Genomic DNA, 144,179 nt, shown 5'->3' on the forward strand with positions numbered 1-144,179 from the left:
GTAAATTTTAGAAAATATAATACTTTGCTTCTGTAGGCACTTGTCAGAACCACTAAAACTTAAGAATATACATGTTTCAAGTAGACACTAATAAAATTAATGAGATTTGTTGAAAGTTCTATTTCTGTTACCTTTGTGATTGCAACAAGTGTAGCAATATTTAGATCAAGGTATTACATATTCAGACACACATTTACTTTAAAACGTAATTCAGAAAATTTAATTTCTGAGTTGTCTTTGGGTGAATGAGGAAAAAAATGGTATTTAAAGTTTCATTGGCATTCTGCGTTTATGCAGAGTACATTCTTTTGTGGACATCTGTGTGAAATTCATTCATTTATTCAGAAAGATTTATCAAATGTCTCCTATATTTTAGGCAGGCACCATAAGGGTAAATACAATCTGGATCCTGCCTCAGGAAGTGTACAAGTATGTGGACAAGGCAGGTGCAAAATCAACTCTTGAGCCCTTGTTTTGGTTTTATAATTAGTGTGTACTCACTTAAAACATTTGATTAATCAAGTGGATAACTCCATTAAAATCATCCAAAACATGTATATTTTTAAAATCAATTTTCTATTTTTAAAATATGTAATTTTTAGTTGTAATCAAACGTTATTTATCATTTATTATGCTTTTTTAAAAAACCTCCAAATTTCTTGCTTGTGGTTGATTTTTACCATTGATTTCTAGGTTCGTTGAAACCTATTTTCACATGTGTTTGTGTCATTGGTCTATTAATAAGGAATAAACAAAAGAGCTTTTAATTTACCTGGAAGTACCCCATTTCCTTTCGAAAACATTTTTTCTTGGCACTGAGCACAGTTGACATATATAAGGAATAAATAAAGAGGAAGTAAACAGAAGGAATAGTATTTAATGATAGGAGAAAAGTAGAGACTGAGAAAAAGGTCTACAGATTGAACTTTGATCTGATTGCCAGCTGGATATCAATAGCTTATTTGTTAAAAGCTGTTAACAGTCTTCTGTAATTATAAGTATTGTGAAGTAGGCCTGGGAGCTGGAAAAAGAAAAAGGATCTAAGAGGATGCTTTCTGTAATTTAAGAACTCATTTCCTGAAGTTGATCTTTGTTTATAGCTCAGAAATGTCTCAGAATCTCTGTCTCCCATATATTGCAGTTCTTAAATTGTAGAAACTTTGTTATTTGATAATTTTAGGTAAGAATATAATCCATGAATGCTTTCATTCAAATTAGAAGTGAAGGAACTTTTGTGGTTGAGACAATTTTGAATGATGAAGTTTTATATCATCTAGCTGCAGATATTTTTTTTCCCTGAAGATGATGCTCTGTTAGTGTATTTTAGCCAATTCTCCTAGGAAATATTAGTTAAGATCTGATGGAATTAATCAGTGGGAAATTTTCCATATATGCTTCCTACATGAAGCAAATTATGATTAATTTGATGTGTTTTATTACAGTTTATTCTGATGGTCAATAAATATTTTTGAATCTTGAAGATTATTTTTTTCCAAATGGTTGTAGTTACAATAGTTAAGAACAGTGGTTCCAGAAACAGATTCCATTGTTTCTAGACTGAGTTCCATTCCATTTAAGTTGAACTCAACATTTTATTTATAAGACTTTGGGCATTCTGTGTTTCAGTTTCCCTGTATTTAAATGGATGCTACTGTTAGGATATTATTATATCTACATCAAGAGGATGTGAGAATTAAACAAGTTCATATGGAAAAGCAATTGTGGCACATAAAAATTGTTCAATAAAGGTTAAAGCCTGATAGCTATTATTGATATTTCAGTTATTATTTGTTGATGATAACTCATAAAGCAGTTTCTTCCTTGTGTGAATTTTGGTAAAAATTACATGTACACGCACACACACACACACACACACGCAGATTTTCATAGTCAAATAAGTTTATAAAACCCTGAATAGGCAAAATAAATTTCTGTCTTTATATGCTCGTGTGCATTGAAAAATTTTCAAAGCTGTGTATAGTAGTGTGTATAGATTATCTCTGGTTTACTGACCACATAACCTTTCAGTATAAACACCAGGATAGCTCACAGTGGAGAAGACTTTTCAGGTAGGAAAAAAGTCCAGGTCATTTAGGGTCTATGACTCCTGCATTCTTGAATACGAAAAGCCAGTAACACTCCCCAGACATTAAGACAAAACCAAACTAGCTCCATGTATTCCAAGCATCATCCATAGGGAGAAATACCCCTCAGTAATGCTGGTTGGGATCCCGTAGTTTAGGGGAACCCAAACAGGTTTTGATTTCTTATGAACTGGCCATTTCTGGAGTCCTCTAGGAATGAGGCTGGTGAAATGCTTTTGGTGACTAAAACTCCCTAAAAGGTTTGAGAAGTGGTTAAACAGATTTTTATATATGTAAAAATTCACTGACATGTACATGTAAGTGTGTGTTTTAGTACATCTGTGTTATTTCTCAATTAAAAGAAAAAAGCCCTAGATGACCATCACTGGTATATAATGTGTGTTGTGAGAAATGATTCAGAACTTGACTTCTGTGTTGGGATGTAAGATCATTTTTTCCATCCCTGCAGTTAAGTGATCTTGAATTTTGGTAGTTTTTTTTCCTTTCTCTCCATTATGAAAGAATTTGAATTAGATGTCATTGCAGTATGCTACTTGTTAAGAATTTAAGATGGTCAGGTAAATAAAGGGCAAAATAAGCAAACAAAAATGTTGATTTTATTCAGGTATATTCCTGTCAGAGCTCAACCACAGTATTGTGCTATTTAGTTAAATAAATGGTATTATTAAAACTATTAATTGGGGCACCTGGGTGGCTCAGTTGGTTTAATGTGCAACTTCGGCTCAGCTTGTGATCTCACCGCTTGTGGGTTCAAGCCCCGCGTAGGTCTCTGTGCTGACAGAGCAGAGCCTGGAACCTGCTTTGGATTCTGTGTCTCCCTCTCTCTCTCTCTGCCCCTCCCTCTTTCTCTTTCTCTCTCTCTCTCTCTCTCTCACACACACACAAATAAACACTTAAAATTAAAAACTATTAATTTATCCAACATAATTATTAATTAAAGTTGACATTTTCCAATAAAATCAATTTACTTATGATAAAAATCTACATTTCTTTGATCTTCGGCAGGGAATATGAATTAAGCAATTCCTCTAAGCAATTCTTTTGTCATTTTGGTGACATGAAAAAGAGTTTGAATGGATATGGCCATAACGTATATTTCCTTTGTTTTCAGAGCAAAAAGCGATTAACAGTTATTTCTGTATTACTGTGTTTATGACACTTGTAAATTGATTGGTGGTATTAGCCAAGTGGGGTGATTGAACAGAAGCCTTTGAATTTCTTTGTGTTTATCCTCTCCCAGTTTGCAGGTGTTAGAGTGATTCTGATCACAATTTAGGCTTATGGAAATGTGCTGGTCTTCCTCCCGGTAAAACCTAATTCCTGAATCCAGGGAATAGTTTACCCTGGCCTGACAGTCGCTCTAGAATGAGTTTTGTAAAGGGACACTTGAGGTCAGAGGGAAGTGAAGGTGACATCTATCCCATCATGAAAATGTCAAATGGCCTTATATGAGACACTCTCTCGTAACAGCTCAGTGATTCCTAAGCCCTTTTAGTGTGAGGAGAAAATAAAAATTTAAACAATTCCAAGTTATAGCACTGTCCCAGCCTATTACACAAATCCATTGAGTTATTTTTAAAACTACAATTTGGATGTCAGTGTCATAATATATCCCTTCCTGCTGACTATAATAAAAGTTGCTGGTCTATTTCAAGCTTCCTGAGGAGAAAAATGTTGTTTAATGATTTGGCATGCATGAAGTTAATTCTGATCTCTGAAATTCATAGTGTCTGAAACAACTTAATGCTGTTTCTTAGTGAACAGGAATGTCGACACAGCACTTTTGGGGGGCTGTTTACATTCCATGCCTTCTTTAGAAATGGCAGACGGGCTGTCGCTGACATGGCTGCTTTGTGTAAGCTGCTGCTGTAGAAATGAGAGTTTTTAAACATAGTGACCCTAAGAGTTGCTTTTTTTTCTTTAGACTTGCTTTGTTGTCTTTGCCCCTGAGAAAATTCACCTGAACATGTTTTTGAATAATTAGTGACAGAAAGTGCCAAGATGTGAAAAATGTCACCAAGATAAAATTTACTATTCCCAACCAGCTGCCTTTTTAAGCTGCTTTTGGTCCATTCACTACACTATCAGGTTTTATTCATTTTACAGGAAAGTAGGAATCTCTTTATTTTGGAATTCGGGAATATAAATTTGTGGTATCTCATTTGCTTAAAGGAAAAAAATGATTTATGATACAATGGGACAATTAGAAAACCAGAGTGTCAAAGGTTTTGAGTAAACATGACACCATTACTGTCAAGTATAAAAAAACAAGTGGTTATTAGGAATTATTATTATTCGGAACATAGTAACAATAGCTGAAGACCTTTTGATGCTTACTTTAAAATCATTTGTGTTTCTGTTCAGTTTAGAGTGTTGGCATATATGCATAAATGTAAATAATAGTCCCAAGTGACTATGTACTCTTACCACATTTTATTTCTCTTTGCCTTTCTGTACTTTATTAATGGAATTTAACAGACTCCAATGGAAACATTATATAAAATCAGTGAATTAAGAATCAAAGCATAAAAAAATACCAAAAGACATCCAGAGGTTGTACTAATAGCTACCCAGATATAATTACTGTAAATTTGGCTATTTCCTTTAGTTGGACCATGACATTACAAACACATAAAGCAATAAGGATCAAATATTGTATTTATGATGAACTTGTGCTGGATATGAATGGATATGGCCATACACATATACACACATACACTTACATTCAAAGGGACCTCAAAATTCTTTTTATTTAATTTTTATTTTAATTAAAAAAAATTAATGTTTATTTATTTTTGAGACAGAGACAGACCATGAGTAGGGGAGGAGCAGAGGGAGAGGGAGACCCAGAATCCGAAGCAGACTCCAGGCTCTGAGCTGTCAGCACAGAACTCATTGTGGGGCTGAAACTTACAACCTGTGAGATCATGACCTGAGCCAAAGTCGGGTCAGATGCTTAACTGACTGAGCCACCCAGGTGCCCCTCAAAATACTTTTTAAATGCTTATTTATTTTAAGAGAGAGAGAGAGAGAGAGAGAGAGAGAGAGAGAGAAGGCGGGGGAGGGGCAGAGGGAGAGGGAGAGAATCCTGAGCAGGCTCTGTGGCCGACATGGGGATTGATCCCAGAAACCAAGAGATCATGACCCGAACCGAAATCAAGAGTACATTGCTTAACCGATTAGCCACCCAAGTGCCCCAGGACCTCAGATTTTTCTGAATGTAGTTGCAGCGGAAGAGGTCTGATAGCATGGTAGCCTTAAGGGACACCTTCTGGCTATTTTCTGTTTCCATGCTAAAAGTATGCCAGTAGATGTAGTCTACCTTTTGCTAAAGAAATCTCCTTACCGTACTGGAATATTTTAGGCTTACTTCTGATTTCAACAGACTGAATGGCCACAGTATAAATGTCTTTATTATAGAAATGTTAAAACATACCCAAAATAGAGTAGTATAAAGAATCCTTATATGCATATATTACACAGTTTCTGCAATTCTCCATATGGTAGGAATTCTTTTATTCTTTTTTCCCTACATCAGTTAGCTACTTGTGCATTCATGCCATGTGAAAGCAGATTAATTTAATACAAGAAACATTTGTATTAAGTGTTTGTTCTTTTTTTCTAAAGTTTATTTATTGTTGTTCTTTTTTTAAGTTTATTTACTGAGAGAGAGAGAGAGAGAGAGAGAGAGAGAGAGAGAGAGAGAATCCCAAGCAGGCTCCATGCTGCCAGTGCAGAGCCCAATGCGGGACACAAACTCAAGAACTGTTAGATCATGACCCGACCTGAAACTAAGAGTCTGATGCCTAACTGACTGAGACACCTGGACGCCCCCATTTACTGTTGTTCTTAAGTCTACAAGAGAAAAGCATACAAATTTATTAAAGTAAGCTTTATGTAACACACAAATTTTCAGAAGGAAATGAGGAGCTGAAGAAACATGTTAATGCTAGATTTTATGAAGAGCAGAAAGTTGTGGAAAATGTAATAGAAGAGAAGGAGTCTGGGCTGAGTGTCCAGTGCTGTGGAAACCTTTAGCAAGGTCTGCTCATTCAGATTCATCTCCTTGCCCCTCTGTCTTCAGAGGTAAGAATGCTCTGTTTCCCTCCAGGTATAGGGAGAGCACCTCTCACAGGTGGGTTTTAGACCTACGTCAGAGGAAGCTCAGAATCCTTCTTGCACTGCCCTTTCTAAAATTTCTTCAGCTTAAAGAAGGTGTTTGAAGGGTGCTGTATCTGGGGGTGGCATATCCTGAGACTTGTCGGGTGATACTGCTGATTTTAACCAGTCTGGACCGATAGTGGCTGGGCCAACTTTTGCAGTTACGTGCAGCCGACAGGTCATCTGGGGCTGGCTCATCTAAGAGGGCTGCCCTTTCACACTTAGTGGCTGCCTGCCTATTGGCCAGGAATTACAGAGGGTGGTGGAGTAATGTCTCTCATCGTCCAGCAGTTTAGCTGAGCAGCTAGAGAGAGAGGCAGAGAGAAAGAATGTACCATTCTTCTGGAGGCCTAAGCTCAGAGCTCGTTCTCTTGGTCAAGCCAGATTCAAGACGTTAGGAAAGAGCTTCTTGGTGGGAGAACCTGGCAAGTTGGATGAAAAGCACATGGAGACACGGAGGGGAGGAGTAATGAAGCTTTTTGTTATCAATCTACCACATTGCCACCCTTTAAAAAAATTTTAGAGTATTTTAAATCTATATCATTTCACCACTAAGTACTTTAGTGAATAGTCTTATTTTTTTCAGTAGTTAGATGTTATAGCTATTGTAGAAGTCATACAAATTAACCATACTCTTTGGATCAGAATATTATTCCTGGATGTTGTACCCTAATTATCAGTAACAGCAAAATTATCAACTGTCAGTACTAGTAGTAAATGTCATTTGTTATTCTGTGCTAAACATACGTTACCTCACTTAACCCTCCTAAGGGCTAAAACTCTTCATTTGTAGAGATGAGCAAGAGATGTTGTTGGATAAACTGCCGAAGGCCACATGGTAGTGATAATGTTTTGGGGTGACGGTTGGGGGAGTGTCCAGAACCGAGGACCAAGAAAGAATTCTTTTTTTTTTTAAGAGTACTTCTTTTATTCTTTTTTAAAAATGTTTTATTTATTTATTTATTTATTTATTTATTTATTTATTTATATGTAATTAATTGTCAAATTCATTTCCATATTTCCATACAACACCCAGTGCTCATCCCAACAGGTGCCCTCCTTAATGCCCATCACCCATTTTCCCCTCTCCCTCACCCCTCCATCAACCCTCAGTTTGTTCTCAGTATTTAAGAGTCTCTTATGGTTTGCCTCCTTCCCTCTCTGTAACTTTTTTTCCCCCCTTCCCCTCCCCCCTTGGTCTTCTGTTGAGTTTCTCAGGATCCACATATGAGTGAAAACATATGGTATCTGTCTTTTTCTGCCTGACTTATTTCACTTAGCATAACACTTTCCAGTTCCATCCACATTGCTACAAATGGCCAGATTTCATTCTTTCTCATTGCCAAGTAGTATTCCATTGTATATATAAACCACCTCTTCTTTATCCATTCATCAGTTGATGGACATTTAGGCTCTTTCCATAATTTGGCTATTGTTGAAAGTGCTGCTCTAAACACGGGTACAAATGCTCCTATGCATCAGCACTCCTGTATCCCTTGGGTAAATTCCTAGCAGTGCTGTTGCTGGGTCATAGGGTAGATCTATTTTTAATTTTTTGAGGAAGCTCCACACTGTTTTCTAGAGCGGCTGCACCAGTTTGCATTCCCACCAACAGTGCAAGAGGGTTCCCGTTTCTCCACATCCTCTCCAGCATCTATAGTCTACTGATTTGTTCATTTTAGCCACTCTGACTGGCATGAGGTGGTATCTCAGTGTGGTTTTGATTTGTATTTCCCTGATGAGGAGTGACGTTGAGCATCTTTTCATGTGCCTGTTGGGTATATGGATGTCTTCTTTAAAGAAGTGTCTATTCATGTTTTCTGCCCATTTCTTCACTGGATTATTTGTTTTTCAGGTGTGGAGTTTGGTGAGTTCTTTATAGATTTTAGATACTAGCCCTTTATCCGATAAGTCATTTGCAAGTATCTTTTCCCATTCCATCAGTTGCCTTTGAGTTTTGTTGATTGTTTCCTTTGCAGTGCAGAAGCTTTTTATCTCGATGAGGTCCCAATAGTTCATTTTTGCTTTTAATTCCCTTGCCTTTGGAGATGTGTCAAGTAAGAAATTGCTGTGGCTGAGGTCAGAGAGGTTTTTTCTTGCTTTCTCCTCTAGGGTTTTGATGGTTTCCTGTCTCACATTCAGGTCCTTCATCCATTTTGAGTTTATTTTTGTGAATGGTGTAAGAAAGTGGTCTAGTTTCATTCTTCTGCATGTTGCTGTCCAGTTCTACCAGCACCATTTGTTAAAGAGACTGTCTTTTTTCACTGGGTATTCTTTCCTGCTTTGTCAAAGATTAGTTGGCCATACATTTGTGGGTCCAATTCTGGATTCTCTTTTCTATTCCATTGATCTGTGTGTCTGTTTTTGTGTCAATACCATGCTGTCTTGATGATTACAGCTTTGTAGTAGAGGCTAACATCTGGGGTTGTGATGCCTCCCGCTTTGGTTTTCTTCTTCAATATTACTTTGACTATTCGGGGTCTTTTGTGGCTCCAAACAAATTTTAGGATTGCTTGTTCATCCTTGGTGCAAAAAAGGTGATTTTATTAAAGCATGGGGACAGGACCCATGGGCAGAAGGAACTGCTCTGGGGTTGTGAAGAATGGCTGGTTTTATACTATGGAGAAGAGAGGTCAACTCAAAAGGGAGGCCTCCAGAGGGACTTTGATATGCTAAAGAGGACTCCTAAGTTAACTGAGGCCTTGCTATGGTCATGCTAAGGTTGTTTTCCCTCTAGTAAGGCATTAACATCAGGATGGTAGAGAGTTCCTGGAGAAATGTTATACTCTGTATTTGTCTCAAGTATTTGTCAATGGGTTGCAGGTTATGAGGATATTTAATTTTACCTGCCGTTTCCTTCTTGCCTTTGTTCCCCATATCATTATGGACGGGTGATGTTGGGGCTCCAGAAAACTGAGTCTATAGGTTTCTGCAGATTAGGCTATTGATAAGATTTCCTTTTTCTTGTAATTTACTAAGATATTTGTAAACTGATGGTGACCCAGGTCCTGTATTACTGTGATTTCTATCAGTTGGCCATTTGTTTTTTTGCTTTCCTTTGTCCTTGGGCAGCCAGGGGTGCCTGAAGAATATCACACACATCCCACACACACACACGGATGTGCTAGCTTGCACTTTGTCCTCAGCCCACCACATGCTCCCTCATCAATAGTAAGTGATGGCTTATGAGCCTACAATATTCTGATTCCATTTTTCATGTTTTTATGCCCTCAATATACATCACTGTCTCCTATTAGCTGACCTGTGGGCCCCAGTATCTTTGCATGTACTTGGTAGGTGAGGTAGAATGGACATAGGAGAAGCCAACTTCGTTTTCCATTCCCTAAAGCAGAAGATGAATTGAAGTTAGGAGAGTAAGTTGTTCCTAGATTTACCACAGTGGAGCTATTTTAAAAACATAAGAGGGATCTTTGAGGTCATTTTGTAATATTAATGATGTATGTGTATTAGAGACTATTATGTGGGGGGAAGCAAAGAACTTGATTTCCTTACTGTTGAATTAGAACTAGGCCATACAGGGAACATGCCTGTCCATGTTTCTGTTCTGTCCCAGAACCAGTGTGTTCTTTTTATTTTTAATTGTTTTTTAATCTTTATTTTTGAGAGAGAGAGAGACAGAGTGTGAGTGGGGGAGGGGCACAGAGAGAGGGAGACTCAGAATCCTAAGCAGGCTCCAGACTCTGAGCTGTCAGCACAGAGGCCGATGCGGGGCTCAAACTCATGAACCATGAGATCATGACCTGAACTGAAGTCGGATGCCCAATGGACTGCACCACCCAGGCACCCCTGTGTGCTTAATCCATATCCTCCTGTCATGCTTTAAAAGCTAAGGCAGTCAAGAAGGGTCAATTTTACATGACACCGTATATGATTCTTTTGAGTTAGATGTCAGAGATGGTTTTCTTCTTCCCAAAGATGAGCTAGGATAGAAGTAAAATTAAACCCATGAAAATTCATTGATTCTTTTTTGGATCTGAGTTAACGTCATTAATATAAGCAATTAGCCATCAGCTTTATGTGATTGGGCCTCAAAATATTCTAGTGTTATTTTCTTCTAGTCTTACTGTCATTTCTACCCTAAGTTCCAATAATTGCCTTTATCTTTGAGGCCTGATGTGAGGCATTAGGTTAACATTCTTTGAAGAAAGATAAATGGGAATATAATGTTATTGCTACCTTACTGTTGCAAAGCATAATTACTAAATAGTATGCCCTTTTGCATTCTGACAATGAAATTATGACTGGCATTCCTGTTTTAATATGAAAGCTGTTTTGGGGCTATCATCATCACTTAATGGAGTCTTGCCTGCAAGGAGTCACATTTTAACTTCCAATGACTTTTATCTAACAACCGCTTAACATCGAAGTCTCTGGTGAATTGAAGCTAATCCCTGCAGGAGAATAGGTCAGATACAGAATTAACCATTCCATATTCTGGAAACTGTTGGTGTCATTATTGTTATGTCTCTTAATTTATAGCCTTATTTTAAGTCGAGGATTCAATGTGGCATCCTTTTATGGGAGAGAATTTCTCTCATCAAGACCATGTAGTTAAAACCATTGAAATTCCCTAAGTCAGATCATCACTATTGAACAATTAGTGCCTGCAAGTTATTTTACTATGGCAATTAGACACCATTGAGCTCACTAGCCTAAATCAGGAATTAATGGAAATTGAGCCTGTAGTCACTTATGTGGCCATCTAGTATTTCTATTTTCTGTTTCAGTATAGTGTGATATATGAATATGGAAATATGGTCGCCTAAAAGCATCATGGTTTTGAAAGCCTTTGTCCCTACTAACAGAGGACAAGATCATTAAACAAATACATGAAATGCCCTTAGTGAAATTAGCATTGAATATTAATGGGACAGAATATTAAGTAATAGATTATAGGTAAAGAGTGACATATAAGCATAAATAATGAATTGAGATGACTCTTATCAAAGTATTTCAAGAAGAGAGAAGGAAAAGGAAAATTCAAAGGACAAGGTATTAGTATTTTCTTGTTTTTTCATCGTAGTAATAGCTATGTGGTTCAATATCTCCCACCTTTGTACAAATATACAGAACTCAATTTTTATAGTTAGGCAATATTCTGATTTTCATAAATAAAGTAATTTTCCACATTTTGTTGATGAGAATAATTCATTTTATCAAGAAAGTAGGTGCCAATGCAATGATACATTTGAGAATATTTTCTATCACCAATGTAAGTTATTTTTCATTTGGGGAAATTTTCTGAACTACACAAAAATAACTTTTTCCCAGTTCCCATTTTTATAGATGGATCAATTGAGATCAGAAAACGCAGAGTAGGGGTGCCTGGGTGGCTCAGTCAGTTGAACATCTGACTTTGGCTCGGTCATGATCTTGCAGTTCTTGAGAGTTTGAGCCCCGCATGGGCTCTGTGCTAACAGCTCAGAGCCTGGAGCCTATGTGTGATTCTGTGTCTTCTTCTCTCTCTCTGCCCCTCCCCCCCTTCTCAAAAATAAATAAACATTAAAAAAAAATTTTTTTTAAAGAAAAAAAGAAAGAAAACGCAGAGTAAAGCCATTACTCTAATTCAACATTTTGTGGTGCAAGTGGGTGGGGTGGGATGGGAGCTTTTTCCTTTGTAATCAACATAACTTTCCTCAAATTAAAATACAAACGGGATTTTGTATTTTCTGATTTTCAAAATTATGAATAAAACAGCAGAACAGCAGCATCAGTTACTATTTTAAATGTATAGTGTTTTATACTATGCATATGTGAAAGATGCCAGTGCATGATCTCTTCAGGTAAAAGTTGAGGTAACATTAAAAAAAGTCTGCATACTTGGAATTAAATATAGATTTGATAGTTTGTCTGGCTCTGTGTTCATTAATTTCTTTGTACCAGTTCTAAGTGAATAAATACAGTAATAGTTTGTTTTTATGGAAAAAGAAATTGATACATCTGGGGAACAATCACATTTTGAGCAAATTTATTTTTAAAACTGCATTATAAACAGTGTTTAGATGTCTACTATCACAGCGTTTCAGAAAAAAAATTGAAATGGTATGAGAACGTAAAGGAAAATTGACCTTTTAGTGTTTATTTCTATACAGTATGGAGCGTATTAACATTCTGCTTAAATGTAAAGTAAATGAAGACATTATTTTCTGCTTTGCAAACCCCAAATTTGTGAAATTTAGTTAAAGTGGCTGGGGTTTTTGTCCATGTGTCCTTCATTTTTCCGTTCCCTATATCTTGCTGTTCACCTTTTATTAGTGTCATAACCTTGCATGTGAAAAGTTGTTTTGCCAGAAAAATCAAAGAGTAAATTTGTGATGTTTCATAAATGACTCAAATGGGGTTAGATGACTGCTATAAAGAATTGATTGAAAAAGAGCCACATTTTGAACAAAATGGCTTATAATGAATTTATCCTCAAAGTCCCTGACACCCACCCCCATTCGAGTTTCCTTGAGTGCTTTGAAGCAAAAAACTCCTCTGGCTGAAAAACCTAATTCATTGGAATGGCCTGTGGTTTGCAGTATAGCCTATACCAACTTTGTTAAAAAACAAACAAACAAACAAACAAAAAACACACAAAAAAACACGTAGCAAAACTACATTATGTGGAGTTACTAGAAAACAGTTTCATCAAGGGGAAAATTATTGCAACAGAAACATTTATTTATACTATATTGTTGTTTCAGAGTATATGAGCTTAAAGTATATGTCTTTCTGTTTCTTTTTGGGTTTCCAGGTGAATTACACTCTCCTCAGCTTTAAACCAAAAGTAAAAGGACACACTACAATTTTCATTCTTCCTGAGTTGCCTCCTTCCTGAAGAGCAATGGAGATAGGTGGAAGAGGATTAATCATATCTCTAATTTGTTTCCTGTTCAAATTCTCCACAGCCATTGAAATACCACTTTCAGGTAAAGTGACAGCATTCAGTACCTACTTTATGGAATTTCATTTGCATTTTCATTTTTAAGTAGAATACTTGTAGATTGAGGATGTGATTTTTCTATCATATTTCTATTTATTTTCCCGCAGTCTGTCATCAGAATTCATCACCGTCTTTTTAAAAATTTGGATGGTTTGTATTTGGATGCTTGCTATAATTATTTTGCAGCTCAGGCTTTTTGCCTCTTATGCAAACTTGTCACCTAACAAGAAACATGACCTATAGATCAGGTGTTTTGCTGTCAAAGATATTCTTCACTATTATCAACAGCTGTTAGTTTTCTAGGTTTAGTTTATTTTGGGGAGTGTTATGATTCAGAAATTAATGGTATTAAACCAATTATGATAAAAAGAAACTGAATACACTTGGTATCTTTTTTTTCAAAATGATCATATATTTACAAATGAAAACAATGGGAGCGTCTGCGTAGCTCATTTGGTTAAGCCTCCTTCTCTTGATTTTGGCTCAAGTCAAGATCTCATGCTTCATGGGATGGGCCCTGTGCTGACACTGCAGAGTCTGCCTGGGATTCTTTGCCTACCTCTCTCTCTGTCCCTCCCCCACTCATTCTCTCCCCCTTTCTCTCTCTCTCTTTCTCTTTCTCACTCTGTCTCTCTCTCTCTGAAAATAAGTAAATAAACATGAAGAAAAGAATGAAAGCAGTCAATTCAGAAAACATTAAAAAGCCATTTTCATACAACTAAAAACATAAGATGATATCAACTCTGAAAATGTAGAGCCTTCAATAGTGTGAATTCATATCCAGAGGTCAGTAGTTTTATGGAAATGTATATCATAACGTACATTGGTTAAAAAATATATCTGCAAGCGCAGTTTACGTGATACTGTATCAGCTACATAATGTAGAGATTTGGGGAATTTGTCTTGTGCTATAAGGACGTGGGATACAAAAGACCCTTGAGAGGTTATTTAGATATTTTTATCCATATGCTTCCTGTATTATCCCTGCTGTCTTTTCCATATGTGATTTGGAGATTTATAATACAAGAGGTGTAGCTTGTTTAATTGAATCTTAGCTTTGGAAATGATCTCCGCACATCATCTAAGTTCTAGACAATTAGACGAGTTCAGCAAGCTGAATAAACATTAAGAGAAGTGCTAACTCTGAACTAAAACTTTTCTTCTGAATTACCCAGTCTGAATGTGAATAGAAAAGGAAGTAAGTCTCTGAATGTATAATATAATGTGTTTTTAAACCATTTTTCTGAGGGCTGCCTTAAATTACTTCACACAACAGTTGCACATCACACACTTTGGGCAGCCCTACCCTATTAATTCAGCCCTAAGTGAGAATCCCTTCTCCAGTGTCTTTGACAGAGGGTCAAGTCTCTCTTTGAATATTCTTACTTCTTAAGAAATTCCACTTATCTGTTCTGTGGATGTACTCTGAGCCTACACACAATATATACCAGCCTCACTGTAAACATTCTGTTCAAGAGCTGGAAATAATTCATCTTCAGTAGATTCTTTTGATTTGAGTGCAGTCCCAAATCAAGAGCAACGTGCTTGGTGATCCTTGTGAGAAAGGGGTTAATAATCTTATATTCCCCACCACCGCCCCAGTAGCAACAAAGATGCCCTGAGATTTCAGACTCAGATTCCTGACCATACTCTCTTAGAATATACATTTTCAAATTTCCATCTTTTCTCATTTAGTTCATCAGTGGTAAAGAATTTGAAAGTTTATATTAATCCATAGCACACATTTTTATTCTGGTTGTCTCAATTGCTTATGCATTTTCATGCTCTAATGTCCTTAGACAACAATTGTTATAAAATATTAATGACATGTTTTCAGAACAACTGAATATTATCCATTTATTTCAGTACTCTAGAGCAGTTACTAGCAGATGCAATGAAGACAGGTATCCAATTTGAATGTCAACGAGGCTGGTATCTCTGTAATTGGCCTAATTATGGAGGAAAGGATTTATAATGTAGAATATATATTCTTATAAACACCCAAAGGTTATTAGTTCCATTCCCTGAGTAATTAGTTATTGCTGAGACTTTACAACCTTAGCAAATTTAAGAAAGAGTAATGTTCTAATAAACAAGTTGTTCACAACTTATTAGCTGATATCTTAGGGACTGTTGCTATTGTGCACCATCCCTCATCCTTTGTAACTGTAATATAATTTAAATAATGTGAATTTGCAATAAGCTTGAGACCTGCTCTATTTAGAAATAGCAGCAGTCAGAAATGAGGCAAATGTCACTGAAGGTATGAATGTTTTTTGCATGTTGTTGAAATGTTTATGTATATTCAATGGATAAAGACTAAACTTGGGCTAATGTCCCTAAACTAGTAAAACTGAGTTATCAGATTCATTAAGCCAAAATTATTTTTTAGAATTGGAAATAATAGCTTTGAATTATTTATTCTAGGCTGGCCATCAAAGCTTAAAACAGGACCAATGCCCTCTCAGGGTCAGTATCTTTTTCCCAAATGATTATCATATGATGTTACAAAATTATACATGGATTAAAAAGAACTCATGAATAGGGGTGCCTAGCTGGCTCAGTGGTGGAGTATGCAACTCTTGATCTCGAGATTGTGAAGTTGAACCCCATGTCCGGTGTAGAAATTGCTTAAAAAATAAAATCTTTTTAAAAAGGAACCCATGGGTAAAACATTTTCATATAACAGAGTATGAAAAGCTCATTGGTATGCTTTCAGGTTCCATATTGTAGTAAATATTTAAGAAACTACCACTTGTGAAGTTCTGGTATATATTTTGGAATGTCCACAATCATCAGAAAGGATGATAAAATATCTCACCCTTTTCCAAGTACATTATCTGTGTAAAGCTAGATTTTCTTCATATATTTAAGCCAAACAACTTTTGTGACAAATTGAATGTGGAAATATACATGAGAATCCAGCTGCCTTCTATGAAGATATTAAAGAGATTTGCTATAATGTAAGAACATTGCCACCATCCTCATTATATTTAGTGTTGTTGATAAAATAGGTATTTATTTTAACATATACAATTATTTAAAATGGATTCATAAAGAAACATTTTAAGTATTTCTCAGTTTTGATTTCTAATATGGAAAATATTGTTAGATATAACCCACACAAACAAAAGCACCGTGGGGTCTTGTATAATTTTTAAGAATGTAAAGGGATCCCAAGACCAGAAATTCTTACCAGCAATTTATCTAGCCTGAATCCCTAATTTTACAAATGAAAAAACAGAATGACTCAGGGCCTGACTAAATGTCACAGGGTTTAGGGTCCTATTTGTAACTCCACTGTGAAATATTACTTAAAAACTCAGGCTCGGTGCCTTTGTGCAAATTGCTTTTCTTAAAACATATTTGCCTAAGTCAGTTTCCTGCAGCTGAATCTTTCACACTTCCTTATGATTTTTGTGCTGTCCCCTTCCTTTCTAGAAAACGTAAGAACTGTACTAAAATGGTAATGTATCACTTTGAAAACTGTTGACTGCTCCCTGATAGTAGACATTTACATAAATCTGTGTCCCCCTTTAAAACATGATCCATATTTGTAACTTTAGCATTAATATATTTATTTTATAAACACAGTTCTCCGAAATGCCATCTGGCTACTCACTTGAGGAGAGACAAAGTCCTCTGCCCAGTTTTTAAGTTTTTCCTTTTCAATTTTTTTAAATGTTTATTTATTTTTGAGAGAGCAACAGAACAGAAGCAGGGGAGAGGCAGAAAGAGAGGGAGACACAAAATCCAAGCAGGCTCCAGGCTCCGAGCTGTCAGCACAGAGCCGGACTTGGGGCTCGAACCCATGAACTGTGAGATCATGACCTGAGCCGAAGTCAGACGCTTAACCGACAGACCCACCCTAGGCGCCCCTTAAGTTTGTCTTGAAGGTTATTTAACTTGTCACACACACCAAGTTTTTCACAAGACCAGGAGTACTTGAATATGTAGAATCTATTTAAAAATACCATTATGTATTTTTTGGATGATTATTAGTGTTAAATTCCATAAAGGGAGAAAAACCTAGTCTCAGACCCCCAGTAATAGTGAAAGGAAAATTTATAAATGGGAAATGACAAATAATAAACAAACTTAGGGAAAAACATTTATTAATAAAAGCAATGTGTAGAAATAAAAATAGAGAAAATGAGCAGGTTATAATTTCCTTTGTAAAATTAGCAAAATGTTTTATCATTTTTAAATATGGTGTTCATTTGTGGCAAGGATGATGGAAACTGTTGTACTCCCATTTTGTCTGTAATAAATGTCCTCTTGTGAAATGACGTCATAATATATCCAGAATAAATATTATTTGTGTCCATGTCTGGAAATTTATCATAAGTCACTAATTCAATAAAGGAAAAATTTATATGCTTGAAGATATCTATGGAAGTACATGTTACCTGGAAACAGAAAAATGAAATAATAAGAAAATTATCAAATAAGTGATGACAAAATAATGGAAATAAAGTAGTAAAAGTAGTATATTAATTATAATGTCTTAGAACACTACAAGTAAAAAACAACTGTCAAAATGATTGGACTAAGTTAAAAATATATACATACATCAAATAGACTAAATGCCAATAATTTAAAAATAGAGACTTTAAAGTTGTAATGATATGGCAGTCTTTCTTCTGCTTTACAAATTGTTCTTTTATTCTGGATTAAATGAAGTGAACATATATGGCAACATGAAATGAAATGGTAGCAGTAAATGTATGTATTCTTTAACAGTAAATATATTTTGCATAATCCAATTAAAAATGGGCAGAAGACAAAGACATTTCACCAAAGAAGAGGTACAGATGGCCAATCGACACATGAAAAGTTGCTCAATATCAGTAATCATCAGGGAAATGTAGATTAAACCTCAGTGAGATGTTACCTCACACCTGTCAGAATGGCTAAAATCTAAAGCATAAGAAACAACAGATGTGGAGAAAAAGGAACCCTCATGCACTGTTGGTGGGAATGCAAACTTGTGAAGCCACTGTGGAAAACAGTATGAAGATTCCTCAAAAAAGTTAAAATAGAATTCCCACATGATGCAGATATTCCACTACTGTATATTTACCCAAAGAATACAAAAACATGAATTTGAAGAGATATATATATCCCTGTGTTTATCGCAACATTATTTACAATAGGCAAATTATGGAAGCACCCCTATTATCCTTCGATATAGATGGAGGAAGTGGTATAGATGAAGAAGTGGTATTTGTATGCACACGTGTGTGTGCAGACACACACACACACACACATATGTATATATGTAACGGAATATTACTTAACCATAAAAATGAATGAAATCTTGCCATTTGCAATAACATGGATAGATCTAGAGGGTATAAGTCTAAGTGAAAGAAGTCAGTCACAGCATCTGGGTGGCTCAGTTAGTTGAGCATCCAACTTTAGCTCAGGTCATGATCTCATGGTTTGTGGGTTCCAGGCCCGTATGGGGCTTGCTGAGTCCTCTTCCAATCGTCTGTCCCTGACTCTCTCTGCCCCTCCCCCACCTCATGCACGCACATGCCCACTCTTTATCTCTTTCAAAAATAAATAAACGTTAAGAAATAAAGACTGTCAGAGAAGGACAAATACCAAATGATTTCAGTAATATGTAGAATTTAAGAAAGAAAACGAACAAAGGGAAAAAAGAGACAAACAAAAAAAACAGACTCTTAACTGTAGAGAACAAACTGATGGTTACCAGAAGGGAGGTGAGGGAAAAGGTGGGTGTAATAGGTGATGAGGGTACTCTCATCACGATGAACACTGAGTAATGCGTAGAATTGTTGAATCACTGTATTGTACACCTGAACTAATATAACACCGTGTGTTAACTCTACTGGAATTTTTTTTTTTAATGACCCAAGAGTACACACCTCAGAAAAATGAATTAAATACATGTTCAAAGATGAAGTGAAATTTGTTCTGTAATTTTCACTCTTTTATAGTTCTTTTACCTACCAATATAGAAAGCATGTTTATTTTTCAAGATTTTATTTTTAAGTAATCTCTGTACCCAATGTAAGGATTGAACTCACAACCCTGAACTCAAGAGTCATATACTCTACTGACTGAGCCAGCCAGCCTCCCCTACAAAGTATTTCAGTTGTTTCTGTTATAGCTAAATTAACCTCACCCAGTTTTTGCAGACCATGTTCTTTACATACTTATTTTGATATTTAGTTCAGCAGGTTCCAACCATCATAAAACAGTCAAAAGTGCAAGTTGCCTTTCCCTTTGATGAATATTTTCAGATTGAGTGTGAAGCTAAAGGAAATCCAGAACCAACGTGAGTATTCTTTCAAACAAATCATTGTTTAATGCATACAGTGTTTTTACTTCTGTGTACTCTGTTTTAAGCTTTTTGGAGTATAAATCTATATGTGACTAAGGTAAGCATGCCAAAAGAATGATAGCTATGTCTATGAAGATAAAGTTTGGCTATTTTACATATGTTCTTGTGCAAGTCGAATTTATTTTCACCATTGAATGATTTACCTTATGTTAAATACTTACCATGGGCTCTGGCACCGTGGAAATATTCTGTCATTCCTTATGTTACAAGTGAAAAAGGCAGTCAAAACCCAAAGGATCCTTTATTCTACTTAGTGAAAGGTAACATTTGTTAAGCCAAATGCTTAATACATTTATACATGACATTGTATACATAGTTATTATTGCAAGTCTTAAATGTGACACATACCTTATTCAGTGAATAGGTCGTTACTTGATATTTAAGTTCTCATAGAAATATTTAGTCATCCTGGATGGCAGAATGCTATATGCATTGTATATTTTTATCTAGTAGTTTATTAGTTAAATAACTGTTAATGTAGGTGATCATAATCAGTGATGAAAGATTTTTAAAATACCTCCTGTACTTTGGAAGGGAGAAAGAAATGTGGGTGTATTGGGAATGAGGTGGGAGAAGCTGTAGGGAAAATTTTAGATTTTAATGTAGGTGATTCTCAAGTTGTCAGCAAAGTTACCCATTTATTGATTTGCTTAATTCCTTTATATTAATTAAGAAGGTACATATTTAATGAAAATTATTTGAAATTGTATTGTGGCTCTCATGATTACTGCCTGGTAATATGTTATTTTAAAAATCATTCTTAATGAATCATTAACATGTTAAATTATCATTATTATCTATATTTCACCAAATGGAATATATTCAATCAATATATGTAAATGTGGACAGAATTGTGTGGAATGAAGACGAATTTAGTTGATCATCCGGCTTGATCAGTATGGATCAATCAATATTATGATATATATTAATGTTAATGAACTGAATTATTGTATCAAAAGATAATACACAATCGTCAGATATTATTAATGATCAAATTTATCTGTGTCTGTAATCAGAATGAGTTTAATTATGAAATACTACTAGCACTTATAATAAATTCAGAAATAAGAATAGAATCTGCTAGTAACATTATTTCTTATTTTCCTAGATCCAAGTCCAATATAATTATGTAAGAAAATAAAATAAAATCTATACATATGAGAAAATATGATTATTAATATTTATTATTGTTGTTATTATTATGTAACTTGTTATTTTATCTGAAAACCCAAGAATATTCATTCCCTGGACAAAAGACAAGCTTTTATAAATACAAAGGGGTTACAGTAAGTGGCCAATAATACTTTTTAAAAAACCTTAATTAGATGTCCATGCAAGGCAGTTAGAAAATAAATAGGAAACAAGAAGGAAAAAATATCTCATCACACTAGCAAAAGGAAAAAATCTAGCAATCTTAGCAATTAGTGGTAGCAACATCAACAAAAACAATATCAAATACTATGTAATAAGACCTATGCAGGATTTAAATTGGGGGTGGTGACTACAAAATTCTGCCTAGGATCGGGAAAGAAGATTTCAAAGAATGAAAAGATGTAGCATATTGCCAAGTGGAAGTGTTTAATTCTGTATATGTAAAGTAATCCCAGTCAACGTACTGGGATTTAAAAGAATAGATTCTCTGTGTTCTTTGTAAGTAAAGCCAATAAAACATAAAACAGAGAGAGAAAAACGAGTAAAAGGAGTGGAGTGGGGGGCAGGCGTACTCCCAACAAAAATATGTGTGCCATGAAGGTTTGTTAATCCTGTTGAGAGAATAATCAGCTAGGTTAGTGTAATAATATGGTGTCCTAAAACATTACCCAGTTTGCATGGGTAATTCATATATGAAATGCTAACTAAAATCAAGTTGGGAAGTCATTATTAGATTGATAAGGTTGTTTTAAAAAAGTCTTTTTAGAGCCTCGTCCATACAAATGACATGGTGGTCACATATTATGGTGAGAACTTAACTGTGTAGGGTTTTTTTCTGGTATACAATTCTGTAACATTTATCAACAACTGTAAAAATTTTCTTATGCTATTTGTCTATCAGTCTTTGAAGAGATTGTCCTAATGAAATATTAGATAAGAACCAAAAAATAAATATGTTAAGGTTGTGTGCACAATTTGCTTATAAAAGGGAGAAAATTCAAATCATTGAGTAACTTATACAGTAATCATATGACAGAAGATAATGTAGTCATAGAAACTGTCTTTAGTAGCATTGTAATAATTAGAAAACCTAATTTTTCCAAAATTATATATTCATTGTGGTCTCAAATATGTTACTAATATGTCTAAAAGTAATGTTAGGAAATACCACATTTAATAGTACTTGTTTGTTTAATTTTGAGTGAGCTTTTCACATACACACATGATGACACATTATATGTTTGTATGGAGTAGTCTTTGAAATACTAGTAAAATACCTTTCCAGTTGGAAAAGCTAAAATAGCTTCAAAAAGAACAGAACAAAACCTATTTTCAATTTCTGTTCTCTCAGCTGTCACAGCTCTTTTATGGCTTGGTCTTCGTTCACCTTGCTATAACAAATATGCTACAGACTGGGTAGCTTGAACAACAAGCACATATTTGTTACACACTTCTGGAGGCCGGGCAGACCAAGATCAAGGCCTTGGCTGATTTGGTGTCTGATGAGGACCTGCTTTCTGGTTCATATACAACTATTTTCTTGCTGTTACCTCACATGACTTAAGACAGCAGAAATGCTTTCTGGAGTCTCCTTTATAAGGCTTCTAATCTCATTCATGAGAACTCCACCCTCATGATCTAAGCACCTCCCATATACCCTACCTCCAAATACGCTTACAATAAGGGATTGGACTTGAATATATGAATTTGGGGGAGACATAAACATTCAGTCTACAGCAGCTTGTGAGATTTCTCAGACTCTTCTAAGGCTTTTTTTTTTTTTGTATTCTATTATATAGCCAATTAAAAATCTTTTTTTCTTAAACCATAAATTGCCTTGGTTTTGTCATTGTTGTGCTTTTGATTATCACTACTTTAAAATTAAGAAATACATTTTCATTTTTCAGGATTATTTACTTTTCTTTTATCTTACAGATTTATGTGGACTAAGGATGACAAGACTTTTGATCTCTCTGACTCTCGGATAATTGTGTCTAACAACTCAGGAACATTTAAGATCCCAAATGAGGGGCACATATCTCATTTTCAAGGGAAATACCGCTGCTTTGCTTCTAATAAACTGGGGGTTGCTATGTCAGAAGAAATAGAATTTATAGTACCAAGTAAGTGTTACAATGGATATTCCATATTACAAATATTTTAGTGAAATGTTGGAGAGAATAATAATACATTCATAAATTTATTACCAGCTTATATATGCCCTATGTTTCATTATAAGGGAAGTTATCTTCTAGATCTTGATACTTTAAATATGATCTTTGAAAGCAACATAATTTTGCTGTGTTTCAATATTCTTATATCTAACATGGGAAAAAATAAGAGTCTGCGTTGCCTTATAAGATGAGAATCAAGCTAAATGCATTGGTTAGATGTGGCTAAATTTCATTGCTGCAACAAGTATTCTCAGGCCCACGTGCTAATTCCCTGATTACGTGGTTGGCTGTGGGTCTGGCAGCTCTTTAGGCTAGGTGTTCTCCATGCAGCCTTGTGGAGGTCCCAGCTACTGGAAATAGCGTCATTCTGTGAGTGTACCATGTGAAATTTACACCACCTTGGTCAAAGAATCTGGGGCAGAGACCAGGCAAATATTGCTTCCAACAAGAAACTATACAGGCAACTTCTCATAGTTTGTCAGGTGGGCAAAGCCAATCTCATAGCCCTACTTTACTCCAGCAATATGAGTGCCCATTGGGAGAGGATAGCCAGTAATTGGTATATATTAACAATGTTTTCTGTAAATAATAATCATGGAAAACTGTAAACTACTTTACTGTTAAGGGTGTGTTTTATCAATAACTGCTACGAAGATTAAGTGACTCCTTTATTACCATATTTTGCCTCTACATCATGGGATCTCTGATGACCAACTTCCACATTTGGTCACTTATTTTCCCTGCTCTTAAGGTATCCCACATTACCTGATTCTAACTAAAATCTTTACAGAGTCCATTCTTATGTAAAAACTGTTGTCAGCTTCTATTTGGCAATTTCTTTTTGCAGACTTATAGACACTAAAGAGATTCAGTCATTGCCTTTCCAGGATATGGACACTTTATGCTGGAAGCCAGTGAGAATGTACACAAACCTCAGAAAAACAAATAATGAAAAGACGTATCCTAAAAAATTGGACAGGGGACTAGATTTAAATGATTCTAAAGTCCTTATATTATTCTAGATAAGAATTTAGAGTCTTACAAGCAAAGTATGCATCTTAAGATTTATAAAGTAATTACATTAAAAATATAGAGTAAAATATGAATGGTTAACAGACCCTGTTGTTTGAAGGAGAAAAAGATAAGAAATGTGAGAAAAGGAAAGAAAAAACTGTACAAATAAATCCAAATATATGACTCATTGAAGATGAAAGTAAATACACTAAATGCTTCAAGTTTTTTTCTTTAAAGAAAGGTATAGATTATTTACCTTGTAGCACATCTAAGTCATAAGGGTACAGAGTTATTGAAACTACAAGATGGAAATGATGTTCCAAATAAATGCTATTCAAAACAAAATGGGAATGTCTGAATTAAAATTAGTCAAAATAGAATTCATTTTTATTTTTTAAAAATATTTCTTAATTTTTGAGAGTGAGAGAGACAGAGCATGGGCAGGGGACGGGCAGAGAGAGAGGGAGACACAGAATCTGAAGCAGGCTCCAGGCTCTGAGCTGTCAGCCCAGAGCCCGACGTGAGGCTTGAGATTATGGCCTGAGCCGAAGGCAGACACTTAATCGAATGAGTCACCCAGGTGCCCCTAGAATTTATTTTTAAAAGCCTTCCTGAAGATTAATTCCCTAGGCATATATAATATTAAAATATATGAAGCAAAAATAGAAGTACAAGTGGAAATGGACAAATCTATCATAATAATGAGAGATACTAAAATATGTTTCATTTTTTGGTAGCTCAAGCAGACAAAACATCAGTAAGTATATAGAAGATTTAAAGAAGCCAATTATAAGCTCCAACTAATGAACATGTATAGAACATTGCACCTAAAACTGCAGAATGCATTTTTTTCAATATTTGAAGACATATTAGCTATGAAATAAATATGACCCAAATGCAATTGAGTTAGAAGTCAATAATACCAACAAAATTAGAGAAGACTTATATCTTTGAAAATCAATAAACAGATGTCTAAGAAACTCATAGGTCAAATAAGAAATGGCAAAAGAAAATAGAACATATTTTGAAGTGGCAGTGGTAGCAATTCTACATAGGAAAACACGCATGAGGCAGCCAAAGCATTTCTTAGACAGATACTTTTCATCTTAGAAACATACATTAGAAAAGAAGAGGTGAAAATTAATGATTAAGCTTTTTTATTTTTATTTTTTAATGTTTGTATATTTTGAAAGAGAGAGAGAGAGAGAGAGAAAACACAAGTGGGGGAGGGGCCGAGAAAGAGAGGGAGACACAGAATCTGAAGCAGCCTCCAGGCTCTGACCCATGAACAATGAGATCATGACCTGAGCCAAAGTCAGATGCTTAGCCTACTGAGTCCCCCAGTGATCTAAGCTTTTTAGGTAACATGTTTTAGGTAATGTAGTTTTAAGATGAAAATGCATGAATTAACTTAAGGCAACAGAATAAACTAAAAAAAAAAAAAATTGATGGGATAAAATAATGTAGAAGCAGAAAATAAATCCAACAAAGAGATGTGAAACCTTCATAGTTGAAAAATATTTTAAAAGATATAGATAAATAGAAAAAATATACCTTTTTCAAATGAAAACATGAGAATGGGCTCATCACCATTAGTAGTCAGAAATAGATGTACTGTAACCCACATAATAAAAGCATTTGCTCCCACAAAGTTGGGAAATATTACGAAGTCTGAGAGTAATAATTTTAGTTGGGAATGTGCAGCTCCCATAATCTACTACCATTGCAAGGGGACTTTCCTGCTCTGTGGAAAATATTTGTCAGTCTCTCCTAAATGGAAGATGGTCTCACCTGTAACCTGGCTCTTCCATTTCCTTCCTCATGTGTGCGGCACTCATCCGTGTCAGTTGGGCATATTTGTGATTCCATTGCTTGTATTAAAAATATATTGGAAAAAAACATGAGTGTATCCATGATAGGATGAGTAAACCTATGGTGGTATAGTTACTCAGCAGTGAAAATTGATGAACCTTGGGAATAGGGAATATGTTGAATAATCAAAGCAATTCTCAGAATGATACATACACTATGATTTTATTAACAGAAGTGCAAAATATGGGAAGATAAATTATTGTTTAGGAGGATACTTGTATGTGGTAAATTATAATGAAAAACAAACAATGATGAAAACACAATTTCGGGGGCCCCTGGGTGGCTCAGTTGGTTAAATGTCTGATTTCAGCTTAGGTCACGGTTTCACAGTTGAGGAGTTTGAGCCCTGCATCGGACTCCGTGCTGAAAGTGCAGAGCCTGCTTGGGATTCTCTCTGTCCCTCTCTCTCTATGTCCCTCCCTCATTCCTGCACTCTTTTTCTCTCAAAAACAAATAATAAAATTAAAAAAGAAAAATTGCAAGAAGATTAAAAAAAAGAAGAAGAAGAAAACACAAGGATAGTAGTTTCCTCTAATGGAAGGGGGAAGGGATGCATTCTGTACCAGACAGGAAGGTCATGGTGACACTGTGAGTTTTGTACAGTGGGGTGGTGGATAAGAGTGTTGGCTGTATTTGTTTGTTTCTTTTTATTCTTTGCAAATGGCTTTTTTGTATATGCAAAATTTATAAGTACCATATTTACTTGTCTGAATTAGATATACTGGGATATTAAGTAAGGTGTTATAGCATAGTAATGGCAAAAGTAGTGGCAGGTAAACTTGAAAACTGGCCTCAGGAGTTTAGGTTTGAAATGACATTCACTAGTAGATGTTCATGAATTCTGGATCAGAAAGTTATTACCATGAAATTTGTGGTTGTGATCATAAAACCAGACAGATGTAATTATCTATAAGTGTGTAACTATAGTCATGTTATAGTTTATATTATAAAACCAGATATTGTAGTCTAACTATAACCATATAATCTATGTATCTAATTAACTAAAATAGGTGAGATAAGATATGTGTGAGAGGGATATTAAAAATCTGTTGTAGAAGGCAAAGCATCAGCATGATCCCCAACCTGAACTCTGATGGTTGCTATGGAGACACAAAGGAAAAAGCTAGACCTATTGCAGAGAAGGAAATGGCACATGTTAATATGAGATTCTGCAATTAAAGGGTTTTAAAAAATATTTTTTTCTCATTATCTAAGCAGACCAAGTGAAGTCATGAACATTGTGAGGGTAATTCTGGCCAGAATCGGCTAACATTGCAGTGAAGAGATGAGATTTGGATGTGAGCTATGTAGTGGGTAATTGCTATGTTTTTCTGCTGCTGTAGAAAAAAGCAAAATAAATTAGGTTTCTTATGCATCATTTCCAGTCTCTCCTGAAATTACTTCATCGTCTAACAGCTTTCTGCAATCATTTCTATGTTGAAGAGGACCGCTATCCCAATCCTTTTGGGGTTTAGAAGTCAGAGACCATTTAAAGTTTCCTACAATGTTTATCAATTGATTCTTTTCTTAAGCTGTAGAGAATCAATTCTTTTTTTATTGATAGAAACTTTGTGATTCGAATTTTAGAGTGTCATCTCTGATGTCTTAAAGTTTTCTTTAGACTAACCTTAAAGGCTTTTTAGCCCCCTAAGTTTCTACACGAGGACAATAACTGGAAATCCCATTATTACTTCTTACAAACAGAAACCTTTTCACAGGCTGTTCGGCTTTCTGCTTTCAATAACACTGCAGTTGAGTTTGCTAGGGAATGAAAGAGTAAAAGAAAAACCAACCAAACAAACACAATGTACTGTTTTCAAACATAGGAAAAATCACTTCACTAAATGGATTTCCCACAATATGGCGTGGAGAGTTAGTCCGTGAATTATTCAACATGTCTTTATTAAACTCCCCTCACGTGCCAGCCACTTTTCTAGTAATTTGAGAGATAGCAGTGAACAAAACAGAGGCTGTCCTCAAGAAACTTCTATCCTGTGTATGTGATGAGTGGTTCTGAGAAGAAGATAAGGGTCTTTCTAGCCTTTATTTTGACAACCGCCAGTGGTTGATATGACGATACAAACGATTCTCTTTGGGCTATTCAGTACTGCCCATCCTTCACAGCACAGATCAGCTTCCTGCACTTACCATTCCTACTCCATCTCAGCCTATAGCAATCTTTCTTTCTGATTTTTTAAAACAACTTTTTGAGGCATCATTTACATATCATAAATTTTATTGGTGTTAAGTACAAAATCATTGAGTTTTTAAAATACATTTTTAGTACAACCATCATCATAATCTAGTATTAGGACATTTTTATCATCTCCCAGAGATTCCTTATGCCCATATGTAGGTGCTACTCTCTCTTCCCACCCCTAGCCCTAGGCAGTCACTAATCTGCTTTCTGCTTCAGTAAATTTCTTTCCTGAACATTTCATATAAACAGAATCATTCCATACATTATTTTCCCATCTAGCTCCTTCCACCTAGTGTGATTTTACAGCTTACTCACATTGTAGCATTTATCAGCAGTTTGCTCCTTCTTATGGCTGAGTAATACTACACTGTATGGATGTACCACTCTTTGTTTATCCATTCGCCAGTTGATGTCCCTTCGGATTGTTTCCAATTTTTGGTTATTACAGATAGTTCTCTTAAGGAAATCCACGTGAAAATTCTCTGGAGTTTTTAAAGCATTTAGTTATGTACTGCTTGGAAGAGTCTTTTAGTTGTGCGTATACTAATTGGGATGTTTAAAAATGGTAAAGATGTCATGCTATGCTATTCTTCTTTTGTTGTATGCCTCCAGATGCTGCTTGAATGCATATTATCAGTGACTGATTTATCAATTCATAGGCTGAAGAATAAAAGAATGAATAAAAATACTAGAGCAATTTCCATACACTATTAAAGTAATATACGAAATGGCAGGCTTAGGAATGCAATCCTTTATATACTGTTTTAATGGAAACCAATTAGAATTTCTGGTCTGCTAGGTTCTACATTTGTATAGCTTCCTTAGATTCCTCAAGACAATTCCCTTAAGACATACTGTGGCTATTTATTGCTCAGATTTGGGAGGAGTAGAATAGCAAAAGCAGGATCTGGTAGCATATGCTAATTTCTTTTACTGATATATGCAAACCAACTAAAGAAGATCAATTTGTTGAGAGTGCAACTTGGAGTTTTACAGGTTTAATTAAGACCAAGGATTTTCCTCTCATCCGTCATGTTGTGCGAATGACTGGAATGACATGGGCTGGATTGGGTGTCCTTCCTTAGCATGAATTCATTACGAGCTCATAGACTGAAAGGCAATGTTAATTCTCTGTAGTCCTAAATGGATTAATGGGGTACCCTCCAGGAAATGGGAATCAATTAAATTTCTTTGCATATGGAAACTAGAATTAGGGATGATATAGCATGTGAGCTCAGTGTCATGCATTCATCATAATGATGTCAGACTGTAGCAGTTTGCTAAACCCACTGAATGGAAATGTAAGGCACTCAAAAGCTCACCAATCCAGTCCTGTAAACAAAGAGAGAAGTCAAAATAAAGTTCTATTGGGGCACCTAGGTGGCTCAGTTGGTTAAGCATCCGACTCTTGATTTCAGCTCAGGTCATGCATGATCTCACGGTGGTGATAGCAGAGAGCCTGCTTGGGATTCTCTCCCTTCATCTCTGCTCTACCCTTCCCACCCTTTCTGTCTCTCTCTCTCTCAAAATGAATAAGTAAATAAACATTAAAAGAATAGATAAAATTTTATGGCATAGGAACGTTTGCCCAGTAATGGGGAGGAGTATCATTAAATCATAGGTTCTACATGACAAACTTACTGTTTCTTTCCTCTGGCTTCCTCCCTACCTCCTCTGTAAAAGCTAATTCCAAATATTTGCATAGAATTACAGAAGTCATTACAATGTAGGCTACAGAGAAAATCAGAAGGCACAGCAGAAGAAAGCTGTATGTCCCTTTGCCCATCTCCTCTCTCTACAGTGTGGTCGGGTGAACTAGGCAAAGTGAAAATACTTGATTATTAGCCAACATATGTTGAATAATTTTTAAGTGCCCCATGTTATTTAATTGATTTATATGAAATGGCTTATTTAAACTTTGACACAAATCAGTGAATTTGGATGAGGAAACTGAAGCACATTAAGTAACAGGTTCTGATCACTAAGTAAGTGATGAAGCCAGGATTCAGCCCCAAGCAGCTGGCTCCAGAGTTCATGTGTTTAACCACAATGCTATACAGTGTTGTCTGTGCTTTGATCATTTAGGTAACACATCTTCTGCATGAGCTGAAAAGTGTTGCACTTTTTTGTTGGAAATACCTTGGCAGTAGAGTATCAGACTCAGAGAGATAAAGAGTGTAAGAAGACTTGATGAGATTACTTGTGTGCCAGAGACAGATTATCTGCAGAGTTACATAACTTGATAGTGGTTAAGTCACCTTAATGGCTTTCTTTTAAGTGGTTTAGTTACTATGATTTGTATTAAATTATGCTGATACTGTTTCATTACTACTCTTTACTATTAAGCATGTTGGCATGGTAAGACTCTACAGCTTAGATTTTACAATATCCTTCCCTTAAGAAACTTCTAACCTAGTGAGTCTTTCAAGGAGCCTAGGGAGATGAATTCACAGGACTCTAGGATCCCAGAGAAAAGTAAATGGGGACACGAAAGGGTAAAAATACTGGTCTGAAGCGGCAAAGCCAATTAGTTTCACTACTTGGTCCAGAACCCAGCTTGCACTCTTCTCTAAATACAAAATATTTTTAGAAGGCATCTGCATTTCAAGTACAAAGATGTTATTTTTTTCAGTGTGTTTGGTTGAAAGAATTGAAATGATGAGTTTCAAAACTCATGGTCAGCATCTCAACTTGTAGAGGTCTTAGAAATTTTGTATCTGCTGGTTTGCTTTATATTGATAGTTCCAGTAAGAAGACTGCTTGCTGTCCAGTTAACTAGTTTCTAGAAAAGTGTTTTCATGCTAGATTCTGACTGGGTTTTCGGGAACGTATGCCATTGGAGTTGTTACTAGAAATTGGACTGTGACACTGAATTGTAACTGTGCAAGCTTATTGGAGAGTAATAAAAAAAGATGGGTGCTGTCAAATTCTTGATTTCTTAATGCAGATAGACTGATAGAGACATTATATATAAAGGAAATCGACTTCATGTAGACTTAGGTTATTATGGGATTTCCAAACATTCTTGAACTTCTGCTTAGGTACATACCGATGTACAAGTACATTCTGCTTCCTTTGCAGAGAGGCTACTCCATGGTCAAGTCCAGTGTTAATGAAACATAATTAAGTGATTGTGTTTTTGCTGTTTATGGAGCATTCATTTAAAATATGTTGGCGAGTTAAAGCAATGTAGTTGCCTTCCACAAAAGAAAAATAATTGTTTGCAATTCACTTTTAAAAGTGTTGCATCTGTCCAAACTCAACAATGCTAATGTTTATCACCAGAGAAACACAGTTAGCAAAAGCCATTGGTTGAAGTTATTTTTAAATGGAGTTGTTTCTTTATTTGAATTAAGATAGGCTTCATGCCTGCTGTTGAGTTACAGTAATTAAATTCCACATTTATCTGTGGCCATTAAAATGTTCACTTTCTAGCATGGAACCAGACTTTCTAAATAGTGGCAAAGTCAAAGAAGAGGACCATAAAAAAAATACTGACAAATTAATGTCTTTTATAATACCTATTCTCAGACCTTAAATTATTAAATATATAAATGTTCTTCACTTTTTCCTGATAATAATTTCATCTTTGATCAAAAGCTGTTCCAAAGATTTATGGTATGTGACAAAGGTTTTGATAGGCTTATAAATTTTATTTTATTTTTATTATTGATGCCTTGGAAGCCAGTTGAATTACATATGTACATCTTTGGAATTAGAATTTTATAATCTAGATTTAATTAATGCATGGATGATAGTGCTTCACTGGCAGTACTATCTGTTTGAATCATTAGATTTTTCTGAATACTCTGAGGGGGCAGCTCTCTAATTAGGGCCTTATATATCTTATTAATTAGCTACTTTACAATGGCTATCACCCAGGGAACTGTGTATTCCTGTAAGGCATTGTAAAGTTTGCTTGTTATAAAACAGGATTACAGGCACTTTCCATTTTCTAATCTATGTTCCCCTTCCTCTGTTGCCCCTTCTCTCTGAGTATAAATAGATTCAGTAACTATCTAAAGGCCCTGTTAACTTCAATACCAATGAACAAGGGGCTTTTACAGCAAGTTACACTAAATAAGTGATTTGAACTTGGAGCTTTGATCACCTAATAGTTTTGTAAATTGCTACATATTATTTGCATAAGGTGTATACTTTCTACAAAATGACTTGTATAGTATTTGCTCTCCGTTAAAGCTAAGTAAGGCATTACCAGATAGGTGGCATTGAGATTTTACCTACAAGACCTTACCATAGTGATGGCCCTAGACATACTTTCCTGTCTCTTGGTGGAAATTTCATGCTAGCTAGAGCAAAAGCATGATGCCACGATAGTTGCTGTTTCAAACATGTTTCCAGCCTCACTACGAGAAATCTGCCACAATGGGTTGACCAAGAGGAATTGACTGAGGATGGTCACATGACTGAAACCTGCCTTCCAAACTAGCAAAGGCACTGTATATAATGCACTGCCCCTGCAGTGCTAAGCCTTGAAGGGTCCTTGAATTTAGACAAAAAGCAATTCAGTGTAATCAGCTGGAGCATGGATAAGACAAATGTCAGCAAATTCCTTCAACCAGTAAGGAATTGGGGTCGGAGTTGAGGGACAAGGGAATAAATACATAGAAAATGTACACAGCTCCTCCAGAAGAAACTTTACAATACATGAGTGTATCTCTAGACTTCCAAGAGTAATGATTGTCTTTTGTGAACCACCATTTGAGAATGAAATATAGAGATGGAATACCCACTAACAAATTCCATCAAGCCAGCAGTGTTATACATACCTTTGTAAGGTTCTTTTCTTCCATAAAAGCCTTATTAATTATATCATTCAAAACCCCCTGATAAAATCATACGGTGTTAATGTAGTGTTCAGGCATAATACATTTTGAGTGTTCTTAAAATGATTTTATAAATAATTTCATAAAAATAATCACACAGTGGTGCTGGGTTTCACATTCTGCTTAGTTGTGACTTAGATTTCCATTGTAATTGTATTGCCCTCTTAGGAAACTGCCTCCTGAATGGGGGAAAAATGTTAAAATATTGCCAACTCTCCTTTCCTACATCAATTCCATTTCATTTAAAATTTCATTTTCTGGGAGTGATTCCAATGTGGAAGACTCTCTTAGCAACTTAAAATGGTCATGTTTGGCTTTTTGTATTCATACTCTTTGCCCCACGTGGGCTTTGAATTTTTACTTTAGTTTGGTTATGCTTTGAATGGAGTATTTGCCCATTAAATCAAGGACTTCACAGTAAAGCCAATGCAGAAAATATGTATCTGCCTAGAAAATAAATCACAGTGTTTGAATAAAAAAAGTTATCTATCAGATACTAAACTCAGTGAATCCTGTGACTCAGAACTTGTAGCTCTATGCAGAGAAATACGCACAACATATTGTTGCTAGTTGATGTCACATAGCAAAAATATTTGTCATCTTCACTTGCAGAATGTAGAAGCATTTTTAAAGTTTTATAAGGATGCACCCCAGATTCTTAACAGTGTTTTCTTCTGCAGGGGAGATACAAGAACCAAGATTTGGGGCACTGAATTTGTTAAGCATGCTCTTTTTTTTAAAAAGAAGGTGTTAATATATTATTGCTTGTGACATTAAAAGTTAATTTTAAAATACTGTCTTAAATAATTTTGTATACTAGATGTTCCAAAATTCCCAAAAGAAAAAATTGACCCTCTTGAAGTGGAGGAGGGAGATCCAATCGTCCTCCCATGCAACCCTCCCAAAGGCCTTCCACCTTTACACATTTACTGGATGAATATTGGTAAGTAACATTCTGTTCCATACATAGGAGACCTTTTAATTTCATGCATCGTGTCAGATATTATAGCGGAACAAAGATTTAAAAACAATGTAAGATTATCAATGTGGAAAAAAGGAAAAGCACATTATCATTGTGGAATGAAATAGTTTTTTAAAAAATTATATCCATCTGTAGAGTGTGTTTCAAGATTTAAATATTCTATTAAGTGTATACATGAAAACACTAGAAAACCCTTAACTATATCTCTTGATTTTATCATATCTGAAAGAGTAGAGGCTATTGATATGGTAATGTATGTCTGTGAAGAAAATGCTATCTGCATTCCAAACAACTTACTTACCTTTGGAATATAGTCCATGTCAAAGTTGAGGAAGGCTTAGGTCTGTGTTGCTAGCCTTATATTTCTATTTAATAATGTTCTACCTGCTACATAGAGTGACCCACAGAGAAATTAGCATGAACCTTTGTGTTTCATTCGCCAAAAATTGTATTCACTCTCAAGTTGAAACTCCAGCTTCTTGTATAGTTCTTCTGGCATGTGCCTTCACAATGTGCCCTAAATGTTTTCACATTGTAATGGAGAGAGAAAAATGATAATATTTGTACAGTACTTGGAAGAAAGTGAGACAAACTATTTTTGGCTGCAGGCAAACATTCCAGACTCCAATCACTCTAGAACTTTCCAAGCTGCATCCAGGAAAGACAGATTAATGTCTTACACATAACTTTTGGGGAGATCTGTTTGATTGAACCAGTTGGACCAGTTTTCAGATACACCAGTATAGAAGTAGCAGCCTAGGTGGTAAGGAGAGGTAGAAGGTACAGAATGGTTGTCCACCAGTGGGTTTCTTTGGCTAATGGTGGAAAGTATGCTCCCAGGCATTTGTTGTTGTTTTTTTATTTTTGTTTTTACTTTTTACTTCTCACTCACTGCTCTTATTTTAAGACCAGACTTGTGACGAGTAGGAAGACCAAGCATGAACAATGAAATGAAATGAAATAATATGAAAGAAAGGAAAATAAAGAAGGGGGATGAAGCACAATAAAGGACAGTTGCTCCTATTAATGACAAAATGTTTCCTTCCAGAGTTAGAACACATTGAACAAGATGAAAGAGTATACATGAGTCAAAAGGGAGATCTGTACTTTGCAAATGTGGAAGAAAAAGACAGTCGAAATGATTACTGTTGCTTTGCTGCATTCCCAAGATTGAGGACTATTGTGCAGAAAATGCCAATGAAACTAACAGTTAACAGTTGTAAGTCCAAATAATTTATCGTTCCGTCGTGAATGCTGAATACAAATGCGCCTGCAATTTCATTCTGGCTGAAGCCAGTTAAAGCTGGGTGGATATTTTCCGCCATTGTTTAGTTCAACTCTAGAGACTTCATCCAGATGAAAGAGACATCTGCAGCTGCAGACCTACAGTAGCTCTGTCTCTCAGAGCCAGAAAATCAAATCTCAATTCACAGTACAAGTATATTTCATTTGACGTCTGCAGGATCTGGTCATTTGCAGTGGGTGCAATACACGATGACAATCTAAGGTTTCTGAAGCAAGTCTCAGGCTTTGATGCATCGTGATCTTGAGTAACTAGCAGGCTGAAAATGTCAAAGAAAATAGGAGTTGAAAATAAAAAGATTGAATATTATATATATATTTTTTTTATCACATCAAGCTTTGTTGTTCTTCCCAAATTGGCAAAGTTATTTGAATTGCTTCTCTTCCCTGCTTGATTCTGCAGATGCCAGTCTGGGTTCCCAAATGGGAAAAAGTCATTAGTGGGAGAAAGAACCATAAGATTCAAAGGGCAGAGATAATCCCTGACAGTTGACTGACTGAATAATTGGCTCTGGGAGAGTCGAAAGTTGGCATTACCATTTCATTGTCTAATTTGGTTCATGGTTTTTTTTCATTGTTATGTGTAGATACACTTTGCCAGGTCTTCACTATAGCATCGCTTTTGGCAGCCTCAGTTCTCTGTAATAGAGCTGTAATCTGTGTCCTCTCAACCTTGGACTCATCTGTGGTAGTTCAAGATTAAGCTCATTATCATTTTTTTTTCAAATATATCCCCTAAGATGATGTTCTAGTGAAGCATGGTTATATCTCATTTTGTAATTTTTCTTAGACAAAACTGTGACTTTCCATTCATTATTGATACTAGCATCTACCATTATGTTTGTGAGTTTTTTCTTTAATTTTTTTTTATTTCAGTAAGGCATGCTAATGACTCAAGTTCATCCACAGAAATTGGTTCCAAGGGTAAGTTGATCACGTGAAGAGGGTTGGCATTTATTTTTACCTTTTGTAACTCATTGTCATCTCAAAGCTTAAATTTTTCTCTTACTATGTTCATGAGTATATTAAAATACTGATATTTCTATAAAGGAAACCCCTTTGCATAGAGGTTTCTACTACCCCCCCCATCCTTAACTATATGCAAAAGAGTGATATTTATAAATTCATCACTATGCAAAAGTATCTATATTTATATATGATATAATTCACATAGACAAATACACATACCCTCCCACACATATATGTATTTTTTTTGAGAGAGAGAGAGAGAGAGAGAGAGAGAGAGAGAGAGAGACAGTTGGGGGGGAGGGGCTGAGGGAGAAAGAAAGAGAATCTCAACACAGGGCTCAATCCCACAACCCTGGGATCATGACCTGAGCCAAAATCAAAAGTTGAACACTCACACAACTTGCCACGCAGGTGCCCCAGTATGTATATATATATTTTAAATGTTTATTTTTGAGAGAGAAGGCATGAACTGTGGAGGGGCAGAGAGAGAGGGGGACAGAGGATCCAAAGCAGTCTCCATACTGTCAGCAGAGAGCCCAATGTGGGGCTCAAACTCACAAACTGTGAGATCATGATCTGAGCTGAAGTGGGGCACTTAACTGACTGAGCCACCCAGGTGCCCCCAACATGTATATTTGGGTCTCCTAAGATTTCTGTCCTTTTTGAGTGACATTTTGGTTGATAGTTGTTACATGTACGTAGAAGAAAGAAATAGTAGAGAAAACACTAGGTTTAAGAAAGTTAAGTGGTTATGTTTCTTGTAAGACTTCTCAGAGTACTTTAACATTGGGCTGTAACTCTAAGAATACAGTTGGCTGCATTTTCGTAACTCATTTGTCTGTGAAATATTACAATTTTCCCCCACAGGACAGGTACTAGAACTAGTGTTGTATGGAAGATGCCTGAGTGAACCTGAATTCTATAACTAGTTTTCCACAGTTCATTTATGTGAATGCAACAAATGTTCTTCATGTCATGGGGGCCAGTGGCTTCATCTAGATTTCTGATACACTGGCAACATCAGAAGGGCTGGAAGAGGACTCTTCTCGGTGCCTTCTCAGTTTGAAGGTGGATTGATTAAATATACATCCCCAACTGCATGATTGAGGTCAATAACCCAGACATGTTCCTTGTATCTGTACACCCCTTAGTAAAAATAATAGCACGTACTGTGTGTTCAACAATTATTTTTTGATAAACACATACTTGTAAGGAAGCTATAGCATGTGCACACTGCTATCAGGGCTTTTCATTTCTCTACGCTGAATGTCAGCTCTTTGCACCTTCCACATCGTGTCAAATCACATTGACATTGGATGGACAAAAAACAATTTGTGAGAACATTTGGAAATGATGTTAAAACTTACATTGAAAATGAAAGCCCTCGTTTGCCGTTGTATTTGAAAAGCATTCTTGAGCATGTAACAAAGGGAACATTACAATATGTAGTTACTGAAAATGTTTGCTTATCATTCCCTGAAGCACTATGTTTCTTTGAGGGGCTGAGATTATAAATAGATTCACCTTAAAGAACTTGCCCACTTCATAGATGCATGGTGTCCACCATACGCTTCCTGAATCAGAATTTCTGGGAGCAAGGCTCGGGAAGCTATATTGTAACAAGCATCTTATAAAATACTTAGGCATATTAAATGAAATTCAAATTCATACACAGCCATTAGACATGGCAAGGTCTGATTAAAGTGTGGAATATAAAATCATAGGCTATCTGTTAACTTTTAAGGACTTTCATCAAGAAACTAATTGTCTTGGGGCATCTGGAGGGCTCATTGGGTTAAGAGGTGGACTTCAGCTCAGGTTATTTGTGAGTCATCTCACCATTTGTGAGTTCAAGCCTCACATCGGGCTCTCTGTGTCACCTCATAGCCTGGAACCTGCTTCAGATTCCGTGTGTGTGTGTGTCTCTCTCTCTCTGCCTCTCTCTCACTGTGCCTGCACACTCTCTCTCTCTCTCTGTCTTTAAATAAACTTAAAAAGAAAAAAATGAATTATCTTCAACCATACTTGAACTTGTGAAATTTGAAGGTGTGTTTTCAGTCATGACCTTCTTAAAACTTGGTGCTACACTAAGTTATTGCATCTGAGGGACCATCCATGCTTCGTGGTAAGAATGGAGTCTATTTAAATGGCAATATATTAAAAATACATCTGTGTATATATACATAGGAGCATATAGGTAAATACATTTTAAGTTTTAAGAAAGATTTAGTGCCACAGGATTTTAACTGCCTTCATTTGGAAAAAAGTATGTGACTTTTCTTTTCTGTATTATAGCAAATTCAATCAAGCAAAGAAAACCCAGATTGCTGTTGCCTCCTACTGAAAGTGGCAGTGCGTCCTCAGTTACCATCCTCAAAGGGGACACCCTGCTGCTTGAGTGTTTTGCTGAAGGCCTGTGAGTAACTTGACCCTGTTCATGACTTTGTCAATCCCTTTCTATACAGAATAATGCATTAGTTAAGCAGTTAATCCTATATACACATTTTTAAAATGATTTCTTTAAAAAAAAATTCTGTTACCACTTTTCTGGAGGAAGTAATTTGCACTTCACTCTGCAGACTTCAGGCTGTGACTGAGATTGATTTATAATTAGATTGCTCTGTCAGTTTGTGAGAGTGTGAATGGAGGTGACAATGAAAACATTCTCCTTACCTACGTCAGTAGGGGGATGCCATCCTTAGAGCTTGAAGTTGTTACTTGCCAGTCTCTTACTGTGGGTGCCAGGTTTTTGTGTCTCTGCTATCACATTTTCTCCCACTCCTTCTTGCTATGCTATGGGTTCTGATTGCTTTTCAGGTTGCAAGGAGCCTTATTTATCTATTATTTCACCCTGCTGCCCTTTGCATACAAAGAGGTCCAGAGCATGTACTTTCAGAGCATTTCACCTAAGAATATAATTAACTCAGCTTCTTCTCGTCTGAAAAATCAATGCAGGTTTCCAAATCCTCCAAAAAATGTCACTTGGTCATGTCTTGAAATTGTTACATTTGTTGAGCAAACACCCTAAGCCTTTGTAAATAAGGACTATCTTATGTAATACTTAGTCAAGGGACTCTTCTAGCTGGGCATCTGGTTGGTGAACTGGGATTTGAAATTTTAAGAATTGTATTCATTCATAACTCAATATATATTCTGAATGAGTTATTTTAAATTGGTTTATGAAGAAAAAGAGCCAATTTTAATGGTTTTGCAGTCCCTTAGCTTTGTAAACGTCTCTCTCCATCTGGCAAAGATATACAGGTCGCTTATGTGTTTGAAATGGCATGCGTAAGCTCAATTCATGCTCACCACGTTTCAAGGCGGCCATTATTCCCATTTGCAGGTTAGGTAAATGACGCCCAGTGGCTTGATTGAACTTGTTCAAGCTCAGTATAAAGTGGAGCTGGAGTTCCATCCTGTCTCCAGAACCCTAAACTACCTCTAGATTTAATGTATTTCAGTTCAACCCAATGAATGGTCTGTTCAATTAAGGGGGAGGTGGAGGAGGGCAGACACAAAGAATGGCATTGTTTCTGAATCTGAAGAAGTGGCTGTAGGTCTATACTTCAGTAAATGGTTAGTTGCAATGAAAATGTTGATACTATTCATTAAAACAGGAAAACTTTCACAAAGAAACCGATATGGAGGGGTTTAGATTCTATAAATTCTGTGAATAAGGCAGGAATTTGGAATAGTTAAAACAACAATGAATCTCATTCAGAAGGGCAGGCACTGAGTGGAAAGTGCACATTCAGGTGTCAGTTCACACTTGCTCTCACCCTGTGGGAGCTTCATTGGAAGTAGAGGGGGGTATTGTCGCTTCCCTCTGTTGATTATTGGCATCAAACTGTTTTCTTCACTCTCTTGCCTCTGTAACTTGTAAATTCTTGAGTTTAAGGTAGGTGCGATTCTACTTCAAGATGCTACACTATAAAAATGTAGGAAGAGCAAGGAAGTATACTAACAAAAATTGGCTGGATAAGTACCTGAACAAAATTTGAGAGTATGAGATAGTGCATGTTTGTATATAAAAAGGGATTAAGGGGTGCCAGCGTGGCTCATTTGGTTGAGAATCTGACTCTTGGTTTCGGCTCGGGTCACGATCTCTTGGTTGGTGAGATCGAGCCCCACGTTGAGCTCTGCCCTGGCAGTGCGAAGCCTGCATGGGATTCTCTTTCCCCACCACCCCCCCACTTCTCTGCTCCTCCCATGTTTCTCTTTTTCTCTCAAAATAAATAAACTTCTTTAAAAAAGGGATTAAGCATTATGTTTTCCCTCAAATTTTCACTGCCCAAATGCTGTTAGTGAATGTTCCTTAAATTTAAAAAAAAGAAAAAAAATTGACAAGAATATAGCTGGATATTCTTGGAATAGGAGAGATAGGTCACTAGATAAATTAGGTCTCATGTTCACCTGATACTTGTAGATAATCATTTTATTCTGTTCTTTCAAGGGATAGGTGTAAAGGATTAGACTGGTTTTCAAGGACTGGCAAAAAAGAAAGGACAGAAGGAAGGCAGGCAGGAAGGATGAAAGGAGAGGAGAGGAGAGGAGAGAAGAGGAGAGGAGAGGAGAGGAGAGGAGAGGAGAGGAAAGGAAAGGAAAGGAAAGGAAAGGAAAGGAAAGGAAAGGAAAGGAAAGGAAAGGATCTTGCAGAAGCCTGCAGAAAGTGAGATGCTTGCACTATTAAAGCATGAACTCATAGAAAAACCATTTTGCAGGAACTTAGGTCCAGAGCAGCCTGTAATTTGGCAAATTGCCATTTTGACAGATGGCGTGGAAAGCAAGCAGTTAAGAGACTTGAGTTTCTGCATCCTGTTAGGTAGTGTGTGCATGAAGCCAGCAGCTAATATCATCTCCCAGCTGCCTGTTGGAGCATCATTACTGTTTCCCACAAAAGGGTGCCCTGTACTCAGACTGGGCAAATAGAAAGTGGTGGTTCTAGATCTGTAAGGCACATTACAGGCTTCAGCCTGGAATGGAGGAGGGGAAGAGAGTGTGTAAATTAAGGGACCTACCTCTTTACCTTCTATATAGTTTTTGCATAATAATGGAATTATTTTAATGCTTGCCTGAACAATTCAAACAGTCTGAGATAATTGACAGAAACAATATGAGGTAATTGTTCAGTGATTAACTACTAACTAATTAATTCGGCTACAAGCATATATCCCAAGAATATACAGTTAGGAAGGGAAAAGGGATCGAAAAAGCACAGGTATAATAAAACACAGCCATGGAAAAAGCAAGTTTAGTGTTAGACAAACTGAAGTTCTAACATGTCATTTATTACCCTAGTGACATTAAGTGAATTAATTAACTTCTTGGAGCTTTAGAATCCTCATTGATAAAGTGACGATCATAATGCCCATCTTTAGAATATGTCAATAACCTGTAGCTATTCATAATAAAAATAAATAGAGCAAGGAAAAGCAGCATCAATAAAAATAGCAAAATTAAGTTTTTCCATTCATATAACCCAACCGGAGAAGAGAAATTAAAAAATATATTAATTAAAATCAGCCTTCAGTGTTTTCTTTTCTTTTCTTTTAAATGTTTATTTATTTTTGAGAGAGAGAGAAAACATGAGTGGGGAAGGGGCAGGGAGAGAGATGGAGACACAGAATCCGAAGCAGCCTCCAGGCTCTGAGCTGTCAGCACAGAGCCCCTACGTAGGGCTCGAACTCACAAACCATGAGATCATGACCTGAGCCAAAACTGGATGCTTAACTGACTGAGCCACCCAGGTGCCCCAGCCATTGGTGTTTTCCACATGACTTGTAAATCACAAGAGTCATAAAGGTCACCAACCCTCTGCTTGTCTGGTTTTCCTGAGCTGGGATTTTTCTTAAACCCAGGTGGCTTGATTCCCCACTACTGTTTTCCTCCTTAAGGTGGAGACAGTTATTCTCTTGATGTATGACAAGTTATCAGTTTGGTTTTAGTTTAGTTCAGTTTTTTTGTTTGTTTGGTTTGATTGGGTGATCTCATCTTTCTGAGCAAGGGAGATGTGGTTCATCTGCCCCCTCCTCCTTGCTCTCACCCCCCCTACTTTTCTCTATTCCCCAACAAAGGAAGAAAGCCACTTGGGTAGCCATGTCTGTGCAGAGCCCACCTTACCCTAAAACAGGCCGTTCTTGGTCCAGCTGTCACATACAGTTATCACATCTGCACCATGTTCTCCACTATCAGCTTCATTTGTATTAAGAGGATAACACTTCCCTCTGCTTACTATTGGGTCCTACTTTATCTTGTTTTTCAAACTCATATAGGGAGGAGGGCTATTATTTCTAGCCACTCCAAATCACCTATAAGGAGGTTTCACACTTAAAATATTTCTGGTAAAATATTAAAACCTTGAAAAAAAATCTTTTAATATTTCTGTGGATCCAATTACCCACCCTTTATCTATGTATACCTATTCAGCTATGATAGATAGTTAGTCCTCTTAATGGAAGAAGCATGATTTCCATGGAAGCAGACTATTAAAGGTACTTGCATTAAAGGAGACCTGATCCAATCCAGTGTTCACCATCGATGGTGGAGTACAGGTCAGTGCCCTGGGAAGGCTGATTGTTACTTACTGGAACTCTGAGAGCATATGTAAAAACAATATGTTAAGTGATGTATCCTGTGAGTAGCTTTGATTTTAATTTTGCAGCTTAAAAAATGTTTATCATGTATTTATTGTTTTGCAGACCAACTCCACAGGTCGATTGGAACAAAATAGGTGGTGATCTACCCAAAGGAAGAGAAACAAAAGAAAATTATGGCAAGACTTTGAAGATAGAGAACGTTTCCTACCGGGACAGAGGGAATTATCGCTGCACAGCCACCAATTTCTTAGGATCAACCTCTCATGATTTTCATGTTGTAGTAGAAGGTACTTTCCCCATATTGATTTATTTTTCTTCTATTAAAGAAAAAAAAGGTGAACCTATAATTCCAAAGCATATATATTGAAACAGGTAAGCTGTTTAAACTTTTGTTTTTGGAGTGGGTATTGAACTATATTATACTTCAGTTAACCAGATTTGACATTTCACCTGCAAAACCTTGTAAAAGGGACAAATGGAAAGAAAAGATCTCATGTTAGGTATTAAACACACCTGACTTTCACACAATTTTTATTATATATATGACACTGCATAATATTAAATCATAGAAGAAGTAAGCATTACAAAGACAAATTATTTCGAGGAGCTTGGAAAAAAGCTTAGAGTTTGTTTCCCAGTCCTGTGGTTAACTTGCTATCTCCTTAATCAATTTACTTTGACTTTCTGTACCTTAGTTTCTTCCTCAAAAAAAAGAGGGTATCAGGCAAATTGTCTTAGTTCTTTCCTAGATACAGTTGTTTTTTTGTTTTGTTTTGTTTTGTTTTTTTGGTCCATATCTTGGGTTCACATGATATTCAATATGTTACTTATGGGGATGGAGTAGACTGAGTGCTGTAAATATAAATTTTCTATCAAAAGATGCAAGATACATATTATAGTAAAGTTATCTCTGTAAACCCATGCCTTTTGTTAAATAGAGGATTAGCTATTGTTGCTTGTATTCATAGAAATAAATAGGCCATGATGTCATCATTTAAAAAAGGGGGAAGCCACACAATGTGGATATTGGGGCTGTACCTGCCCTGCAAGTAAAGTTTATCTGGGCATCTTATGAATCTGATTGATGCACACTGATTTCTATGGGTCTAATTACAGTGAGGTCTCCTATCTATGGTTTGGTTGACTGAATTGATCAAATTAATGGATTGATTACTGCATTTGTACTCATTTAGTGCTGTGAGGGCTTAACTAGTGAAAGGAATTGTCTCTTTCAGGGTCCCATTTAGTGAACTGATGCTCTAGGGTTTCCATTTATATTCCAATAAAGTTTACCTCTTAAACCTTCAATCTGTACAAGGAACATCTAAGTAAAAAGCTGTTTTAATGAATGGGAAAAAATGAAGACTTAGACACAGATTACATTTACAAGTAAATGTTAAGATAGATGTTTTGGTCTAGCTGCTGTTTGGAATAACACCATGTTTTTAAGACCTCACCCACAATGTATATGGTCAGTTCAGTTAAGAAGAATGGAAAACCAAACATTAGAATATCATTTTCCTTGATTCAACAAAAGTAAAACTGGTATAGGTGACATCTTAATATTATGCATAAATATCAACATTTGCCATCAGTGATATATTCTTCTGACCTGGAATTATTCACAAAGAAATTCAAAAAGGAAGATTTGAGAAGTTTATATATATTTTTATTCATCATTTGATGCTTCATTGTTTTTGTTTTGTTTTGTTTTTTTCATTTGCTGCTTCTATATAAATCAGCTACACCATGCAGCAGGGATATTTTTCTGTAACCCCCTACCCCTGCCCCAGTGTAAACACGTATATCTACAAACCAGACATGTCTAGTTGTTAGCTGCTCCTACTCCAAATTGCTGACTGTTAGAAATCCTTCCAGATGGCTGGAACATTGCTACGGTAGCTGAATATTTTAACAATCTGGCCACGGTTTTCTTGACTATAAGACTGAAGCTTTGAAAAGAATTGCAAGGGTTGCAAAAAAAAATAAAAAATCAAGGATGTAAACTTAATTACGCAGTTTAAAATGTTGACTATAGGACTCCAAAGGAATACAGGTTTCCTGAACGAATTGTCCTCACTATTCATAAAACAGCTATTAGCACTATTGAGATGTAAATTATGTTTTTATTAGGAACATTTAATCTTTTCTCCTTAATGAGAAGCTACTAAATGTGCCCTCAGTTGTATGTTTTAGGAGTTTCTTTTCACACATGCAAGTGAAAAGCACACTGGGCTCAAGAAGTCATTTTTCCTTTTTTGTGTATATGTGTGAAACCAAGAAATACAACCTTCATTTATCATATGCGCAGATCAGCTTACTTTCTTTCACTTGTCTTCTGCCTTCCTATATCTCCTTTCCCCTTTCTTGTCTCTTGTTTAGCAACTCAAATTAAATAACAAGAATCTCCATATGATCACAAAGCAATGTAACCGTGAATTTTGAAAATTGAGTCCATTCTGAAAACACCCATTTGTGCTTAAGTAAAAGCATGTATTGTTTTGTAGTCTCTGTAGATGTGATATTTCTTCTTTATTACTAAACATAGTCAAATTCTGTAATTTAAGTTACAACATCCTAAATATGAAGACCGTGTGCATTTTCAAATTGTCTAATCCAGGTAAATAAAAACAGCTAGGATGTATTGATGAGGTACAGCTATCCTTTCTAGATATCTATGATATAAATAGTGCACATTCAATAAAAAGATAAACATTAAAATGACATCTAAGCATTCTAAATCCAAAAAACAGAATATGACCACAATCACATTTCAACTGATTATTTATTTATTTACGTATTTATTTATTTATTTATTTTAGTGTTTATTTGAGAGAGAGAGAAAGAGGCAGACGGACAGAGTGCAAGCTGGGGAGGAGCAGAGAGAGTGAGACAGAATCCAAAGCAGGCTCCAGGCTCTGAGCTGTCAGCACAGAGCCCAACGCAAGGCTCAAACTCATGAACTGTGGGATCATGACATGAGCCGATGTCAGACGCTTAACCCCCTGAGCCACCCAGGTGCCCCTCAACTGATTATTTAAAAATAAACTCCCACCAACTTGCACCATTCTCATGTTGTAAACTTTTGAACCATTTAAACTTTTGAATTTTGCTGTAATAGGAAAATATTTACATAGAATTACATACCCATAATTGTCTTGCATTTTAAAAAGCTATCATGAACTCGAGTGCAATTCAGAGATTGATATACTTAAGAGAGCCTCGTTTTCAAATGATCTATTTTTTCTAAAAAACTACAATTAAATCCAAGGTTGATAAACCTCACAATTTTGATTTAATAGAACATAGATATTTAGTAGGAATCTGTTACTAAGAAAATAGCCTCTGTGTTGTTTTATAGGTACCAAATTTCCTATTTTATTTCATTTTCCTTTCAGTGATAAATGTTTCTCATTAACTTGTTATATTCTAAATGGTTAGTCATTTGCATCTCACTTTTTAGCAACATAGGGAAATTATCATCTTTCTTTATATATAATTATGACAAAATGAGTAAAGTTGCAGCATAAGTTATTCTCATCAATTATCATGTATCTTAGGATAATGGATAAAAGAATGGGATTCACTGATGTTTTCTCCCAGGATTTTCCATTTTATCTGTTTTTGGTTTTGTTTTGGTTTTTTTATTTCTTTCTCTTGAGTTTTTCTTTGTCTTCTTTCAACTAGATCTTACCCTTCAGGAATAGAGTTACGTGTTTGAAGCTTTGGCAAACATCTGTTTGTTCTCTGTCCTTGTGTGTCCCTAGACTCACTTCACTCACCAAAAATATCCTGATTCATAGCCAGTGTCCTCGGGCTCACTCTACATTCTTATGTGAACAAAGTAGCAACTAGCTAAATATGTTCAACCAAGACATGGCATGATGAGACTGAATTACTAGAAGTCAGTGATTCCCTCCTATCCAACATTCCTTCTTTCCTCCCTATGCCTTTTTCACTAGAGTCTTTGGGGATCAATCATTTCACTTCAACTTGTAATTATTCCACATGTGTCTGTTCTCCTTGTGCCAAGCAGAGGAGACACAAGGAAGGGTAAGGTTCCTCCATGGCTCTGTATTTATCTGAGAAACATAAAACAAATACCCGAGCACTTAAAAAGCTTACTCAAAAGAGCTAAAGTTTAGCAATGATTTCTAGTGAACATATAAAACGCCTTGGTATCACCCTCTGGTGTATAGATGTTGGAGGAACTTGGATTTGGGAGCACAAAGTGAAAGTTAGTAAAGCAATTTGGACTTCGTTCCTATCAGTGGTCTGAGTTAGTAAAATAGTAATTAACTAGAAATCACATCACATTTTCCTTGGAGTCCCAGTGCTACCCAGTTTACAGGTTCACAGATCCATGAAGTGGCCAGAACACAGAGTGGGGCTTCTTTTGTTGGTGACTCTAAGCGAGTTAGATGGTGTCTCTCTAGCTCAGTCCTTGGTCTGCAAGGAGGTAGAATCAAATAGGCTGATAAGCTTAATATGGATACCAGGGGTTAATGAAATTTGTAGGGTGAGAGTAGAGATAAAATCTGTATTTTATTATGCATGGATATTTAGAGAAATGTCATCATTACATAACCTTCTTTATTATTTTTATTGAGATATCATTGATAACATTAATTTCAGGTGTACAACATAATGATTCGATATTTGTATGTATTGCAAAATGATCACCAGGTTAAGTCTAGTTAACATCTATGGCCACACAGTAACAATTTTTTTTTTTCTTTTCATGAGAACTTTTAAGATGACTCTCTTAGCAACTTTCAAATATGCAAACAGTATTATTGACTACAGTCAACATGCTGTATATTATATCCCTATGATTTATGTTTTTACATTTAGTTTTTGCTCTGAAAGCAATATTAGTTTACTGTTGTAAGGATAGAAATTTTCATGTTCGTGGAATTTTTTCCCTCTAACCCAAATGTCTGATTTTATTGTGGTAATGTGAAAAGACAAAAAAAAACCAATAACATAAAAATGTACATATACATACACCTCAGAGAATCGTGTGCAGTTTATAATTTGGACTATTGCATTTTAACCTAAACGACTAAATATTTACAGATTATAGGTGATGAATACACATATTTAATTTAAGATTTAGTAACTAAGTCCACACCGTATGGAATAATTTCTAGGGCACGTCCCTTTCTCAGGGATGAACTTTCATGGTTATTTGCATATTTTTGATTTTCTTGGTGAATTTATAGGCATTTTCTTTTGACACAATCCTTTTGTTTCCCCTTTACTTACACACAAAAAAGCAGTTTACATGACTTATTTTTTCATTTCACATATATGTATCTTTAAAAGAGTTTCCTTTTTGACTAAAAATGGAAATCCAAGAATGTCTTGGGGGAAATAACCAAGCAACACTTGATGGAAATTACTACCTGCAGGTGTTGTGCAATTTTCCCTGGAATCAAATTATCCAAACCATCCACACTTTAATCTAAATCTTTTATTCACTCCTGACATAGTAATATACTTAAGGTGACAAGATATGGCAGTAATATTTGCACTAAAGACAAATGTCTCATTCTGTACTGAAACACCACTTAGAAATATAATATTGGAGCAATAGAACATGCCAAGATGCAAGTAATTTAAATACATTTTTCCTCCATTGTTTTCAGGGCAAAAAGCTAAATGCTGCTTTTAGGCTTTCTTCTCCCTGTCTTACAAAAAATAATCTCTAGGAAAATAATGTTTCCACACTTCTAAGATAGATAATTAGATATCGGTATGGGTATACAAATGATACAGAGTCATTAAGAAATATTTAAAATAAATGCTGGACATTTCAATTTCATTTAAAAATTCTCCAGATACATTTATCGAATATCAGCCTTTTTAGACGCCTTGCTGTAGCTTGAAAATAAGCTCAGCCAGCACTAAATAAACTTAACCATCTGCTTATCCCTCCTTCACTTTCTGTTAATGAGGTAGATACTTGTGATGCTGAACAAAGTGATTGTATACATGTTAATTTTATTATGCATGCTAAGAGTCCAAATTAGATTGCGCACACACACCATGCATGCACGCATGCACACACCCTATAACTAAAAACAGTGTCCACCTTGCCTGACGGAACATTTAGAAGAAAGAGCTAGTGTGAAACACTTTATTGTGGCTGCCATCTGCTGGCACATTATAGAAACACAGGCATTAAAATTTTCGGACCTCCTGACATGGTTAAAGTCACTTATGATGTCTTCACTTTATTCCAGAGCCTCCTCGCTGGACAAAGAAACCTCAGAGTGGTGTGTATAGCACTGGGAGCAGCGGTATCTTGTTATGTGAGGCAGAAGGAGAGCCTGAGCCCACAATCAAGTGGAGAGTCAATGGCTCCCCGATTGACAGTAAGTGAAACACCAATTGTGATGCAGTGCTGAAGGCAATGGTGTGCTCGGATGGTTGATAGGCAGACACCCTGGTTATGTGTAAGATGGGAGTTGGGAAGTGGCTGAGACCATCTAGACAGATCCAGCCAGGAAGTTCAAAGTTGAATCTTTCCCAGCACTTTGATTTATGCTTAGATTTATGGAGAAGTGATGAATAACATTTGTACTTGTTGGATCATTATATTAACTCTATATAAAAATTAGGTTACAAAGATAAAGCAGCTGATTGAGAAAAAGGAGAAAAGCCCATTCCTTTGCTTTTCCCTGAGAAGAAATCGGTGCAGTGACCTAGTGGTTGAGAACATGGGTTGAAACTCAGAATTGCCCTTAGACCCAAGCAACAGTGACCCCGGCTCTGGGTTCTGCTCTTCACAAGGACCTAGTCTGGCCATCCTTTGGTCATGCCTGCTGTCATTATTTGAGACTTTCACAGGCCAAAGAGAACTGTAAACATGCCCCCTACCCCTGGCTCCCTGCATGTTCTTGACTGAGCTCCATTTGTACCCAAGATCAGAAAAATCCCTGTCTAGTCATCTCTCAGCCATCCCAAATGGGCTGGGCATGGAAAGGCAGGATGCACAAGGGCTGAAGCCTGATTCTCCCTACTCTACCATGTTCCAGCAAAGAACTCTGAGAAGTCCAAAAATCCTCAGTTTGAACCTAGAGCTCTTGTCATTTTGAATGTCTTTGTCAAAATAGGACAGAACAAATCTTATTTGTCAACTGACTAGTTTAATCTTGAGCATTTCTATTATTGAGACATATATATATGGCTTTCATAAGTTTCTTTTGTCCTGGACCGTTCATACCAAGTGTAGACATCTGGTGGTTCAGAGACCTGGGGTCCCATCTAGGCTGTGCACCTTCCCAGGTATATGATCTTGAGTTGTTTACTGAACGTCCCAAAGGTTTAGTTTTGTTGTTGTTGTTTTCTCACAGCACAACAGAGCTAATGATGGTTGTGATGGAAAGAGTTCATTGTGGTCAACCACCTAGGATAGTCGTTCATCTGTGCAACATTATGATAGTTTATAAACTCTGGGGCCAGAATGCCTGTGTTTGCATCTAGGCTCTGCCATTTACTAGTTGTGTGACTGGGCCTATGACTGACACTCTTAAAATCTGCTTCCTCATCAGTAAAATGGGCACGAAAATTGTACCAACTCATGGATTGTTATGTGGATTAAAGGAAAGACCATGCTCACGACAAGAAAATGCTCACGACAGGGACATTCCTAAAGTATTCTCTACTTTTATTGTTGTTACATACCACACACTCAGGAAACCTTAGCCCTCTTTATTGAAATCCTCAAATTGGAGATTTTTTTCCCTCATCTCTTTAGAGAGCAGACTAACAAATGAAAGATAAGGCTTCAGGTAGATCAGAGGGAAATGAGATCAATTGTTGTTTATAAAGAATGTTAAGGATGCTAAAATAAGGAATGCAGATTCTCTGGAACATAAAATCATAAAATTATATATCTGAATGGCACTCAGCTGTTTATGAAGGACATTCATATATTGCTTTGAATCCCCAAATGAACATTTTTAATGGAGGTACGATTATTCATATTTAACAGATCAATTCGTTCATTCAGTAATTTTTATTGAACGCCTTCTTTGTGCCAGAACTGACTGGCCTTATTGCTGGGACGGTAGCAGTGAATAAAATGAACAGTCCCTTTTCCTGTGGACCTGACATTCTAGCGGGGAGAGTCAATCAATAAACACATAAGCACATAAATCTGTGTTGTAGTGTGATAAATAAAAAATAGCTGACTAAGGGATGGATGTAATACAAGTTCAGGACTGAGAGTGGCTCTTTTATTTTAAGGTAATACTAGGAAGCCTCCCATGGTAATTTACCTGAAAAAAGAAGAACTGAAAGAGTTTAGGGGGCATCCATGTGTGGGAAAGCTTCCAGTGTAGATAGGTCAGTGAGTGCAAAGACCCTCAGGTATGTTTGGGGTGTTGATGGGAAGCCAGGAGTCCAATGTGGCTGGAGCTGAGTGAGTGGGCAGTGTTCAGACGCAGGATCAATCGGCAGATGCAGGGGTCACGTCATACATAAAGGGGAAAGCTCACCTGGGGACTTGGGATTCTAGTGTAAATAATATGGGCAGCACTTTGAGGATTTTGAGCAGAAGAATGACACGATCTAATCTATTAACAAAGGACTTTTCTATCTCTGAATGGAAAATCAGCTGTACGACTACTCCAGCTAGAAGCTGCCTGGAAGACACTGGAACCTAGGGCTAGGTTGATAGTGGTAATGGTTAGGTTCTGGATGTATTCCCAAACAAGAGTCAATAGGTTTGTTCACGGATGAGGAGATCAAGGCTGAAAATAAACTTAGACAAGACAGCACAGCTGAATAATGGCAGGGATAGAAAACAAATCCACATCCTTGGAGTTCAAGCTCAGTGCTCCTTCCACAGCTGTCGACCATAGCTCTCCTTGCTCCCCTGCAAATGGGTTATAGCCATTCATTGGTTGGGATGCTCGGTAACAGTGGGATAACTGAATGATCTGAAGTCTCTCTGAGCTTATAATTCTAGCAATTCCATATCCTTTATATGTAGTATTTCCAAATTACACAAAAATGATTACTCTTGGAGTGCCTGAGTGGCTCAGTTGGTTATGTGTCAGACTCTTGGTTTTGGCTCAGGACATGATATCACAGTTTCCTGAGTTCAAGCCCCGTGTCAGGCTCTATGCTGGCAGCCTGGAGCCTGCTTGGGATTCTCTCTGGATCCCCCTCTCTTTCTGTCCCATCCCCACTCCTGCTGTCTCTCTCAAAATAAATAAATAATCATTAAAAAAGCGATTACTTTTATTGATAACAGACTTAACCTTTTTCAAATGCTTTGCATCCAATATTTGTGAGCCTCCTAATAAGCCCTGCAGAAGATATATATTTTTTTAATTCTCTCGTTTGCACGTGTGGCAACTGAGGCTCAAGGAGGTCACATTACTTAAGTGAGGACACAACCCCAGTAAATTTATAGGTTTTTTAAAAAAATTTTTAATGTTTTTATTTGTTTTTGAGAGAGCGAGCGAGCATGAGTGGGGGAGAGGCAGAGAGAGAGGGAGGCACAGAATCCAAAGCAGGCTCCAGGCTCTGAGCTGTTAGTTAGTGCAGAGCCCAACATGGGGCTCTAACTCACAAAAGCAAGTTCATGACCTGAGCCGAAGTCGGACACTTAACCGACTGAGCCACCCAGGTGCCCCAACCCCAGTAAAATTAAAGCTAAACGTGGAACCCAGAAATGATTAAGTCTCAGAGCTGAAGTTGCTCCCAGTGTATTGCATTATCACTCACTGAGGTGACCAAAGACAACTTATGGCACACCTAGTGTGTTTTGCTTGATACTGATAGAGAACTGGCTTTCTTGAATCCTGGGAGCTCCTGCTAGCCTTGGCCTGTATGCAGCAGCACGCTGCAGCTTCTGGTACCTATCCCAGAGGATGGCACGAAGCCATGCTCAGCTGTTACTCATCTCAAACCTGAGGCTCTGGTTTCATTTCTTCTTTTTGTAAGGCTGTGTTTGATTCAGGGTTTACCCATGGGAAGATGGTATAAGGAATCTAAAGAGAGTGATGGGGTTAGCTCTGACAGTTGTAGAGCTGGGCATCAGGTATAGGAATGCGGAATCGGTTCAGAGACTCAGTCCTTTGCAGCCTTGGAGAACTTCAGAGAGCTCCTCTTCCTGACAGTTCTCAAGAGAGAAACGACTCTGCAGGATTGTATCGATTTTCTACTGTTGCTCTACAAAGTATCACTAATTTAGTGACTTAAAATAGTATACTTGTACTAGTTTACAATTCCGCAGGTTAGAAGTCCAACTAAGCCTCACTAGGCTGAAATAAAGTTGTCAGCCATGGTGTGTTCCTTTCTGGAGGAACTAGGAGAGAATCCCTTTCCTTGTCTTTTCTAGCTCCTAGAGAGAGCCCACATTCCTTGGCACATGACTCTCCATTTTCAAAGCCAGCGTCGTTGCATATCTGACCACTCTTTGATAGGCATCTCTGTTTGTCTGGCCATGGCCAGGGAAGGCTCTCTGATTTTAAGGAGCCTTGTAATTACATCAGCCCCACTTGGATAATCCAGGATAATCCCTCCATCTCAAGGTCCTTAACCTTAATTACCTCTGCAAAGTTGCTTTCACCATGTAAGGTTAAATATTTTTTTACTGATAGAGATTAGAATGTGGGTATCTGTTGGGGGCTATAATTCTGCCTACCACAGGGACCTTCTAGAAATAAAATGCCACCCAACATAAATGGCTTTCAGTCATTTCGGGAAATATTTCCCGACTGCCTCCTCTGTGATAGCTGCTTTTCAGGCACTGAGAACACAGTGCATAATGCACAGTCAGAGTCCTGCTTATGTGGAGTCATAGTCAAGTGTAAAAATATATTCATTTCTGACTATCAGGAAAAAATGTATAAGGAAAGTCTTCTATTTCAATAAACAATACTCAACATTTTCTACAAACCAAAACTTAGTATAGTCACTATTTTATATAATAGAGACACAATAAGAAAAAAATTAGGTTTATGGGTAATCTTGTCATGTCATTTAAAGTAAAAAATTTTAACATCTGTGTCCCTCACTTGACATTCCTAGGTAATATGTTTCCTTTACACTGCTTGTTTGTAGTGTCATAGTGGAGCAATGAGATCTGGCATGTGGCCAAATGCTATAGGAGGTGGCATTCACTTGTCCAGACTCCAGTCCCTTCTTCCACAGTGGCCATATTAGTGCTGACCCTGCAGGTTCTGAGCAGAGTTAATGAGACAATGCATGTGCCACTTCCAACAGAGTTCTTTGGCCGTTTGTAAATCTACTAGAAATGTTAGATGTTCTTAGCTCCCAAAGGTATTTCCAGAATTATGCCTGGATCAGGAGTGAGGTAGCATTTATTGCCAAAAAGTAGAAAATCTAGCCCCTGATCCCAAGAAGGCTTTAGTCTTACTGTGAAAAGGAAATATATAAGTTGTGTAGCCAAAGTGGTTGAATAGCAAAGCAAGATAACTGAAATGAACAGTACACACCAGAAAATTGCACAAGGGCAGAGAAGTCAAATAGAGGAATAAAAGTGTCAAAGGGGGAACACAGGGGCCAATGTTGGTGGGTTGGGGAGATCACTCTGTGTTGATTCATGTGATTTGTGCAGGGCAGTATTAGGACCTAAATTTACAAGAGAGAGTAAGGTCTAGTTATAGTGGGACTTGAACGACAAATGGAAAATCTGAAATTTTATTTATGGGTATGGATATGGAGAGGCAATGAGCTTGAGATCAACAAATATTTTAGCAATAAATATTAATTTGAAGGAAGATTGAAATTGGAGAAGGGTCAGGAAAAAAAAAAAACATGGTTGATGGTAAGAAATTCTAAAAATGGGCTTCAGCGAACTATTATTCACCCTAAACTCGCCTTAAAATATAAATACTGTGTGACACATTTAATAATTGGTGTATAAATATTTTATATCACATTTTTTATCATACTGACATTCTTTAATCTCTTGCAGAAAATCCATTTGCTGGTGATGTTTTCTCCCCCACCGAAATCAGTTTTACCAACCTACAACCAAATCATACTGCTGTGTACCAGTGCGAAGCCTCAAATGTCCATGGAACTATCCTTGCCAATGCCAATATTGATGTTGTAGGTAAGTAACAGTCTGGGAGCAGACTGTTTACTTTCTAAAGGAAGATGTTCAAGGTCATACACACAAGTGGACTGAATTCTCAACATATAAAACATGGGGAGAAACATCAAAGCACCTTTAATCTAGCGTGTGGGCATTAGCCTTTCTACTAAAATTAAACTTTCAAAAGTGTATTGAATTTGGATATTTTTCTAACTCAAAACCTTATACTGTGTTATTCAGCTGTCTCCCATTTTTATTAATGTGACTAGGATGTAGAAAATTTTAATTTGTGCACATTATTTCTTAATGAACGTTCACAACTGTATTTATGTTATTTTCAAATAGATGTTCGTCCACTGATACAAACTGAAGATGAAGAAAACTATGCTACGGTGGTTGGGTACAGTGCTTTCTTACACTGCGAGTACTTTGCTTCACCCGAGGCCATAGTGTCCTGGTAAGCTGGTACAGGGTTTTCTTAAGAGAATGTGAGTGGTAGATTTCATTCATTGTGTCTTCATCCATCATGTGACGTGCTGTTGTTCCATGTAGCCAATGCCTCTGAGAAATAAGATAGCAAACTTAATTACTTACCTCTCCTGGAATCATTAGGAGAGAGCCATTTCTGCTTACAAAGGAAAGGAAAGAATTGAAGTGATTACTGAGACAATTTTATATAGATAGACTTGGTTTTGCATTTTGGGTACATCAAAAGTCATATATTACAGCTGACCCTTGCCCATTGTGGAGGTTACAGGTTGATCCCCCATGTGACTGAAACTCTGTGTATAACTTTTGTTTACCCCAAAACTCAACTACTAAAAGCCTACTGTTGACTGGAAGCCTCACCCATAACATAAACAGTTGATTAACACACATTTTGTATGTTATATGTATTACATACTGTATACTTACAATAATAACCAACTTTTTCTTAACGGTTTTTTCCATATTTCTAGGCTACGTAGTTTGTGAGTTTTTTGTAACTGTTGTGTATTTCCAAAAATTTGTCCAATATAGTTACTGAAAGAAAATCCATGTGTAAGTAGACCCACACAGTTCAAACCCATGTTGTCCAGAATTGACTGTACTTTTTTGTGGTTGTTTTGGGTATTTTCTAAATAATTATCTAAGCCTGAATTTGATTCCAAACACATATCCTTAAAACTTTTCCAACGTGTATTTTGAATTTAATTTCAATGTATTGATTGGGGTGACAAGTCCAAACACCTGTGTGAATCTGCCATATTTGTTCCTTCACCAGAAAAGCTTGGATAAACTGTTCTTAAATAAGTCTGCCATTGCTCTACAAGGCCAAGACTAGAGGGTAGATGGGGAGGCGGGGTCATTAAAGTGCAGGATCAGATCTTTCTTTAAAAATTGGGTATTTTGGGGCACCTGGGTGACTCAGTCATTTAAGCGTCTGATTCTCGATTTTGGCTCAGGTCACGATTTCGTGGTTTGTGAGATCAAGCCCCGCATCAGTGTGTAGCCTGCTTGGGATTGTCTCTCTCTTTCCCTCTACTGTCTGTCCCTCTCCCCACCTCCCCTCTCTAAATAAATTAATAAACTTAAAAAAAAGATTTAAAAATTGGATTTTTTGCATTATTTTTATTTTTAAAAATAGTTCATTAAAATGTGATTCATCTTGAGTGCTGAGTTTTTTTGGCCATGCTTACATTTTGCTTCTGTGCCTCACTGGCTTTACCCTAGTCTCAGCTCTAGAAAGTCCTGTGTGAACAGCAGCCAGAGTTTATGCTTTGATTTTTTTTTTTTTTTTTTTTTTTTTGCTCCAGCAGCTTCTTATGTTGAAATACACTGGATAAATCAAGTTTTGGCAGCAAATGCTTAGAAAATGGATGAATGGGGGAGAAAATGGCTCTGGGTTGATAAGGGTAAATGTAATCCATGTCCACAGGACAGGAACTACTTCCTGGCCTGTAATATTTCTGAATGACCAATGTTTCCCCCAGACAGCAGGAGGTTCAGAAGGTTCATTATCTCTTTCAATTACTAGCTTTCCCATTTAGTACCCTGAAGCAATCATTAACTAAAGAGTTCACCATCAATAAACCAGAAAATATTTATTAAGCTGTGAGGACAGATGCAAAACAGTCCTCATAGCTATCAGGAATACAGCAGAAGCCTAGAACATGGTCCAGGATTTCCTCTAGCCTATTTGGCTGTTTGGACAGGTATGATATACACCTAGGATAGGACCCATTTGGGGGAAAATATAAACCCCGATGGAACATAAGGTCTTCTGAGCTCCTAGAAGGGCTAAGCTTAAATGACATCAGCAACCAGTTTCAAAAAAGAGAATATAATACTGTCACATCTAAAATGATTTATGCTTTCTATATTCATAGGCAGAAGGTGGATGAAGCGAAACCCCTTGAAGGTAGACGGTACCATATCCATGAAAATGGCACATTACAGATCAACAAAACCACAGAAGACGATGCCGGCTCATACTCTTGTTGGGTGGAAAATGCTAAAGGAAAAACTGCTGTGACAGCCAATTTGGATATTAGAAGTACTTTTATCTTGTTTTTACTTTGCATGAATTCTCACATAGGTTCAGTTTGTCCTTTTCCCAAATGAGACAATATGATATAAATTTGAGTGCATATTAAAATTTTTAGACTGTATTTCGAAACTCCCAGATTATGTTTCATCTGAAAGACCATCACTAAAATTATAGGAAATATTGATGACGTGTTCACCTCTTTTTATAATTTTAAAAGGGACCTAAGTGTTTGGGGGATGACCAGCAAGATTTTAAAATGCCCTATTTGGGGGTATTTCTGTAACTATTTTATTTCAATAACCAACTCAACATAATGTCATCGGCAATCAACACTTTGAGCTAAAAGTTTCATGAACTCATCAAACTTCAGCTTCTTAAAGATTGGGGCATGATAGAATCAGAAAGGTTTGACAAAACCTCATGAACAGCTTTGTGTTTATTCTCTCTTCAAAACAAAGTCCTGGGTTTCACTGACATTTTGATTTTAAAATTGCTCAGAAAATTCTTTTCAGGAAAACATAATAGGAAGATCCTACAGTGATTGTAGGGAGGATCTGTTTCTTGTGGTGCATCATCATCATGGCCTATCACTACTGCTGCTTAGAGAACAGGGTATATTTGTTCAATTGTCTGTCTTTACTGATGTGTTTATAATTCTCTGTCTCTCTTCTCACACATACCCTTCCTTCCTTGTTTTTCTTCTGTCTTATATTCTTTTACAGTATCTGTTTCTTTTTGTACCCTAAGTTATCCAACACGCCATCCCTGCGGATTATATTTTTAAAGCATGTAAATATACCCCTACTATGTCTGCTTAACTATGATGTCTTCCCCCATATTTAAGTGTCATATACAATTCTCAAAATGCCCTTGTGAAGTCAGTGAAGGTGATTTTTTTTAGACTTTATAAAACCAGCCTATATCAGAGTTTAACAACTCAGCCAGATTCAAAGTGAAGGAGAGGGAAGCCTTGAATCCAAATGAACCTTCACATTCTTCTTGCCCAACACAGCACTTGATGCAAAGTGGACCTCAGAACTGCTAATTGACAAAGGGATGGACAAGGCCATGAACTTTTTGTCTGCTCTAAATATCCACTCTATATGTAAGGAATATATAGCAATTTTGCCAATGAAATATAAGAACACAATTTTGCATATAAAAAATGTCAAGAGTTGGATTGAGTAAGAGGCTATCTAGCATAGTGATTGGAAGAGCTTTGGGGGGCGCCTGGGTGGCTCAGTCGGTTGAGCGTCCGACTTCAGCTCAGGTCACGATCTCGCGGTCTGTGAGTTCGAGCCCCGCGTCGGGCTCTGGGTTGATGGCTCAGAGCCTGGAGCCTGCTTCTGATTCTGTGTCTCCCTCTCTCTCTGACCCTCCCCCGTTCATGTTCTGTCTCTCTCTGTCTCAAAAATAAATAAACGTAAAAAAAAAAAAATTAAAAAAAAAAAAAAGAAAGCAAGAGCTTTGGTCTCTGCCAAATTGAGGTTCAAACTGCAGCTTAAAGCCCTTACCAGTTAGTAAACTTTGGTGTTACTTAATTTCATTTTAGCCTTGTGTTCCCTGTAAAGTGAAAATATTTATATTTATAGACTTATTATAATTATAAAGTGTTGCATGACTGTGAACTTTATTGCAGAGTCCTCGTAAATAGAATAAATGCTTATTAAGTAGTATCTGTTATTATTAAGTGGATTTCTGACTTTAAATTTAAAAATAGGAATAGATGTTTAATAATTCACTTATAATTAAATTCAATTAAATAGTGTCTTCAAGTTTCATGCCTTGGATACCAAATAATCAAATTGTTTTATCACTTTCAATTTCTAATCAGCTCATGGAGTATCATATAGATAGCAAATGTTAAAATGTAATTGTGGAATTGGGGGTCAGCTCATGAGATTTGGCCTCTGAGAAAGTCACCAAATGCCACAACAGGGTAAAGAACCTTTAATATGGCCTCTAAGGGTAAGGATCATATGTACATATTTTTTAACTGAGTAGATTGTCTTTCTTTCTTTGTTTCTTTGTCTTTCTTTCTTTCTTTCTTTTTCTTTTTCTTTTTCTTTTTCTTTTTCTTTTTCTTTTTCTTTTTCTCTTTCTTTTTTGTGACAGAAAGAGAGATAGTGCACGTGGGGGAAGAGAGAGAGGGAGAATCCTAAGCAGGCTCCACGCCCAGTGCTGAGCCCAACTGGGGTTTGATCTCACCACGGTGAGATCATGAACTGAGCCAAAATCAAGAGTCAGACATAGAACCAACTAAACCACTCAGGCACCCCTGGGATCATATGTTTTGAAACAGTCATAATGAGCAAATGTTTTTAAGACATCCAAATATGATTCTTTTTAATTTATTTGATTTGAATTTGAATTTAATTTATTTGATATATTTAATTTTGTAGCTACATTTTTGAGCTTCATATTGTTAATACCACTAATACTCTAAATCACTCACCATACCTCATTCAACAAGAAATTCAACAAATATGTGTTGAATGCCTACTGTGTACAGGGTCCCTTTTGAGCTATGGGGAAACTTCCTGTAACAAAACAGACACAACCCCTTCTTCACAGGGCTTATGTTCTCATTTCCCACCTTTATGTTGATAGATCACCCATGTATGGCTTTACCATACCTCTGGTTTCTGAATTATTAATAAACACATTAATAGAAAATCAACTCATTGCCTTTTATCCCCTTACATTGCTTTGATCACATGACCAAAGCACTAGAAGGAGAAATCATATTTTTTCAGCATCTAGAGACATCTATTTCGTCACACTCTTCTTACTCTTTGGCCCAAGAAGTCGTATGGGGAATTTCTAAGATATTAATTAGTACTTCCACTCTAATTTCTCAGATGTTTGGGCCTGATGGAAAGAAAATAGTAGTGAAATATGATGTTAAGAAATTACAGTGCAAAAAAACATTGCATGAAGATATGACTATTACGTTGACAATTTTGGTTGATTAAATTGCAGGCACTTGATTACGAAGTAAGCTGTGATTTATGGTTCTAATGAGTCTCTTTGTTCGGTAAAAACAGATGCTACAAAACTTCAAGTTTCTCCTAAGAATCCTCGTGTCCCCAAATTGCATACACTTGAATTACATTGTGAGAGCAAATGTGACCCATATTTAAAACATAGTTTGAAGTTGTCCTGGAGTAAAAATGGAGAAGGCTTTGAAATTAATGCCACAGAAGATGGCAGGTAGGTACAGTCTTATGCTGTGTCATCATATTTGGGATTAATACCTAGCACTTGAAAAACAAATAGTTGTAAAAGTATTCACGCTGAATTAAAATATAAAAACTGATTAATTCATTTCAGTCTTCAAGGCAGTATTTATGTATTTATTTTTAATATATATTTTTGAGAGAGAGAGCATGTGCTCATGAGGGTGGGGGAGGGGCAGAGAGAAAGGGAGGGGCAGATAAAGGGAGACAGAGGACCCGAAGCAGACTTTGCGCTGACCGCAGAGCCTGATGCTCTCTCGAACTCACACACGTGAGATCATGACCTGAGCCCAAGCTGGACACTTAGCTGGCTGAGCCACCCCGGGGGCCCCAAAGTCTTGGCATCAGGGCAGCGTTTGAAAGGTAATACAGGGCACTGTTTGGGTTTTCTCTCACATAGTTATCTTCTTCTTTTTGCTACTGACTTTTAATAGAATGTGTACCTTGCTGTCAGTGCATGAAATAGAGTCCATTCCAGATGTGTGAGACAGAGGTACTGCATGAGTGTGCATGCTTACCAAACCACTGGGAAGACTGGGAGAGATGGGCCTAACGGAAGCTGCTTACTAAACTTTTGGGTTCTTTGTCACATAGAACTGCAGCTGTAAGCCAAAGGTCTGAAAAATGCTGCTCTTTACAGCCACCTCACGCCACTGGTGCTGGCAGTGACATCAACCAATGCCAGCTCTTGGGTCTTCCAGAGTCGCTGTCTGCTCACAGGGACCCAGAGGAGGCACTCCCCATCACCCTTTTACATCCCAAACTCAGATGAGTCTATCTCATTGGCAGAACCTAAATTATACCTACAGTCCTTCCAGTTCGAATGTATAGACAGCTATGCTTCTAAGCCTCCTAATCTCTGTGTAGAGAATACAGAAAAAAATATATAGAAGAGAGACTGTAGAAGGAAGTGTGAATAGATGCTGGATAGCATCAGACAATATTGAATAACATCGGACAATATCAGAGTCCATCAAAGAGAGAAAAGACTCAGCATTTACTGAATGCCTGTGCTATCTTTCAAAAGCATGCAGAAGTTAGCTCTCCTCCCTTTTGCATTGTGACTAGTAGGGGTTAAAAATAGACCATCCTTAGCCGAACCTGCCCTGCAGTTTTGTGTTGTTATTCATGATTCTGAAAAAGTAAACCTGAAGATAGTTTGTGCATTCCTTCCGTGAGACTGCGGCAGTGTGGTGAGTAAGAGCATGCACTCTGGAGTCCAGCAGCCTGGATTTAAATCTCATCTCGTTCACTTATTGTGTCTCTGACTTTAGACAGGCTCCCTAACTTCACTGTGCCTTAACTTTACATTCTAAGATACCTCCACAGGGTTATTATGAGTTAACATTCCAAGCACTTAGAAAATACTCAGTCCAATTTAGTGATCATGATTTGTACTAATTTCTCCAGACATTTGGTTTATCTCATTTCTCTGACATGCTTGGCCCCTATTGGGGTGTGTGTGTGTGTGTGTGTGTGTGTGTGTGTGTGTGTGTGTGCATGCTTACACCACCGCTATGCAGAGGAATTGGTCTCAGCTAGGTACTTAATTTATTCCATCTCATCCTTCCCGTATATATGAATTTGTGGAAAGGAGCGTATGTATTGGAACTGTTGTCGCTGAAACAAGAGGAGATTAATTATTGACCTAAAAGACTACATATTGCAACAGAGATCTTCACCCTTAGGTTAGGTCTTAGTCAATCTGTCAACTGCTCAGATCTCCCCATATTCTCCCTCTTTTGTCACTGCTGCCTAGTTACCTGGTGTCTTCCATATAACCTCCAGGCTTCAGTGATGAAGGGAGTCAGAGACTCGTGCCTTGTGGGTGATGTGACCTGCATATTTAGGCCCTGATCCCAGAAACTCCAGCCATCCTCTGTATGGCCGAGTTTAATAGGTTCTGCAGGATGCTGAGGCTGACACTCAAATGAACCTCTGGCTGTCTTAGCAAACTAAGCCAGTGACACAGATGTTCTGCCACTTTTCCCTAGGGCAGGGGTGAGCAACAGTAACCTCAGCTAGAATTTCTTAGAAGAGATCACTGGAGTGGAGATGGCTGGGAGTAACTCTTGCTGTTGAGGTTGACTGGGGCCAGGAGCACACATGGACATCTAGCAGGGAGCAGAGATCACAGGTCTCGGTTAAATTTCAAGGGAACCATTAGGAAGCTTCTGTCTCTCACTTTCTGCTGGGACACCTTCTCCTTACTGGTAGACGAGGGGCCTGAGACTTTTATCTAGAAAGAGGTTAAATGAGTTTTACATCAGAAATGTCAATTACCCCTCTTTGGGTGAGCGCAAACCCTGCTTCTGGTGAGCCCCTCTTCTCTCTCTCTCCCTCTCTCTTTCTGCCCCTCGCTCACTTGTGCCCTCTTTCTTTCAAAAATACAAAAGAAACGTCAATTGTATGAGTTTTGCTCCTTCTCTGCAAACACATTATTTATCTCAACTAAATAGCAAAAGTCTTTAAATATAATTGATATTTAGTGGAACTTAATTTTTCTAAAAGTGCTTAAATAGTTAAGTTGACAGTACATAGGTATAGGGTAAAAAGTGTAATTTATAGTAAGGAAATTTCCATGTAGTAAACCGGATTACAAATTGGCAAAATAGGGCGAATGGTAAAAAGCTCGGTGCAAATGATTTGCAAAAAGAAGTGCTAGTCTGCCCTCTACTGTTCAAATAAATATCATGGTTTAATTGTTATCTGATCTATTGGATGTGCAATGTGCTAGGGGAGTGGACGGGTGGAGAAAGGCAATCTTGTCAAAAACAGATTGTCGATCTCTGTGTCAGACAATCTGACTCTGTAGATCTGGGGTGTGATTCAGGAATGTCCCTTTGGAAGAAGCCCCCAGTTGATCCTATGTAGGTGATTCCCTTCACAAACCTTAAGAATTATTCACATGTATCTTAGCTATTATAATGAAGAATACAGTCTTCAGAAACACCAGGCAACACAGTTGTGTCACTGCTCCATGCATCACAGATGGTTGGAGTTGATAATTAAAACAAAACAAACGGATCCCTTTCATGGCTGTGTAGACAGTTGTGCATGCTCCAGTAACCCCATGTCCCCAGTTTTCACCTGTGGCACTCTCTAATAAAATTTGCATTATGTGAAGCTGTGTGTGTGTTTTTTTTAACTCTTCCTTGAATTTTTTTATAGGGAATATATATTTTTGAATATATATTTCTGCTGTTTCTGTTGTTTTCATCCTCATCATATACTCATTTATTTTTACTGGTAGGATAATTATCGATGGACCTAATTTGACCATATCTAATGTCACCTCAGAGGACCAAGGTATTTACTCTTGTTCAGCTCAAACTGCCCTGGACAGTGTTGCTGATGTAACTCACGTAACCATTCTCGGTAAGTGCGCTACTAATGGGAAATGTCTGTTCATTTCTTTCTTGTTACGAATTAAATTCCATTGTTCTTAGACCATTAAATCAACAATTACTTGAGCCCCTGTACATATACTGTTAGTTTGAATTTTTCATTTAAATAGTAACTCCACTTTCAAATGCTTTCTCCTCTTCTGGCTTTAAAGAAATTAATTAATGCTTAATTTCTTTTCCCTGCATGGTAATGTTTCCAGTAGCAGTGGGAGGTTGGCGATGCTATCAGCAGAAAGAAAACTGAAGCACGCTTGAGTTGTCAGGGCATTTGAGCTACCCTTTCCTAGCATGCAGAGAAAATACAGCTGAGGAATGGAGATGGGTTTTGTGGAGGGATCAGGCTGGGAGTCCCATGGTGGTGGCACAGTGGTCATGCCCTAAACCAAAGGCAGGGGCTAAGTTCTCAGGGTTCTGTGAAGTGTGTGGAGGAACTTCAAGAGTTCTACAGAGGAATGCCTTTGATTTTTTTTATGATAATGCTAATTAGAAAAGAATGTATATGCTTCACTAGTTAATCAACACAATTACTCCTCCGGTCACCCATGGTTAAAGCTCTTAGAACATTCTGGTGCATTTCTTAGACTACCATTAGCTCTTGAACCATCTCTTAGACCATCTCTCTTCCAGTTTGCTTGCCATATTTACTCCCCACAAGCTATCTGATAGGGAAAGCTGACTTATATGGATAACATCAGCGAACCACTTACCCTCAAACTTCCATTTGTTTCAACCAATGGGAAGCTCTGGCAATAGACGAGGGTGGGTGTATTTATTCTCCATATTCCCTCCCTGCAGGCTGACTGTGTTCATTGTCATTGATTCCTCCCAGGGAGGCTCTCTCCACAAAATCCTCTCTGATGAAATTCTATTAACTGCTCCCTCCATCCCTCACTCCATATATTCTGCCTACATCTTTTAAAAGAGTTTTTTTTCTTTCTTTTTTTTTTTTAATTTTTTTTTAACGTTTATTTATTTTTGAGACAGAGAGAGACACAGCATGAATGGGGGAGGGGCAGAGAGAGAGGGAAACACAGAATCGGAAGCAGGCTCCAGGCTCTGAGCTGACAGCACAGAGCCCGACGCGGGGCTCGAACTCGCGGACCGCAAGATCGTGACCTGAGCTGAAGTCAGACGCTTAACCGACTGAGCCATCCAGGTGCCCCGAAAGAGTTTTTTTTCTAAAAACTCTTGGCACTATCCAAATTGTGTGAACTATTGAATTTCTGCTGGGACCCTGACTGATAGAGACCTTTTTTTAAAATAGTTTTCTGTTACAATTTTTTTCCCCTGTGGGAACCATTTAGTCTTTCTTCCAGTTTTTTGATATTCCTTTAAAGTGTTTGATTTTGCCTAACTCCTTTATTACATATGTAGATTAATCATTATTAGTAACAGGATTTGTATCTTTAGCTCTCTGGTTGCTGGGATCCACAGGTAGATTGCTAATAGAGTGTCCAGGATGAGAGGAAATAATTCAGTGTATTTGGAGGTAAGATGTGAAAAATGACTAAACATGCTAGATCTCTTCAAGAGAAGCAAATATATATTTCAAGGGAAATAAATGACCATGATGTTTAAGTGAAACAAAGGGTCATCAGACTGGGTTCTACACACACATACACACACGCACACACACACACACACACGCACACACACACATACACACAAGTTCCCAAGTGGCAAAGGGTATGGACTTGGTTCAGTAGAATTGTACCTTTAGGTGAGATGTTTGGTCATAGGAATTTAGCTGCTTCAGGGGTTTGCACACAGAAAGGCCCAACCCTCTAGTAGTTAATCCACTAGTGAGTCATCAGATAAAATAGTTGAGCTTCAGGTAAAGTAGAGTTTGTCTCAGGCACTGCAAGTATAGGAGAAAGTTTCAGAATCCCTGGACTTTTTCCCTAAGTATCTTAAGCAATGGAGCCAGCTAAGGGATTGGGACACCATACCACTTGCTGCACACTGTCCAAAGCTCCTTATAAAATTTAATATATGAGTCATGTGATTAGGCTACTATCTTCCAAAACCATTAGATTTTGATAATTTTAAATAGAGTTGCTGTGATCACATGTAATACTTATGTATGAAGTTTTTAACCAATTTTCTAAGAATAAAAATAAATTCATTTAAAAAATATTCGATGACAAGATTGCATTTTCTTAACCACTTCTTGGAGTTTACCTTCTAATATTTGAAGCCAATCCCTGGTGTAAAGAAGCATATCTTACTAACTGATGGTAACGAATAGATCCCTGTGTAGTTTAGAGAAACTTCTTTTCCCCAGAAAATAATTTTTGAAAAGATATGCTTGACCTGTTGCAATCAGAAGTAACTGTCCTTGATCTAACTGTCCTTTAACTATATCAATCTTTTAAGTATCAACTGTACTCCATCAATTCTAATTCCATATGCTTCTTGGAAAGAGAAGATTTTAATGTCAGATGCTACAGTCTGTTTTGGTTGCTTTAGGTAAGTTGAAAAATGAGTGAGTTCTTAGTAAGTGTTGAAGAGAAATGTAAATTCTCTGAGCTCACAGATCTGAAACTGTTGAGGAAATAATTTCTTATTTAAGGCCCTGAAGCTTGCACAGTCACTGACTGCATTTTTAAAATAAAATAGTCTCTTTTGAATAAAAAACAATGTTTTTTTGCCAGTGTAAATTTCCAGAAATTGGTGAATACTCAGCAGGGGCGTAGATGATGCCTCCCACTTGGGGAATAAGGAGCCCATGGGAAGGTCCTAAGAGATATTACTTAATTGTCTCCACTGAGAAAAGACAAATGTCCCTGGGTACAAGAGAGAATTGAAATCAAATTTCAGAAGTAAAGACCATTAGGGATAAGTTTGGTTTTTTGTTTTGTTTCACTCTTCCTTTATTTTGATAAACATTTCCATGGACTGTAACACTCAAAGTCATCACCTACTCTTAGTATCCAAAATCTATAAAGAACTTATAAAACTCAACACCCAAAAAAATGAATAATCCAATGAAAAATGGGATGAAGACTTGAATAGACATTTTCCCAAAGAAGACATCCAGATGGCCGATAGACACATGAAAAGATGCTCAACATCACTCACCCTCAGAAAATGCAAATCAAAACTACAATAAGATATCCTCTCACACCTGTTGGAAAGGCTAAAATTAATACACGAGACACAACAGGTGTTGGTGAGGATGTGGTAAAAGGGGAACCCTCTTACACTATTGGTGAGAATGCAAACTGGTACAGCCACTGTGGAAAATAGTATGGAGATTCCTTAAAAGGCTAAAAACAGAACTACCCTACAATCCAGCAATTGCAGTACTATGTATTTACCCCCCAAATACAAAAATACTCATTCAAAGGGATACATGCACTCCAGTGTTTATAGCAGCATTACCTATAATAGATTACAGAAAAGCCCAAGTGTCCATTGACTGATGAATGGATAAAGAGGATGTGGTGTGTACACACACACACACACACACACACACACACATTGGAATATTATCGGCAATAAAAAAGAATGAAATCTTGCCATTTGGAATGACATAGGTGGAGCCAGAGTATTAAGTTAAGCAAAATCAGTCAGAAAAAGACAAATATAGGATTTCACTCGTATATGGAATTTAAGAAACAAAAAAATAAGCAAAGAGGAAAAAAAGAGAGAGAGGAAAAACCAAGAAACAGACTTTTACCTATAGAGGGCAAACTGATGGTTACCAGAAGGGGGGTAGGCAGGGGGACAGGTGAAAAGGTGAGGGGACTAAGGAGTGCACTTGTTGTGATGAGCACTGGGTGATGTATGGAAGTGTTGAATCACTAATACACCTGTAACTAATATTACACTGTATGTTAACTAACTGGAATTTAAATACATTTTAAAATTAAAAATTTTTAAATTAAAAAAAAATCATCACCTACTCAATTTTCTAGTCTGTGACATATTTATTGGTGCCAGATTTTTCCCTTCCAATAAAAACAGACTTCCTACTCTTTTTCAGAACTCTAGGCCAAGAGAGTATAAAAGTTGCTGTTATATACTGAGAATTCATTGTTAGAAATTACAATTAAAATCCATAGCATACAAAAAAGAAAGCCTGAGTTCATGTTCTTTATCTTATTTTCCTATAGTCATAGGACCTAATTTTATTGCTCGAATGTGGTAATTGCATGCATGATTGAAGTGATATTATACTTTTCACTTACTCATTTAGTCACAAAACATTTATATGCAAAGCACTGAGGGTGATGCAAATATTAATAAAATGCAGTCCCTATAACTCTTGAAGGTCTGTCATATTCAGGAAATGAATCAGGTACATAAATAAACATATGAGCAGGAAGATACTGATCCTCTTGAGATAGATCATGTTTCTCAAAATTGCACATAATGGGAATGCAGGGCAACTGCTTAGAAATGAAGATTCCTGGGCCCAGCTCCGTCAGTAAGCCAGAGAGACAGGGCCCAGAAACAAATCCTCATTGTTAATATCTACTTCTGAAAGAATGTTTATGATCATGGTCAAGGATGCCCTTTGAGAACTGGCATCAGAGGGAAGGGAGAAAGTGTTTATGGTAGGGAATATATGTGCAGGAAGCTGCATTTGAAGCAGAACTGGAAGGGCTGCTGAGATGTGGACAATTGGGTGTGGAGACCCGGGCCTGGAGAGAAAGAAAGGGGGCTGGCAATGTGCCTCAGGGAGAAAATTGAGTGGACAAAGCCACGATCTGCACTCTCCTTACCTTAAATTTTTTTTTATTGTTAATTAGATGTTCCGGATCCACCAGAAAACCTACACTTGTCTGAAAGACAGAACAGGAGTGTTCGGCTGACGTGGGACGCTGGAAATGATCACAATAGCCATATTAGTGGTAGGGAGTACTATGTTGGGGTAACTATGTTCCTGAAGTTCCTGAGTCACAGTTAATATTAAGGCCATTTTTTTTACCACAGTTCTAGATTATCCTTCTTAAAATATTTTTTCAAACTTTTTTTATGTTTATTTACTTATTTATTTTGAGAGAGAGAGAGCACGCACGTGCACAAACTGAGGAGGGGCAGAGAGAGGGAGAGAGAGAATCCCAAGCAGGGTTCTCACTGTCAGTGTAGGGTCCAACCCAGGGCTGGAACCCACGAACTGTGAAATCATGACATGAGCTCGAATCAAGAGTCAGATGCTCAACAGACTGAGCCACCTAGGCTCCCCATCCTTTCATACTTTTTATATTGTATGTAAGTGTTATTATAACTTAAACATACTAACTCCATTCTAATTTTTACTTTTTCTTATGCTTCTACTGCCAGAATACATTGTTGAATTTGAAGGAAACAAGGAAGAACCTGGAAGATGGGAGGAACTGACTAGAGTCCAAGGAAAAGAAACAACAGTCTTATTATCTTTGGCTCCATATGTGAGATATCAGTTCAGGGTCATAGCCGTGAATGAAGTAGGGAGAAGCCAACCTAGCCAGCCATCAGATCATCATGAAACACCTCCAGCAGGTATGTGAGTTCTCACATCAGGTTTTGAAATATTTTGAAAATATTTTGAAATATTTCAAAATAAAATATTTCAAAATATCATCAATTTCAAAATATTTTAGTTTTGTCCCATTTTTCAACATATGAAACAACAAATTGATACTATGGTGTAGGGTTTTAGATTTCTCCTAATAGACAGCTTGAAAAGTTCTGTGAACTAACAGCACACAAATATCCAAAGTACATCAGATTAAAAAGTAGTATATGCATGTTTGATAGAGAGCAGGAAATTACAAGGAGGTATATGAGCAAACATTACTTTGAATTATCTGTGATAGGTAAGTATCATGTTAAAATCAGGTATCAAGTATGTTATAAACCGAATTTCAGTATATAGAAAATCAGCTTTCTCCCTTTATATTCCTTTTTATTTAAATTTTCTGAAATAAAACAGTTGATTCATTGTAGTCACCTTGTTAACATTTTCTTCTAATGTTTATTTTTGAGGGAGGGAGGGAGGGAGGGAGGGAGAGAGAGAGAGAGAGAGAGAGCATGAGCACAAGTGGGTGAGGAGCAAAGAGAAAGGGGAACAGAGGATCCAAAGTGGGCTCTGAGGTGACAGCAGAGAGCCTGACGTAGGGCTAGATCCCACGAACCATGAAATCATGACCTGACCCAAAGTCAGACACTTAACTGCCTGAGCCACCCAGGTGCCCCAACACTTGAAAATATCTAGGAGTGTTTGAGTGGTCATAACAGTGACATTATTATTTTTTCCCCTGGGCAAAATAAATATGCTAGGGTAAAACTTCCTTTTTGGATTGAGGAAAAGCAAGAAGAGATAGTAACTGAATCACACATACGTGTGTGATTTAAGTGTAAGTTGCATTTGGCACTAAAACTACACTTAGCCCTTTCTTATGAAATGGAACCATCTGAATATATTTCATGGGCACATTACCTGCTCTTTCCTATTTGTTGTCCCTAACACTGGGCTGTTGAAATTAAGACATGGTGTTTGTCTGTTAAGATGGAAATACTCACAACACACATTACTAACAGTAATTCTAATAGGAAAAGGAAAGGTTTAAAATTAAAATGTGTATTTAAAAAGTAGGTTTAACATTTGGGGATGCCTGGGTGGCTCAGTCAGTTGAGCATCCGACTCTTGATTTCAACTCAGGTCATGCTTTGAGGGTCATGGTATTGAGGCCCGTATCAGGCTCTGTGCTGAGCATGGAGTTTAAGATTCTCTTAATCTTAATCTGATTAAGATTCTCTCTCTCTCTCTCAAATAATTTTTTTTTAAAGTAGGTTTAAGAATTTAAAAAAAGCAAGTTGAAAAATTTAAAGAGCAGGTTTAAAATGAAGATACCTAAAATGAACCGTCTACTTTCTATTAAATAATAATTATATTACTTCAAGCATATGATTTTACCCCTTTAAATAAAATACATATTAAAATTTTTTTAATGTTTATTTATTTTTGAGACAGAGACAGAGCATGAGCGGAGGAGGGTAGAGAGAGGGAGGGAGACACAGAATCCAAAGCAGACCCCAGGCTCTGAGTTGTCAGCTCAGAGCCTGATGCGGGGCTTGAACCCACGAGCCATGAGATCATGACCTGAGCCGAAGTTGGATGCTCAACCGACTGAGCCACCCATGAGCCCCAAATAAAATATATATTTAAAAGCTGCCTTATGTGAGCTCATGGATAGGTTAACTAATCTTATAGTGATAATCATTTTACAATATATACATATAAATATAAAATGTGTATCTATGTATTTGATACATATATGTATATATATACATACATACACACTTATGAAATCATTATACTCTATACCTTAAACTTACACAATGTTACATGTCAATTACATAAAGCTGGAGGGAAAAACTGCCTTAAGTCTTTTTATAGACTTGGCCAGATGGAAATAAACAAATACAATCAAAGTTATTTAGAATTGTTTTTAGCTGGAGGAGGGATGACAGGCTGATTTACCTATGGGCCATAAAATTGGAAAGTGTAATTTTAATACTTATAATTTTTTAGCTCCAGACAAGAATCCACAAAACATAAGGGTTCAAGCCTCTCAACCCAAGGAAATGATTATAAAATGGGAGGTATGTATTCTTTAATGTGTTATACACTACTTTGTGTTCTTTTTCTTTTTCTTTCTTTTAGATCTGCATGCTACGTGTAAGGATAGAAAAATATTTTTTAAGAACAAAGATATAAGATTTGTATATTTGATAAATGTATTCAATTTGTATATTTTACAGATCTTTGTGATTAGAATATTATTAGAATGTTAAACATTGGTAAATTATGTAAAATTTATAAAGGTCGATATAATTGTGATCAATTATCAAAATTGTCAGATTTTTTAGTATTTTTACAACTAGCATTCTCAATCCTTTCATGTAAAAAATATGCTCAAAAATTTTCACTAAATTTTAGTACACGGTCTAATAAACATTATGAATATCTAAAAGATGGCTGCCAAATAATACCCACTACTTACTAAGCACGATCAAGCTTTTTGTATACGGTTTTCTAATTCCGAGAACAACCTTGTCATTTACAGCTTTGTCTAGATATAGGAGCTGAGGTCAGGGTGACTGGCACTAGACATCAACAAACCTAGGGTATCAGCATAGGTATCTGTGGACTTTAAACTGCACTTTTTGCCCCTTTATATATCTCTATTAAAGGTTATGAAGTAGACTTTTGTCTTTGAATTTGGCATGAAATTTCACATCTGCTCAGATGACTTTTTTTTGAGTGTCATTTCTAAATTTCTTCTTAGTGGGTAATTTTTCCCCCCTTTTTTTTGGACATATTCATGAACAAGTAATTTAACCTACTTGAAAGTAGATTACCAAACATTGTGATTTTAATAATAGACTTCCAACATTAAATTCACTGAATTGTATGTAAATGTAGAACATTCTTGCATGTATGCCGGAATATACTATTTTATTTCTAAACCTCTTTCCAGATACGATTTTGCGAAGGGTTTTAGGATGTATGAACCTTAGTTTGATGTTTTTTAGTCAATATTTTTATATTAACACTAACCCATTATTCACATTTCAGTGCAATTAAAGTTTGTGAATTTGAAATTTGAAGAAAAATGGTAATACACAGAATCAAAATATATCCAAGAATATTATTTCTTTCCTTGAATTTGTGGTCATACATATTTGCTACTACATTGTCTTGATAATTCCTTAATTTATAATCTGAAATTATGTTAATATCTTATTCTTGGAGAGTCTCTGTCCTTTTCTCTCTTAAGTTTCATAGAAATTTCTGTCAGACAGATGTTATAAGTGGTTAGATGAAAATAATAGCATGTAATGATCAGGCCGGTTCCTCAGAGAAACACACCATGGCATACCAGTATCAGCTCATTAGTCGTCCGCACTCCTGAAGGGCCACCGCAGCTCGATGCTATCAGCTGTATGTTTCATACAGAGAAGCTGGGACTCTCATTTTAATGACCTTACCCAGATGCCCTGCGCTGAGTCAGTGATGAAAAGAGGGCCCGACCCCCACCCCTGCCTTTGCCCTTCCCGTCTGCTATCTTCGTTGGGGGCCTCTTTAAGAATTTGCTGTGGTTTTGTTGCCAGTTGTCTGAAAGCCAAATACAAAATATTCCTCCGGCTTCTTCCGGAGTCCAGGCACCCAGGAGCCTGGTGATTTAGATAAGATTTTTCTTAAAAGTGTTACCTATGGTGGCAGTTTATTTTAAAATTTGCCAGAGAGCTTTATCAAATGTAACAATTTTCCTTGGAGCAAAACATGTGTAAATTGAATACTTTTATTTGTGCACATTTATTGTTGGTAGAGGCTGAAGGAACCGTAATTCCAGATTGCGGTATGAAACTAGAAGCTTGTGGCCTGATTCATCTGGGCACTGCTAGAGCCCCTGGTGAATTTATATCCTGATGGTAGTAAAAATTACCTCGGTGCAAAACTTTGAATGCAAAGTATAGACAGTGACTGAAATCTCAGAAGGGTTTTGTTTTGTTTTGATTTTTTTTCCCCTCATAACTAATTTAAGGAATCACCTTGGAGTCAGTGTAACTTGAAATTGTTTTGCTGATATAGCACTCCTTTCAACCTAATTCCAGCCAATCCATCTAAAGAGTATTTTAGTAAATTGGACTGAATCAAGAAGCATTGCACATTCTGTAAGAAAACACTACATACCACATTACTGAATCGCTCGTCTATACCCACAAAATTACTGTTTATTTAAGTGAACCTTACACTCTAGGACTAAAGTCACATTTTTATGTATTCTATATAACAGATTCGTTTAAATGCATATTCCCATTTTTGGAATGAAATAGGTGGTTTAAATCACTTTAACTTTTTTTAATTAAAGTAATGCTTGATTAAAAATGAGAGTGGAAATAACCAATTTCCTATGCGAGAAATTCCTCCACTAAATTTTCTTTTACAGGAAAATATAGTGGAAGCTGGTAATGGGAGGGGGGCACTTTGTCTTAACGAAATAGTCAAGAAGCTAGAGAGTTATTTTATTATAGAGAAGAGCTATATCTTCTAGGTGCTAATGTGTAAACATGCATATTATCCAGAAATAAGGATTTACTCAATCTCTCTCTTCTCTTGAAAGGCATATGGAGAAGGATGGATGGGGTCAGGTGGAAAGAGTTCTGACTGAAAATTCATGGGAGATCTTTTTCACAATCATGCAGTTCATGATCATGCCCTTTTTATATCTCCTAGTTCTTTGGTCATGAAATAGTAGAGGAAAATTTAGACAAAAGCAAAAGTCCTCTGTGGAATTTCTTAGTAAATCCTTTCATATACGAACAGTGAAACTTAACCACAAGGCATCTAAATTGCGGTTCCTTACTACTTAGGTAGGTGAAGGACTAACTTTCAAACTTAGAGAAAGACAAACATTTTCCTAAGCGTTTCTAAACCAGGCGGAGGTTTACGATCTTCCAAGACCCGATCCCTCTATTGCAATGTTTCTTAGGCCATTTAGGGTGGATTGCCGCGGTCTCTGACTCAGCATATCCGTGATCACACTAGAGGAGTCTTACCTTTTGTCTTAGCCTTTGAAATCCATGGAGCAGAATGGACCAGGACTAGAGTACAGAGTGACATGGAAGCCACAGGGAGCCCCCGTGGAGTGGGAAGAAGAGACGGTCACAAACCACACCTTGCGCGTGATGACACCTACTGTCTACGCTCCTTACGATGTCCAGGTCCAAGCCGTCAATCACCTTGGCTCTGGCCCTGAACCTCAGTCAGTGATTCTGTATTCTGGGGAAGACTGTAAGTGATACACCTGAAACCGCCAAGCACCTCTTTCATGCATATTGCATTTCTGTTGATGAACATTTTTGAGCAACTACTGCATGCAAAGAGGATATACTAGCTGTGGGAGATTAACAGAAATATAACACTTGGTTCCTACTTGAGGGTTGACTGTAGGATAGCTGATCACTATAGAGTGGTAAGGAAGTATGTTAAAAGCTTTAATTTTATTCAATTTCCCAGTAAACCCATTTCTATATTAAAATCAAAGACGAGTAATCATCACTGTAATTGGTTGATCAGTATAACTGTCATATGGTTTCCAGTGACATTTGTCCTTACTTATCAAAGACTTCCTAACAACCATCTGCTGCCATGCACTGGCCTCACTCACTTGTATGTCTGGAATCTTCCTCATGCAGATGAGATGCAAACTGAGACTTGTATATAGAATTACACACACACAGTTTTGAGGTACTACTGATATGCTCATATTATTAAATACTTAGACCATAATAACAAGTAGGTTATTGAAAAAAGGAAAGATGCTCTATTTCATGTCATTAAGGCGTTACTCTCATTATTCTTCCATTGTCCAGAGTAATATTTTGATCCAAGAATGGAAGGTTGAGAATGTGAAATGACTTAACTCCTTATTTGCCTGCTACCTAAATTCTTCTACCTGAGTACACCAGAAACATCACTGTGAACTAAGATATTATTTATCTTGGCTACTCTGCATTTGGCTTATTCTTCTACACTTAGTTCTCTGTAGAATGGGGATAATACTACTACTTTACTGCATTGTTTTCAGGATTATGTGAGCCAATCCAACATTGCCTACACTTAGCATATGCTCAGTTATCTTTTGTTCCCAAAAGATTGATCAAATTGTCAAGTAATTTTAGTTACATTGTTTAGTTCACCTGCCTCTAAAGGCGAGATACCCACAGAGTATTTCACTGGCCACTGTTTCTAGTAACATTGCCCCTGCCTGGAGAGCTGCATTTCTCCTAGAAACCTATTAGGGCTCTGAAACTCCTGCGAGTTGAGAAACTCTCTTGGTTCCATTTGGAATTGATTTCCTAAGAGTGCTTTGCTCAGATTAAGCATTATGAAAAATCACCTTTTGAAAAGGGGATACAGTCACACTTAAAGGTTATTGAAAACTCATGATTCTTATGTGCTTAACAGATCCTGATACAGCTCCAGTGATCCATGGTGTGGACGTTATAAACAGCACCTTAGTTAAAGTTTCCTGGTCAACAATTCCAAAGGACAGAGTCCATGGACATCTAAAAGGATATCAGGTTTTTATTATAGATTTTGTTCTTGTTGCTGAATAAATATCTTAAATGCAAATAAGAACTGATCTCAGAAGAAGCTACAAGAGCATCTGCCACCATGGCCAAAATGTTAAAGCATTGCTATTTCCATTGCAGATAAATTGGTGGAAAACAAAAAGTCTGTTGGATGGAAGAACACATCCCAAAGAAGTAAACATTCTGAGGTTTTCAGGACAAAGAAACTATGGAATGGTTCCTTCTCTAGATGCCTTTAGTGAATTTCATTTAACAGTCTTAGCCTATAATTCCAAAGGAGCTGGTCCAGAGAGTGAGCCTTATATATTTCAGACACCAGAAGGAGGTAGGAATAACAGTGGACAATAATGTCAACAATGGGAATTATGCCATGGGCAAATTAAACATTTCCTTCTTTACTAGTAGTTAATTAATATGTACTTCATATGAGTTAGCTTCTCAATTTCTATAAAAAACTGTAATCTAATGGATATTAAAAAAAAAGAAACTTACCAATTTATAAGTGTCTCTTCTTGATCTTCTGTTTTCTAGTACCTGAACAACCAGCTTTTCTGAAGGTCATCAAAGTTGATAAAGACACTGCTACTTTAACCTGGGGACTACCGAAGAAACTGAATGGAAACTTAACTGGCTATCTATTACAGTATCAGATAAGTAAGTAGAAATTTGAATTGGGTCCACCTATTAATATTTCATTATTGGTTGAGTATTTGGTTTGCTATGCTGAGAATCTAATGATGGTGGTTTGTAAGCTGGCATACTACCTTAACAACAAAGGGGTTTGTAAATTGGCTTGCAGACCAAATCCAGCCTGCTGCCTGTTTTCAGAAACAGGCCATACATGTCCGCTCATTTACATTTGTCAGTAACTGCTTTCTCACTACAGTGGCCAAATTGAGTAGCTGTGACAGAGATTACATGGCTCACAAAGGCTGAAATATTTACAATATAGTTCTTTTCAGAAAGGTTTACCAATCCCTGATTCAGAGGAAAAGTCAGTAGGTACCAGAGGATATATATTTAATATTTATGCATAAGAAGCATTGAGAATTAAGAAACGTGCCAAAGAAAAGCATTAGTAAATGAGGTAACAGAGACTCAGAGTGCATGTAACTTCCACCCTGCACTTCTTTTGTCTCCAACACATGCTTCCGGCCTCAACCTTAAATGTACTTCTGTTTGTAGAAACCTCTGTGGATAGCCCGCTGGTATAGGCACATTGTATTGTGAGCCTTGAAGGGTTGTTTTGCCTCATTACTCAGACTGGGCTCTGCCCTTGTGCTGCTGTGACATTTGGTTGAAAACATGCTTATACAAAATCAGGTTATTTTTAATCATAGTGCCTTCCATGTGTAACAGTCTTTACATCTAAGCATCATGTCAAAGTGGAAATTAGGGAACTGAGGTCATAGAAAATTTTAGATTTTGAGGACATGAATTCCATACCCTAGGACTGTGCTCCTTGCAAAAGCCATCTTGATGATGGTCTCAATGAGCTATTCTGCGTCCCGGTAGTTCAAAGCTTGTAGCAATCCAGGTCACGTATGAGTTTTAGCTCCTAAGGCCTGTCCTGAGTTGGGCTATATAGTTACATAGATACAGGCATAATCCCAGTGGAGGTAACATGTTAGCATTTTTTGAGTGTTTGCTAAGTAGCAGGATCAGTACCAAGTGCTCTCCCATATTTTTTCATTAAAATGGAAAATATATGAGGGATGTATTTTCACTATTTTGTGGATGTCAGAATTGAGGCATGCAGAGTTCACCTAACTAGAGCCATGTAGTAAAGTAAGTATTAAGCAGGATTCCAACCTAAATCTGTCTGATTCTCCATGCTGAGCTCTTAAGCCTACAGTATTCTATGAACTGGTTTTCAAATATATAGACAGCACTGAAGAAATACTTGAAGACTTTTAAACTGTTAATTTGTTTGGTAAAGGTATGATTTATGTATCCGAAGAGTAAAGAAATTCAACATTAATTTCAACCTCTGTGTTGATTTGTATGTAAGATTTAAATTTTTTAAAAAAAACAAGTTCTTAGAGAAAAGTCTGGAATGTTAACAACTGCAGTGATTATCATAATCCTTGATATATGGATTTTTAATCAAATGATGTAATTGTACACTTACTTTGCTTGCTGTTAAGGTATATTGAAATATTTTTGGATAACTTCTCTCTTTCCGTTGCTTTGTATGTTCCATTGAAATATTTTTGGATAACTTCTCTCTTTCCGTTGCTTTGTATGTTCTAAATAGTTGTTGATTATGTGTATGAGAGCTCTCTATATACTTCTCTAAATTTGTAGATTGATTACTGTAGTTTTTCAATGGACTTTGTGGTATTTTATAGGAATGCTCTCAAATCTGTAAAGAGTGATTTTTTTTCTAATTTCCAACATATGGATCTTTGTTTTTCTTGTTCATTGATCTAATTGCACTATATAAACCAAAACAAGGCATTTTTATGTCAAGTGTGTGTGTTTGTGTGTGTGTGTGTGTGCATGTATATATATGTATATTTTTTTAACCTATGTGATATGTTGGACTAGCATCAAAAGGATTTATTCTAGCCCTTCCCTTGCTACTAATGGCTGCACAATTTTGGGATATGTTTCATTTCTTGGACTATTTTTATGGTAATCCCATTTATGGTAATACCATAAATCCCATGGTCTTGCTGGTCCAAATTGTTTGAAAGATGCTGTCTAATAATTCAACTTTTTCTGATTAGCACTTGGCATAGTTCTTAGTATATAGTAGGTATCTTATATAATTTATTAATCAGTTTATTGGTTCTGCATATAATGAGGACTTATTTGGTGTCTCATATTAAACCAGAAGCCATGGGAGACAACAAATCATTGGGGCACCTGGGTGGCTTAGTCAGCTGAGCATCCGACTTCGGCTCAGGTCATGATCTCACAGATCGTGGGTTCAAGCCCCATGTCGGGCTCTGAGCTGTCAGCACAGAGCTCGGAGCCTGCTTCAGATTCTGTATCTCCCTCTTTCTCTACCCTTGCCCTGGTCATACTCTGTGTTTCTCTCTCTCTCAAAAATAAATAAACATTAAAAAAAATTTTTTTTAATTAAAAAAAAGTGAATTTGGACAAAACATCGTCCAAATTATTCTGCTAAAATATTAAAAGCGCTTATGTGAAAGATTCAATGAATATATAATATGGGAGGAAAGTCCATCATTTTTAATAGGTATAATGACAGTGGAGTGATTCGCTCCAGTGTGGCAGAGTGATCAAGAACATGGGCTCTGGAGTGGAAAGACTGTGGTTTGGATTCAAATCTTGGTTTGCCAGTTACTAGCTCTGGATTGAGGCAAGGTGTTTATTCTTGCTAGACCTCAATTTTCCCATGTATGATATTGTAATAATAATTATGTCCACATCATAGAATTGAGTAAGTTGCTGGCCATTAATCATTAAGGTAGTGCCTTGCATACCACAAGTGTATACAGAATCAAAAATAAGGGACAACACAAGTTGAAATGTTAAGAGTATGAAATCTAAGGCATTGCTGTTCATGTTTATTTCTTTAGTAAATGACACCTATGAACTTGGAGAACTAAATGATATCAACATTACCACTCCATCAAAGCCCAGCTGGCGTCTCTCAAACCTCAATTCGACTACCAAGTACAAATTCTACTTGAGGGCTTGCACTTCAAAGGGCTGTGGAAAACCAATCACAGAGGAAGGCTCCACATTAGGAGAAGGGAGTAAGTGCAAGAGGTTCCTGCATGCTGTTTTTTAAATTGCTCTGAAGGGAACATACCATGCTATCCCTTGTGAATTAGAAATGATTGTGGTCTCAATCTGTTTGACCTTTTGTTTTCCACTGATACAGATACAAAATTTATTTCTCTTGTGTGTAAAGTTCACATTGACTCAATTTATGGATTTCTACACAACAGCATGAAACTATAGCCTCAGTGTATATAAGGTCAGGGACTATAATTTTACTTAATTAAAATAGGAGTATGTAAGTCCATGAAGTTATTCATAAGGTTAGTAGAGGGATATTTTTCTTTCGGAAATTTTTCATAACAAAAAATTTTGCCTCTTGTCCTGGTAGACATTTTGTAACAATGATCTAATACATTTAACTTCCATGTCTTGACTCATATATATATACATACATACATACACGCGTGCGCACACACACACACACACACACACACACACACACACGTGTATATATATTGATTCATGTATCAATTTAATTTAACTGTTTACTGGTTGATGTCAAATACTGGCTTGGAAATGACCCATCAATCTCTGGTTTCATTTGTGTAAGTCTGCGAATTCAGTTGCACTTTTCTGGTTTGTTTTGTTTTGTTTTTTCCAACTTAGACCCATTTTCCTTCCCAAATTGTTTCAGCAATTATAATTTTAGCAGTGTTTTTGCTAAGCTTAAAAGGAGAGAAATTAAGAAGTTAGGGCCAAAAAAATGGAAATGAAACAGAGGAACTGCTGCACAGATATAAGTTAAAAAAGAGGGCATTGTATAGGATTCAAGTTGATCAGACCTAGAAGGATATTTGAGGAAGACAAGAAGGAAAAGGAGATGGCAGGAAGGGAAATATAATCATTTGTTTATTTTCTACTGTATGTTAGCCATTGCTCTGGATGCTTTTCCAAATTTTAGATCAGAAAAGAAAGGTAGAATCAATAGAAAAAGGCAATAGCAATGGGAAAGACTAACTTGTAACTTATAAAGTATGTATATTATTTTAAAATATATCCAAGTGTATATGAATCACTGTAAAATCACTGTGTATGAATGGTTATGCTCTGATCTTTATTATCTGTTTCTCCTTATTGTTCCTACTGTATTTACACAGTGAAGGGTTTATGTTTTCCTCGGATACCCTAAATACTCAAAGCTCCCTTTTATGGGAAAAGTGTATGTATTCAAATAGTTTCTCCCAAGAAACCCACAAATTATTCCCATGAACAAATGAGACACCATGTTGAATGAAGAACTCAAAAGAGAGATTTAAAAATGATAATTGAGGGGCGCCTGGGTGTCTCAGTCAGTTGAGTCTCTGACTTTGGCTCAGGTCATGATCTCGTAGTTGACAAGTTAGAGCCTCGCGTTGGGCTCTGTGCTGACAGCTTAGCCTGGAGCCTGCTTCAGATTCTTTGTTTCCCTCTCTCTCTGCCCCTGACCTGCTCATGCTCTGTCTCTGTCTGTCTCAAAAATAAATAAATATTAAAAAAATTTTTTTAAACGGTAATTGAAAACTTTTTAGTAACAAAAAGGATCTCATTTCTCAAGAGGTCAAACTGGCATCAAGTGTTCCATACAAAGAAAAGAAATCAGAATAGTAGTAATCTAAATGTGCAACTTCCATATTTTTCAAAACAGAGTTTGAGGCATGGAGAGGGTTGCTATTTTGTTAGAATCAAGACCATAATATGCAGGAGAAATGCTAATCCCATCATTGCTAATTTGCAGCAGGTAAGAAAAAATTCACAAAATCCTCTTAGAAGAGTTATAGTCACCATATGCATATATGGAATTATTTAGAGAATTTGGGTTTGGTCACTTTCATGGTTGAAAATGTTTTTAGCTAATGGAAAATGCTCTTGGTATGATTTTATAAATGATGTGGCATCTTTGCAAATTAAAGATGTAGCTAATGTGCTTGAGTATCTTACAACATATTTCTTCACTGCCCTATGTCTCAGTAATTTGAAAATGTTCCTTACTAGTATGTTTGTGTTCTTTTTCAGGATTCTGCATTTTCAGCTACTGCCCCTTCCCCAGTTGACACTGATTTCTCTTCTATAGGCATATCTTGCCATATTTACAGGAAAGAAACTATAATCTCTTTTTGCCACTGGATTTCAGCCTGATCTCTGAAAAAGGAAACATACATATATATTTCCACTGAGGAGATAAAGCTTGATATCACAACACTCTAAAAATAACTTTTGTGGAAATTAGAATCTATTTCTCTGTATCTTTCTTCTTGCTCTGCCTAGGTAGCACATTTTAAGGTCATCTGGCATTTGTTCAGAGAATGGGATTTGATACACAAGCATTTTCTGGTTGTCACTCTGATTTTCAGGTGGCTCACATTCTATAGTCTAACAGGGGAAAGATGATGGAGCTATTCAGAAATATTTGTGTCCTTATTGGTTTGAACAAAACACTTGCTTTGCTCTATTTTTCAAAAGCTTGCACTACTTAATATTATACTAATATTTCTGTTTTTCAAAGTCAAGATTAATTGTGTTCTATTTCAGTGGTGCTCAATCTTAAAGGCTTTGCTCAACTAATATAATTAGCCTTACTTCTCCCATGGTGATATTTTTTAATGAAGCCCTTTTGTTACCAGTAACTATATCATCAATGTGTATTCAATGGTTAAAAGTTATAACCAAATTTTAATGTGTGACATATACCCATTTGAAACAGGGTTTCATAACTTTTAATATTCTCAACATGGATTACAGTATTTTATCTCCAGTGTAAATTATTAACACTTTCTGGTTTACATTTATTATGTTGAGTTGATTCTTAGCAAAACTGTGGATCAAATATAAAGATATTTTGCATATTTTGTTGCAACTTCAGAAATCAAATATACCTTTAATTACACTTGACTCATATTTTTAACTTCTGTAGGACTCTACAGTTAATATATTGCCCTACTCAGATTTCTTTTTTTTAAAGTATTATTGTCTTACAATATTTTAAAAATCCCAGTGCATTTCATTTAAATGTACCTATAAACCTGTACTTTATGTACCTATAAAACTGCTTATGTGTCTGCAAATTTCAAGTATATAATATATGATCATGTTATGATGCTATTCCATCAGTACTGATGGAGAAGAACAAAGCAAATATATATATATATATATATATATATATATATATATATATATATATGTATATGTGTGTGTGTGTGTGTGTATACACACACACACACACACACACACACACACACACACACACATATAATTATAATGCCATTTGTTTTCAAAACCAAGCCAAAATGGCCATGTTCAGTTTCCTGCTAGGTCTGAGAAAGTTCATAATGCACAAAGTGACATTGTATAATTTTTTGAAATCTGTGTTTGGTTTTGAACCATTCATATAGTGCCATTTCATCAACAAGTACATCATCTTTAAAGGACATGAAATAAGTTCATTTCATTTACTCATTTTCAGTGTATTAAGAAAGAAAAGCTTGAAATGCTGATGTTCTTGATCTCCTGATAATTCAAAAACTCTCTGAGAAATAAGTGCTATAAATGGCTCTCCTCTCATATAACAGGATTTTTTTAACTTTTTTTTTTTTTTTTTTTTTTACTTTTCATGTCCTGTTTTTCAACAATTACAATTTATATGATTTAACTCTGTGCATTTCTTAGGTAAAAGTATCGGGAAGATATCAGAAGGAGTAAATCTTACTCAAAAGACTCACCCAGTAGAGGTATTTGAGCCTGGAGCTGAACATATAGTTCGCCTCTTGACTAAGAATTGGGTTGATAACAATAGCATTTTTGAAGATGTAATTGAGACCAGAGGGAGAGGTGAGACATGAGATTGTATTTGGGGCAATTTTAGACAATAAATCTATGTTTTGTAGATTTTTAAATTTTACCTACTTCCTGTATTAAAGATAAAAATGTGGAGTACATTAGCTATAAAGATAATAGTTTCAATTTGTTTTAGCATACCATTTTTAAATTATCAAAATGAAGAATGTTCCACAAAGTTCCAACATATTCCTTATCATTTTTACCAGAGTAGTTGACTAAAAATACCTCCTGCCAATTAACACATGTTGATAACAAAAACTAAAAAGAAAAACAAAACAACCTAAGCCCCACAGAAACTCCCTGGCAATCTGCATATAACCGAGCCAGCTTATGCTTTTGCTTGCTTGTGCTGCTGTGTATTTCACTTGATCTGCCTCCACTATCCCTTTTTGGTTTTCATCCTCTGAGTCAAATGTAGCTTGAGAGGGCTCTTTCTAAATAAAGACTGCAATGATTTATCAGTATTCTTCCAGTGAAATGTCCTTTAAATCACATTGCCTCAAGGGTCAATGAAAGGAAAAATAAATCGGATGCTATTTTGTATGTTTAAAAAATATGTTTCATATTCCCACAAGGGGCATAATCCCAAAGCCTGTTTCTAGTGTTCACTGTGTGATTTCTTTTTGTACAACAGAATATGCTGGTTTATATGATGACATCTCCACTCAAGGCTGGTTTATTGGATTGATGTGTGCGATTGCTCTTCTCACACTAATCCTGTTAACTGTTTGCTTTGTGAAGAGGAACAGAGGTGGAAAGTATTCAGGTAAAGCTGTTTCTTAATATCCTATGAAGTTATTAAATAGTATTTTCTAGGAGGCATTCTTCTGACACATCTTTTGTTTTTTAAGTTACACATTTAAGTCAAATTTATGTTAGCACATTAGATATGCAGTGTACTGAAAGGAAAAAATATCCTAAATTAACTAACCAAAGGATATATGGTCCAGAATATTATTTTCAGATGGTTACTTGTTTTCTACTTTCTAGTATTTAGATAGTCTCTAAGGAAGCTTATCATATTTCCAAGCTTCTACTTTCTGTCTGTAAAGTATCAGAGATGTTGAGAACACTAATCACTACGCCACACACATACAGTTTGTCTTAAGAGGAAGGGACCCATTTATAGCAAGCCTTGCCACATATTTATGGTGCAGAGAATGCATGCACTAGCATATTCTAACAGTTGTGACTCCGCCAGCCAGCTTTGTTAGAGTTAACCATGGCTGGGAATGCTTTTCTTATGACCATGACATATATTGAATACACTGGCTCCTGCATTAATGTACATAAAACATAAATAAAAACCATCATAATTAAATAATGGTTGGCTTTAATTCAACTTTCAAATTTATTTGATCTTTGTCAGATATCCATATTGTGTTGTTGCTCTTATTAGCATTCAAGATGCTTTTACATAACGGGAAAGATTTAGATCCTCCTCCTATTAGTTTGATGATGTTCAGATTAGTGAGAAGTTCTTTTATTGGCTTATGATTCATCTAGCAAATATTTATTGGGAACCGATATGTATATTGAACATTCAAACAAACAAAAGCATAATTTCTAAATTTTTACAAAATGTATGCGTGGAGGGGTGCCTGGGTGGCTAAGTCGGTTAAATGGCCGACTTCAGCTCAGGTCATAATCTCACGGTCTGTGAGTTCGAGCCCTGCCTCAGGCTCTGTGCTGATAGCTCGGAGCCTGGAGCCTGCTTCTGTTTCTCTGTCTCCCTCTCTCTCTGCCCCTCCCCCATTCGCACTCTGTCTCTCTCTGCCTTTCAAAAAAAATGAATAAATGTTAAAAAAATTTTTTAAAAAAATGTATGTGTGGGAATTTATGTAATTATCCATCTCATTTTTTCCCTGTGAACCCTGAATTATTATGAAGTAGATTTTCAATAATTAATGAATGTCTGAGTTAGTTAATTGGAAATTTTAAAGAGATAGAACATCCTCTTCTGAGTATCCCCAACAAATAGTCTCTTGTGAAGTGTGGCCCTATCCAAATTTTATTATTTTTTTTTTTTATTATTTTTTTTTTAACGTTTATTTATTTTTGAGACAGAGAGAGACACAGCATGAACGGGGGAGGGGCAGAGAGAGAGGGAGACACAGAATCGGAAACAGGCTCCAGGCTCCGAGCCATCAGCCCAGAGCCCGACGCGGGGCTCGAACTCGCGGACCGTGAGATCGTGACCTGGCTGAAGTCGGACGCTTAACCGACTGCGCCACCCAGGCGCCCCCCATCCAAATTTTAAAGAATGATGGAAAAGAAAAAAAAAAGTCAGCATTTCACATTGTAGGATGGGTGAAAGAATCTTTTAGGTCTCTGCAAGTGGAAGTACAAGATGCCATGAAGTTTTTTTGTTTGAGTTTTCCTAGTTGTCCTGTGTCCCACTACTTAGAATAAATCAAATTTAAAATGTCACCGTAGATAGACGTGAATATTCTGATTATTTGAGGCAATTATGAATATGAGTGACAAGAGGATGGTCAGAGGGTTGACTCTTGACTCCCTTTAGTGACATAGATCTGGTATGATCCCATGGCATCTTCAAAAAGTTTTGGTTAGTACAATGTAGATCTAGTAATTTGGTCTTCCCTAAGAAACCATAACTAAGTTTTACTCTTCCAGTAAGACTCATTGCCCACATAATACTGAATAGCCACACGATGGTCTGCAACAGGCTGTAATTCTGATGACAAATCAGGAGAATCCAGGAACTCCTTTTCCTTTTTTGCTTAAACAAAGAGGTAACTGATGGGTTGTAGATACAACCACAAAAAACAAACAAACAAACAAACAAACAAAAAAACAAAAAAAACCTTGACTCCCTAGTATCTAAGAACTGGAGCAGTGCTTCTCACTGATGATCTATCTTTAACTACATTATCAATATGTCTTTAAAAATTATTTTTCTTACTTCCCCCTCTATTTGTGTTTTAGTGAAAGAAAAGGAAGATCTGCATCCAGATCCAGAAGTTCAGTCAGTAAAAGATGAAACCTTCGGTGAATACAGGTAAACAGTGTCCTTTCTCAAAATGTATTAAAACATGCACTCATGAGGTTATAAGCTTAAAAATACAAAAACAAACAAGTATTTCTTGTTAAAATAAAGTTTATACTGCTATCTTGTAGTGCCTTTTTAAAGAATAGTTTGTAGGAGCACCTGGGTGGCTCAGTCGGTTAAGCGTCCATTTCTTGATTTCCACTCAAATCATAATCTCACAGTTCGTGAGATCAAGCCCTGTGTTAGGCTCTGTGCTGACAGTGTGGAGTCTGGTTGGGGTTCTCTCTTTCTGTGACTTCTCTGCACACATACATTCTGTCTCTCGACATAAATGAACACTTTAAAAAAAGCAATGGTTTGTAAAAATAGGATGTACTTGAGTGATAGTAACCAACCTCTGGGTGCACAGGTGGGTGTAACTGCAAACTACGTAGATGTGAGTGCTAGAAGACTTTTCTTAACGCTTTGTGTGCAATGCAAAGGATACCGTTTTCACTTAGAGTGATTATCTATTTGGAGTTTCTAAAACATCTTGAAGTCTCTAGCATGGCCATTACGAACCCAGGTTGTATTCAGTTTATGTCCATAAACATGTATTCTGTATACCTTTATTTACTTACAAAGGTGAGTAAGTTACACATCCTGTCCTCTAGATGAACCCAGTCTGCAGAGGAAAAAACTTACCTTTGCAAATCACTGTAATTAAGTAAAGAGAGTAAGAGAGCGCAGAGAAAAGAAGAGCAGCTCTGTCAGCCCTGGAGGGATGCTGATAAAGGATCATCCAAAAGAGATAAGATAGGTTTTATAGATGAAATGGGTTGTGTTACTATTAACAACTGGGTAGAGCATGGCCAAACTTAAGACAAAAAAGTGTGTGGGGTGCCTGTGTGACTCGGTTGGGTTCAGCATCTGATTCAGCTCAGGTCGCGATCCCAGGGTTGTGGGGTCAAACCCCGCATCTGACTCCATGCTGAACATGGGGTCTGCTTAAGATTCTCTTTCCCTCTGTCCCTCTCTCCTTCTCTTGCTCTCTTTCTCTCTCTCTTTAAAAAAAAAAAAAAAAAAAAAAAAAAGTGTGCCAGACCTGGGAGGAATTGCAGGATATCCGAATGAGGGAGGGAGTTCTTGAGGTTGTGTTAAACTTCTCATTCTACTGTTTTTGGTCACCATCTTCCTCTTTCCACCACCCTCCCCATTTCTTAGCCATTTGTATTTGAGATGGCATTGTTTTCCATCAGGTCCTTTGTGTACTGCAGCCAAGAGAGTTGCAACGCCCAGGCTTATGTGGCCTGTATCACACAGGAGGCCAGAATTCACATCAGAAAAGAGACTTGATTGACTCTAACTGGCCCATCCCTGGATCCATTTCAGTGAAATGGAGCAATGTGATTAGCTGTCCTGGATTAACTGATGTACATCTGAGCCTCCTTATAGGCTCTATGCTAATTTTTCATTTGTCCACTTATCAAAAGCTCTTTTTTATATTTTTACATTTCTTGATTACTCACTTCAAGTTCTTTATAGAATAAGGATCATTAAAGGGAGAAGAAGGAAGGAAAGAGGGGAGAGAGAAAAGTAAAGAGAGATGGAGGAAGGAGGGAGAGAGAGAGGGGAACTTGAAACTTCACAAATTTAAAAATTGTGACTCAGATTCCATGAGGCAAGAATCATTAGGAGCCTATGGCAATTGTTTAAAATATATTTGAAATACAGATCTTACTGGTTCAGTTTTATAGGGAAGAAAAAAGCTATGATAATGTCTTGCTCAAAAACTCATTCCTCCATACTTTGCTGCCTCATAAAGCCATCCACTTCACTGTTTAACCTGGCATCCCATTAACAAAATTATTTATTAATATTTTAATTAAATCTGTTTAATCTCTTAATGTTTTCCATCATCTTCTCCCAAAACATGTTCATCCGGAAAATTATCCAGTCTCCAAGCCATCCCAGGAGACAGTTTTACTGGATGCTGTTCTTGGTCATGACATGACTTGTCATCCTTCCGGCTTCTAGGTGACAGTTTCTGCACCACTTGCTGCCCGGTCCCTAAGCTCATGCCACGGTTTTGTTTTTGTTTTGTGACTATAAGCATCCTGATTCTGGAGCCAATTACTGTATGAATCAGGATAGCCTGGGTAATTCTCATTTTCTTTCTCAAGTTGTGTGTCCAACACATTTGGCTCTGGTCATCTTGATCATTTAGGAGCACTGCCTGGTAGATGAGCATCCAGGATCACCACAGCAGTGGAAATAGAACACAACAAACTGAGCGCCGGCTCTGAAGAGACACATGCCGCCTTTGCTCACTCTTCTTGGGTGAAAGCAAGTCACATGGAAATGTATAACTCAGAAAGGTCAGGAAGGTGCCACCTTGCCCTGCTCTAAGACAGCCGAGAGATGGACCTATTTGATGAACAACACTGATTGCCAAAAATTATAAAGTGCTAATCATATTCTAATTATAGAGTTTTTTCCAAATTCTTCCTTTTTAAAATTTTATAAGATCATTTAACTTAGTATCCAGCATTGTAGTGTGATAGTAGTTAGTACTTAAATAAGATCTTGATCCAGAAATTTAGAATACTGTATCATTTTTATAGACATTTATAGACATTTTAGTAATAAATTTAGGATACTATAAGTGTTTATGTTCTAAAAGTGCCAGCCATGTAAAAGAAAAAAAATTTCAACCAACTTGAATTTATCAACTGTATTAAAGAAAGTTCTCTGGTTACCAGAAACAGACTTTGATTGATTAACCCAATTAAAAGAGAAAATTTTGGAAGGATACAGAATAAAAGGTAAACACGAGAGATCAAGATTTGATGACTGGGAGTTCGAAAAGTTCATGAAATCAAAGGGAATAACATTATCGTCTATATATGTCAACAGATTGAATGTCTGACTGTCTCAAAACTCCCATTTTTAAAGGGAAACAGAAGTGTTGTGGATAATAGAAAATGCTTTCTCAGTTCCTCAGAATGACCCAAATAGGTTATGACTTTTTAAACATTTATTTGAGAAAGGGCCATTTAGGGTTTGTGTGTCCGCAATGTTGATGTGAATGTTTTGAAAATTGTAAGACATATTAGCACATATGCACGAGTTTTGCTTTATGTGAATATCTTATATTAGATTTTGCTGAATTGTCTTTTATTTTGTAGCGACAGTGATGAAAAACCTCTCAAAGGAAGCCTTCGATCGCTTAACAGGGATATGCAGGCCACAGAAAGTGCTGACAGCTTAGTCCAGTATGGAGAAGGAGATCACGGTCTGTTCAGTGAAGATGGATCCTTCATTGGCGCTTACGCTGGATCTAAGGAGAAAGGATCTGTTGAAAGCAATGGCAGTTCCACAGCGACATTTCCACTCCGGGCGTAAATGTACCACATGTACAAATCAGTGGTTTCGTATCAACTTTCCATATTTATCTGTTCAAGGGAGCAAGAACTTTCACATAGGAATAGAAACGTATTGGCTTAAGATTTCATCCAGAATTTGAACATCTTGCAGTCATGTCGAGAAAATAGCACTGCCTTGAAAAAGTAAACTATCAAGCACTCCAGGCCTGTATTGTTTGTTTTGTTTTGTTTTGTTTTTCAGGTGCTGAAAATTCAGAACACAAAACAAATCCTGTACTTAGATTCACCTCAACTGAATCCAAAGTATCCATTCAGTGTACTCCATTTTTGCCTGGTTTTACTGGTCACTGTGTTTGCATTGTTGTTGCTACCTTGTGGTTTTTCCTCTGTGTGCACATTTGTATTCAGTCTCTGAGAACTGTCTTAGTGACTTTGCTTCACGACAGGTAAAAAGATGGGAAGCAAACCGGTTATTTAAAATGTAAAGAGGAATATGAATGTCTTATTAAAATGGTTCATTGAATATATACAGTCTAAATCTATTATTTAAATTTTTTGTAGCAGGAGTCCTAGGTAAACAATCAAGTCGTATTTATTGAGCGCCTAACCGTTTGCCCAGAGATGGTCATGTTTAAACAGAATTCTAATTTTTTCAGTTTCAACACGAATTTTTTGGGTATATCACTTATGACATCTAGAACCATCTTTGTTTTTTGTTCTTTTCTTGGACTAAATTCAGCTGAAAAGGAAGTGGTGGTCAGAAGGTTATCTTATGAAAGAACAGGCCAAGGTTTCCGGGCTGCTGGCGTCTCCTAGCTATATCTATTTAACATCTTCATTTCTAAATTGACCGCTTTGACCTTTTTTCTATGTTTATATAATGGTATGCTTGCATCTATTTCATGAATGCATTGTACATATTATGTTAATATTTACACAATTAAAAATACAGATGTGTTTTATTTTGAAGTGAGAAAAAGAACATTAACAGGCATGTTTGTATAGCTAAAGTATATAGTAAGATAACATTTTGCATCATTCCACAGCTACAACCAACAACATGAGGTTCCAAAACTGAAGACTTTGTATAAAGCATTTGGGTTTTGTTCTTATATTGCTTTTTCCTACAGTCTCAAAATAAAATATCATATAAATATTGAGGGAAATGTTTTCATATTTTTCAAAATAAGTTTTTATTGTTGAGTATATTCCTACCCCAGCCCCCAAAAGAAAAACTGTTTACAGTAGATATTTCTATATAGAGGTTTGCTTTTCACATTTTAAACATCCTTGAGGTGGGATCTCTGTTCCTCTGTCAAAGTCAGCACAAATTCAGGGAATTCATTTTCTGGCATGTGGGCCACTAGTCCTTCTAAAATTGTACATGGAAATGGTTTAAAAATATTATGAAGGACTGTGCATGTGTGCCAGTAAAATCTGGTGTTCAACTTCTCACTTTATGGAAATATTTTTTAACCCTACCATGAAATTCTTAATTATGTTTAAGTGAAAGTGACTCACAGATTTTCCTTTATTTTTTGAACTGTAGCTATGGCCATACATTGTGAAATCTTGACTTTGATTTATGCAGCCCGCTGTATTTCTGGTGGACCGAAATTAGGGAAGTTTGTAGTGGTCAGTGCAGTAATCCACATGGAGTATCTAATGGTCATTTTTTTTACCTTGTGTGTCCTCCAAAATGCATAGGCAGCAAAAGAATGTCTTAGTTGAAACAATGTGTCATGCGCTCGGGATTTGACCAAACTCCCAGAAGTCAGAGTTTCCAAAGGAGAGGGAGTCTTGGTCCTCCCTGTGTGTGAGGGTCCGCACTTCCATTAGTGCACCTTGAGTTTCATCCCCATCAGATTTCTAAAGCATTTTCTGGAGGAAGAATCCTCATGTTTTGACATACCTGGGAGGAATTTCTCGTACTCAGCCACTGATAAGGCCAAGATTGGGACTTTTGCGTTTAGTTCTGCTGTTATTCTGGTTCCTTTTCTTTGTCATCAGCCCAAACGGTTTTAAGAGAATCATGAAGGTTGGAAATACTCTCCAGAAAGCATTAGAAGTAGATTTCTTTTAAATTTGATAATCTTTAAATTAGAAGTTAACACAAATACTGAAGTGTTTGATCTTCCTAGACCTCAGTGTTTCCCTTTAGCAGTATGAGTAACAGGGATGTTCCTGCTCCTATTTTTCTCAAAGACCAAAACTTACTTACAGATACGAAGCCTGAGATTATGTTATGACTGCCTTTTGCTGTTATTTTTTTATACGTTTTCTTAATACCATTTGGCTTCTACTAGGAATCTTCAGTGCAGAAGAATTGGTTCATAACTAACTTTCTCTGTTAACTGTCAATATTATTTTAATGTAATAGATTGTATATAATCTCAAGGATTGTTGGTGGGGATGAGTTCCTAGAGAACTGTCCAAGGGTTGGAAAAATCCAAGTTCTCTTCCTGGTTCCAGCGCTGATCTTGTACATAAACCTTAGGCACGTTGCTTGACCCCTTTGCTTCATGCTGTCTCAACTATCAAGTGCTAATGATTATCTCAGTTACCTTACCTTTGTCACAGGGTGTTCTTTTTTATGAAGAAAAATTTGAAAACGATAAAAGCTAAGATGCCTTGTAACTTCATCAACAAACCGTTAATCCAATGATGTATCAAAAGTCACCCCACACATACCAACTCAACTTTTTTCCTGTGAGCACATAAATATATTTTTATAGAAAAACAAATCTACAGGAAGTAAAATCTACTGTTCGGTGAGCAGTATGATTTGCACATGCCATCAAAAATTATTAATCAGAAAACAAGTAAGCAGGGTCTTTGCTATACAAAAGTGTTTTTCACTAATTTTGCATGTGTATTTATAAGAAAATGTGAATTTGGTGGATTATTCTATTGGTGTAAAGGCATCTGATATTTTAGATGTACCCATGTTTATAAAAGTGTAAAGCACAATGAAATTATGCTGGAAGTCTCAAATAATATTTTTTCCTATTTTATATTCATGGAAGAGATGAGATAGAGAGAGAACGATAATGAGAAATGTTGGTGTGTTTTTCTAAGCATTTAAAACATAATTGCCAATTGAAACCCTAAATATGTTTACATGCCATTAAGATATGATTCTTGTAACAATTTTAAATTGATTATAAAGGGACTGGATTTGTAATCTGTGGTAGTATATATCCTAGTGTTCCCACAGTGAAATAAGTAGGGTTGAGCCAAAGCTTAATTTGTTTTGTGTCTTAAATTGTTTGATTACATCATCAAAAGAGATGAAAGGTATGTAGAACTGGTTTACCTGATTACTTTTTTTTTGGCTTAGATTAATATTCATAGTAGAACTTTATTAAAATGTGTTTGTATCGTAGGTGGTGTTTGTATTATGCTTATGAATATGTATGGTTTAAAAATATTTTCATTATACAAGAAATTCAACTTTCCAAATAAAAGTTCAACTTCATGTACTCTAAAAATGTTTGTATACTTTTCTGTCCAGATAAGAAGAATCAGAGTTTACATATCAATCTTGCTTCAGTTGCCTGTGATCCCAGAATGAAGTATAAATTGATTAAGTATAAATGACATATAAATAAAATCATTTTGATTTGAAGGACTATACATAAAAATAGGCCATATAATAACAACATCTACAAAATGTAATAGGCCAATAATTCTGCACTTAATGATAAATGTGAAATTAAGATGAATGTGTATATTCATTTGATTGTTTTTAGAACAGTGTAGACATGTCAATACTCAAGAAAATGTCCAATATACTACACTTTCAAATAAGGCTAGCGAGTAATTGGGACACCCAGACAATCTACTGGAAAGTGTGATGTTTGAAAAGTGTTTTACGTGTGCTAAACATGTTACATACATTATCACATTTAACCTCTAAAAGAATCTCCTGTTTGTAGAATTAAGGCACAACATGGTTAAAATAATGTGGTGAGTATAACCAGGATGGGCTCGAGGTGGAAATTAAACCCGGTGCTGTTTGACTATAAAACCCAGGCTCAGAATCCTTATTCCAGGATGTATTCTTTTAATCTCTCACTCCACCATTTATCTTAGAAATGCTGAAGAAGGGTAAGTTTGAGTTTAATATTGCCCTGGTGATCGTGTTTAGAAACTTCTTGGTTTTAAGATACATGATCAAAATGTACAACAGGGGAAAACAACATTATACATATAAAGCAACTGAATGTGTGTAGCCTAAAAAGCAGTAATTGAAATACATTGATAAATTTGCTGCCTTACAATTCTGCCAAGAGGAAAACATGGCATCCAAACTTGTTGGACTCTGGAGTTCTGTGAAGACTCAGTGTTAGGTTTCTGTTATTTCTCTAATCTATCTTACCCATCAGGCTTTGATTGTCGTGTGCAGACACATGACCTCAAGGTATTTTTAGCCTAGGATTGTCCATTTATCTGAGGCTTTCTATTTATGACTTCCTGCTTGACATTTCTTTTCCTAATGTTTGAAGGCTATTTCAAACTCAGTGTTTTAAAAGTGAGTGAATAACTTTCCCCTTCCAAACCTATCCAACACCCCTCAACTGTGCATACAATGCAATGATTTTCAGCAGTACTTAAGCCATAAACCTATCCTTACCAAGCTTTCTCCCTTTCCCCATGCTCAATCCATGACAAAATCCTGTTGATACTATGGCTTATGTATTTCCTGGATCTACTCACTGCTCTGTACTGTGATCATTTGGCTGAGCCACTTTTATACTAACTGGTATGTGTGCATTGCCTTCCTCTCCACAAACTTTTGATCAGAATACAGAGAGTATAATACTTGAAGTGCATATCTATTCATGCTGTTTCCCTATGATGACTCCCCAAAATGACTTTCCAGTTCTTAAGATAATGACAAAAATCTTTAGTAAGTCTTCAGCATTCTGCATGGTCAGACGCCTACTAAGCCCCACTCCCATCATTCACCATTCTCTCCTTCCTCTCTCCATTTCTGACATAATGATTATATCAAATACCTCAGATTCTCCAGACCTAGTCCGTATAGTACCAGCCACTTGTAGCATGAGCTGCTCCAAGTGACTACAACAGACTAATTGCATAAGGTAATTAACAGAAGTGCCCATGATGCACCTCTTGCTGGGGCGGGGGGGGGGGGGGCTTGTCCCTATTCGTGCTCAGTGTGGAAACATGGAGGAATTAATACCCCATGGAGCAAATGTTTATTCAGTGAAAGAAGGGAGGGTGGCTAAATTCCAACCTTCTCTCGTGGCCCCTCCCCACTCCCTCATACTGGATGGTCCTGTGGATTAGAGCAATCATTTGAATTTTAACAGTGGCCATTCCAATAATGTACCTTCTGTTGCTTCTTCCTCTTTGCCTCACTCTCTCTTTTCTTCGTGCCTAATGCTAACTTATGAGGATTGTACTCCCTAATAGATTAGTAGCCTGTATACTGATTGCTGCAGGTTCTGTTAGTAAGGAATCCAGGCTGACTCTGCCTTTTATCAGCTCCAAGTATTTGGCAAATTCCTTCCTGTTTTGCATCTCTTAAGTTTCTTACTTCTTCTTCACAGAATCCCTGATTTAGTATCAAGCTTAATGTTTCTTTAGGGAAATCTTCTAAGTCTTCCACAAGTAGGTCAAATCACTATCTTAGCCTATCATAATTTTATATACCTCTCATTTTTTGTGCTACACAGTTGCAAGTTCACTTTTTGCTATGGCTATTTGATTACTGTCTTTATTTCTTCAACTAGCGTAAAAGTTCTGTAGAGGCAGGAGATAGATGGTCAATTTTACTGGAAATACCAGCTATCTAGCATAGTGTCTGGCTTCTGGTGAACATTTATTAAATATGTGTTAAAGAATGAGAGTCACAAATAATTCCAAATAATGAATACATTTGAGAAGATTCTAGTCTAGATAGTCTAGAAAGAAGTCTCCATTGGTACCCCTAAGCAATTCTTACCCAGTGTCTTCATCTTAATAAATGACCCACTATCCACTCAGTTACTTAAGCCAAAGCACTTAGAATCATTTTGGGGTACATTCTTTTCCTCATTGTCCTACATCACCTCCTATCAGTTCTAACTCCAAAATATATATTTAAATGTATTTGTATTCTCTTTTTTTGCTCTCCTCTCCAATGTATAAAACAATCACAGGGAACTTAGTAACCTATAAACCAGAGTATGCTAATGGTTACTCAATGAATGTAGCCAAAACCCCTAATTCCTAGCCCTGTGACCATCTATGAGGTAGCTCCTGCTGCCTTACCAACTTTATCTCATACAGCGTTCCCCCCAAAGTTGTGCTTTGACCGTTCTGCCCATCTCTGTGTTTCTAGAGCCCGCTAAAATCCATTTATGTGCCTAAAGACATTTGCAGTTGCTGTTCTTTCTGTCTGGAATGTTCTCCTGAATTTCCTATAAACTGGTTTCCGTTCTGTTTAAATGTCACTTCTTCAGGGAAGATGTCTGTGATTATCAACTGTAAAGTAGTCAGGTGATGTTTATGTTATTCCTTTATATCAATCATTACTGTATTAATTTATATTCTTGTGTGATTTTTTTTTTCCTCCTACTCCCACTACGATGTAAGCTCCATGAGAACAGCAACTTCGCCGGCCTTGTTCACTGCTGTGATACCCAGAATGGGCCCTAGCCTATATCAGATCCCAACAAATATTTGTTCGGTGAATGAGTGAGCTAAGGCACCAAATGGGAAACAATGCAACAAATAATAATAATAAGGGAAAATAACTAATCTGCTTATCAAAACATAGTGCCCTGAGCTTTACGTTTTAAAAACATTTAGAATATACTAGAGTTACTGGGCTGATGATTTTGAAATATATAGAAACATCAAATCATTATGTTGTATACCCGAAACTAATAGAATGTTATGTCCATAAACTCAAGAACAAAAAACTGCAGTCCAGGTCTTACCACAGAAGAAAAAAAAATTTTTTTTAAGCTGACGCCAAGCCCTCATTTCTTCTTCTTTCAGGAAAGGAAGTTTTTAATGTTTTGTTAAAACAGTCATGTAACTCAATAATTAACTCAGTAATTCCAGTCACAAGAATCAGTACAAATTTCCTTTTGGGTAAACATCAACAAGTTACATACAAAGAAGTTAACTGCAATACAATATATAGAGAGTAATTATGATAATTAAAATGGTTATAATGTATGTTTGTAATTCCACAGAGAAAATGTTATATTATGAACCATAAATTCCTACTTAGAGTATGAAAGTTAGCTGTGTTTTAAAATTAATTTTTTAAAAAAACGTGCTTTTTTGATGAGTTAAACAGTGGAAACATCTTACAATAATTCTGCTCTAATGAAATATGTAATTAAAAGACTCAACCACTAGATGGAAGTGTTTCAAAGTAATATAAAATGCATACAGCAAGCACCCTTTCCTCAAGGCATTTTTTTTATCTCGGCACTTTTCAAGATTTAAGCATGTATTATGTGTGGATTACTTAGGGATTTTACACTCCATCCTTCACTTCTAAATTGTGGTTTCATTATAATTATTATTGGCCTTCATTAATTCAAGTTTTGTGAATTATACAAGTCTTCTAATTTTGAAGGGATTGGCATTTTTCAAATCTTAAAGTGTGATAAATTATAATACTTAGGACATTAAAAAAATTAGTTTCTTAGTTTAACATTTTTCTTTCTGGTAGAAACAGATAAAAGTGATTGCTGAATGATTTATATTATTTCAAAACAAATTTGATACTTCACAGTTCTTTAATATATGAATAACTCAGGTACAATGAATGATAAAACAATTTCTGATGACTTTATGTGTAGCTAAATATTAATAGTAGTAGCCATATCATGGGACTGTTTTAAAGATGAATTCAAATATGCAAATAACTCAGCTCTGTGAAAAGTGCTAATTGCACATTATGATGTAGTAATTAAATACTTTTATAAAACTGTTAACTGAGAAGGTGTAGTTATAGTCACGTTGATAATTCTGCAGTAAAGAATAGGTTGTCATTTGAAATAAACGATTTTGTCAAGAAAGGTCACTAGGTGAAATCTGAGTTGACACATAACCAAATGAAGCATTTATATCAAAGTCAACTTGAACTTTCACTTCTGTACCTAAAAGCTAAATAATACCTGTATATAACTGGCACCTTTCAAATTAATAGTCCCAAGCTTCAGCAGCATCAGCATCACCTGAAGGGCTTGTTAAAACCTGAGTGCTAGAGTCCATCCCTGGAGTTCGTGGTTCTGTAGATTTAGGGTGGGGCCCAGAGCTCCCAGATGTGCTATTTCCCTTGCTGGTTTGGAGATGGCACCTTGAGAACCACTGACCTACAACAATGCATAGATTTGAAAACAGTTAGTTAGGGGGGCCTGAGTGGCTCATTCTCTTAAGTGTCCGGCTATTGACTTGGGTTCAAATCGTGATCTCATGGTTCTTGAGATGGAGCCCCGTGACGTGCTCTGCACTGATAGTGTTCAGCCTGCTTGGGATTTTCTCTCTCTCCCTCTCTTTCTGCCCCTCCCTCCCCCCAAATAAATAAACTTAAAAAAAAAAAGAATCAGTTAAACTTGAGAAAAATTCAGAAAGAATGAAATCATGTTCCATCAGCTTTCTGGATATTCTTTTCATAGACGTAGCAAATTGACTTTTACTATGAAAAGTAATAGCATATTCCCTTCATGATTTATGGGCTAAAATCCACAAGTAATATATATATTCAATGTTTTGTAATATCTGACAGATGTGTTATTTTTTACCCCAAGAAATGCTGGTCTAGGAAAAATTGTTCAACTCCTGTTGTATTAGATTTTTTTTTTAATTAAGCAAATGAAACAGCTCATGTTGATGGACTCTGAGAAGTTATCAAATGGTTGGAAAATTGCTTCAGCATCCATTTTAGTTCTGTGACAGAGCAATCTCACATTTGCTCATGGTTCTCTCCCAGTCTGAGCAGAAAGTCCCTCTGCACTGGGATAAGCAACACAGAACTTTGTTAAATCCTGCATGACGCTTACTCAGTTCCTACCCCACTCCATCTGCTATTTCTTTAACTCTCAGCAGCTCTTGAAGCGCATACCTCCAAGAGATTAATAATGCAAACCCCTTCTAAATTATCCTACTTCACAGGATTCTCCAAGCTTCTCTGTTTCACAAATCTGGAGGATGTTTTTGTGTTAATGGAGACACCTAGTGTATGGGAAGAGAAACAAAACATGCAGATTACCACGCAGAATGATGTACCAATATAGAACTGTGTTCTCCAGAGAGAAAAGCTATATTAGTACTTGTGCCTGAAACTGTAGCTTCTCACGGGGGGAATATTCCTCATTCTCTGGGTTTTCCGTGATGTTAGAAAAACATACAACTTATGTTGTAGCTATGGCAGATTCAAATCTGAAACATGTGAACCCAGTGCAGTCACAAAGTAGTAAAATTAAAATTTAAAGAAACAGAACACTATTAGTCCTCCTAGAAGTGACAAAGGTCAAGAATGATCAGAATGTTTAGGGTTGGCCAGGGAAGTGATAAAATGTTTATAACTCCTGGTGGAAACACCAACTGGTAAAAAAATAAAATAAAGCAATTTGGCAATATGTACCAAAATGTATACGAAGCCCCCAAATATACTCTAGGAATATAATTAAGAATACTGAATTTTCCTACAATATATATTAAACTGTAAGGGGAAAATATCAATATAATGCAAAGTTTAAAAAAGGTCATTTTGAAATAAAGCCTGTTATAAAAATAGCGTTATATAGTGACAGAATGTCATAACGGAAACCTCTAGAGTTCATAATCAGGAGTCAGTACTCTGGCATATATAGAAATGGTGCATCTATGTGCACATGTGTGTTTTCTGGGAAAAATCCGTAATAATTTTAATCAGATTCTCAAAGCTGCTCATATGCACAGTTTGGCATTTAAAAGAGGGGCTCTGGGAATCCTCTGAAGCCCCGTTTATTCACCATCCTTAGGTTGATCTAGGTGATCTAGTCAAGCCTTAGGTGATCACCATTCTTAGGTCATCCTTAGGTGATCTAGTTAATCCCACATTTGATAAAAGGAGAAACTGATGCCTAAAAACAAGTTTCTCAACAGCACTGCTCTAGTTATACTGCATGGTAAAGTGCATGATATAGCAAATTTCCCTATCTTGTATTTACATCCATATATCTATATATCTCTCTATATTAAAAGCCTCTGTAACACATTTTTCAGTTGGTGCTGTCGCTGTTTGAATTAAAATCCCTTCATAGGAAAAAAATAGGATATCTTGTTTAATATCATTATTTTATAGAATGAGCCCAGCGAAAGGGATGTACCAAAGGTCAGATTGCTTATCTGTAGTGATGAAAGCCAAAAGGTAGCCTCTGCTTTTTTTAGGTACATGTGCATCCAATATTTCAGATTCCAAAGGCTGGCTCCCCCACTTTCTAGTTGTCTGACCTAGCAAGCCTCTCAAAATGCAGTTTTCTCGTCTGTAAAAATAGCTAACTTTCAGGTTTGTGGGAAGGAATGAGAAAATCAGAACTAAAAATATCAAGGTACAAAACGGTCTCTTACCAAATGGTTGATGGACACTGTAAAACAAATACAAATGCTTGTAAGATATGATGATTGTCATGTGTGAAAGCAAGTTAAGATAATGTCTGTGGTTGTTAAAACGGAGCCTTCCATAACTGGTTATCAAAATATGAATCCCTCATAATTTATGTTACGGCTATTTATAAAATATCTTAACATCTTAACCACTATCTGTTCCGTAAGTTACAGGAAGACTCTTTTTCGGTCGAACTGCTGTCTTTAACCTCACCAGAAGTCACACATCTTTCTACTCCACTGCTCCAAGTAAAACTTCTCTACCAGCCACTCCCCAGTACAGCCCCCTCCTGATCCACAGGGGATATGTTCCAGCACGATCAAGTGGGTGCCTGAAACTGCAAATGGTACCAAACCCTATATATACTGTGGTTTTTTTCCTATACACACCTATAATAAAGTTTAATTTATAAATTAGGCACAGTAAGAGATTGACAACAATAACTAATAATAAAATAGAATGATGACGATATACTGTAATGAGAGTTAGGTGCTCTCTCTTTCTTCTATTTCTATCTCTTTCTTACAACACCTTATTATACTGTAATACCTGTCTTCTTCCTGTAATAATCTGAGGTGATCAAACATCTATGTGATGAGGTGAAGTGAGGTGAATGGAGGTAGGCATTGTGATGTAGCGTGAGGCTACTCCTGACCTTTGGATGATACCTCGGAAGGAGGATTTGCCAGTGACTGAAACCTGGAAAAGCAAAACCACGGGAGACTCTTGTACTCCAATTGAAATCATTATGTCAAAGATCTTCATTGCCCGCAGCCTTTCTCAGATAACTACCTGGGAGTCATTATAACAGAAACAAGTGGTAGAGGATGGAATTCTCCTAGTGGCCCACTTCTGGGCTTCCCTTGAGTGGGTAGGTCTACATCTTTACAGTTTAAGTGATGATTTTCAGAGTCTAATGAAACACAGGAGATCTCAACTTCTTCAAGGACTTTAGGACCTTTAATACTGTCTGTGTCACTGTGGGCGAATCGTCACAACATTTATGATCCTACCCATTAAAAGTATAGATTTTTCTTTTTTCTTTTGATTACAAAAATTTTTCCTTCTCTGCCAGTCTTGGTGAGATCAGAAGATACATAGAATGCAACTAATTGCTTGTACAACTCCCTCCTGTATAGTCAAGTTCACTGGGACACACATTATGCTGGAATACTGCAGATGGTTAGACACATGGTACCTAAAATGTTATTTATACTTTGGAATTAGTCACAGTGACGACACTTGCCTAAATAATTAAAAATGCAGATTCTATATCGAACAAAGTATGGGATCATCTCTCTCATGTCACATGGGTTGCAGTACCAAATGAAGAATCATTCATTTCCTACGTATATGTATATATGGCATTACATGATATTGATAGTGACAGCATAATAATAATCAATGATAAAATATTAGCTATTTTTTTCCTCAAAGTATATCTTAATGGCTTATAGAATGTGAACTGTGAAGTCCGTACAGTTAATGAAGGAATGGAACTCATTTCAGTCCGGAAGGGAAGGCACACTGAGGTAGGCCAACGAAGAGTGCCACAATTAGCAAAGGCTGCCGTGGACATAGGAATAGGGAGTGGCAGCAGGTACACAGTGTATGTGCCTTTCCCTGGTTTGTGGTTACCAATCATAGCTCTTAAGAGTCAGAGATTCCTGGGTCTAATTCCTGGCCTCACCACTCACTAGCTAAATAACTAAATGACCTTGAGGGAGTTCCAGTCTCTCAAAGCCTCTGTCACTCATTTTCATCAACTGTAATTGAGAAAACCCTCTCTCTCTCTCCTTATCCATCTTTATGGCTATGGTTATTAAATGCCTCTAACGTGGTGCTGGCATTTAGGTGAATATTCAATAAAGTGAGGTAGTACTGTTAGCATCACACATGGAAAAAGTAACTCGTCAGTGGAGACATGAAGAATTCATAGCAATCCCTTATCCTCTTAACCCCTCAAAGTCACCCCTTTCAAGGAGGTCCAAAAATAAACGCCCAAAAGCGTAACCTTTGAAGGAGATGTTGTGGCACAGTGGAAGGGCGTGGTGACCTTTGAGGCGTAGGGCCTCAAGAGGAACTCAGACTCTGCCATTTCAGCCATTGCTCTTGGGCCATTCACATGGCTGCGTTTCAAATACCTCCCCTCCCCCCCCTCCCCCGCTAGCTTCTCTTAAGATTTACTTGTGACCCATTAGCAAAGGTAATTTATATTTAAAAAGTACCATATGTATGTAAAAATAAAGACTTCTAATGTCATTAAAGATACCAGAGAGAGCAAAGAATACTACACACCCATTTATACAATATCTGAGATTACTAACATTAACCTCTTGTCACATTTGTTGAAGATTATTTTATTACTGATTAAAACAGAACTTCTTCAGGAGGTAATTCTTTGGGTTGAAATCCTTTAGATTCAGTGGGAAATAATTCATGCTCTCAAGAAATCTCAGCAACTATTTCCATGGAGAATTAACAGATTTGAAAGTTGATGGTTGCAGCGTTTGCTGAAATTGTAGGGTCATCCACGAAGATCAGGAATGGCCAAGTGATTTCAGAATTACCTTATAAGGGTCATGGCATAAGGTTGTTTGGTCTCTGAGCTGTCAAGATGAGTCTTAGATGGGTGACTATTTTGTTGGTGTCAGTCATGTGGAAGGAGGGTCTAAGAGTAAAGTCAGTCTGAGAATCCAGGAAAGTCCACTTCTGTGAAAGGGATCATAACTGCACTATTTTCCACAGTCATATGGGTAGCTTCCTCCAACCAGAAGAGCTTGTCTCCTGTTTCTCTAATGCAAAATAAGATTAATATCACTCCTTTAACACTTTGGGATGTCAAATAATAAATGAGAAAGCACTGTAACATTCTCCTTGCTAACATCTGCTATTCTCTGGTTTTTACTAAAAGAAGCTGCATATTGTAGCCACAGTGCCCTCCCACTGTTTACGCTCCATTTACAGATGGCAGAAGGAAGTTTATCTGTAGTGTACAGTCTGTGCATATCATTATGATGAGTTGTTTCAGCTGGGAAATCAGTATCTAAAAAAGACCGTGACTTTTGGTGCCAAAAATAAGCATTTATCACTTAAAAATTTCAGAGAAGCCAAAGTCTTGCCATCCGTCTCAGGGTACACACATCAGATGGTTACGGTGACTGTGAAAGCTCATTATGCAGTGTTCCTACTGGTGAAACATCTGACTTGGACACTTTCCTTCTCACCAGAAAACCGTTTTGACTTTTCTTTAGACCGAAAGACCTGTGCAATTCTGATTCTATTCCTCTCCCAATAATCACGCTTCACATTGATTTACTAGACAGTGGCTTCCTTCCTATGACCACCCAGATTACCATTTCTCAAAGAAGCTTCCTTAGAGCCCTGGCAGCCCACTCTGTAATATGTGTTCCTTCTGAAGGGTGGATGGATGGAGAGAACAAAAGCCTGTGATCAAAGGAGTGTGAATCCACTATAAACTATATCCCGTCTCGGAGAATCAAAATGTATGTTAAAGAATGAGAAAGTAATAGGATGCAAGTCCTTTTAATCCAGTGTATCACAGACTTGTTTTTCTTTAAGTTTATTTATTTATTTTGAAGGAGAAAGAGAGAGAGAGAAGCAGAGAGAGAAAGGGAGAGAGAATCCCATCAATGCAGAGCCCTACGCCAGGCTTAAATCCACAAACCATGAGATCATGGCCTGAACTGAGATCAACAGTCAGATGCTTAACTGACTGAGCCACCCAGGCGCCTTTTTTTGTTATTATTTTGTTCTTATTTTGTTCTTAGAGCTCATTCACGGAATCTCTATTCACATTATGCAGAACATTGTAAAAATCAGTCATTTCCTCTTCAACTCTTCAGTGTACTGCTTGCGTGCTTTCCCTCCATAAATTTAGATCTATTTAGTTTGGGCATTTAAAAACCATGTACTGCATGATCTCTAATACTCTAGATAACAGTAGGTTGTCTGCTTCTCCCCAGAGAAGAAATAGAAAATTATTTTCTATTGTTGATATTTACAACATGTCCCTTTTGAATGTGTTACCAAATTACTGATTTGGATTTTGATTGTATCCCTGGTGGACCATATGGAAAACTTAAAGGAGAATTTTGATCCCTACATTGGTAAATGACTTCATACTTCTCCAGCCAAACTAAAGAAGAAATACTGAATAAACTCTCAGGACATGTTTGTCTCCTCACACTCGGAGTGCGTCCATGGCACGAAAGAGACACCAGACCTTGGACAAGTTTACTACAAAACCTAAGAAAGGGTCTGGAATAACATCAACCAGGACAGTGTTTAAGGGCTCACGTTATAGATCCAGATAGATCTGGCATCAACTCAGTACCTCTGTTTGTTAATCATGTATTCTTGGACAGATTATTCAATTCTTTTGGCATTCTGAATGACACAGGATTAAATGAGATAATGAGTATGAAAGCGTTTACTGCAATGCTTGCTAATAAATCATATTCTAATAGTTGCTACGGTTTTTGTTCTATCAGTAAGGATATATGTTGAGAAGGAAGCTAAAATGGGTGGCTCAGTCAGTTGAGCGGCTGACTCTTGATTTCGGCTCAGATCATGGTTCCAGTGTCATGGGTTTGAGGCCTGTGTCAGACTCCTTGTTGAGCATGAAGCCTGAGTAAGATTTTCTCTCTCTCACTCTGCTCGCACTCTCTCTCTCTAAAATTAAAAGTAAAAAAAATGTCCACTGTAAAGCTGGTACCACCCACTTCACTTATGCCCATGTGGCTGATGTGGGTCTGAAATTTAGGCTGAACATTAAAACTCACCCTTATGATTTCTTTATTTCCTTTCTCTTCTGGGCCTTTTGGGAGTTCCCTAGATGACCTGACAGAATCCTTCCTGATGCTGGGCTAATGTTAATTGTGCAAACATCCTATGTATTGCTATAAAGTAGGCTTTTTACTTCCTGAATAGCTTTAATAAACCAATAATAATGGAAAAGGATATTAAAATAGACTCAAATCTACCAGTTATTGGATGCCAGACATCTAAGAGTATTGTAAAAGAGACTATCTGATAGAACTTGCAAACTTTAGGTGGTCAAGAACCGGTTAGGGGCACCTGGGCAGCTCAGTTGGTTAAGCATCCAACTTCAGCTCAGGTCATGATCTTGTGGTTCATGAGTTCGAGCCCTGGCATCGGGCTCTGTGCTGACAGATCAGACCCTGGAGTCTGCTTCGGATTTTATGTCTCATTGTTTCTCATTGCACCCTACCTCGTGTACTTTCTCTCTCTCTGCAAAATATATATTTAAAAAAAAAAAGGACCAGTTAGACGTCTCTGAAGCAGTTCACCAACATTGAGGGTAAGAATTGTGGAGTATTTTGTATCCCTGGAGTCCCACCTCAAACATTCTTCCTCATGGGGAAGGGCTGGAAGTGCTTCACCATTTGGTTCTAGAGGAAATAACTTCAACAGAATTGTAAAGAGACATTGAAAAGGTCATGGTAGTTTGAAAAAACACAAGAGACTAGAGTCTAAATTCTATGTGAAAGATCTAAAGAGTGAGAGATGAATAATTTAGGGCAGGTAAGCTGAAAGAAACCTATTTTGGGATCACGTTGCACTCCCACTCTGTTGAGGCCACAAGATAGGCAAATGTTCGTTGTGGCCTTCATGAGAGACATGAGGGAGTAAGCGGCAGCATGGGATGGAAAGTCAGTATTGGTCAAATCTTGCCCAAGAAGACTCTCCTGGAGGAGAAATAACATCAGCATATAAAAGCTGTCAGTGAACTTCTGGGTTCTAAAGGAACTAGGACAGAAGTAAATGACCAAAAGAAGTGGAATCTACTTGCTATAATCAGTGGAGCTGGAGGTGAGAGTTGCTCAGCAATCAAAGGCAGTGGGTGTCCAAAGAACCAACAAAACCCTCCAGGAGAGGAAGAATCAGCAACACTTGCCAGACTTAGAGATGAAGAGACAGAGATATGAGGTATTTCACACACACTCCACACACACATATGGGATCCATCTAGATCCCATATGTTGGTGTTGGGGAGGAACAATCTTACTCTATCCTTCAAAATTCTTCGAGCTGGTATAAGAATTAAATTGACAGGAGACAGATGAACAGGAAAAAAATTAAATTAAGTGTACCTGGAGGCCCCATAATGAAGTTGAGGTCTAAAGAAATCACCATGGCATCGGCTTTTATACTTTGCAGACAAAGGAACAATAGATCTGTGAGGAGTTGACAGGACAAAGAAAACTTATGTTTGGGAGGTTCAATTAGTAAGGAATTCTACCCAGAATCTGAACTGGGGCAGTAAATTAGTAAGTAACAAAGTTATTTTATGCAGCCTTTTCAGTGCTGAATCCCTTATATTTGATAATTAGAATGTCTCTTCCTGGTACAGGGACTATACCTTTCACATCAGAGATTTATTTACTGCTTTCTGGAGACAAAGGAGGGGGTCGGAGTGTTCTTTTTGCACTGGCTGCTTTCTTGAGTGACTTTTCATTCACAATAATCAATTTGCCGAAGTGGCACGTTTTTTGCCGGCCTGCCCTTGGCCCCTACATTGCTTATTTTAAAACCAATATTATCTGAATCTAGACATTCTCGTTTCCAAACTGAAGATGTGTTTTGTAACTTAAACTGCCAAGCACTTTGAAATTCTTTAAACTGACTAGAAATGTCCTAGAACTGCTTAAGTTTTCATCGAAAGACGGAGAAACCTTGTTCCAATGAGTACAAGGGCAGAAGAAAACTGAATAAAGTGACTTTTTAATAATAATATTATTTCTTTATTAAGCCTGTCCCAGGCACTGTGCTAAGTGCTTTGTCCCCGTTCAATGCTCCCAAAAACCACGCAAAGCAAGTGATGTGTTTTCAATTTTCAGGTGACACAAATAAGCTCCTAAATCACTCAGGTGCTGAGAAATAGCCAACTGAAATTGGGGGACAAACCAACACGACTGTAAACCACATTTCTCCCCAGGTGACAACAAATGCAAGCCCAACTCATTTCCAAGTAGAACATACTGCTCTAAAGAGAATCCCAACCATTTTAATATGCAAACCTTTCATCAGAACACCATGGGACTATTTAATCACATCCATTGGTCTTTAGCGTAAAGGTGGTTTAAATTGTTTCATGTAGCTTATTAAGTCCCCACAATACTGTTTGGTAAAATAGCTCAGTGTTCAGCTCAGCAAATGATGCTGAATAACAGGAAGCTTTATTGACATACTTGGAATTGGGTTAGATAGTAAAAACTCTGATGGAGATCTTTCTAAATGGAAGCTAAAACTCCCCCGCTTCGTCATATATTACTTTATTTTACCCACCAATTTGCAATTTCAGTAGCAGAGACCAAAACACTGGCAGTCAGTGGGAAAGAGGCGATCACAGTCTGACGAGCCAATTAATCTAAGACTCCCAAACGACCTGGACAAATTTTAGTTCATTCAGATTTCCTTCGTCAGATTAAAAATAAATCGGGACTTAGGTAAAAAGAGACTATTCTAAAAGATCATTACAAGTGGTGAATTAGACCCCTGCAATAGGGAGAGATTTTCTGAATGTAGATCAGCAAGAGTTCCAGAGCTGAGGGAAAAGAGGTTTTTCTTTTTCTTTTGGAAGGAGGAGTGAACCAGGCTGGGAAGCACCTGGTGTGGGGGAGGTGTAAGGAGGGAGGAGAATGTTTTGCCCTAATGATAGCCCATTCCCTAGAGGGGCCCAATGAAGGCCACCTGAGTACTGGTGGGACAAAACTCAGAGGCCTCAGGAAGGAAAGAAGATTAACCAAATGTGGTCAAGAAATACTTCGTTACACGATCCTTGGAGAGAAAGCAATTCAGCTAATCATTAATGAGGTAAAAAACAGGAATGTGGAGGGTCGGTGTCCAGCCTTGGCATAGGTAAACCAGGGGGTACCATGAGGCTACTTAAGTTACGTGGGGGAAAGGAGTTTCTTTGCTGTAAGTCCTTCCCCAGAGCATAAAAAGGGTGAGAGGATTTCTCAGTCTTGGCTGCTCTCCAGACACAGGGCTCAGGTAAAAGTCAGCCTGTCACCTTAAATGTCTGTATGTTGTTAAGTGCCAATCTGTATTATAGAATCAAGAGCTATTTTGTTTTAGAAAAGATCTAAGACTAATTTTCAGAAATCATCAAGTTACTGGTTTTATTTAATGCTACATTTAAACAGTATTAACGTGGGGCCTCACCTATATTAAGGGGTTTACTCATCCCTTCTGAGTGTTGATGGATACAGTACTAATAATTGTTTTCATTTACTGATTTCTTCATGCAAAACACTGTTTTTCTTCTTTAATCTTCACAGCCTTACTAAGTTTCTGTTACTATTATAAGAACTATTGTCAAAGATGGAAAATTACACTTGGAGAAGCCCAAAGTCTCACAGCCAATTTTGTTTTGTTTTTGTTTGTTTTTTATTTATTTATTTTTAATGTTTTATTTGTTGTCGAGAGACAGGCAGAGTACGAGTAGGGCAGGGGCAGAGAGAGGGAGACACAGAATCCAAAGCAGGCTCCAGACTCTGAGCTGTCAGCCCAGAGCCCGATGCAGGGCTTGAACCCATGAATTGTGAGATCATGACCTGAGTGTAAGGTCTCACAACCAACTGAGCCACCCAGGCACCCCTGCAGCCAATTTTGTAACCCAGAGTTCTTTAAGTCCAAAGGCCTGCCCTAATCCAGAGGGAGAGTGGCAGGCCTTTGTCTCTTGGCTATAAAATAGCCCTGTGTAAGGTTTTTGATAATGGGTATGTCTTAGTTGGCTTGGGCTGCTCTAACAAAAATACAACAGAGTGACTTAAACAACACAGCTGTGTTTCTCATGGTTCTGGAGGCTGAGAAGTCCATATTCAGGACCCAGCTGATTCAGCTCCTGGTGAGAACTCTCTTCCTGGCTTGTAGATGGCTGCCTTCTAACTCTGTCCACACATAGTGGGGAAAGAGAGACAACAAGCTTTCTGATGTCTCTCTCTTTAAAAACACCAATCTTACAGAATCAGGGCCCCACTGTTATGACCTCATGTAACCTTGATTACCTTCTTAGAGACCCTGTCTCTAAATACAGTCATATTGCGGGTTAGAGTTTCAATATAGGGATTTTCAGGGGACATGCACATTCAGTCCATAACACGACACAAATTGTGGAGGATCAAAGACGAATAACTATTAGTTTAGCTTTTCTTAGAATAATTGAAAAGGCTAAATTATTTATGGGAAATTTGTATACAAAATTTTAATCGTGACATCCACAAAATGCCTTTGAATAAAATTACCACCTAGCACGCGTTATGCAACCCCTTCTCATTTTGTATCCTAGCACCCACAAAGTTAGCCCACTCAAAGCCAGTAGCCCAACACACAGTCTCAATATCATGTATCTGTGCCTTTTGCCAATATTTTCACTTTATATGCCTGTCTAGAAAATAAAAAAGTTGTATTCACATTTGATGAAAATTGTAGGGAGCGATCAATATTGAACAACCTCTCTAACAATCATTTTGGCTTTCTTTTTTTTTTATTATTATTTATTTATTTTTGAGAGATAAAGAGCATGAGCAGGGAAGAGGCAGAGAGAGAGGGAGACAGAGGATCCCAAGTGGGCTGTGCACTGACACAGTGATCCCAGTGCAGGGCTTGAACTCACCAATGGTGAAATCATGACCTGAGCTGAAAAACTGCTGCTCAACCGACAAAGCCACCCGTGTGCCCCCATTTTGGCTTTCTAATAAAAAATTTCGATTTCTCTGTATGATTTTAGAGACACTGTTGTGACATGGGTCTCCAGGCTAAGAAGTAAGATTCCAAACACAAAGGCAGCTCATCAAAAAAATAATAAAATGAAGAGCTTTTAGGCAATCATGTGTTGTACATTTTTTGGTTAAAGGGAAAGCCTCTCCTCAAGAAAGAAAAAAATGGAAGAGCGCCTGGGTAGCTTGGTTGGTTGAGCATTCAACTCTTGATTTTGACTCAGATCATCATCTCAAGTTCATGAAATCGATCCCTAAGTCAGGCTCTGCGTTAAGAATGCACAGAGCGCTTTGGATTTTCTCTCTCCCTCTCTCTCTCTGCCCCTCCCCTGCTCATGCAGTCTCTCAAAGAGTAAATAAATAAACTTAAAAAGAAAAAAAGAAAGAAAGAATGGAAAAGGAATCCAAAGGTTAGAGAAGGGAAATCAAAACCAAAGCAATATCCAAACACTGTGAAATAAACAGCTTTAGTCTGAATAAAATAATCACTCACAATCTCTCTTTTCACATTCTGGACAGTTTGACACGACTATACTGATTTCTTTTGTTCTCATTATCAAGATAATAACCAGTAAAATTATTTGATAAATTTCTCCGAAATGAAAAATACAGATTAAGTCTTGCTAGAATAATTGAGTCTTTGTTGCTAGGAATTGCCAACAATTATCCTGTGTCAGCTGTCAAGTGTATTTTAAGTGAGTAAACAGTTCTAGAACCACAGACACAAACTCGGTTATTGGTTCAATTAACAACAAAGCATAGTTTCTTCCCTTCCGTGATATTTTAGCTTTTCCAGGTAGTTAGGTAAGGGACAAGATTGCTCATTGGTATGGAGCCTGTGTTCATAATTATCTGAGTTCCTCTGGGCTCAGGAGTTTTTATAGAGTTAATAGTTTTTCAGACTTCCTGAGATACTTCCCCTATCTTTAGTTACTCACATTCTGAAACACCATCTAATACACTCGGGTTTTCAGGGGGCCCCACTTTATGTCAGAAGGTATTCTTAAAGGTCTGATATAATTCAAAACTTGCCTAATTCAATACTGATCCTGATAAAATGGGTTTTATATTTATCAGCTAAAGAAGGTAGTGACAATTAACAAAAGCGAACACAGTTTACAATTTACATAGGTACCTATGAAATCCAATTAAATTTGAACATAATTTTTGGGGAGAGAAAGGTGTACAAATTAAGGCATTTTTTTATGGTTTATACCGCACTATTTCAAACGTAGATAAATCACATTTCTATAAAATGTGAACACACAATTTTATAATTATGTTAGGTAAAAGGTTTGTAGGAAGCCATTACATGTCATAGATACATAAACAAGCTTAAGGGAAAGATGTAGAATGAATTGTACAAAACTCACTGAACACCTGTGATTATTCAGAGAATAAAAGACAGCTGAGTTACAAATGCAACACTGAAGAGTGTCCTTAATTCCAAAAATAAGTCCAACAAGCTTCAGTAGGAATAGCAGAAAATCCCCTACTGTTTTCCACCATTCTCCAGAAGCTTCTATTTGCAACAATGAATGGTGGTTGCATCTTCTTTTTCCCTTCTCTTCATTTCACTTAGCTTATTTTCCTCTTTCCTTTATTTTCCTACAATTTTATGCTCAAGAGATCAATACCTTCCTAAACTTATGCCCCTTTCTGGGACTCAGAAATATGGTTACATGAAGTCACGTTCCTGAACGCACTAATGATCTTGCTCCCACCTAAAACATTACCAGTCTACTAAGTCTTGAGTCCAAAGTGATGCTTATCAAAAAATCCCTATACCCCTGTGGGAGACTAAAACCAGTGTCTGTCTCAGATCTGAGCTACAGCTAATAATATGGTCATATAAGGTTATGAAGGCGAATAGATTTCAGGTGTGAAAATTCAGATTGACAAATGAAGCCTATGTAGTAGGGTGATCTCTTTGAGATTCATAGGTGGCATTGATGTGAACATCAAGGCTTCTATGATTAGTAAGCAATGTTGACCATGGTGCAGATGGGCATTCCAGGCACATACATCGTTTTAATTAATGACTCATGACACATATTGAACATCCCTGACTTGAGTATTAAGTAGACCTTAGTCTAACGCATAAAGTTTCAGATATTGGCTGAAATCCTGGGCAAACGCCTAACAAATGCTTGGAGGTCAACTTCCAGCTGTTAAACACCAAGATGTGGAGTGCTGTTCCTAAAGACTGAGGCTCCCAACTGAAATTCCTGTACCACTCAGCACTGGTCAGCATTAGCTGACTCTCTGGAGCCTCATCTGTCTCACTTCCCCAAATCTGGATATTTTCCTAGAAATTCTGGGGACTCCCTCTGCAGGACCTATGGGGAATTATTTCTACCAAGGGAGCAGAGTGATGTGGCAGAAACAGCCCTGGAAAAGTCAGGACATTTGGGTTCTAGTCCCAGCTTTGCTACTACATAGGTTTGTGAATCTTGGGCAACTCATTCAACCTTTATGGTCATTGTAATTTCACACATGAAGCATCGGTAATCATGACAGGCAGATCTATTCTATAATATTGCATGGCCAATTCAATTCAGGTAAGGAAGCTTGTTACAGTTATGAAGGAATGACTGAGAAGAGGAGATAGTACAAAACATACAATTTTTACTGCAGTGCTGTAAGGATTTTGAATTCCACTGTTGTTTCAACGTGTTACAGCATAATTTCCTAGCTAAAACATGCAATTATTAATTTTTCCATATTTCCCATTAGTCAGTCATCAACAATTTGCTGAAAAAAGACAAATTAATAACCGAGTTTAAAATTACAAAAGATTGGGGCACCTGGGTGGCTCAGTTGGCTAAGCATCCAACTTCAGCTCAGGTCATGATCTCACAGTTCATGAATTCGAGCTCTGTGCTGACAGCTCAGAGCCTGGAGCCTGCTTCGGATTCTGTGTCTCCCTCTCTCTCTGCCCCTCCCCCACTCACACGTTGTCTCTCTCTCTCTCTCTCTTTCAAAAATATTTAAACATTTTAAGAAGTTAAATTACAAAAGATATGCATTACAGGACATCGGTTGACAGTCCATCATACTTATTACTATACATATATTACTTTAGTTAAGCTGCTATGAAATAGCATTGACATAGATGCATATTTAAATCTTTCAGTCATTTAAGACCTGAAGTTCCCTATCAGAGGTCAGCAAATACTGCTCCTGGGCCCAGTCAGTCCCCTCCTGTTTTGCAAAGTTTTCTTGGAACACAGCTATATCCATTTCCGTATTGCCTTTGGTTATTTTCACATTACAACCACAAAGTTGAGACGTTATGACAGAGGACATGGCCCACAAAATCCCAGACATTTACTATCTGGCCCTTTACAGAAAAAGTTTGCTGATCTCAATTCTATATTATAAACATCAATAAAACACCATCAGCTTTTTGTAGTTCTCAAAAGCTAGAATGACCCCCAAGAGGAAATAAAAATTAGTCTACAGTGGAAGAAAAATTGTCGCAGTGTTCGACCAACCAACACACTGATGGAAATTAAAAACCATGATCGCAGGGAAAATTATAAGTAAGCAAGAAGGTTATTTTTTTTTAAAAAGCCAAAACAGCTATTTTTGCCTAGCAATACTGTGTGTGTAGTATTTAATGTACATGAAGAATTTGCTGCTTTTTAAGCACTCACCTATTTGTCTGTGAGTTGATGAGAGAGGAGTAATATTTTTTTGTCTATTCCTATAAATGAATGAAAATTAGCCCATAACCTCAAACAATTATTTAAATTTAAATCATGATTTTAAAGTGATTCTGAGAAGTGAAAAATTATTTTGTATGGTAATGAAATTTTAAAAACCAGTTTTCAGTCTACATTATCCAGTCAATGTATTAAATTTTCTTTACTTAACTCAGCCTAGAAGGTCTGGCTTAATGTTGCTTTTTTAAAATTCAGCTTTTCTTATTTGTGACCTGGGCCAGAAGGTTAGAGGTGGTCTTTAAAATGATGAGCTATCTGGTAAGACATCATTTATGATCTAATGGGCCCTTGTGTTAACTCTGGTCAGGGTCCTCAGCAGGGGAATTTGATTGGGATATTATGTTTGATTTCTCCACATGAGGACAGAATCACAATGCCTTCTTTGTCAGATACTAAAGGAGAAAGAATGTGAGTCATTTTCTCCTGGCTCCCCGATCCTTCACTCTGATGAGTCTCTATCTCAAGCTTGCCTTTCTGTCTATGGTTCTATGAGGAGGAAAACAAACCCAGAATCACTGTGTCCCCAGATGATATCAGTTCTTTCCTACTTGCTGGTTTCTTGGTTTTCTTTTAAGTTAGTTCCTGCCCACTTTCTTACCTATTTTGCCATTTTGAGCATCATTTAAAAAATTTATATGAATTCAGGTAACCTTGCTTAATTCTTTGGATTTGTATTTTCTTGCATTTCAGTTTTTCCTTTACGTTGAGTGATGCCTTTGTGAGTGAGGTTTGGAAGGTCTGTGCAAGATTGCCCTCCCAGGCATATACGGCAGAGCGTTCAGTAGTGTAGGAGAAACTTCCACATGCGTAATTTTTTAGGCATCGTATTCTGCGAGACAGTAGTTAGCATACTGGTTAAGAGCTCTGACTCTAACCAGGGTTCAAATCCTGGCTTAGAACACTTACTCACTGTGTGGAATATTTATCCATTCCTCAGTATCTGCATCAGTGAGGTGGGAACAATTACAGCACCTATCTCATATTGCTATTTTAAGGGGTAATTTCATTAGTATTTCTAAAAGACTCCCCACGATGCCTGGCCACATGTAAGTGCTTAGTACTACTAGGACTTATTCTTAAGGTTGGTGATGGAGACTCTGGTCATTATTTTTCCTGAAGTCACTGGGCCTCTTTTCTGTGTTGTGTGTGGAGGGGACACTGATGTTGTGGGTGAGGGTAAAGAAACCCCTTTTCTAATCTTGAGAATGGTGCCTAGTTTTATCCAATGATACGTAAGGATACATAAATTGGATGAAATCTGGCGGGAGGAATCCTTCTCTTATTCAAGAGGGGAGCTTGAGGAGACATGCTCTGCTCAGAACCATCTCTCACCTCAAGCCTTTAAATGAGATGCTTAGAGATGCTGCAGCCATCTTGTGATAATGAGAGAAAGTAAGAAATATTCACAGACTTGCTGGTCACTGTCACTTGGGACCTGCTGAACCAACCCAGCAAATACTGTCTTGTAGCCTTCCTGTCATGTGAGAAAATAACTTCCTATTTGTTTAGGTTAAGTTTCATCGTAATTTTGTCTTTCTAGCCAAAAATATACCTAATGCACATAATCATCTCTTCTACAGAACGATATCTGTTTTGTCAATGCATAGATCTCTGCAGTAACAGATTCAATTACTTGATAAATATTTGGATTGGAATTTCTGAAATATGCATTTAAATATAAAGATACCAGTGATTTTTTTTAAAAAAAATTATGTTTATTTATTTTTGAAAGAGAAACAGAATGTGAGTGGGGGAGGGGCAGGGAAAGAGGGAGACACAGAATCCGAAGCAGGTTCCAGGCTCTGAGCTGTCAGCACAGCGCTGACACAGGTCTCGAAACCACAAACCAGGAGATCATGACCTGAGCCAAACTCGGACGCTTACCCAACTGAGCCACTCAGGATACTAGTGATTTTTAAGCCTTACTTCAAAATAACACATAAAGTATTATTTTATGTATGTTTAATTTTTAATTTCTTATTCTTCTTAAATTGAACTATAGTTGACACACTTTACATTTGTTTCAGAGGTACAACATACCGATTCTACAACTCTGTATGTTGTGCCATACCCACCACGAGTGTAGCCACGCTCTGTCACCATATAATGCTATTATAATACCATTGATGACACTCCCTATGCTGTACCTTTCATCTTGGTGACTTCTTCATTCTATAACTAACAGCCTGTATCTTCCACTCCCCCGCGCTTATTTTGCCCATCTCCCAACGGCCTCCCCTCTGGCAACCATCAGTTTGTTCTCTGTATTTATGGGTCTGTTTCTGCTTTGTGTTTTTAAAGGAATTCACATGTTTCAGTAACTGGATAAGAGATCTTTACAAAGCAAAGTCAGTGACCCTGTCAACGGCAAGTCTTGTCACAAGTATTCATGTACCTAGAAGCTTGGCTCTTTGGGTTTGGGAATTCTCCTCAGGTACCACCTTTGTGTGGGTCCACCTGGGTGTCCTTGCTCACACTTTCACAAAAAATCCAACTGAGATTATATAACTGATTTGCATATGTGTTTCTAACATTTTTTTAGGGAAAGGAAAGTAATTTTATTTAACCAGACAAACTTTATGGACAAAATTGAACATCATGGATATATATTTTAAAAAGAAATAAGATACATTTATTTATAAAGATGTGAATGAAGAAGAAGAAAACAAAACCATTCTCCGGTTTTCCAGTTTTACTGAAAGGGGAGAGATAAGGTAAACCTTGGGAGAGATAAGGACGTGAAATATTAAGTTTGTCCTCATCCTCCCGTGGAAGCCCTGGTGAGCACTGACAGGAAAGTCAGACGTGCTTCTTCAATTTGTTCCTTGGGATTGTAATAAGTTCTATGTTTTTTAAGGGGATTTTCATTTATGAAATTCCAGGTTAAAGAAAGTTACATAGTGTTTTATTTTTTATTTTTAATTTTTTTAAGTTTATTTATGTATTTTGAGAGACAGAGAAAGAAAGAGAGAGAGGGATGGAGAGAGAGACGGAATCCCAAACAAGCTCTGTGCTGTCAGTGCAGAGCCCCCATGTAGGTCTTGAACTCATGAACCGTGAGATCATGACCTGAGCTGAAATCAAGATTTGGACACTTACTGACTGGCACACCCAGACACCCCTAGGTGTTTTAAATAATTATACAAATAATACTTGACTATTGTGTTATAAAAACAACAAGAAATAACAGTTGAACAAAAGTTCTCCTCTGTCTCCAATCCCAGTTCCACTCTACTCTCCCAAAGTAACAAGGTCTGTTACCAGTTTAATGTGTAAACATCAGATTTCTTTTCCCTGTACCATCCAGTCCCAGCATAGTACCATGTAGGAAAAGCATGTGTGTGCATGCACAGACCTGTGTGCTGATAGCTCGTTTACATAAACAACTCACAGTGCTGGCGTTATTTAATGTTCTTCTCATCAAATACTATACCAACCTTTTACAACTTTCTGCATTCCATTTTGTTACAATGGTTACAATAGCCTAAGTAGTCAATTAAGAATATTTCCTCAAGTTGAATGTGGACAATCATTCACCTTCAGAGTTCTCCGTTGTCCCATATCAACACTTTCTCTTTCTCGGGGCTTGTGGTAGTCATCTTGTAGTGTTTCTGAAATGTATCTAATGTTAGAAGTTCTTAAAAATGGTCTTAAGCTTCCTTTCCATATGTTTTCAAGGGTTTCCTTCTCCTTGCGAACACATGTGATTCTAAGTTAGTTAGCCTTGGACACAGAACTTGCTCTGGTCAGTCACTTCCAGAGGAAGCTTTAAAGCCAGTGAGGGACCCCCTCTGTTCTCTGCCTCATGCCAGGTGGTCATGAAAGCAGGTGTTCTACAGAGTCTCCATCGGCCTGGGTCCGAATGATAAGCAAAGCCCCTTGAAAACCTTAATTAGATTTGCAGTATGGGAGAAATAGAAATGTTTGTTGTGCTAAACTGCTGACTCTTGGGGTTGTTTGTTATGTTAGTGTCACAAATGACACCAAGCTTAACTGATACCATGCACCGTCGTCTGGTTTCCAATGTCATTCACCCTCACAGTAATACTTCTTAATATAGCTGTCTGCATTTACTGTTTCTTCATCATCTCCCCAGTCCAGTCATCCTGCAATACCCACCCCTGCTCCAAAATCACTTCCAGTATCACTAATGCCATCCATCTTTCCAAATCTAGTGGTCAGTTCTCTGTCCCTTGCTTGGCTTCTCAGGAATATTCACCACAGTGAAAATTATTTTCTTGCCTTCATGGATGCCACTGGCCATGTCATCTTAGTGGCCTTGGCTTCTCCTGTACATTGACCCAAAGTGAACTTTTTTAAAACATTAACTAGGCAATACCACTTTCCTGCTCAAAATATTCCTAAGATCCCATAGCACATTAACGTCCAGACAATTTATTTGGCAAAAAAAAAAAAAAAAAAAAAAATCCTACATGACCACCCTCTACCTACTGTGGTGTCCCCATTTCATGTGACTCCTCTCCCCTGCACACCAACAATATACACCTACACCTTCATTCTTTTTGTTTTTTTATTTAAAATTTTTTTTAACATTTATTTATTTTTGACAGAGAGAGAGAGAGACAGAGCATGAGCAGGGGAGGGGCAGAGAAAGAGGGAAACACAGAGTCCAAAGCAGGCTCCAGGCTCTGAGCTGTCAACCCAGAGCCTGAAGCGGGGCTCAAACTCACAGACCACGAGATCATGACCTGAGCCAAAGTCAGATGCTCAACCGACTGAGCCACCCAGGCACCCCCCTTCATTCTTTTTGTGAGCATGCTGAGGTTGTAAGATAATTAGGGTCTTTGTATTAGTTGGTCCCTCTGCCTGGAATGATTTTACTGCATATATTTTCGTAGGTGATGTGGCATTTAAGAAGGCTCCACCTCCTGCTTTTTGCATGTCTTTATGAAGGCAAAAGCCACGCAAAGATTGGGTATAGATTGAAATTAGTGACTTGCTACTAATAAATAGAATACAGCAAAATGTGATGGGAAGACTCTCTGAGATTAGGCTGCAAATGCCTGTGACTTCCATTTTGATAGCAGACTTTCTTTGTGGCCTTCCTGGCCTTTATGCTTTGGTGAAGCCAGCTGCCATGTTGGAGCTAGACTTGAGCATATCCTCTGGCTGACTGCCAGTGATGAAGTTAGGCTTTTGGTCCAACAACATGTAGTAAACTGAATTCTGCTAATCACCCCTTGAACTTGCAAGTGGATCCTTCCCCCGTTGAGCCTTTGAGATGAGACTGAAGCCCTGGCCAACACCTTGATTCTACCCTTTGGTCATAGACTGAGAAGAGAGGACCTACTTAGGTCGCGCCCAAGTTCTTGATCCACAGAAACTGTGATATAATAAATATGTGCTATTTTAAGCCACTAAGCGGGAGGGTAATTTATTACTCAGAATGGATAACTAATACAATTGGTTTATTCTTCTCATGTAGGTATTAACATAATTATAAATCATCAAAAATGCTGTCCTAGACAACCCAATCTAAAATTACTGCTCAACCCTTGGTGATAAATCACTCCATTTCGTTTCTTTATATTTTATTGCTATCTTTATAGCAAAACTGCTAGTTGTCACCATATCTTTCTTCGCTCTTACTTCCTCATCACCAAAAGTTCTGGTCATGCGAATGCTCAGAAGAAAAGAAAAGCACTAATTTTCAGCTTTCCTTGCAGTTAATCATGGCCATATGATTAGGTTCTGGATCGTGAGATTAAGCGAACACTGTATGTACGAATTCCAATGTACGTGTTTCTTCCCACTGTTTGCTGCTCTCCTGAATGTGAATATGATGGCTCCAGTTCCATGTTGGTCCCTAAGGATGATGGTTACTCCTGGGAATGGGAGAGATGACAGCTGGAAGTGCCTGAGCCTCATGTAACCATAGTCAGCAAACCCGCCCTCTACCACCTATCTAGATTTTGACATAAGAAAGAAACACACTGCCTTGTTTAAGCCACTGTTACTTGGGGCCTCTGTTATAGCAAGCCAAACCTAAATATCAGTGGTATATATTTACTAGGTTTAGTTAGTTTATTATTTTGCTTATGGGCCCTCCTTATCCCCCTGTTTACTTAAATTCCATCTGTAAAACTCCATGATGGACAATCAGTATCTTACTTCCATTTTTCACTGGGCTCTCTCCTGTGACTAGAATAGTCTAACAGCCACACTCAATAAGTCCTTGTAAAAGAAAGGATACGAATGTTCATTTAGGCTGATTTAAAGTTTTTGCTGTTACAAAGCTGTGGAAAGAAAAACCTTTATATACACATCTTCATGCCCTGATGAGTGTTTGTTGTAAAAGGGATACCAAGAGGTAGGATTGCTAGAAAGAAGGCTATGTACATTTATTAAATATAACTGCCAAATTGCCTTCCAAAAGATCTCTACCATTTTACATTTTCATTCACGGTTTATTCTAGAAACTGTTTCTCAGTTCTTTTGCCAAGAGTGGGTATTACAAATCATTTTTGGTTTTACCAGGCTGGTGAATGAAATAGAGCTTGTGATCATCCAAAAAGATTATCCTTGTGCAAGTCTACTCCAATTCTTAATATGTAATGTGCATTGAGATTCTCTGGAAAGGGGTGCAATATGCAATGTTTCCCAAACTAACCATCGGACATTTTGTTTTCTTTCTTCTTGCCTAGTAAGGCGCAAAAATTCAGTGTAGTAACCCTCTCTGGGAAATGTTAGCCTGCCCTAAAGCAGTCACTGGCATGTGCTATATATATAGTGTCTAAGCTTCCTAAAAGTGAAGTTGAATGCTTTTGGGACTTTCTATTTAGAGGAACTCACCGAGAGAGGAGACAGTAATAAGAGTAACTTATCTTCACATTCTAATTTGATAGGAATGACCTTGAGTTCTTAACTAAGCAATTACCCTAAGCGGTAGGTATGACTCTTGGTTAAGATAATGGGGTTTCCAGAGGAAGAGAAACACTTCTCATCAGAGGAAAACCTTGTCCTGTTTTATTTGTGTATTTGAGGATCTCCAGGTAGGGTGACCAACTGCTACTGTTTACTCTAGAGTGAGGGGTTTTCTGGGACTTTGAACTTTAAGTGCTAAAACCAGAACGTCCTGGGAAAAACTGGTTTTGTGGTCACTATCTAGTTCAGGCTTCATTTCCTGAGCTGGTCATTTCTTGTAAAGTCATGTCATTAGGAGAGTATTTGCTTCAGAAACACATCACTCTTTCACATACAACCTTTTCAATTTTCAGGCTACTTGTGTTAAAACATCACTGATCCAGTTATCTATTCCTCCATTACAAAGTAGCCCAAAACTTTGTTGCTTAAAACAATAACAATTTCATATTGTTTCATAATCTTTGTGGGTCACGAATTGGATAGGGCTTACCTGGGTGGTTATTCTTTTCCAACTTGTGTCAGTTCAAGTCTTTTAAGAAGCACATGCAAAAAAGTTTAGAAAAACCCACCAAGCTGATGTCAAATAGACTTTAGATATACATAGGATTACTGGGGAAAACGTCTGTGAAGGATAAAGGGGGGAGTGGGAATCAGCAGGAAAATCCTCAAGACTGCCATGCAAGTTTGATACCTATAAAAGAGAGGGAGGAGAAGAGAGGATTGGGTAGGAAGACTCTCACACTGTAGTGTTGGTCTAAGAAAAGTTCGGGCAGGCTGCAAATTACCTGTTAGAAGGAATAGACTTCTACTGGCTGCCTCACAGTACTCAGTCATTATGTGGCAGCAGTCCAGGTGGCCTAGGAACAAGTGTGGTGGGGGATCAGGAGGGGTGGTTGTCAGTCATATATAACCCTTGAAGCATTTATCTTGAACATCTGAACCGTGCATTTTTATGGCTGTCACAGATGTGGCGTTGTGGTACCTGGTAGGTGGATGGCTTGATCTCAACTGTCCAAGATAGCTTTGTACACATGACTGGTGCCTTGAGGGGGTGTCTGGTCTGTCCACAAGAGCACCTTTCCAGCCTGATGGCCTCTGCTAGTGTGAATTTTTACATGATGGCTCAGGGAGTGTGTTCCAGTGAACAGAGCAGAGATACACAGCCTTTTAAGTCAGCTTTGGAAGATACCTAGATGTATGTACAAGGCAATCTTAAAAGATGCTCATAAGCAAAAAGAAACATTGAAGACTATACCAAAATGTTACAACAGTGATGGGATTACAAGTGATATTTTTCTATTGTATTTTATAGTACTTTCTGTTTTTAACAACACGCATTTATTGTAATAACCAAAAGTCTTTTTAAAGAAATAAAATATGCTAATTTTGTTAAAAAAAGGAAGATACATAGAGTCATTCCTGCTATATTATATTGGTTTTAAACAGTCACAGACTGCCTAGGTTCAAGGGGAGGGGCCACAGCCCTCACTTCTCATGGGAGGAATATCAACACATTTGCAGCCATGTTTTAAAAGACCCACATGACCTATGTTCTTTCATCTTTCAGCTGGCCACCTTCTGCTCCATTCTCACTGTCTCTAAGAAGGTATTCATTTAACTGTTAAGGGGGCCCATTCTTTGAAATAAGATAGATGTGAAACTGAATCCAAGTTCTGTGACTTTAGGCTAGTTTTCCCATAAATTCCCAAATAAAGTGGAAATCATGGTATTTAATTCACAAAGTTATTATGAAGGCTAATGAAATAATGCATGAAAGTTTCCTGGCACATAATAAGCACTCAGTGAATGTTTGCTCTCACTTATGTATTTTTCCCATTATTTATACAGTAGCATTGCCAATTGCATTGTTTTGGGGCAAATAATTTTGAGTGTATCTCCAGCTGCCAGACATCTATCTCTGTGGATAGAATTCATTTACTACGCCATAGGGTTCTAGTCTTTTAGATCAAGAAAGGACATATAACAATCAAAGTTAATATGTAACCAACATTTTGTCAGTATCTGTTCTTGACTTGGCTTAGGAGTTAGAGCAAGATTCCAAATGGGAGAGAAAAATGAATTACAAAGATGTGCATTTTGCAGTACTGTATATGGACTTAATGGGGACAGTGCAGGGTCATCCCCCTCGCTCTCCCCCAACCTGTAGCTTGGGTTGCCAGCAGTAGGTGGACAGTGCTTCCCATGCCCAGGTGTGCTGGGCTGTTGGACAGTAGCCACACTGTCCATGTCCCCTGTTGAGGCCCCCTGTGAATGTGGGCCAGGAGGGCTGAGCATCGTGATGATAGCAGCTGAGCACCTCAGAGAGCTGTGCCAGCCTCCAAAAAAACAGGTCTGGCTGGGCCCTGTAACCAGATGGCTGGCCACTGGCCCAGCTGTTCTTTTTCTATTCAATTTCTTGGCTAAATGTAACTGTTCCCAGTGGTGACCTGGGGACTGTAAATTTTGACTCTTGTTGATAAGTTCTGAAAAGTACTCTGGAAATAGATCTTATGAACTGTATTCTTAAGTCCCAAGCCCAGGGTTAATGCTTTGTAACATCATCTCGTTTTATCCTCTCAATACATTTCTGAGGTTGGTACATTTACACCTTCTTTACAAATGAGGAAACTGAGGTTCAGGGATATGGAAGGAAAATACAAAAATCAGGGTTTGAAATTTTTTAATGGAACAATGGCAACAATGTGAATGTTTTCTTTATGAATAAAGAATAGTGCCTGGATGGCTCAGTCAGTTAATTGCCCGACTCTCAATCTCAGCTCGGGTCTTGATCTCAGGGTTGTGAGTTCAAGTTCCACATTGGGCTCCGTGCTGGGTGTGAAAAGTTACAAGTACTGGGGCGCCTGGGTGGCTTAGTCAGTTGAGCACCTGACTCTTTGATTTTAGCTCAGGTCATGGTCTCATAATCCATGGGATTGAGCCCCGCATCAGGCTCCGCACTGACAGCCCAGCATGGAGCCTGCTTGGGATTCTCTTTCTTACTCTTTCTCTTCCTCTTCCTCTTCCCTGCTCATGTGCTGGCGGTCTCTTTGTCTCAAAATAAATAAATAAAACGAAAGAATAATTCAACAAGTATTTTTTTGGTAGTTGTTTTTCTTAGCATTTACTTGGTAAAGTATATAGTAGAAACACCATCTGACATAATTGGCATTTGTATCTATCACTCATAAAAATACCATCTAACATAGGGGATCATACAGTAGATACACACATAAAAGAAGTCTCATGGAGCATCACCTAAGACTTCCACCCGTAGTTTCCATATAGAGCGAAGTCCTTTGTGTTTCTGATTACCTTCCCCAATTATTTCAAAGTATTATATACCCAATTGTACAATAATTTTGAGCAAGATGCCCTTTCTGACTTATTTCATTGAACATACATGTTACTTCAGTATCTAGCTATTTAAAGAAAACTTAAAGCCTAACATTCAACTGAAACAGATGGTTTGGGAAACAAATGCAGCCAATCCTTAGGAAGCGCATAACTGAACTGGGGGAACAGGAGCGGACCAGTGTGCTCAAGGGTAGTCAGGTGGTGGCTTGTCTGCAATGTTCATTAAACACAGGAGGTTGGAGCAGAAAGGTCCACCTATGGCTACTCTTTACTTTTTATTTCTATTAACTTTGGCACCATTTGATACACTGGACTTTTCCTCCATCATTATGTTCCTAGGATATCCCCTTGCCAATGATCACAATGTCTGCTGGTTTACAGAAAAGAATGGAGCTATGTTGTAGTGGGGATGAAATATAAAATGAATTCCTTATAAAAAAAAAAAACAATAATCACTACACACCAAAGAAGATGTGGCTAGATTTCTTTGGAAATTATTAAAAAATGTAAGGTGTGATCTCTCTGCTTTAGGGTTGTTCAATAGAACATTCTGTGAGGATGGAAATGTTTTTATAGGCCTTTTTTTTTTTTTTCTTCCTGTTGGGTTACTTGTTTCTTATGGATTTGTATGATTGCTTTATATAGTGTAGGGCGACAGGGTCCAATATGCAGTCATTAACTGCATGGGACTATGGGACATTTTAAATATGCCTAATATGACTGAGGAGCTTAAATTTTCATTTAAATTAAATTAATAACATTTATAAATAATGTAAATATAAATTAATATAAATGTGGCTTGTGGCTCTCATATTGATCAGCACAGATCTATATCTACTACTCCAGTGTTTCTTTAAATATAGGGCTAACTTATATGACTTTTCCAAAAATAGATGAAGAGATTGTAAAGGTAAATTATCAGAATGTTTTAATGTTACCTTGGGAGATGTCCTCTTAGTGTGACTGAAAGAGAAGGTATGAGGCAAGTACGTGTCCTCACACAAGATGCTAGCTGTATAATAAATTATTTTCCACATCTTTAGATAATTCTTTTTGGCTTAGTTTAGTTAGAACTTCACTTATGAGTGTGTGAAGAAAAGTCAGAGGGCAAATGCCTTGCCATCATGGTATAAACTAATTTTTGTGAGGAATGTCATACAACCCCTATGTAAATATCCATATTCCCACCAATGTTCATAAAATGAGCTTATGATGAAACAGAAATGTGCAAAAGAATGCAAACATGAAGGCAGTTCAGCCAGTGATCACTTTCCAAATATAATGATCACTGCAAAGCTACTTAGATTTAGGGAAGTTAGTCAAATCATGTTACTATTAAACTATGAGTCTGTCAGGTCAACTTTCTCTGGGTCTCAGGAATTATAACCCTCACTAGCTTGGCAACTGTATCAGTCGAACTTAGAAATCAGATATTTTTATATACCACTACACATCCTAATTTATATCTGCATCTTCCAATAAGTACGGGTACAGTGGGCTGGAAGTATTAAGACAGAAATAACCTATTGATATTTATAATGTTCAAAACTGGAAATAAGTTCAAGCAGAATATAATGAAAGCGTTGTTTGAACAATTTTACTGCTACTATGTATGGTATTAGTGTTTTGGAGGCTATTAAAAATGTCTGATTTTAGGGGCGCCTGGGTGGCTCAGTCGGTTAAGTGCCCGACTTCGGCTCAGGTCACGATCTCACAGTCTGTGAGTTCGAGCCCTGCATCGGGCTCTGGGCTGACGGCTCAGAGCCTGGAGCCTGCTTCTGATTCTGTGTCTCCCTCTCTCTCTGCCCCTCCCCCGTCCATGCTCTGTCTCTCTCTGTCTCAAAAATAAAAAAAGTTAAAAAAAAAATTTAAAATGTCTGATTTTAATTTAATTAAAATATCTTAGACATACATTAATGGTGAAATATATTTCACAACACATTTTAGTCATATTTTCTCCCAATTTTTAATGAATACGATACTGCAGTCTTAATTGTATTAAAGAACAGCCCCATATACTATTTGGGTATTGGGAAAGGAAGGTATAAGGTGACTGATAGGAGTCAGGAAAACCTTTTTCTATGTAAATCATATGATTTGGGGTGCCTGGTTGGCTCATTCATTTAAGTGCCTGACTTTGGCTCAGGTCATGATCTTGTGGTCCGTGAGTTCGAGCCCTACATCAGGCTCTGTGCTGACAGCTCAGAGCCTGGAGCCTGATTCGGATTCTGTATCTCCCTCTCTCTCTGCTCCTCACCTGCTTGCACTCTCTGTCTCTCTCAACAATAAAGAAACATTTAAAAAATTTTTAAAAAGATTAAATGTTGTCGACACTATTTAGTTGCTATGGGAGGGGACAATAATTCTAATGAATGCAAAGATTAGATATTAATGTTTAAGCCTATCATACACTGGGAATTTTATAAAATTGTCCAGCCTTGCATCCTGTGATGAATGCTTAATGGAGGATTACACATTGGATTTTTTAAAAAATCTTTTTGTCCTTATATTGACTGGCTACTCAATTTGGTGAATTTTATTCATTTACGTTCAGCTAATTAATATCACCCAGGAGAAGAAACTACTTAAATTCAGTATCTGCCCTTTTATGGAAACTTTGCTGAAGAAATGTTCTTCATTGAAAAGCCAGGAATAGTAATTTCTACCCAAGAGCAGAGCTGCACTGTGCATTAAAGTAGCATGAAATAAAACGCTTTGCCAGGGGAACACTGAGCATGTGGTCTGTTAGATTGATGAACGTGCTGGAATTGGAATTGGGATGTAGATTTATGCATCAGCAGTTCCCAGAGGAAGTGGCTTGTGGGGGAGCCACTTTGCTCAAGAGACATCAACAAGTGTTTGGATTAATTTGTCTTGACAGACTCCTGCCACTAACAACTCTTCACTGGAGTAAAACACAGCTGACCTTTGAGAAGCATTTGTGTCCCTCTCTTGCATCACCCCCCTTTTATTTATTTATTCCTTTTTTTTCTTTTTTTTTAAAGTTCATTTTTGAGAGAGAGACAGAGTGTGAGCAGGGGAGGGGCAGAGAGAGAGGGAGACACAGAATCAGAAGCAGACTCCAGGCTCTGAACTGTCAGCACAGAGCCCAGGTTGGGGCTCGAACCCACCAACTGTGAGATCATGACCCGATCCGAAGTCAGACGCTTAACCCACTGAGCCACCCAGGTGTCCCTATTTATTTATTAAAAAAACTTATTTATTTATTTTTGAGAGAGAGAAAGAGAGATCGAGAGAGAAAGTGAGCATGTGTGTTCAAGCAGGGAAGGGCAGAGGGAGAGAGAGAGAGAGAGAGAGAGAGAGAGAGAGAATCCCAAGCAGCCTCCATGCTCAGCATGGAGCTCAGCATAGGGCTCGATCTCCGGACTGCAAGATCACAACCTAAGCCCATATAAAGAGCAGAGGCTTAACCTACTGAGCCACCCAAGCCCCTCTATTTAATTTTTTTGGGGGGTAAACTTGTTGTTTAACATTATACAAGTTTCAGGTGTACAATATTATAACCATCCATATGAACTGTATTGTAGGCAACCGTATGAACTGCAAAGCGGTCACCATTAAGTCTAGTTACCATCCATTACCATGCAAGTGACCCCTTCACCCTTTTTACCCACTTCTTATGTCCCTTCCCCTCATGTAACCACCAATCTGTTCTTTGTATCTAAGAGCTTGTTTCTGTTTTATCTTGTTTGTCTTATTGTTTACATTTAGATCTATGAGTGAAATCCTATAGTATTTGCCTTTCTCCATCTGTCATATTCACTTAGCATAATAACTTCAAGGTCCATCCATATTGCTGCAAATGGCATTTCATTCTCCTTTATAGACGAATAATATTCCACTGTATATATCCCACATCTTCTTTATCCGTTCATTTATTGGTGGACACTTAGGTTGTTTCTGCATCTTGGCTGTTGTAAATAATGCTGCAGTCAACATAGGGATCAATATATCATTTTCAATCAGTGTTTTCCTATTCTTTGGATAAATAGCCCAAAGTGAAATACTTGTACTTTATCATAGTTCTATTTTTAATTTTTAAAAGGGTCTCCATACTGTTTTCCCAGTGTCTCCACCTCATTAACAGTGTAGGAGTGTTCCCTTTCTTCTAAATCGTCTCCAACACTTGTTATTTCTGGTCTGTCTAATAACAGCCATTTTAATTTGTGTGAAGTGATGTTTCTTTAACATTTGGGTTTGCATTTCCTTAATAATTACTGTTGTGGAACATCTTTTCCCTGTGCCTCTTGGCCATCTGTATGTCTTCTTTGGAAATTGGTCTATTCAAAACCTCTGCCTATTTTCTATTTAGGTTATTTTGTTGTTGCTGCTGCTATTTCTATAAGCTCTTTATTATGTTGGGTATTAATTCTTTGTGGATATATGATTTGCAAAAATCTTATCCCATTTAGTAGGTGGTCATTTTTGGTGATGATTTCTTACACTGTGTGGTAGCTTTTTATTCTGATGTTGTTCCATTTATTTATTTTTGTTTCCACAGCAGCTGTTTGTGTTTCCCTTGCCTTTGGAATCAGTTACACAAAAATACTGCTAAAACTGATGTCAAGGAAGTTACTGCTTATGTTTTCCTCTAATAATTTTTTAGTTTCAGGTCTTACATTTAAGTCTGTAATCCATTTTGACTTAAATTTTGTGTATGGCGTCAGATAGTGGTTTAGATTATCTCTTTTGCATGTGCCTGTCCAGCTTTTCCAGCATCATTTATTGAAGAGCCTCTTCTTTCTCCATTGTATATTCTTGGTTTTTTGCTGTAAATTAATTGTCCATGGAAGTCTGGATTTAATTGTGGGTCCTCAATTCTGTTCCATTGACCTCTGTGTATATTTCTGGCTTTGTAATATAGTTTGAAATCAGGGAACATAAAATTTACAGCTTTATTCTTCTTTCTCACTACTGATTGGCCTATTCAGGATCTTCTGTGGTTCTATACAAACTTTAGAAATCATTTGTTCTCGTTCTGTGAAAAATACCACTGGAATTTTAATAGGAATTATATTTAATCTATAGATCGCTTTTGGTGGTATGGGCCTTTTAACAATATAAATACTTATAATCCAAGAGCACAAAATATTTTTCCACTCATTTGTGCCTTCTCAATTTATTTCATCAATGTTTTATAGTTTTACATGTATATGTCTTTCACCTACTTGGTTGGATTTATTCTTGGTATTTTATTCTTTTTGATCCAATTATAGATGGGATTTTCTTCTTACTTTATCATTTTGTTAATTTCTTATTAGTGTATAGAAACATCACAGATTCCTATGTGTTGGTTTTGTATCCTGTTACTTTCTGAATTAATTTATTAGTTCTAGCAGTTTTTTTCATAGAGCCTTCTGGATTTTCCGTATATATATAGTATTATGGCATCTGCAAACAGTGACAGTTTGACTCCTTCCCAGCTGACTTGGATGTCTTTTATTTCTTTTTCTTGTCTAATCATTGTGGCTAGGACTTCCTGTAGTATGTTGAATAAGGGGTCGAGAGTGATTATCCTTGTCTTGATCCTGATTTTAGAAGAAAACCTTTTAGTTTGTCACCACAGAGTATAATGTTAACTGTGGGTTTGTCATAGATGGACTTTATTATGTGTGGGTATGTTCCCTCTATATCCATTCTATGCTCACTTTATTAAGAGTTTTATCTATTCTGTGTTTTCCAGTTCAGCTATTATATTCATTAGCTCTGTGACCTTTATTTGGAATATTCTTATTTTTATCTGTGTTTTTTTTAAATGTTTATTTATTTATTTTTGCAAGAAAGATAGAGATTGTGAGTGAGGGAAGATCAAGGAGAGAAGGAGACAGAGAATCCCAAGCAGGCTCCGAACTGTCACGGCAGAGCTCCACGCGGGGCTCGAATTCTCTAATCATGACATCATGACCTGAACAGAAATCAAGAGTCAGAACCTTCACCAACTGAGCCACCCAGGCACCCTTTATTTTTTATCTCTGTTTGCTTATCTCACTGTGTTCGTCCATTACTCTGTCAAGTTCACTGAGCATCTTAATGACTACTACTCTGACCTCTTTATCAGGATAGATTGTTGATCTCCATTTCATTAAGATTTTTTTCTGATGTTTTATATTGTTCTTGCATTTGGAAAATACCTCTCTCTTCATTTTGCTTGACTCTCTCTGTTTGTTTCTGTATTTAGACAAATGAACTACCTCTCCAGTCTTGAAGGAGATTCCTGGTGTAGGACATATCACATACAGCACAGAAGCACAATCTACTCTGGCCATCAGAGTTGGGCACTCAAGGGGTCTCCCCTGTGTGGACTGCCTGCCCTGCCTGCCCTGCCTGCTATGGTAAGGCTATGTCTATAGCACAACAAAAGATTCCAATCTCTTTTCAGCCAACAGTTTTGCTAAATTTTAATTATCCACACACAGAACAACTCTACACACACATATAGAGATTTATTGGAATTGCACAGAAACTTTGTAACTGTATGTATCAATTTTCAACTACTTCCTAAAAGTCTATGCCAGAAAATACTGCCAATAACAGTGAAATGACCAAAGAGGAAATGGTAAGGAAAAAAATGAAGAAAAGTCTAAAATCTAGATTTTTTTCACATATTTTATAATGAATCAATGATAAATCTAGAATTATCTTGATATTTCATCCTGGAAAATAAGGCACATACCAGGTTAAGACAAAATAACATGCAAAATGAAATTAAACAACGGACAAAAATCTCTAATAATATTCCCCCAATTATATTTTGGTTGCAAATAATAGAAAAATCACCACTCGGGGCGCCTGGGTGGCTCAGTCGGTTGAGCGTCCGACTTCAGCTCAGGTCACGATCTCATGGTTCGTGAGTTCGAGCCCCGCGTCAGGCTCTGGGCTGATGGCTCGGAGCCTGGAGCCTGCTTCCGATTCTGTGTCTCCCTCTCTTTCTGCCCCTCCCCCATTCATGCTCTGTCTCTCTCTGTCTCAAAAATAAACATTAAAAAAAAAATTAAAAAAAAAAAGAAAAATCACCACTCAAATGTGTAAACCATAAACGGGTGTGTTAACTTAAAACTGTGGACTTATCAAAATATATATGAAAGGTGATTCTAGGCCTGATGCTCTTTTTTCCCCTTTGGATTTTTCTTGAATCTGCCTTCTTCCTGTTCTCGCTTCATCTTCAGGTTGATAGTAAGATGACCATACCATTTCTAGGGATAATCACCTACAGGGAGAATACTATAAATTGAAGCACAAGCTTACAAGCTTTTTTTTTTCTTCCTGTTTTCTTTTTGTTAGTAGAAAGACAATATATATGAGCCACGCAGTGGAATTTTTCATCTACCTCATTGTCCAGAATCAGGCTGCATGCTCACTCTTGAACCAATCATTGTGAGAACTTGGGTTATAATAATCGGCTTAAACAGGGAGGAAGATGGTGGCATAGGAGGACGCTGGGCTTACCATGTTCTGCTGATCACTTAGATTCCACCCACACCTGCCTAAATAACCCAGAAAACTGCCAGAAGACTGGCACAACAGATTCTCCGGAGCCAAGCGTAGATGAGAGGCCCATGGAAAAGGGTAGGAAGGGCGGAGAGGCGGTGCACGCTACACGGACTGGCCAGAGGGAGCCAGGGCAGAGGGGCAGCCCACTGGCCAAGCAGAGGCCCCAAGACTGGTTTGCAAAAGCAGAGGGGCCAGAGGGAGTGTGTTTGGACAGCAAGCAGGACTTAACATCTGGAAGGTTATAAGTTAACAGCTCTGCTCAGAGAGTGGGAAGGCTGGAGGACAACGGGAGGGAGAGTTGTTGAGCCCCAGATGACAGAGTGCAGCTAGGTGGGGAACAAAGGCGCTTGCCAGAGCCATCTCCTTCGCCCATCCCCCAGCCAAAATCCCAAAGGGAACCAGTTCCTGCCAGGGAACTTGCTTGTACCATGCAAACACCCAACTCTGTGCTTCTGCGGATCCATCCCTCTGGTGGGTCTGACTCCCTCCCAGTGCCGCAGGGCCCCTCCAGAAGCGGATCTCTGAAGGAAAAGCGAGCTGACCCTGCCCCTCCCGCCCCTGTGCACCTTGCTGATCCACCCCAGCTAATACACCAGATCCCCAGCACCACAAGCCTGGCACTGTGCAAGTGGCCCAGAGAGGCCACACCACCCCATAGTGAATCCTGCTCTTAGGAGAGGTGAAGAGAAGGTACACACCAGTCTGACTGTGGCCCCAGCGGTGGGCTGGGGGCAGACATCAGGTCTGACTGTGGCCCTGCCCACCAATGCAAGTTAATCAAGACAGCACAGGGGAAGTGCCCTGCAGTTCTGCACCACTCCAGGGACTATCCAAAATGACAAAATGGAAGAATTCCCCTCAAAAGTATCTCCAGGAAATAACGACAGCTAATGAACTGATCAAAAAGGAATTAAACAATATAACAGAAAGTGAATTTAGAATAATAGTCATAAAATTACTCACTGGGCTTGAAAACAGTATAAAGGACAGCAGAGAATCTCTTGCTACAGAGATCAAGGGACTAAGGAACAGCCAGGAGGAGCTAAAAATGCTATCAATGAGCTGCAAAATAAAATGGAGACAACCACAGCTCGGATTGAAGAGGCAGAGGAGAGAATAGGTGAACTAGAAGATAAAATTATGGAAAAAGAGGAATCTGAGAAAAAGAGAGATAAAAAAATCCAGGAGTAAAAGGGGAAAATTAGAGAACTAAGTGATGCACTAAAGAGAAATAATCTACGCATAATTGGTACTCCAGAGGAGGAAGAGAGACAGAAAGGTGCTGAAGGTGTACTTGAAGAAATAATAGCTGAAAACTTCCCTATTCTGGGAAAAGAAAAAAGCATTGTGATCCAAGAGGCACAGAGAACTCCCTTCAGAAGTAACTTGAATCAATCTTCTGCACGACATATCATAGTGAAACTGGCAAAATACAAGGATAAAGAGAAAATTCTGAAAGCAGCTAGGGATAAACATGCTCTAACATATAAAGGGAGACCGATAAGACTCGTGACGGATCTCTCTACTGAAACTTGGCAGGCCAGAAAGCATTGGCACGAGATCTTCAATGTGATGAACAGAAAAAATATGCAGCCGAGAATCCTTTATCCAGCAAGTCTGTCATTTAGAATAGAAGGAGAGATAAAGGTCTTCCCAAACAAACAAAAACTGAAGGAATTCGTCACCACTAAACCAGCCCTACAAGAGATCCTAAGGGGGATCCTGTGAGACAAAGTACCAGAGACATCGCTACAAGCATGACACCTACAGACATCACAATGACTCTAAACTCATATCTTTCTATAACACTGAATGTAAATGGACTAAATGCTCCAACCAAAAGACATAGGGTATCAGAATGCATAAAAAAACAAGACCCATCTATTTGCTGTCTACAAGAGACTCATTTTAGACCTGAAAACACCTTCAGGTTGAAAGTGAGGGGATAGAGAACTATTTATCATGCTACTGGAAGTCAAAAGAGAGCTGGAGTAGCCATACTTATATCAGACAAACTAGACTTTAAAGGCTGTAACAAGAGATGAAGAAGGGCATTATATAATAATCACAGGGTCTATCCATCAGGAAGAGCTAACAACTATAAATGTCTATGCGCCGAATACAGGAGCCCCCAAATATATAAAACAATTCATCACAAACATAAGCAACCTTATTGATAAGAATGTGGTAATTGCAGGGGACTTTAACACTCCACTTACAGAAATGGATAGATCATCTAGACACATGGCAATAAAGAAACAAGGGCCCTGAATGATACATTGGATCAGATAGATTTGACAGATATATTTAGAACTCTGCATCCCAAAGCAACAGAATATACTTTCTTCTCGAGTGCACATGGAACATTCTCCAAGATAGATCATATACTGGGTCACAAAACAGCCCTTCATAAGTATACAAGAATTGAGATCATACCATGCACACTTTCAGACCACAATGCTATGAAACTTTAAATCAACCACAGGAAAAAGTCTGGAAAACCTCCAAAAGCATGGAGGTTAGAGAACATCCTACTAAAGAATGAATGGGTCAACAAGGCAACTAGAGAAGAAATTAAAAAATATATGGAAACAAACAAAAATGAAAATACAACAATCCAAATGCTTTGGGATGCAGCGAAGGCAGTCCTGAGAGGAAAATACATTGCAATCCAGGCCTATCTCAAGAAACAAGAAAAATCCCAAATACAAATCTAACAGAACACCTAAAGAAAATAGAAGCAGAACAGCAAAGACAGCCTAAACCCAGCAGAAGAAGAGAAATAATAAAGATTAGAGCAGAAATAAACAATATAGAATCTAAAAAAACTGTAGAGCAGATCAACAAGACCAAGAGTTGGTTTTTTGAAAAAGTAAACAAAATTGATAAACCTCTAGTCAGGCTTCTCAAAAAGAAAAGGGAGATGACCCAAATAGATAAAATCATGAATGAAAACGGAATTATTACAACCAAGCCCTCAGAAATACAAGCAATTATCAGGGAATACTATGAAAAGTATATGCCAACAAACTGGACAACCTGGAAGAAATGGACAAACTCCTAAACACCCACACACTTCCAAAACTCAATCAGGAGGAAATAGAAAGCTTGAAGAGACCCATAACCAGCAAAGAAATTGAATCAATTATCAAAAATCAGCCAACAAATAAGAGTCCAGGACCAGATGGCTTCCCAGGGGAGTTCTAACAGATGTTTAAAGCAGAGATAATACCTATCCTTCTCAAGCTATTCCAAGAAATAGAAAGGGAAGGAAAACTTCCAGACTCATTCTATGAAGCCAGTATTACTTTGATTCCTAAACCAGACAGAGACCCAGTAAAAAAAGAGAACTACAGGCCAATATCCCCGAATAATATGGATGCAAACATTCTCAATAAGATACTAGCAAATCGAATTCAACAGCATCTAAAAGGAATTATTCACCATGATCAAGTGGGATTCATTCCTGGGATGCAGGGCTGGTTCAACTTTCGCAAATCAGTCAATGTGATACATCACATTAATAAAAGAAAAGATAAGAACCATATGATCCTGCCAATTGAGGCAGAAAAAGCATTTGACAAAATTCAGCATCCTTTCTTAATAAAAACCCTCGAGAAAGTCAGGATAGAATGAACATACTTACACATCATAAAAGCCATTTATGAAAAGCCCACCGCTAACATCATCCTCAATGGGGAAAAACTGAGAGCTTTTTCCCTGAGATCAGGAACACGACAGGGATGCCCACTCTCACCGCTGTTGTTTAACATAGTGTTGGAATTTCTAGCATCAGCAATCAGACAACAAAAGGAACTCAAAGTCATCAAAATTGGCTAAGATGAAGTCAAACTTTCACTTTTTGCAGATGACATGATATTATACATGGAAAACCCAACAGACTCCACCAAAAGTCTGCTAGAACTGATTCATGAATTCAGCAAAGTCACAGGATACAAAATCAATGTACAGAAATCAGTTGCATTCTTATACACTAATAATGAAGCAACAGAAAGACAAATAAAGAAACTGATCCCATTCACAATTGCACCAAGAAGCATAAAATACCTAGGAATAAATCTAACCAAAGATGTAAAAGATCTGTATGCTGAAAACTATAGAAAGCTTATGAAGGTAATTGAAGAATATATAAAGAAATGGAAAGACATTCCCTGCTCATGGATTGGAAGAATAAATATTGTCAAAATGTCAATACTACCCAAAGCTATCTACACATTCAATGCAATCCCAATCAAAATTGCACCAGCATTCTTCTCGAAACTAGAACAAGCGATCCTAAAATTCATATGGAACCAGAAAAGGCCCTGAATAGCCAAAGTAATTTTGAAGAAGAAGACCAAAGCAGGAGGCATCACAATCCCAGACTTTAGCCTCTACTACAAAGCTGTCATCATCAAGACAGCATGGTATTGGCACAAAAACAGACACATAGACCAATGGAATAGAATAGAAACCCCAGAACTAGACCCACAAACGTATGGCCAACTCATCTTTGACAAAGCAGGAAAGAACATCCAATGGAAAAAAGACAGTCTCTTTAACAAATGGTGCTGGGAGAACTGGACAGCAACATGCAGAAGAATGAAACTAGACCACTTTCTCATACCATTCACAAAAATAAACTCAAAATGGATAAAGGACCTGAATGTGAGACAGGAAACCATCAAAACCCTAGAGGAGAAAGCAGGAAAAGACCTCTCTGACCTCAGCCATAGCAATCTCTTACTCGACACATCCCCAAAGGCAAGGGAATTAAAAGCAAAAATGAATTACTGGGACCTTATGAAGATAAAAAGCTTCTGCACAGCAAAGGAAACAACCAACAAAACTAAAAGGCAACCAACGGAATGGGAAAAGATATTTGCAAATGACATATCGGACAAAGGGCTAGTATCCAAAATCTATAAAGAGCTCACCAAACTCCACACCTGAAAAACAAATAACCCAGTGAAGAAATGGGCAGAAAACATGAATAGACACTTCTCTAAAGAAGACATCCGGATGGCCAACAGGCACATGAAAAGATGTTCAACGTCACTCCTTATCAGGGAAATACAAATCAAAACCACACTCAGATATCACCTCACGCCAGTCAGAGTGGCCAAAATGAACAAATCAGGAGACTATAGATGCTGGCGAGGATGTGGAGAAACGGGAACCCTCTTGCACTGTTGGTGGGAATGCAAACTGGTGCAGACACTCTGGAAAACAGTGTGGAGCTTCCTCAAAAAATTAAAAATAGACCTACCCTATGACCCAGCAATAGCACTGCTAGGAATTTACCCAAGGGGTACAGGAGTACTGATGCATAGGGGCACTTGTACCCAATGTTTATAGCAGCACTCTCAACAATAGCCAAGTTATGGAAAGAGCCTAAATGTTCATCAACTGATGAACAGATAAAGAAATTGTGGTTTTTATACACAATGGAGTACTATGTGGCAATGAGAAGGAATGAAATATGGCCCTTTGTAGCAATGTGGACAGAACTGGAGAGTGTGATGCTAAGTGAAATAAGCCATACAGAGAAAGACAGATACCATATGTGTTCACTCTTATGTGATTCTGAGAAACTTAACAGGAACTCATGGGGGAAGGAAAGGAAAAAAAAGAGAGGTTAGAGTGGGAGAGAGCTAAAGTATAAGAGACTCTTAAAAACTGAGAACAAACTGAGGACTGATGGGGGGTGGGAAGGAGGGGAGGGTGGGTGATGGGTATTGAAGAGGGGATCTTTTGGGATGAGCACTGGGTGTTGTATGGAAACCAATTTGACAATAAATTTCATATATTAAAAAAAAAGTACCAAACTACCAAAAAAAATATAATAATTGGCTTAAATAATTCAGGAGTGATCCTTGACCTGAACGTTCTGCCATACCCACAGGGATAAGGGGGATGTATGGAAAGAAAGTGAAAATGCAAAAAGAAACAAAAAAAAAAGTAATTATTTTAAGGAGGAACTACTGGGAGAATTGAACTTTGAAGTAGGCAATAACAAGTTATCTGATGTACTATTGTATTAACATATAAAATGCACTGTTTTATAACATATCTTCACAACCTGGGTTTGTGTGGACTGATACTGATTTCTCCAAGAGAAATGCAATATAAGTCTTCTGCATTCTTGCAATGATTTAACTGCAGGCTTTTCAATATCCTTTTCCTTTTTATATATCAGGGAATACGTAAGCAACTGGGTTACAGTAGACTCCATTCCTCAAGAACCTAATACCAAGAGATAAACTAGTTTCTCAAGATTCTACTGCTAAATGAGAAAAACTAGTTGCATTAAATTAGCCTACTTAAGACCTTTAGGATTTCTTCAGAACTATTCTCTTGGGGTACCTGGGTGGCTCAGTTGCCTAAGCATCCAACTTTGGCTCAGGTCATGATTTCGCGGTTTGTGAGTTTGAGTCCCCTGTCGGGCTCTGTGCTGACAGCTTGGAGCCTGGATCCTGCTTCAGATTCTGAGTCTCCCTCTGTCTCTGCCCCTCCCCCTCTTGCGCTGTCTCTCTCTCCTTCAAAAATAAATAAACATTAAAAAAAAAATGAACTGCCCTCTTAAGTAAATAGTTTTGAAATCAACTTTCTCATTCCCCAAAATTGCCATCATTTATTGACTTTTGAAGATTGTCTTCATCAATTTCACTATCCATGGTCACAAAACAAAGATATATACGTTTGAATAATAAATATTTCTATGGGATGGATAAGGCAGGGGTATAGGTGGAGCCTCAATAAGATGGGGAAATAATGAAAAAAAAATTTTTAACATTTATTCATTTTTTGATAGAGAGAGACAGAGCGTGGGTAGGGGAGGGGCAGAGAGAGAGGGAGACAGAATCTGAAGCAGGCTCCAGGCTCTGAGCTGTCAGCACAGAGTCCAACACAGGGCTCGAACTCACAGACCATGAGATCATGACCTGAGCTGAAGTCAGATGCCTAACGGATTGAGCCACCCAGGCACCCCAAGAAAGGGAAATATTATAATTTTTTCATAAAGGAAAAATATATTACATATTATATACTATAGCTTGGGTTTCCTGCGACAAAAACCTATCTCCGCTAGTGTATTTGTATTACCTTTATGTCAGAAGAAAAAACATGCTTTGCTAAGATGAGAAATCTCATCATTCAGGTTCTAGTTTAATGCTATCATCCCATTCCCCATTATGACATAGTGTAAAATGGTAGAAGTTTAGAATTGGCTCATTTGTGTTATAGGTATTTATTCTCAATGAGGGAACTATATTAAATTATTATATTAAATTAATTTACATAAATTAATATATTAAAAATATATTAAAATTTTTATAAATAAAAATGAACCAGTCAATAGAAAATAATAAAACATCATTATATGTATTGGTCAGAATTGACTACTGATAAAATTTTGTTCTGGTTTGTTGTTTTGTTTTTAACTAAAAATAATGAAAGAGTACAGTTACAGATGAATCCCCCTTTGTGTCTTATTGCCAATCCCATTTTTCCTGTTTTTGGAAGGAATCCGCTCTTATGACTTGGGTATGTATCCTTCCAGTTCACTTAAAAAATACTCCACTAAAAAATGTTTCACACACATATTTCTCATGAACAGTATTTGGCATAGTTGGTATTTGATTGTTTTGATCACTGTGCAGCAGTTGTGAGAATGTGTCTCACAGACCTCCCTATGCAGGGAGAGTCACGACTGCTACACTTGGAAATCGATTGTAGTGTTTGTGCTGCGGCCACATCTTTCTTAGGCTGCTTCCCACCAATGACTGAGTGCTGGGTGGATATAAGGCTGATCTGGTCTGAGACACATGTCTGCTGACTTTGGCTCAAGGTCTCCTTGTTGGCTTTGCTGAAACTTGGCAGAACAGGAAGGCAGTGTAGGTGTTTTTCACCCAAACTTCTTCCTCTGCCCTTCACTCATTGTCATACTGGCTTGACATTCTGATGGCTTTCCCAGTCTTTCACAGCATACTTTCTTAAATGTTCTGTTTTCTCTCGTGACTGCTTCTTAGAGAACCAAGATTAATGAAGATGATTTCATACTAGGTGAATCCTACCTTAGCTTACATGATTTAGTTTTTGCTATCTAGCCATTTTTATATAGATCTTGTTCATCATTTTAAGCTGATCTATATGGCTCAGTCTTAAGAATATATTGCATCTTTTATCTATTCTCTTACTGACACAGATATATTGTTGCCCTTTTTCTTGCTATTATAAAATGTGTTTCAATGAACACTGTGTACATGTCATATTGTGCACATGTGCAAGAGTAATTTTTAGTTTATAAACTTAGAATTGAAATGATCATATCAGAGTTTATAAACACTGTCAATTTCCTATGTTACAACCTTATTTCTTAACATAAGAAAATTGATATGAATTAATTTATATTCCACCAGTAGAGAATGAGAGTTCCTGTTTCTTTCTATTCTTGCCAACATTTAATGCTGTATGATTATTTAATATTCCTCTCATTAATTCTTTTGTGTTCTTTTCTTTGGTTCTTATGAGGCTGAACATATTATACATTTATTGGAATCTGTTGTTTTTTTTTTTTTCATGTCCCACACATTGTATTGTTTATAGCAGTCTTTTTGAATCGGACAATTTAAGGATTTAGTGGTAATCTGATTCAATCTCCACTACAGAGTAGGATCCATTTTACATAACCACAAGAGAAATATCAGTCAACATCTATTTAAATACTTGCAGTTAAATAATTTTCACTAGCACCCCATGAATATCTTTTAATATTGAAGAATTCTTAGCTCTAACAAACAGTCCAGTGAACTGTTTTTCTTTATTTAGTAATCCCCAATGTTTAAAATCTCTATGTTCATTTTCAGAATCACATGCTGGTAAGCTTTTTCAAGCAATTTGTTTTCTTGTAGTTTAAATATATTTTTCAATGTGCTTTCAATTTGTATATTTAATATCATCATTCTAAATTTGATGCCATCAAGGACTCATATTTAGGAAGTTTCCATTTGTTCAAAAGCAGGATTGCTACAGAAATGGCCTCTTTCCATGTTTATTATATCTTAGTTGTTTTCGTTGTAACTTCCAGATAACATATTAAAGAAAGAAACTATCTGGTGCTTAGTTGCAACCAGACTATACACATACATATGTTGGTATACTGGTGGGGATACTTTTAGTTATATATAACAAAACTTGCTTGAGCCAGTGTAAAGAAAATGAGGGAAATTTGGCATTCATTTTATGTATCACACAAACGCATCTAATGACAGGAATGCATTGGAAATGTAGAAATGAACGGAAATAAAGGATTCAAGTACTGGAAAGACATTAATTCTGTTTTTGTATCTGCTCCTTTTCTTAAATCTACCTCATTTTTCTTCCTGGTAACATACTGGCATTCTCTCTTTCCTAGGCCAAATGTTGGAAATGTATCTTCTATGATATCCTGAGGTTTCCTGTTACTGGTCCAACTACCTGGAGAGCAACTGGATTGACTCTTTCCATTTTTTAGCTCTAAGGGAAGACATTTCAGGAGTTGATCTTGGGTTAGTTACCTACTCCAAGTGAACAGACTGTACTCAATATGGTAACGGTGTATAATAGAGACATGGCTGTTTTGGCTGTACTGCCATAATTTGAGGAATAGGAGTCACAGAAACTAGAGTGGGAACTGTATCTGAACATGACATTGGGCTTGATAATCAATACAATACATGGTCACTGTAGCTGGTGACAGTTGGATAGTATTATATTAAACTCCTAACTTGCATTCAGCATTGGGCTTGACTTTTAGGTAAGAGGACTGAAATGTGAGGCCATTTATACTCCCAGCACTTAGAAAGAAAGTAGCATTATGTAGTTTCTTTTATGTTCCAGACAATATGACAGATTTTTTTTTACATGATACCACATTTAATAGATCATTCCTACGAGGTTCGTGTTATTATACTCTTTGGCAGCTGTGGAAGTGCAGTGTTCAGATTGCCCTTCAAGAGAACCGGTTTTAGGGAGCATTGTTGATTGGCAGCTTGTAGACGCCACTTTTTGGAGTTTGTGCCAGCATTCACACCTGGCCATGCTTTCTCTGGGAAGTTTGCTCCTATCCAAGGACTAATCCCGGAGGGGACACTAGAACTGGGCTATTTCTGCTCTCTGCAGGCTTCTTGTAGGGGACCAATTTAGCATCAGGATTCTTTGACAGCCGTAAAATTTTTTTTTAGCACTGTGCTGTGGCCTGGGGTTCTTCCTGCTCCACTCCTTTCTCTTTCTCCTTTCGCAGGTGCCAGGCCTCCTATGCAGTCTGAAGTTCTGCCAACTTTTGCTCCGTCCCTTTATCTTTCACAAGTGTTTTCCTCAATACACCCCTGTCTTTCTGTTTCTTAGAGCCCTCAAACTGACACATCATATTTTTCCCAAAGTCACCTACATACTGCTAGTAAAAGGAAAGTGCCAGAATCAAACATAAATCTTTTGGACCTGAAAACCCATATTCTTCCCACTATATCATCTACTTTCCACTGTAGACTTCCAGGTTTATAAGGGTGTAATCGTTAATTTAATGGATGCTATTTAGGTTAACATGATATATAAAAGCTTATTCTTCTGATTTTTGCCTTTGTTTAGGTATTGTAAGAAATTGGGAAATAGTTCATAGAAACTTCTAGAAAACCAGTGTGGTAGATGATAAAGATGGCCATATGTTCTTCCTCTTCTGCACCCACACCTTTGCAATGTGACACCTTTGCGTATCTTTTCATTAAGAAACAGAGACAGTTTTCCACCACTTTAATCTGAACTGGCTTTGTGACTTTCTTTGGACAATGAGACATAAGCTAACGTGATGCGAACAGAGACTTAGAGAAGCACGTGTAGATCGGAGATTGTCTTTTTGTGGCTCTGGAAACCTTTCCGCCACCATGTGAACAAGTCCAGGCTATGCTTCTGGAACATGAAAGAACATATGGAACAGAGCAAAGCTGTTATGGTTAAGGACCTCCCCTAGAATAGTACCTCTCTTAGACCAAACAGCTCCTAGCTTAACCATTAGCTTACTGCAGAGGTATGTGTGAGAACAGTCGAGACCACTGAAAAACTATACAACTGAGCCTAACCCAAATGGGTGATTCACAGAATTAGGAGTAAAACAAATGGTGTTGTTTAAGCCACTAAGTTCTGAAGCAGTTTGTTGCAGCAAAATTTAACTGCTGCCCACATAGCTGCGGAAGGGAAAATATCTGTAGCGGGCACTCTTGGTTGTCAGGGCAATGGCCATTCTTTCCCTCTTTCTTGCTATCATTACGCTAATGGCCTTCAGGAATTGGGTACATGTAAGTTTCATAAGCCTCTTTTCAGTACCAGCTGGGTACATGTGGATTAGTGTAAACTAATCACAGTAATGCCACTTATTTAGCTAGTGACTGGGCGGTACATATAACATTGACAAATGGGTTGCCTGGGAATCGTACAGAGAGACATCTCAGGATACAAGGCAGAGACATGCTACATCCTGCCTTTGGATACTGTTGTGTGATAATGCGATGCTCAGGGCTCTAGTAGCTGCCTTGAAGGACTGAGGTGACAGTCAGGGGAATCACAGACAAGTTGGCATGGGTAACTGATTTCGCTGAGCCACAGAATTAACCAACCCTCAAACTGCCTACTCAAGACACTGTTATATAAGATAATGTATTTCCTAGTGTTTAACACATGAGTTAGATTTTTCTATAACGTATAGCTGATGGTATCCTATTTAATACACAGTTAAATTTAAGCTTCTTAGAAATTCAATACAAACTTTTGAAATGAGCACATGAATATTCATGCAGGGAAATGAAGTCTAACCACTAATAACTTCACCTTTCAGATTTTCTATTCCTTTCTCTACTCCTCTTCTCCAAACCTACACAGAGCTTTATAAAAATACTAAGCAAGAAAAGCAGCACTGGTTTCACACCAAGATAATGTTCTCCAATTTCCCCAAGTATTGTTATATGTCTCCATTTTAAAAAACACAGCTGATTCCTTTAAAGTAAATTCATTTAAGCTGGAGGCTTACATGTCACAAAATCAAATTAATAGATGATAGCTGAACATTAGTACATTTTATCTTTGAAAGGATAATCTGAACTCTTCAGAGCAGGTCAGTAGCCATAGACTAAAAATACCTTTTTCAAAATTGTTCATGAGGTTAGCCATCTAGGTAGGAAAAAAACATATGTATTTTTTATCTCTAGTGTAAAGCTCCATCCACTAGGATGCACTCTTGCCTCATAACTTTCCAATAAAATCTCTTGTTTCCACAGTGTG

General features: G+C 37.3%; 1 protein-coding gene across 2 annotated transcripts; it reads left to right on the forward strand.

Moving 5' to 3' along the window:
- Positions 1–13,029: 13,029 nt before the first annotated feature.
- CHL1 (cell adhesion molecule L1 like) lies at positions 13,030–90,790 on the forward strand. 2 transcript variants are annotated; one of them, XM_015535062.2, is made up of 26 exons: positions 13,030–13,198; positions 19,414–19,519; positions 22,673–22,860; positions 33,665–33,787; positions 34,875–35,045; positions 36,005–36,052; positions 38,393–38,513; positions 42,796–42,980; positions 48,942–49,073; positions 54,656–54,796; positions 55,124–55,235; positions 57,148–57,314; positions 60,356–60,521; positions 63,801–63,925; positions 68,712–68,813; positions 69,247–69,444; positions 71,480–71,550; positions 74,524–74,746; positions 75,923–76,038; positions 76,171–76,375; positions 76,582–76,704; positions 79,602–79,781; positions 83,452–83,613; positions 84,257–84,388; positions 86,572–86,644; positions 89,803–90,790. In XM_015535062.2, the coding sequence occupies exons 1-26, from the start codon at positions 13,114–13,116 to the stop codon at positions 90,017–90,019; spliced, it is 3,672 nt and encodes a 1,223-aa protein (XP_015390548.2). In that variant the 5' UTR covers positions 13,030–13,113; the 3' UTR covers positions 90,020–90,790. The 2 variants fall into 2 exon arrangements, with proteins under 2 accessions (XP_015390548.2, XP_042835363.1); XM_042979429.1 differs by lacking the exon at positions 83,452–83,613.
- The last annotated feature ends 53,389 nt before the right edge of the window (positions 90,791–144,179 follow it).

Source organism: Panthera tigris, chromosome A2, assembly GCF_018350195.1.
Source record: "Panthera tigris isolate Pti1 chromosome A2, P.tigris_Pti1_mat1.1, whole genome shotgun sequence".
NCBI classification, from domain to species: domain Eukaryota; kingdom Metazoa; phylum Chordata; class Mammalia; order Carnivora; family Felidae; genus Panthera; species Panthera tigris.

Excerpts from the sequence above, each read along its gene's own strand:
- CHL1 (XM_015535062.2), top strand. The coding sequence starts at position 13,114 with ATGGAGATAGGTGGAAGAGGATTAATCATATCTCTAATTTGTTTCCTG. Across the intron at positions 60,522-63,800 it reads AATGCCACAGAAGATGGCAG|GATAATTATCGATGGACCTA; the intron begins GTAGGTACAGTC and ends TTTTACTGGTAG. Across the intron at positions 76,376-76,581 it reads ATTTCAGACACCAGAAGGAG|TACCTGAACAACCAGCTTTT; the intron begins GTAGGAATAACA and ends TCTGTTTTCTAG.